This window comes from Coffea arabica, chromosome 7e (assembly GCF_036785885.1).
Source record: "Coffea arabica cultivar ET-39 chromosome 7e, Coffea Arabica ET-39 HiFi, whole genome shotgun sequence".
Taxonomy (NCBI): Eukaryota; Viridiplantae; Streptophyta; class Magnoliopsida; order Gentianales; family Rubiaceae; genus Coffea; species Coffea arabica.
The window spans coordinates 19811788-19930019 of record NC_092323.1 but is presented as its reverse complement, the minus strand read 5'-3'; the positions used below and the strand labels follow the sequence as shown (position 1 = coordinate 19930019).

At 34.0% G+C, this 118232-nt stretch overlaps 4 protein-coding genes and 3 long non-coding RNA genes across 8 annotated transcripts; 3 read left to right on the top strand and 4 right to left on the bottom strand.

Moving 5' to 3' along the window:
* The first annotated feature begins 18777 nt into the window (after positions 1–18777).
* Positions 18778–21608, top strand: LOC140011214 (uncharacterized). Its single transcript, XM_072059948.1, has 2 exons — positions 18778–19364; positions 20086–21608. The coding sequence occupies exon 2, from the start codon at positions 20672–20674 to the stop codon at positions 21380–21382; it is 711 nt and encodes a 236-aa protein (XP_071916049.1). The 5' UTR covers positions 18778–19364; positions 20086–20671; the 3' UTR covers positions 21383–21608.
* A 20060-nt stretch (positions 21609–41668) lies between these two features.
* On the top strand, positions 41669–44390 carry LOC113701590 (large ribosomal subunit protein uL4z). The gene is made up of 2 exons (XM_027222321.2): positions 41669–42841; positions 43998–44390. Exons 1-2 carry the CDS (start codon positions 41738–41740, stop codon positions 44109–44111), a joined length of 1218 nt encoding a protein of 405 aa, XP_027078122.1. The 5' UTR covers positions 41669–41737; the 3' UTR covers positions 44112–44390.
* Positions 44391–52913: 8523 nt separating this feature from the next.
* LOC113700992 (uncharacterized) lies at positions 52914–55162 on the top strand. 2 transcript variants are annotated; one of them, XR_003450776.2, is made up of 4 exons: positions 52914–53055; positions 54440–54575; positions 54804–54868; positions 54954–55162. It is a non-coding gene; the product is annotated as an uncharacterized lncRNA (long non-coding RNA). The 2 variants fall into 2 exon arrangements; XR_003450778.2 differs by lacking the exon at positions 54804–54868.
* A 6706-nt stretch (positions 55163–61868) lies between these two features.
* On the bottom strand, positions 61869–62270 carry LOC113700694 (uncharacterized). The gene has a single exon (XM_027221154.1). It carries the CDS (start codon positions 62268–62270, stop codon positions 61869–61871), a length of 402 nt encoding a protein of 133 aa, XP_027076955.1.
* Positions 62271–66358: 4088 nt separating this feature from the next.
* Positions 66359–68173, bottom strand: LOC113700692 (uncharacterized). Its single transcript, XM_027221152.1, has one exon. The coding sequence runs from the start codon at positions 68171–68173 to the stop codon at positions 66359–66361; it is 1815 nt and encodes a 604-aa protein (XP_027076953.1).
* Positions 68174–70845: 2672 nt separating this feature from the next.
* On the bottom strand, positions 70846–75348 carry LOC140011461 (uncharacterized). The gene is made up of 2 exons (XR_011818644.1): positions 75103–75348; positions 70846–70976 (listed from the first exon to the last, which is right to left on the bottom strand). It is a non-coding gene; the product is annotated as an uncharacterized lncRNA (long non-coding RNA).
* A 14817-nt stretch (positions 75349–90165) lies between these two features.
* Positions 90166–92680, bottom strand: LOC113701355 (uncharacterized). The gene is made up of 2 exons (XR_003450896.2): positions 92093–92680; positions 90166–90610 (listed from the first exon to the last, which is right to left on the bottom strand). It is a non-coding gene; the product is annotated as an uncharacterized lncRNA (long non-coding RNA).
* Positions 92681–118232: the final 25552 nt, after the last annotated feature.

Genomic DNA, 118232 nt, shown 5'->3' with positions numbered 1-118232 from the left:
GCAGCCACTATTCCATCGAAGCAATGTACAGAGATGGTTCGCCTGTGTATTCTAATACCATGGGATAAGTTTCAATAAAGTTTTTGTTTATATAGTATAAAGTGTTTGCACCTAGAGTTGACTTAGCTGTTGCAACATGGACGTGGTTCTTACCAAACGTATGAAGAGGATGTTCGCTCTTTATATACTTATGTACATGTACATTATAAAAAGACGTTTTGGGTTACTGTTCGCTGGTTTTCATCTGCTCTCTCTAAGGGTATTGTTGTCATTTTAGGTACAAGTTGCTCGTTTTGTTGGGGCTAGTACAAGTGGCTGCTGCTTCTGATCATTTACTCATCGCCTTAACCATTTTTGTAATTTCAGGCTTGTTTGACTTTGGACGCCACTACTGGAAACCTTTATGGTAGGAAGACTGCTACCGTAGGAAATCATGCAGAGTTGGACACGTGCATTTGGTCCAAAAGCACCAAACGGAGCCGTCATGTGGCAGTGGTAATGCGCGTGGAGAAAGATTTATACCAGATTTATCTTTTGTATTACCAAAATAGTATTAGCAAAGGAATGACAAAACATTACAAAACAATTAACAATTAATAAATTTCATATGGGCAAATGAGTATTACCTATTCAAAATACTAGTTTTTTGTGGACATTTTACTCTCAAACATTCAATTTATAATAAATATATGAATGTTTTTAAGTAAAATTCAAAAAGTGTTACAGTAATTTCTTACAAAAAAAAACTAGTAGGTTATTTATTTAACATAAATTAAATATTTTTTAAAAAAGAAATATCTCATAAAGTACCAATTCTTTATGGCTTTTCTCTATTACATGAACCAAGTACCAGGTTTTTATAGGTATTTTATTCTGACTCATTTAATTTATGTTAAATACATAAATATTTGCAAATAAAATTCAAAAGCTGTTTCACAAATATTTTTATGAAAGGAAAACTAGCATGTTTTGTATTTAATATAAATGAAGTATTTGAAAGTAAAAAAAAAATTGTCCATAACATACCAATTCTTTACGAGTTTTTTCCATTATATAAATAAACTACTAGCTATTTATGAGCATTTTACTTTGAATCAATTAATTTATATTAAATACATAAATGTTTATAAGTGAAATTCAAAAAGTGTTACACTAATATTATTACAAAAGGGATACTAGTAGATTTTGTATTTAACATAAATTAAATATGTGAAAGTAAAAAAAGAAATTACCCACTTTTTACTAGCTCTTTACGGGTTTCTTCTATTATATGAATAAAATACTAGCTATTTATAGGCATTTTACTCTGAATCATATAATTTATGTTAAACACATAAATGTTTATAAGTAAAATTTAAAAAGTAGTATACTAATATTTTTGCGAAAGGAAAACTAGTAGATTTTGTATTTACATAAAGTAAATACGTGTATACTATATTAGTATAACTGTATTACTAAATGTATTAGTACAAATGTATTATTATATTTAGTATAACTAATTCATAATTTTTATTAATAAGCATGTATACTTAATACTACAATTCATATTATCAATTAAATTACCTACACCCTTGCACATTATATATTACACATAGCTAATAATATCATTATTCGAAGTTTGTAACTAATCAAATTAAATATTATATATGACAAAAGAAAATTATAAAAATTTTGTGATATAAATATACTATACACAAATATTATATTAATATAGGCCCGCAGAGCATGACACGTTACAATTTTTTTTTTTTTGATAATGTCATAAACCAAATCGCGATCATTTTCTGTAAAGTATCAATTTTTCATAAAAGACCAGTACTTTATGACTTTCCTCCATTATAAGAACAGAGTACCCGTAAACGCATTTATTTATGGGATAAAATAGAAATAAACCCATTTTCCAATAAAACACCAATTCTTTATGGCTTTCTTCCATTATAAGAACAGAGTACCCATAAACCCGTAAACACATTTACTTATGGGATAAAATAAAAATTAACCCATTTTTCAATAAAATACCCCGCTCTTTATGGTTTTCCTCCATTATAAAAACAGAGTGCCCATAAACCCGTAAACACATTTATTTAAGGGATAAAATAAAAGAAAAACCCATTTGCCCAATAAAACACCAGCTGTTTATGGATTTCCTCTATTATAAGAACAAAGTACCCATAAACCCGTTAACACAATTACTTATGGGATAAAATAAAAATTAACCCATATTTCAATAAAATACTAGCTCTTTATAGTTTTCCTCCATTATAAGAACTATGCAACCATAAACCCGTAAACACATTTATTTATGGGATAAAGTAAACAAAACCCACTTTCCAATAAAACACTAGCTCATATTACAATTCATATTATCAATTAAATTACCTACACCCCTGCACATTATATATTACACATAGCTAATAATATCATGATTCCAAGTTTGTAACTAACCAAATTAAATATTATATATGATAAAAGAAAATTATAAAAATTTTGTAATATTAATATAACTATATATTAATATACTATACACAAATATTATTTATAAATGAAAAAACACATGTTATGGACAATTTTTTTTTCTTTCAAATACTTCATTTATATTAAATACAAAACATGCTAGTTTTCCTTTCGTAAAAATATTTGTGTAACGGCTTTTGAATTTTATTTGCAAATATTTATGTATTTAATATAAATTAAATGATTCAGAATAAAATACCTATAAAAACCTGGTACTTGTTTCATATAATAGAGAAAAGCCATAAAGAGTTGGTACTTTATAGGATATTTTTTTTAAAAAAATTAATTTATATTAAATAGATAACCTACTAGTTTTTTTCTGTAAGAAATTACTGTAATACTTTTTGAATTTTACTTAAAAATATTCATATATTTATTATAAATTGAATGTTTGAGAGTAAAATGTCCATAAAAAACTAGTAAAATACCCATTTTGAATAGGTATTGTTGTCCCCAATCCAAAGCCCACTTTCAATTTTTTTTGGATAATTTCATAAAGTTTGCTCGGGGTTACTTTCTGTAAAGTATCACTTTCCCATAAAAGACCAGCTCTTTATGGTTTTTTTTCATTATAAGAACAGAGTACCCATTTTCCCATGAACAATTTATTTATCGAATAAAATAAAAATAAACCCGTTCTCCAATAAAACACTAGCCTTTTATGATTTTCCTCCATTATAAGAACAGAATACCCATTTTTTCACGAACAAATTTATTTATCGGATAAAAAAAATAAACTCGTTGTCCAATAAAATACCAATTATTTATGGTTTTCCTCCATTATAAGAACAGAGTACCCATTTTTCCATAAACAAATTTATTTATCGGATAAAATAACAATAAATCCGTTCTCCAATAAAACACCAGTTCTTTATGACTTTTCTCCATTATAAGAACAGAGTACTCATTTTTTCATGAACAAATTTATTTATCGGATAAAAAAAAATAAATCCGTTGTCCAATAAAACACCAACTTTTTATGACTTTCCTCCATTATAAGAACGGAGTACCCATTTTGCATAAAAAATTTTATTTATATAAGAACAGAGTACCCATTTTTCCATTATAAGAACAGAGTACCCGTTCTTCAATAAAACACCAGCTCTTTATGGTTTTCATCCATTATAAGAACAGAGTACCCATTTTCCCATAAACAAATTTATGTAATCGGATAAAATAACAATAAACCGTTCTCCAATAAAACACCAGTTCTTTATAGTTTTCCTCCATAAATTATCCATTTTCCTATTTTTTTCATAAGCTAATTTATTAGTTGGATAAAATCAGAATAAAATTAAGTTGAATGGCAAATTACCCTTTAGGATACAGTGGAATAGTAGAATCTAACCTATAGCAAGTTTAAATTCTGTTGACCTTGGTTGATCAGTCCTTGGTTTTGATGATTAACAAACCAAAATGTAGATTTGGGCTAATGTTTTTATGTGAGCAATTTGTTAGAACAGATTCTTGTGGCACAAAAGAAGAAGCAAAAACAGGGCACTCATGTGGGACGTCCGAAAGGAAGCTATCGGACGTCCGAAAGGATGAAGAACATCAAGAAGGAAACTCTGTCGGACGCTCGTGAGGAAGCATCGGACGTCCGGAAGGATCGGACGCACATCGATTTCATCGGACGTCCTAAAAATTCCACGAAGATTTGATAACTCTCTGGACAACGTTCGGACGCAGGGTTCGGACGTCTGACAGGTGGTTTGGACGCAGGGTTCGGACGCCCGACAGGTGGTTCGGACGTCCGACAGGCCAACGGCTAGTTTTGACAGCATTTAATATTTGACCGTTGGAGAGCCTTTTGGAGCCATTTCTCACCTTCTATAAACACCCCAAAGCACAAGAAGTAAAAGGACTTTTGCCAACACAAAATACAAGCTTACAAGTGAGATTTTTGAGTAGAAAGATTCTTTGTTGGTTGTATAAGGGGTTGGGAAAGTTGGGTTGTGAGGTTGCTCAAGTGAAGGTTACTCTCTAGGAGAAGTAAAACCTTGGTGAAGGTGAACCTATCACTTGAAGTGGTAAAACCTTGGTGAAGGTTGCCTCATTTGTATAAAATAGTTCTTAATTGGGTGTGTGATCTTTCAAGTGTAGGTTGTTGAGGGTTAACTAGAATAGTTGTAAAACTCCTTGGCTCAACCAAAGTGTGTTTGGGGTGAGGAAGGAGTGAGCCTTCACATGTACATCTTGGTTAGCATCGCCATCTATTGAAGAGGCTATTGGATTGATATTTGGTTTGCATTTCTTATCTTTTCTCTTTAATTAAGTTTTCTTTATTGTGCTTAAATTTGATATATCTTTGTGCATCATTGTGAAATTGTTTGTACTCTTTGGGTTGCACCGGGCACTTACAAACTCCGTTTCCACTACAAACATATGCAAGAAATTGTTTTTGCAAACTCAAGCCACTTAATTTATAAAATCTCATAAAATCTCAAGGAACCTTTAGAACTGTTATAAAAAGTAACTTATTCATTCTAAATTTTTGTTTGGGATAATTTCATAATCCTCCCTAGAGGTTTCTAACAATTTTACTTGGCACTCACAAATATTGAAAAATCTCAACTTATCTCTCTTTTTTTTTTGGGGGTCTGGAACTCACTTGCCCCCCTTACTTTAAACTTTCAAAACAAAACAACACAAATGTAACTTTGTTGGATGCATAACCACTAGTCTCCTTTTCATAATTGTAGGGCACCGATGGATTACTAATTTATTTATTGGATAAAATCAGAGTAAATGGCAAATAAGTGGGTTTAATATGTTATACCCGTTTATTCATAAATTACTATCCATTTATGGGTATGCTGCATAAAGTGCCCATTTTCCCATTTTTCCAAAAAGTATAAAAAATTGTATTTGATACTAACATCACCGTCCATAAAGTAGGAAGCACATTTTATGGAGTGATGCTCTCGAAACCGCGTATGAATTTAGTTACTGTTGTACTAATATGTCGAAAAGTGAGCATGACAATCTAATGTGGCGTTTTTGAACAGAGTTTGGGAATGAATAATTGGAATAATTATGATAGTGATGTATATATTAATTAAAATATTTAAGGACTAATTATATTTTTATTACGATATTACTATAGTTATATAATATATTTATAATCGTTATAATATTTTTTTAATAACAAATATAGTTATATTTGTATTTATAATTATTATATACACATGCATAATATATTGTATAAATATAAAGTATAATCATTTAATTAATAGAGGACCGTATAATAATGAAACGCATGTGTTATAAATTGATTAAATTTATATAGTACCATATTTATATTATTTATAAATGCATATTAGATGTTCATGTTATTATAATATATATGTTTATGTACTAATACTTCAGTTGTACTTCGTTTGTACTTCAGTTGTATATAAATGTGTTTCCATTCTTCAGTTGTACTTCGTTTGCTCCTCCTCCACGCGCGTTAGCATTGCAATATAACGGGTCCGTTTGGTCCTCATTCTTCAAAGACACGTGTCGACCTCTACATGGCTTCCTACGGTAGGAACGGTCAAAGGGCTTCCTACCATAAAGGTATCCCGCCACTACTTCTTGCATCTTACTGATAATAATGACGCGACAGTGTGTATTTGACATATGAAAGAAGTTTCATGCAAGTTCCTCTATATATTGCTCTTCACTTCAAGTTCCTCTCTACTTCAAGTGCACACCTCTGCTTCAGATCATTATACTTTCAAGTGCATCATTGTGCCTCTACAGCTTGTACTCCGTCCTTGTGCTTCAAGGCATTGTACTTTCGAGCGCATGGACCTGCTTCTGTAGCTTGTACTTCTTTTTTTTTTCGATTGTCATCTCTACTCCTACTCCTATTCCTACTCTATCTACGGGGGAGGCTCAACTAAGCCTATGAGAACCGATGGGGACAGAATCACCACCGGACCAGACGGGTACACTATGCACCCGTCAGGATTTGAAGCAGAGCCACAAGTTCATTGTTGCTTTTCTTTATGATTCACTGCTATCAGCTGTTGAGCCCATTTTATTATGGTCATCACGTGCTATTTCCATTCTCCACATTAATTATTGTCAGATCCTTTTTATCATAATGTCCTTCCAGATGCTTTTCTTATGGTATATGCTTGATTTAGGAAAGGATAATTTTGACTTTCAGATATTTCCTAACAGCTATCGATACATGCATGGTTATTCCATCTTTTCAATTTTGTCTTCCCAAAGCCAAGAAATTAGATCTGGCTTTGTTTGGATATCAAATTATTTCAAATAATATTTCGATTGTATCATAAACACATTTTTAATCCATTTTTTTATATTTTTAATCATTTTTTTATCTCAAATACATTACATCACAAAAAGTGCTACGGTAATTATTTCAAATAATACTTTATCCAAACAAACCGATTAATTTTTTGTTACTTATCCTAGCCCCTTTTCCCTCTGCTTTCTTCCCAAGATTAGCAGATCCATTTTTCCCATCTTCTCACCGTAGAGGTAAGCTTTCATTTCTTTCTCTCTTGGTCGAGTATAACAAATATCTTGTTTACCGCTATCTTTAATGCTTATCAGGTCGTTTTTCCTTCTGGTTTTTGGAGGTTTTGGTAAAATTGATATGTCAATTATTTCCTTCACTAAGAGGTAAGCTTTATTTCCTTTGTTGATGTTTATGATATCTTTTTCTTTTGAATTTTACGTGTATTCTTACTTTTTTCCTCTCAATATTCTTAGTTTCAATTCATTTTTTAATAAAAAAGAAAAAAAAAACTCCAATTAGTTTTGGCTTCTTTTGTGATTTTAAAATTTTCAGCTGTGGATGTAATTAACTTGGTTATGTTCAACTATGAGAGGTATGTGCTTTTTACCTGATTTTCTTTGCTTTGTTCCATCTCTGTAGTTTAAATTATGGTTTTCCTTGCAATTCCTTTTACAATCTTTCATGTCTTCAATGCTAATTATAGTTAGTTGTTAGTTTTCATGGTTTTTTTGCTGTATGTTTTATACCTTTTGTAATTTTTTTTGTGTTTTACTTTGGTTTTTCATGCATATTATTTGTTGTACCTGCAGGTGTTCAATAAATTTTAAAGGTAACCTTTTTAGTAGTTTATTTAAATGCCTTTTGATTGTTTAGAGAATCTGGATATTATACTTCAGTTTTTCCTAATCATTTGGAGCTTCTACAGGAAATTTATAGTTGATCGTTGATAAGAAGATAAGATGGTGTCACTAAATCGAAACAAATCTAAATTTCTGCAATATTCAAGTATCTTTAAATTTCGTTTGGGCTATTGGTTGTAGTTTGCAATCATACTGCCAGAAAAAATATTGCAATTTATTAATCTTTCTTATTTGTAGAGACATTGATTAAACAACCTGAAACTTACTTACATCCACTAAATGTCTTTCGATATTTGTTTTTCAGGAATTCCACGTACTATAAATCTTTATTGCCACAGTGATTTCTTTCATGTCTAAACCTATCAAAGGTATTAGTCATGATTTCTACACATTGTCTTGTAACTTTTGCAACTCTTTCCTCATTGAAGAGATGGCAATTTGACAAGCTATGTGTTGCACTGAAAGTTTCAAATTAGCTTATATACCATTTATTTGATTAGTCATTTCGTGTGACTTATAATTTGATTTGGTAGTGGCAATTGAAATGCTTTAGTTTCTCCACTAACTTCGAGTCGTTGTCTCTTGGTTGGTTAACATTTAATTTGTTTCTTCTATATTGTGCTTCGATGGAGAAACTCATTCATATGAAAACGTATTTGACGTTTATGCAAGTGAATGAGATCACAAGAGCTCTCCGTGGGACAGCAATTACAAGCACATTGTTCATTTAGCCTAGTTTTATGATTTTTTACATTCAAATTCATGCATGTAATCAGGTAAAATGTACGTTAACAATCATTCTTCCCTTTCTTTATTTTTTTATTTATTGGATAAAAGTTGGCTTGCATCGTTTGTTGTCTTATTTCTTCTTTTGGCTTATTAATGCCAAGACTCTGGTGATTTAGATTCAAATTAAGTTTCAATTTTCAAATCTAAGTTTATTGCCCCCTTTTTTCTTCTTATGAACTGCATTTTTTAAGCAACAAAATTTCTTTTTTATCGATACTCAATGACGCTTCACGATGAAGGAATCCCTCCTATTTTTAACAATGACACTATAAGAGTAGAGCTGTTGAACGAGCCGAGTCGAACTCGAGCATAGGACAATCGAGCTCGACCCGAACCTCTAATCGAGCTAGCTCGAACTCGCTCGATTAGTAATTCGAGCTCTACAAAGCGCTCGAACTCGACTCGATGTGCTGGTAGAAAACTCGAGTTCGAGCTCAAGATCGAGTTTTGAAATCGAGCCGCCGAGCTCAAGCTCAAACTCGAGCTCGCGAAAAACTCGAACCGAGCTTTTCGAGCTCGAAGCTCGAGCTCGTTTACGGGAGAGCCCATATCACAAGAAGATACACTTTCTCTGATTTATCTGAAGCCAGAATGACAATACAAGCCATGCCAAATGACAATACAAGGCAGAGTCTAAAGTTAAAACTACAGCAAAAACCATCTAATGGAGAAACAAAATGTCCAAAGCGGGATTACAATGTCCAAACCACATCAAATGCAATTAGGGATTACAATGAGACAGAGAGCGGATGGGATTATTTTGTACACCAGTTTGTTACATAAACAAGCATTAAATGGAAAAGAAAGGGGGAGACAATTAATAATTGGCTTGAAAGAGCAGTAAAAGACGTGAATAAGCAAGCATATGGATTATGGAAAGAAACGCTGATATTGGAATTAGATAAAGGGATGAGGATTGGCTAGTGTGCGTCTTAGTGTCCGTTGGCTCTTCCTGCTGGTGCACCGCACGGCAATTGAATTACTACATATTCAAAGGGGATTTTCATTTCGGTTGCTTCTTCCGCAGGGACAGTGCTCCGTGTTTAACTTACTGTGTAGATGAGAGGTAAGAGTGGTCAGTTAGCACTTAGCAGGAAGGTTTTCAACGGAGCAAAAAAAAATATGCAGCGCCTGTGGATCACGGGAACGGGAAAGAGATGACAGAAAGGGGAAATAAAAAATTAGGGATGGCGCTTGGCGGTGAGAATGAAGTCTGCGGGGTGCGGCGTGAGAATGAAGGTTGCGGGGTGCGGCGGCGTGAGAATGGCGGCTGCGGCTGTGGAACGGGAAAATAGATGACAGAAAGGGGAAATCAAAAATTAGGGATGGCGCCTGGCGGTGAGAATGGAGGCTGAGAGATGCGGCGTGAGAATGGAGGCTGCGGGGTGACCAAAGGCGGAAAGCATGAATTAGGGCTACAGACGGACGGGAGATGCCTTTGACTAGAGTACCACATACACATTGAAATAACAAAAATGCCCTTATTTTTCAAGCCTATCGAGCTTACACGAGCCGAGCCCTGCTCGGCTTGTATATTAAACGAGTACCTATTAGAGCTCGAGCTCGGCTCGTTTCTCTCTGTTAACGAGCCGAGCCGAGTTCTTATCGAGCCGGGTCGATCTCGGCTCGCGAGCTGTCCGGTTCGATTAACAGCTCTATATAAGAGTGAAAACAGTCAAATCAAACTACACAAATATCTATGTTTGTTATTGTTTAATTTGCACTTCTATTGGTGAGCCACTTTCAAGTGCAAACATCCGTTTTAGACTACTATACTTTCAAGTGCATCACTACGCTTCTATAGGTTGTACGTTGCACTTGTGCTTGGAGACGTTGTACTTGGGAGTTGCTGGTTTTGCTTGTACAGCTTTACTTTCCAATCATGTATTTTGTGGCTCTGCACGTGTATTTTCCTTCTGAAGTGCATTTGGCATTACTTGTGCAATTGTACTGCATGTTTTTGTATAATTTTCTTGAGATAACATTTTGTTTTGACATTGTTAACCTTTCAAATACTGTTTTTGTGTAGATTTTGTGTTCACTTGGGGATTATTTTGTCCATTCATTGGATTAGATTGGAGGGTTCAGTCAGATGTCAACCAATTGTTCTTTTTACTTCTTTTCCCTTATAGATAGATGCTAATTATATGGATTGCTTTCCTTTTAATGCCATTCATTTTTGTAATTTTAAAATTTTCCTCCATGTTGGAGACTGTTTCTCTCTCAGTTTTGCCGGCCATTAAGTTTTACTTGTACTCAAAACTTTCACCCCATAACATTCTATTGTAAAGACTTGATTAAGACTATACTATATAGGCTTCTTCTCTTCTGCCTCCAGTGTTTTTTCTGCCATCTTTTTCCATCGAATTCTTATGCTTTCTTGGATTGTTGCCTGTTTTATCATTATCCATCTGGTGGCTTTGATGCTTTTAATGTCCTAATATATATTGTTCTTTTTCTTTTTTGTGTTGTTTTAGGCTTACAATATATTTTCTTTTTCCACAGAAACTCTTTGATCTGTTTGATTCTCTCTTTTTGACTCAAAGGTAATTTCTCCCTGTTTGCATTTTGTTTCTTTATGCATGTAGATGTTGGCATTTAGACTTTTTGGAAGTTCGAGTTTTCTGATGGAGATTGTAATTTTAGTAATTCTACTGATATGTAAGGGTAGATTTATTTTTTTTCAATAATAATTGTCAATAAATATATGTTCATTTTTTATTTTATTTTGTTAAGGTTTTAGGGTATGATTTTTAGTAGTTTGTTCATTTTTTAGAAGTAAAATTAATCATTTTTGCAGGTGTGGCCCGGTGAACTAAAAGGAAGCAAGCATGTCGTCTTTGGTGTTTTTTTGATGTTTCAGCTTTTTTTTTTTTTTTGTCAGTTAGGGGTATCCGGGCCTACACCCGACTAGTCCCCTACCCCTGAGGAGAGCGGGCCCCACCGAACCTCAGAAAGATACCCCAGGCTGCCCAGCTTCGAAATCGAAACCAGGACCGGCGCCTTAACTAAGAACACGAAGCCCAGCCGAGCAACCCGTGGGGGCTTGATGTTTCAGCTTTTGGATAAAGAGAAGTTCAAGGATACTGTGCACGTGTAGGTTTTGAGGTTTTTTTTTTTTAAATTTTGCTCCTTGATTAACACTCAATCTTTTACTTCAATTTCATTCTTTTGGTTATTCTTTTTGCTATTTTTTGTACTTGTAAGTAGTGAAAAGTGAATATGAAAAAGTAGTCTTGCATTGTATCAAATTTGAGTGTGCTCAATTTTTTGCTTGATTGGTGATGACTAGTTAGCTAGATGGATTGCAGAAACTTTGTCAATTTGGCTTGATTAATCATATCCACCAGCCCAAGTAGTATGTCCCTCTTGTGCCTTACAATTGGACAATACAATTTAACCATCAGTTAGGTATAGACCATGCCTGCCGTTGCATTAGATAGTTAACTATGAAAAGGAGTTAGTAATGTGTTAGATGATGGGTTAAGGACACCGCATCCGGACATTACTGATCCTTAAATGATACGCAGTGCTTGTTGGTCAGCAATGTTTTTTGTGACTGACCTATATCAGAGAGTTATGGCTATTTAGGGGATTGCATCACTGAGTTACACATGAACATGAGAATTGTTTGTCTTTCTTCGAAAAAAAAAAAAGAATTGTTTGCCTTTTCTGTTTTCTTTTGTTTTCTAAGAAATGATTTTTTAATGGCATTCATCAATGTGGAATCACATTGACTAGTGGAAAAATTATTTATTGTCAAAAAATTAGGGATGCATATAAATTGGTTCTGAACTAAGTACTTAAAATAATTATGGCTAACTTGACGGGACATTTTGTCCCTAAGTAAAAAAATATATAAATATATAAAAAAAAATTATGGCTAACTTGGTTATTGTTGAATGATTCTTCTTTGTTTTTAAAGTTTTTTAAAAGTGAAAATTCAAGAAAAAAAAAAAAAGGATACGACCATAACAAGTTGCTATTGGGATGTCCAACTTTGAAAATTGGGTTCTATAGTGGTGCAAGTCACCCCCAATTTTCTTCAAACATGTTTATCAACCATTGATTTTCAAGAATCCTATTTGAGTTAGGCTGTGCTAAACTAGAGTCACTGGATTGCCAATCTGATTTCATAAGTGATGATTGGCTGAAATTTGGCGCATTAACTGAGTAGAGGAAGTCGTTAACGAAGCATAGAAGAGGCTAAACAAACCATTGCACCAATTTCTAAATTGTACTTGATTTTCCAGTCTTTCAACTACAATAGCAATTTGGAAGTCAGAATCAAGACAATAGCTAGAACAACGCGTGTAATTCCTGCATACAGTTTGAGGATAAGAAAATATAACCATATAAAAAATCTAGAATATAAAAAATATCACAATAACAAATAAAATCTTATTAACAGGTCTAAAGTTCCCACGCCTTACATGGGCAACCACAACCTTGTACTTATATGTTAACTAGGAGGCATGAACTGCGCTATGCATGGTGGTAATATTACCCCAACATTGCTAGTTAGGTGCCCGAAAAGATGGAATTATAACCTAAAGCGCACCAATCTTTCGAATCATAAAATGGAACACAATGAACGTCTATTATTTTATCGAAGACAATTCAACAACATAAAGTTCAAGAGAGAAAGACAGGCCCATATTTTTTTATTTATTTATCAAGTAACAATCAAACCATAAATGTGAAATGCCATGGAAGCATCTTCTCTATTCCTTTTTGGTTGAATACGAGTACAACAAAGGTAAAGATATGTAATTTTGATTAAGAAAACATTGCAAAAAAATTAAAGTGCCTAAAGAAAGACAGTGAGAATTGATAATAATCCAAATTAATAACAAATTCGCAGTGTCGGCATCACAAGGAAATTCGTCAGCATCAAAGGTGAACTCAGATTGCCAATGATTAAAACCCAATCTCTTCTCACCAAAGACTGCTCCAGTCTTGTTACCGAGGCTAAAAAGTAATGATACATTTTGGAGTTCTTTTCTGGGGTTTTGGGTTTTGCAAACTATAGGTTTATGCCCGAGAGAGAAAAAGGTCGTTAAGAAATGTAGAGTTATGTGTTAGCTTCAAAATGGGTAAAGAATCACCTCAATCTGATAATTATAACTCAAGATATAGCCAAAATACCATTTGTTTTCGATCATGTGGAAGAGTTTTTCTTTTGGCATTTGTTCTTGACCCACTTAAAGCTCATTGAAGTGGATAGCGATGGCAATTGGAGCAGGTATTCACGAGGGGATAATGGGGCGGGGCTAGGGGGAATTTTTCCCCCCGGGGGACGGGCGAGTATACCCTCGCCCCACCACCCATTAAAAATTAATAAAAATATATATACAATTATATATATAATAGTTAATTTAATTAGTTACAAACTTATAATAATGATATTATTAGTTATATGTATTATATAATGGATATTAGTATATATAATATAATTGATATTATCAATTATACTAATAATTATACATGTCAACTAATAGAATTTATTAATTAGTTATACTAAATTTACCAATACATTTATACTAAATTTCTAATTACACTTAATACAATAACACTTTTTTCTAAAAAAAAATAATAATGATTTAGTAATTATATTTGTGTCAAAAGTGAAAACTTGACTACTTTTGTTGTATTTGTTTCATTATGTTGGATGGTATTCAAATAACTTTTGTTTGATTATTTTTATATGTTTCAATTGTGAAATTACAATGGATAATAACTTGGTGATGTGTTGATATTTTAGTATATGATTATTTAATAATATTTGACTTTAATAAAATTATATGATAAATTTTTATTAACCTTGCGGGGGAAGGGAGCGGGGCGGGGCAAGTTAGTGGGCAACAGGGGAGGGGGGCAGGGAAAAGGTCACTCGCTCCAATCCCATCCCGTTGCCTTCCCTAACTGCGGAATGAAGAGGAGTATTCGCCATTTTGAAGATTACGATTTTCACAAAATGATTCCAATTTTAATCAAAACTTCTTCTAGTCATACCAATGTAATACTGATTGTGACCACTTGTAAGAGTTACAATTGGGGTATTATGTTCATGTAATCCAAGGTTTGCAAATTCTGGAAGAATCTGCAAATGAGTTAATCAAAGATTATAATTAGTTGCAGGGTAAAAAAACGAAAAAGACAAAATGAGAGAAAATATACCAGCTGGTACTTGTATTTCCAAAGATGAAACTGATAAAAGGATTGGAATGCTGTCCGCTTCAGGAAATGATTTATGGAAGAAGTAATGCACTCCGATATAGTTTGTTGTAGCAGAGAATCTGTTGGTAGAGGCATATAAAATGCATAAGCAAAACTCAATCTGCTTTTATTCCTAATAGACAGATTTTGGATAATGTGGTCATTGCTCATGAGTATATGCATTACCTAAAAAACAAAAGCCATGGGAAAGAAGGCTACATGGCAATCAAATTGGACATGGCAAAGGCCTATGATAGGGTGGAGTGGCACTTTCTGCTTGCTATGATGGAACAAATGGGATTCTGCTCTACGTGGATTAACTGGATCCATAGCTGCCTGAAGACAGTGAGTTACTCATTCAATTGCAACGGGGAAGTCAAAGGTTTCGTGTCCCCAGAAAGGGGAATCTGGCAGGGAGACCCTTTGTCCCCTTACCTGTTTTTAATATGTTCAGAAGGCTTTTCTAACTTGTTGAGAAGAGCTGAGGAAAGCAAAAGGATTGAAGGTCTAAAGATCAGCAGGCAAGGTCCAGCTCTTACTCACCTTTTCTTTGCTGATGATTCTATCATCTTTTGTAAAGCAAATAAGGAAGTGGCAGGGGAGATTATGGAAGTCTTGAAAGTATATGAAAACTCCTCAGGGTAGTTGGTCAATTTGGACAAATCTGCTGTGTTCTTTAGCAAAAACACGGTTAGCGAGAAGAAGGGAGAAATCTGTCAAGCTCTTGGAGGAATGATAGAGGCAACATGATAAGTGACTAATTTACGTAATAATTGTATGATATTTTATATTATTTTTAGTCACTTTGGTTATATTATTGGAAGAAAATGAATCATTTTGGTTATAATTGGTGAAAAATACTTTTAAGTGAATAAATGAGGCTTTTATCACTTTTTAGTGAAATTTTGCGCATTTTGACAGTTTTGACACATCTTCGTATTTTGGCTATAGCTTGAGGTACAATGATTGAATTGAGATGATTCTTGAACCAATTTGAAGATAAGAGATAGATCCACAACTTTGGTGAAGACATCTGAATCCAGTTTGAAGGTTTTCTAAGTCAAAAAGCCGAAGTACAGTAGCCAATTTCATTTGGTCGAAGCTGAAACAGGGCAATGAGCAGTCAAGGGTATTTCGGTCATTTCTCAGCCTACACAGATCCAAATGAGGTGATTCTTGATGCATTGCAAAGCTAACTCAAAGGGCTACAAGTTTCATGTTTTGGTCAAGAGCTAAATCACCTTTTATCATCAAGAAAAGTTCAGTGGAAGTTGATGCAAAATCGGAGCAGAGCTGAAAATTGAACCAGAAGTGACCAAATGGTCACTGTAGCAATCCGGCCGGAATTTGGCCGGATTCCTGGCCGGATTGTGGTCAGAAAGGGCTGCTATGTACGCGTAAAACTCAATTTCACTCCCACCAACTCACATGCGTTGCTAGACATGTGAGAAACATCTCCAGCTGTAAAAGGAAGGTGGAGGCCTCATTTCTTGACATCTTTCATCATAAAATAGCCAAGATTGCAAGATTGAAGGGGGATCCAACGACAGAATAGAGAGAGACCATAGAAGGAGAATAGAGAGAGACATACGGGAGAAGCTTGAAGTTGCAGAAATGTAGCTCTTTCATCTCCCTAGTGTTAGTTTAGCTTAGTATAGAGTAGTATAGTTTGTCCATTCTTGTTTATTATCTAGATTAGGATGAAGATGGAGGATGAAGAAGGCAAGGAAGAAAGCTCATGTGACAAGGGTTGTATTCCTTCCAAACTCTTTATCTTTTGTACTTGATTCCAAGTTTAGTTAATATACAAGTTCTGGATTTTGTGTTCATTATGTATTTTTAAAGTTTATACCTTGGGTTTGGTTGAACTTTCTATGATTGTTAGTGTTTATTATTTGGTTATTTGATTGCTATGATTTGAGCAAGTTATTTAACACTTTGGCTCTTTAAATCATGATTAATCTGGTACCATTAATTGTGATTATCTAAGGTGTTGTTTCTGCAATGAAAATTGAGATTTAACACTGGTTCAAGAAGTGCTAAACATAGGGAGTACACTCACGAAAGTAGATGTGCACCTATGTGGTTTTTAGTGATTCATTTCATGTAATTTCACTGAAGAAATGAATTTGTAGCTAATTTCATAACCATGAGAATAGGTATGGATTAGTTACGAGTATAGTTGATTCACTACGAAAGTAGGTTTCACATGTTTAAGGAAATTACACTATAACTAGCCTAGATAGTAGTATTCAATGATCCAATTATAGCACTTGCATGAGTAGTTAGGGATACCACAACCTAAGGAGCTTTCATTTGTTATTTTGTATAATTTCAGTAGGTTTAATTTGTTATAATTCATTGATAGTCTAAATAATAGAGAAGCTTTAGTAGTACCGGTAATTGCAATCTTCCTTGTGGGATCGACCCTTAATACCCTATACTCGCTTACGATTCGTATACTTGCGATAAATCGCGTGTGGGGTATTTAGGAGTTTATAAATGTAAAACTTGATTAGGATGAGCTTAATTGTATATGTATACTCCGGGCACGTCAAGTTTTTGACGCCGTTGCCAGGGAAGATTTGGCAATATCGGTGTGAAGAGCAACTTTATTAGTTTAGACATAATATTAGTTATAATGTGAATGTTATTTTTTGTTATTTTTGTGTTTTATGTGTGTATGTGTTTCATTACCTATTTTTCTTACTAATTTTGCTTTTGAAATTGTTTAAAAGCAATTTTAAGTGATGAGAAGGGTAGGTCAATTTGGAGGACAATGCTTGAGAAGTGGAAGAATGGCAATGGATGGTTATCAAGTGCAAAACTCCTTCAACAGAGGTAACCAAGAATTTGCTGAACGTATGTCTTTTGAAGATGGTATAAGGTGCTTAAAGACTAAATTTGATGTTATGATGTTACAAGTTCAACTGGATACAATTATGCATGAAATTGAGCAAGAGAGGAATGCTAATGCTTTTAATTCTTATCATGTGATTTGTGACTTGTGTGAAAGTTATCATGCTACTAATACATGTATGCAAGCACAAAATGTGGATTATTATGATGAATTAGAGCATTACAACCCCTGTTGTGATCAATATAGTGCTAATTGGAGCAATTCTCCTGAGTATGGTTGGGAAAGTCAATGTACTTATAGTGATTATTCATATTTTTATGATTACCAACCTGAAAGTGTCCAATATGAATCAAAACCATCTTGGGAGTTGGCAATAGAAAAGTTAGCTAATGCACCTCTGCCTTGGGAATTAGAGAATGAACCATTAGCTAATGATTCTAATGCATCTTGGAAGCTAGCTGTAGAAAATTATTGTAATCAATTTGATTTAGCAATAGAAAAGCTAGCAAATGCAACTTCCGACCGTTTTGATAAGATTGAGGAAAGAATAGATGAATTAGCTTCTCACTTTGGTAGAATACATGAGCAATTGAATGTATTGTGTGAAGTTATTTCTTCTAATAATTTGCAAAATGATCCTAGCATGAATGGTGGAAATGTTGTATGTGAAAATGGATTGCATTTGGATGAAAATGATGAATCTCAATTATATTTCAATGAGCAAATATCCATTTCACATGATAATACCTTTGAAACTAACTTTGAGCCTCAAGAGGTGAGTTTTAATGACTCATTTTTCACCCCTCTTGAGGAGTGCAGTGAAAGTATAGGTTCTAAAGGTATTCCTGCCCAAGATACTCTCATGACATTTCCTTTGGTAAGTTCTCAAGTGGTGCATATTCAAGGTAATATCTATGAAACACTTGGGATAGGTAAGTCACTTTTATTTCTCACATCACTAGATCATGTGATTTTTGCTATAAAGTCACCATTTAATGATCCACCACGGCCTAAAATGGTGGATTATTCGTTAACTAAGCCTCCTTGAAAAATGAGGTGATATAGTCAAGCTAATAACTATAAAGAAGCGCTAGTTGGGAGGCAACCCAACAATTTCTTGTTTTTAGTAAGTTTAAGTTGTTTAAGTAGTGTTTTTTGTGTGTTTTATAGGTGGCAATGGTAATGGTTTATGCAAATGGCTTCAAGTGCAAAATAGCTTATAAGGAAGCAAAAAGGGAGTTTTCTTGATCCAATTCATGCATTTTAAGTGCTTAATTCTAAAGTTATATTGATGCATGAGTTCATGTTTCGAAGTGGAGTGATTGAGAAAGCACATTTTTCATGTTTAAGGCGAGTTTTTCTTGGAAAAAATGAAGAAAGTTGAAAATTGGGTGAGTTGAAAGCTTGATTAAATGAAAAACGGAAGGAAAAACTGCAGAAATAAAAAATTTTCTACAGTAAATCCGGCCAGAATCAGGCCGGATATGTATAGGATTTAAAAAAAAAAATATTGCTTGGTCAGAATCTGGCCGGATTCTGGCCAGAGGCGCACGGATTCCCCCAAATCTTTCTTTCCTTTCTTCTTCAATTCACACACACACTCACACCTTAAACACACACTACTCCTAAAATTCAACTTTTCACCATCCAATCTCCAAACTAAATACACCAAAACACTTTCCTTTCCCTTGTGAGTTGATTTCATAGCTTAAAATCCTTCAAAAACAAGTTGTAATTTGGATTTGAGCTTTAGAAGAACAAGGGTTTCAAATTTTTGAACTCTTCAATTGGGGCCAAATTGGAGTGAAATTTTTGGGGGTTTCTTCACCATTTGCATCATTAATCATCTATCAACAAGTTTGAGGTAACAAATCTTCACCAAATGCTGTCATTTGAATTTTGCCAATTTTCACTTTTTTCTATTTTTGGGCATCTCGAATTTTTTACATTTTGTGAAGTTTGATGCTCTTTATGATGTTATTGAGCTTATTGATGATTATTGGTGATGTTTAACTCATGGGTTTGTGATTATTTGGTGAATTTAGCAATTTTTAGCTAATTTTGAGGATTAATTTGATTTGATAGCTATTAGCTAAATTATTGAGACAATTGGATTGAAGAAAATTGTATGAGAGTAATGGATTGCTCTAGGATATTTACATGCTAAATTTAGGCTTAATTAGCTTATCCTTTGATTTTTGGCATGTTTATTCTAGAAAATTTGATTAAAGTTGAATTAATGACCTTTTTAAGTCTAAACTCATGGTTAATGTGCTTTTTAGCATTTCATTATGCTTATTTAGGTCATTAAGTTGGGAGTAAGTTGTGTGATTGTTTAGTTGCTTTCTCTACTTATTTGGACGTTTTATGCTTAAGTGTTTTATTTGGAAAAAAAATGAAAGAAGCATTTGTTGTTGATAATCAATTGTAAAGTCTTGCTTATGAAGTTAATTGCTAATTATTATGTGAGTAAGTTGATAAGATTGGCTAATTAAAGATAAAGAGGTAAAAGTGAATGAGTTTTCATTATCTTTACTTAGCAATGTACCAATTCAATGAAGTTAACATTTAATAATTTTAATTAGGTACAATGGCTCGCACTAAGAAAGGTGCGGTGAAATCACCTCCCAATAAGAGAGGAGAACCTTCTACGTCTAGACCACCGCGCTTGAAAAGAAAAGCGAGTAGACGCCTTGCGCTTCAAGACGAGCCGTCATCCGAGGAGGAGAATCAACAACAAGAACAACAAGAGGAACAAGAGGCACAAGGAGAACAAGAGGAGGAAGTCCCATATGATAAGTCGCGCTTTACCTCCGCCGAAAATGAAGCTTGGTACAATGGTAGGAGGGGAGCTAAGGTATTGGTGGAGAAAGATATCACTCCGGATGTTGAGGAGGTCTACCATCTCAAGGCTTCCTTTGCCAAATTGGGATGGGAAAACTTCTTTAACATCCCAAATTTCTATTATGAGGAGCTTGTCCGAGAATTCTACGCCAATGTGGAGGACAAAAAGGTTTTTCACTACGACACGGAAGTGATTACCAGTACAGTGCAAGGGAGAACAGTTCGAGTCCATAGAGCTGATTTGGAGCGCTATCTCATGTTTCGGATGTGGGGCGTAAGGTAGATTTGAAGAAAGCATTTAAATCCAATGATTTGGACTCTTGGAACATGCTAGAGGCACTTGTACGCTTGGGGGTTGAGTACAAGGCCACTCGGAAGACTGGGCGATATTCGGTATTGACTTCATCATTTCCGGAGTCGCAACGTGGAACCAATGAGGTGCGCACAAGTGATATCTACTTCTTGGATAAAATGGAGCATGGCTTAGGAAATATCCAAGGCATTCCATTGGGAAGCATTATCACCAACCACATGTGGGCTGTGGTTCGCAATAACGACATCAAACATGCCTTCTCATATCCTCGGTTCTTGACCTTTGAGTTTCAAAGGGTTGGAGTGGATTTTTCTAATGCTATCCCTACAGGTCTCAAGAAGAATGATGTCTTTACACTAGATTTTTGCAGGTTCATTCTGAAAAGTAAAGACGTCGGTGGTCCTTCGACTCAAGAAGGTGCTCAAGGAGACATTCGGCACGAGGAGGCAGCTGAGATTGAACGTATTGAAGGAGCTCAAGGGGTTGAAACAACCACCTCACCGATCTCAACTGAGCCGTCTTCCTCCCGTCGTCCATCCTCACCCCAGGACACTCGGTCGTTTTTGAAGAAGATAATGGATAAGCTACTTTGCGTCGAGGCTGAAGTGAAGAAGAGCCGCCAAGAGAACAAACGGAACTCCGAGCGTCTTCGTCGCATCGAGACCAAGTTGGGTATTGAAGCTCCTCCGACTCCACCATCGTCACCTGACCAAGCAACTACTTGAGGGAGTGCTCGTCACCTCGTGACATTGCCACTAGTTTTCCTTTTATTTTCTGTAGTATTTGTGAAGTTTAATTTTTAGTGATTTTTTTATTTCGTTTGTGTGAACTAATCCAAGTGATCTTCATCTCTGTTGTGGTGTTAGTGATTCGGACTACTTAAGGTTGGAAATTCATTACTTGGACATGGAGTCGGATTGCGCATGTTCAATTGAGCAGTATTTTCTTTTACTCTTTATTTATTTTTCTTTTCTCACATTGAGGACAATGTGAAATTTAAGTGTGGGGGAGCAAAATATTGAACTTGCATATACTTGCTAGGTGATGATATTTTGTGGATTTAAATGCTTAGAAATGTTGGAATTATGTTTGAATTATTTGCCATGTGGATAATTTGCTTGAAATTGGGTTTGTTGGCAGGGAGTTTTCATCCATTTATAAGGAGAAACTCTGTAAAAAATTTTCTAAAATTTTTTCCAATATTTCACTATAGCCCAAAAGTTCTTCAATTTTTTCATTTTTATTTCAAAAAGGGCCAAAGTATTCCAACCTTAAGTGTTTAATTCTTCCAATTGTTGAAACTTTATATGTATTTTGGAAAGTTTAGTCCTCATTTAACTCGGAAATAGTTATTATGCAATTAGAATTTTTACATTTTAGAAAATATATTCGGTAAAGTGAGGAAAATTGCGCCTATAATTTTACATGTTTAATGAGATTTCTTCTCTTTACTTAATTTTATAAGTAAGTGATTGATATAGTTGATAAAAGGTTATACTTCTCCTTTGATTATTCTTATATATTTTCTAAGAGGGAATATCTATTTATTGTTCTTTGTTTTTTAAAAAAAAAAAAAGAAAAAAAAAGAGAAGAAAAAAAAAGAGAAGAAAAGAAAGTAAAAATTATTCTACTCCAATGATTTTTGTACCGAGTAACCGGGGGTTGGCATCTACAAATGTCGATTTTCGCGTAAAAAGGTACTTGAATTAAGAGTATGCATAGCAACTTGAATAGGTGAAATGTTGAGTAACCGGAAATTTTCACCTAAAAGTGTCGATTTTCGCGTAAAAAGGCGTTCTCACTATTTAAGTAAAAGTAGTATGAATAAATCCCTCTTAGTTGTAAAATAATAATAATAAAAAAAGATGATTATAGGAGGAGGAATGCTATAAATTGACTATGTGATTTACTTATTTGTGAAATTAGATTAGGGTAAGAGATTACGTTTAACTTGTTAAATTAGGGTATAATTATCTTTCCTTTACTTGATATTATGAGTATTTAGTGTAATTTGAACAATTGTATAATGATTATTTTCCAAGTTTTGAGGAATTAAATTGGACAAAATGCATATATTGTTTCACCTCTTGAATCATTGTAGTTGATTATGTGTGGATTGCTTGCGGACAAGCAATGATTCAAGTGTGGGGGAGTTTGATAAGTGACTAATTTACGTAATAATTGTATGATATTTTATATTATTTTTAGTCACTTTGATTATATTATTGGAAGAAAATGAATCATTTTGGTTATAATTGGTGAAAAATGCTTTTAAGTGATTAAATGAGACTTTTATCACTTTTTAGTGAAATTTTGCGCATTTTGACAGTTTTGACACATTTTCGTATTTTGGCTATAACTTGAGCTACAATGATCGGATTGAGATGATTCTTAAACTAATTTGAAGATAAGAGATAGATCTACAACTTTGGTGAAAACATCTGAATCCAGTTTGAAGGTTTTCCAAGTCAAAAAGCCGAAGTACAGTAGCCAATTTCGTTTGGTCGAAGCTGAAACAGGGCAATGAGCAGTCAAGGGTATTTTGGTCATTTCTCAGCCTACACAGATCCAAATGAGGTGATTCTTGATGCATTGCAAAGCTAACTCAAAGAGCTACAAGTTTCATATTTTGGTCAAGAGCTAAATCAGCTTTTATCATCAAGAAAAGTTCAGTGGAAATTGATGCAAAATCGGAGCAGAGCTGAAAATTGAACCAGAAGTGACCAAATGGTCACTGTAGCAATCCGGCCGGAATTTGGCCGGATTCCTGGCCGGATTGTGGTCAGAAAGGGCTGCTATGTACGCGTAAAACTCAATTTCACTCCCACCAACTCACATGCGTTGCTAGACATGTGAGAAACATCTCCAGCTGTAAAAGGAAGGTGGAGGCCTCATTTCTTGACATCTTTCATCATAAAATAGCCAAGATTGCAAGATTGAAGGGGGATCCAACGACAGAATAGAGAGAGACCATAGAAGGAGAATAGAGAGAGACATACGGGAGAAGCTTGAAGTTGCAGAAATGTAGCTCTTTCATCTCCCTAGTGTTAGTTTAGCTTAGTATAGAGTAGTATAGTTTGTCCATTCTTGTTTATTATCTAGATTAGGATGAAGATGGAGGATGAAGACGGCAAGGAAGAAAGCTCATGTGACAAGGGTTGTATTCCTTCCAAACTCTTTATCTTTTGTACTTGATTCCAAGTTTAGTTAATATACAAGTTCTGGATTTTGTGTTCATTATGTATTTTTAAAGTTTATACCTTGGGTTTGGTTGAACTTTCTATGATTGTTAGTGTTTATTATTTGGTTATTTGATTGCTATGATTTGAGCAAGTTATTTAACACTTTGGCTCTTTAAATCATGATTAATCTGGTACCATTAATTGTGATTATCTAAGGTGTTGTTTCTGCAATGAAAATTGAGATTTAACACTGGTTCAAGAAGTGCTAAACATAGGGAGTACACTCACGAAAGTAGAGGTGCACTTATGTGGTTTTTAGTGATTCATTTCATGTAATTTCACTGAAAAAATGAACTTGTAGCTAATTTCATAACCATGAGAATAGGTATGGATTAGTTACGAGTATAGTTGATTCACTACGAAAGTAGGTTTCACATGTTTAAGGAAATTACACTATAACTAGCCTAGATAGTAGTATTCAATGATCCAATTATAGCACTTGCATGAGTAGTTAGGGATACCACAATCTAAGGAGCTTTCATTTGTTATTTTGTATAATTTCAGTAGGTTTAATTTGTTATAATTCATTGATAGTCTAAATAATAGAGAAGCTTTAGTAGTACCGGTAATTGCAATCTTCCTTGTGGGATTGACCCTTAATACCCTATACTCGCTCACGATTCGTATACTTGCGATAAATCGCGTGTGGGGTATTTAGGAGTTTATAAATGTAAAACTTGATTAGAATGAGCTTAATTGTATATGTATACTCCGCGCACGTCACAACACAAGGCAAATATTTGGGGCTCCCAATGGTTGTCTCAAGAACTAAAGAACAGATTTTTGGCTTCGTGAGGGACAATATAAGGAAAAGATTCCAGAACCGGAAAAATAAATTTTTGAGCCCAGCAGGTAAAGAAGTATTGCTGAAGGCAGTCGCAATGGCTATGCCTACGTACGTGATGTCGTGCTTCAAGCTGCCAAGAAGATTGTGTAAAGATGTCTGTGCACTGATGGCCAATTTTTGGTGGGGAGAATCTAATGGCAAGAACAAAATACACTGGATTTCTTGGGAAAGAATGGCTTTGGAAAAAAAGGCAGGAGATCTAGGCTTCAAGGATCTTGAAGCTTTCAATCAAGCTCTGCTAGGAAAGCAAGTATGGAGGTTAATTACTAAACCAAATCTGTTGGTGAGCAAGGTGTTAAAAGCTAAATATTTTCCAAAGGAGTTCATCTTACATTGCAGTCCCACCAAAAATGCATCCTGGATTTGGCAAGGTTTAATGGGAGCAAGAAGCCTACTCAATGAATGACTGATTGGGAGGATAGGGAATGGGCGTAGTGCAAGCATCTGGGAACACAAGTGGATTCCAGATACAACTACAGGTAGGCCGACTACAAGACAAAGGAGCATGTGTAAGCTGGAAAAGGTGGGAAAGCTCATAAGTCATCAAAGATGGAATAGGAATATCATCTTCAGAAATTTTAACAGACATGATGCGCACAAAATTCTAGCTATACCCTTGAGTCTTTCAGAGAGGGAGGATAGCTTTTATTGGCAACCAAAGGCAGGAGGGCAATACACTGTCAACTCGGGCTACAAACTCCTGATGAAGCAAAGCATAAAAAGAAAAACGGGTAATCCTGATGGAGCAAGCTCTAGTTATGCAGAAGGTAGCCCTCAAGTTATTCAAATGTGGAACACTCTATGGAGTTTAAACATTAAGCACAAGATCAAATTCTTCATTTGGAAATGCATTCAAGGAGCTCTGCCAGTGAATGAAGCTGTGAGGAGGAGAACGGTCCAGGGTGATCCTACTTGCACAACTTGTGGAACGGCACAGGAAACTGTAGAACATCTCCTGTTGACCTGTCCTCATTCGATGAACATTTGGAAGGCAGCTCCTATTCAGTGGGATGGGGCAAAGGATCAACAAGGGAACTTCAAACGATGGTGGCTAAGGATTTCAGAAGCAAGGCATAGACCAGAGGGGTTGGAACATATTGGTTTAACTGCTAATATCCTGTGGCAAGTGTGGAAAGAAAGAAATAAGAGGGAATTCGAGAAATCAGATATAGTTACACCTTTCAAAACAATAGCAAGAGCACACAAGGATTGGATGGAACAGCTGCAGGAAGAGGTCACGAAAGTTGAAAAGAGCACAGAAGAAACAGTCCCTAGACAAGACTTGCAAGATCAGAATTATACAAATGAGGGACCTGTGATAATGGAAATAGAAACAACAAAGGAAAAAGGACAGCATAATGTTGGGATAGGAATCACAGTTAAGGAATATGCATGGAATAGAATGACAGGGTGGATAATGAATGAGATCAGTCTGGGAAACAAAGTCCTAGATGATGCACTAGCTCTGAAGCTGGCCTTGTGCAAAGCTATGCATCGAAACTGGAGCAAGGTTAAGCTGAAGTTTTGTAACAAGGAGCTGTGGAGACAAATCAAACAGCAGAGCCCTGCGAACATTAAGATGGCAATAGTACTGGAAGACATCTCTAAGTTACAGAGTTTGTTTTGCATGTGCTCTTTTGACTTGTGTAGACAAGAACATATGTTAGTTAGCAAAAAATTAAGTGATGATGCTTTAGGCGTTATTGTTGATGAGGAAAGACTGTTTCCTCAGTGTTCTTAGAACACTTCTTGTATAGCTTCTCTCGAGCCGTTGCTCGTACATGTACTCTTTCTCATTAAAGCAATGAAAATCTCCTATCGTTTCGGGAAAAAAAAAAGAGTTCCGAGTTGCAGCCTGAATAAAATAAGAGCTAAAAGAGTAGGTGATTTCCTGTATGCGAGAGCATTAGTAATAGAAGAGCCTAAGGCATCAAACTATGATGTTGTGTTTCAGAGAAAGCTAGAATATCATATGAAAGATGGGCTTTTTCCATAAAATAACCATATTAGTTCCATGGATTAGACTGTCTCTGCAAAATGAGGTCTATCCTTGGTCTAAGCACTTGTCTTTGATGGTTACATCCCAGCATTGGATGCCATGGTATAACGTGATAGTTTGACCATTTTGAAGACCAATGGGATAAAAAATTGTAGTAGAAAGTTGCTATAGAATAAAGGAAAATATGTTATCAATTAGTTTTGACGAAAAATAAACTTAGACAGTATTAAGCATGTACCTGGGTTCTCTGTTAGAACCAAAAAAAATAACACCAAGGTTTTCCTAGCGAGACTTCACTAATCTTGGCATTACTCAACTTTTTAAACATTGTAAAAAAAATCAAAGACAAGAATCAAATAGGTAAGCCATACGAAACAATAAAGGACAAAAATATTTGAGAAAATGTACCATTCTTTACAAAAGCTTTTGCAGGAATAACACTAATGTTTTGCAGCCACTGTTCCACCAAAGCAATTCAATACAGAAATGGTTCACCTATGTACTCTAATACCAAGGGATAAGCTTCAATAAACTTTTTGTTTATATAATATAAAGTGTTTGCTCCTGGAGTTGACTTAGCTATTGCAACATGGACATGGTTCTTACCAAATGTATGAAGAAAAAACTTAACCTTGTTGTTTCCTTCAACTGAACTCCATTTTCTAAAAGGGTTTTTAAGTGTGTCCATGGGAGAAGGATTTTTTCATAACAGATAAGATAGAAGAGCAAGGTAAACAATAGGTCAAAAAAGTGAATGAATGTTGAGCCTTGTTTATGCCTACAAACTAAAGCTTATAGTGGTTGTATTAAATCACCAATTAATGTATTAACAAGAAAAAAGCACCATTACTATGGTGCAGAAAATAGTTGGCTATAGTGATGGAACAATAAATTGTTAGAGGAGTGCAGCCAAAGTGGTAGGGTGATAAATGGTGCAGCTGGAATTGGACCACTAGAAAACAATAATGAAACATTCTAAAAATAGCACCATAGTAATTGATTAAATAGCTTAGACAGTGATGGTTCATATGAAAGAGGAAATACAGTTATAAAGTTTTGGAAGTAAGAAACATAGTTCAATGAGCTGGTTTACTCTGACCAGTTTGAACAAAAAGTAATGTCTTGGAAGGAATACCAAGAAAGAGCTCATAAAGTTATACTAAAGTCAAAAATAACAATAAAAAATGGAATGTTATACCACGGCATTATGTTGTGTCACAGTGAAATTATATATTTCATGGCTTCTTGCTTCACTCGGAAACATCAATCTCTATTAATTGCTTGGGCATCTCTTCACAGTCTTCAAATCGAGTTTCAGGGCATACTTAAGCCTTGGATAAAGAAGGCTGCTTCTTTGTTCAATTATAAAAGTAATTATGCTGATTATTAGAGGAATACATAGAAGGAGATATAGTCTATATAAAATTTCGGTATTACTACCTGTTGTTTACAGGGTCGCATCCCTTTCATCAACATCATCTGGCCTATCCTAAGCAGCATTTCATGAGGGGACTTAACACATTGCAAGTCTGAGTTACTTCAAAATAGTATTCTATAGTGTAGCGTGGATTACTACTTCTTTCCCTAGTAGCGCTTGGCTTGATCTGGACTATGAATGATTTTAGCTTCAGTTCTTCATGCACCCTGTCCAAAGGAAGCTCCAGATTCTACAAATCAAAGGCAATTACCAGTGAAAAAATAGTTAGCAGAATCATCTGGAATAATATGTAACTTTTCAAAGCACAGTAATGTTTAAAAAAAAGTAAGTAATTAGAATCTATACTATATGCTAACTAAATACCTTGTTAAAATGTTCCATTGTCTCAATGGCAAAGAATTTAAGCAATCCTTCCGCCCAATCACTAAAAACTGATGCAATGATTGTATCAGTATCATCAACAAGCTCAACGTCGAAGCGACACCTGCATTACAATACAACAAAGAATGACAACATGAACACGAGATTCCATGTTTTGTCGAGCACAAAAATTCAATATATGTGCATAACTTTCCTGGCCGTAACTCGCTGTTTTTCGTTACAGTGGTTGCAAGTATAAAGATCATCATAGTTAGCGGATGTCATGCAATGGCACTTCACACAAGACATGTACCAATATTTCTGAAATATATGCTCGAAAGAGATTCGAGCTTTCACCCAAGAAACCTACACAATAGTGAAAAGAAATTTGGTTGAATTTTTTCACATGAAAAGACAAATATGCAATCAGTAGGATAAAACTCTGAATCATGGAATGCAACCTTTTGAGTAGGGATAAAATCTATAATTGGAGTAAGCTTATGTAGTGATTGGTAGAACATTTTTGGGTTGTGACAATCGTAGGCCTTGTTTTGAAGAAGAGCAGCAAACCGTTTTTTATTTCTACTCGCCCTATTTATTGGATGATAGAACAACAATTTAGTTAAAAAGAAGACAAGCTATACGGTATAGTATCTAATTTAAATAGACAAGCAATGCAACAGTGGAAGCCAAATTTTGAATTGCCTATCCCTTGGATTTTTGATCCCTATAAGAATCTTAAGTAAATATATCGGTACACTCTTATTTTCGGCACGGATCAAATCTAGGGGGAAAAACAAGTTTTATCCAGCTAACCTTTGAATCAGCAAAAATTAATCTTTGGTACTTCATTGGACTATTACTAGCTACACCAATATTCTGCTTTTCCTGAACCGTTATGACAGCAATCCCACACGTCATTCCAGGTTTTATGTCATCAATAAGCAATATATCAGCCATTCTGAAACCAGTTAATAGAAAAAAAGGGAAAAAATTAGTACACTATAATTTAACAAGATAATATAGGAGGGAGAGTAACATGTAAGCACTCAACGTTACCTGATTGCAGAAAAAATTTAACCATAAACTAATCGCAAAATTTCCTGAAAAATAACATTTCTCGGAAAACAACGCTGTTCTTTGGCCAGTTGGATAGGAAACCTCCCTTCAAAAAAAAAAAAACAGCCAATTCATAACATAGAAAGAAAATATAGTGATAATCGACTTGCTCAAGAGCAGCAGAAGCCCGTAGAGAGTGAAATACAGAAAAGGCATCAAAAACCCTAAAGCAACGAAGGCTGCTAAAGATGCAATGGCAAAGCCAACAATAAAACAACCCCTAATAATGCCAAAGCAATAGGGAAAGAACCAATGGCCTCTAAACAGCAACATCGAAAGAGGACGAGAGCTAGACAAATGGTTCCCTTTTTTGGGAAATTTTTAATTGTGCACCAGAAGAAGAGAAACAATCACCGAGCATGAAAGTGGAAACGTACCCATGCATGGCATGAGCCCAAAAGCAAAGTTGATAAAACGCGCCCGTGCATGGAGCGAGAACGTGAAGCGTACGAAAAAAAAAACACATGCAAGTCATGTGTTTGACGAAGAAAAGGCATGACACTCTTCACTCTTTTACTATTTATATAGATAAAAATTATTGTGAACATCTTCACTCTTAATGTTTTATATTTGGATTCTTAAGACTATAGAATTTGTAATCCGTTTGTCATTTTTTGAGACAAAATAATTAAATTTAACCTTACACATTACTTCCCTAGCTACTAGATTGGACTGTATTCCATCAATTGGGGATTGCATCAAATGATGAAACCTTTTATTTTATACAACACATAATACTGGGAAATCAATTCCTAATCTAAACAAAATAGTTATATTGATTTGTATTATTCCAATATAGATAAACCTCACTTTTGAATTTTGTTAAGTCTTTTAATCTTATTTTTATCAAAGGTTTGCATTCGATGTAACTTTTACGTCTGTTATTCATTTACACATTTCATAATATTCGGATTGCCATGGTTTAAATTTAGATTTTTATATATATCTTCTATTTTTAGACTCTTATACTTACCTAGTTTATTTATTTCAAGTGTAAAACCTTCTTTGACCATATCTCCTAACCCAGTCCTATTGAGTTCATTTTCTATGAAAGTTTCAAAAGTCATATATTCAACATACTTACCTAGTTTTTACTTGATTAGAGGTTTCAACATACATATAAATTCAATGTCATCTTCAGAAGAAATATATTCAGCCTTATATACAATATCATCATATTCTTTTAAATTCTTATGTACAACATAAATTCTTGTTCTAAAAATTTTTTTAATACCCTAGAATTTTTATTGGGACATTCAAGTGCTATATGACCCTTTTCATTGCAAAAATAAAAAGTTCATTTTTTGCCATGATTGTTCGTAAAGAACTTGTTTCCTAACGGATTTCCTTTTTGGTATGAGATTGCTTCTTTTCTTTTTTTCTCCAAGTTTGAAGTACTTTTCCTTTTTTCCTTTTCAAGAGTTTCATAAATCCCATCCTATTTTTCAAGAATCATTAAGGACTTTGTGCCACTTGTATGTGCTTTTCTTAGCACATATTTTTCTTCTATTGTTTTATACCCAAAAGTCACTTCTTACCTCAAATTATCTCTATCACTATTCTTTTTCAAGTAGTTTGGGCGTCTTTAATAAATTTCTCCTCTATCTATAAGAAATTCTTCTATCCAACGAGCCATATCTTGTTACCTTAATTGCTAGAAATACTTCTATTCAACCATAGCCCTTCTAACCCTTCACCCCTAACTCTTAAATTTCTACCCCATACAACACCCCCTCTACCCTAATCCCATGTAACTTTTGGGTTGATAATAGTGAGCAAAATCAAGTTTGATAATACACAATTAGATGTTTTGCATGTAAAATAAACATGCAATTCAAAAGTTGATATTGCTGGACACATTATCAAGAACAATACACAAAATAGAATTGTAATATAACATATCTCCCCAGTTATTATAGTATGAGTATGCAAATGACTAATGTATCCAATTAAGAGTCAAATAATAGTAATAGATAACACATGAGATAACTCTATCAATATCAAACAAACTTGAATCTAATTTACCAAAATTTCATATTGAATTAGTTAACAAAATTTCAATATCATACATGTTGCTAAAATTACATATTTTTATTTGATTTTGGTAAAACCGGACTTTGGCACTCTCGCATTCTGAAACAGATACTATTCAAACTTGAAGGACTAAAACTGCAAATTTCATAAACTTCATCAAAGCTCTAAAATTTTCCACAAAGAGTCCTTTAGCTAGACATATCCCTCTGAAGTTGCCGCACTTAGAAATGCCTTCCTATCCTTGTGTTCTTTCCATCCATTAATAGCTGTATAAAAAAACTTATAGTAAAACCTCTATAAATTAATTCTTGTTAAATTAATAACATCCACTAAATAATAAGTTTTTGGGGTCCCAACTTGGCTAACAAGCTAAATTAATAATTTTGATAAAGTAATGAGATAATAATTTTTTTGAAAACCTTACCTAACCCTTTAGTTTCATTCATATCATAAATTAATAATTCATTAAAATTACATATACTATATTCACATAATGCTTTATGCATTTCATTAGTTATTTATGAACACCTTTTAAATGGGAAGCCATAGTTTAACAATGAAATATGCAGGAAGACTTTGTATTTGTTTATTCTAAGAAGACTTCCTTGTCACACACACACACATATAATTTTGTTAATCTGATTCATTGTATTATTAATAAAATGGAAGTGAAATTATTTAGTATTCCTAAGACTTTTGACCTCTTGATAATAGAAAAATGATATTAGTTACATACATTAATAGAATTAAATTATACTTGCGAATCAAGTAGGTATGAATTGGTTTTTTTTTATATAGATTTTTAGTCTCCTTTTATTAATAAATAATTCATATTTTTATAAAATAAAATAAAACTTTAGTTGATTAAATGAATGTATCTTTGAATTGAAAATACACTCAATAAATTAATAAGTCATTCATTTATCGATTAATTAATATCTCTTCAAATAAATAGAATTTGTGTGGTCCCAAGATTTTTACTTTATAAAGGTTTTACAATATTTAATTAGCTCAACCATCAACAAATGAGTCTATATATGTAATTTAATTGGACTCAAACGGGTAACTCAACTAAACTCATTAATTAGTGGGTAAACACTCAACTAAACTCAACAGATTTGGATCATTTATTTTGACCTAATTAAATAAAATCTATATTCAAACTCAATCATTAGTAGGTAAATCTAAATGACTACCAATCCAGTATTATATTTAATTTTTGCAAAAGTATCTTTAGCATTTTTTCCTCTTCTTCTATTTCCATTCTTTTATTTTTTTTAAAAAAGTTTATCCTACTTCCTCCATTCCTTTCATAAAAGTCTACTTTCTCCCTTCCTTTCATAAAAGTCTAATTAGTTTCTTGAGTGTTATTTGATTGTTTGCATTAATATCTTTTAGATTTTTGTAAAGTGATAAAATTTGAAACTCACCACGTTCACCATTTTAGGTTCCTCTGTGTAATTTTTTTAATGTTTTTTCTCTTTATTTGGTTAAAAATTTATTTATTAATTTGATATGTTGTTATTTTTTATTACAAATTTACAATGATATACTATTTTGTTACAAAACAAAATGTGGGAGAAAAAGTAAAAAAAATTTAATAATAGGTCATGAATGGGTATGAATAACCCAAAACCATCTAAAATTATATTCATTTATGATTTTTCCATTTTGAATTATTAACTAAGTAGTTTTATATAGGTTAACCCAATTATAACTTGCTTAGACCCACATGAATCATCCGATTTGACAGCTCTTCCCTAAGCTCTACCATCCTCAACCCTACAATCATATTTTTTTCATTCCTTTCATTAATTAGGATGCGTTACCTCACATTTTAAAGTGTTTTTAGTCATATAAAAAGTTTGAATTATCTTTTCACTCCTTTCACTATATAGGATTCGTTGCATCATTTTTCAAGTATTTTTAGTCAACTAAAAAGCTAGAATGGTATTCAAGAAAAGGTTTAAACTTTTGGGTGTATGTTTGGTGAAATACTACATTTTCATCAAAATTTTGCTAAAATACCGCCAAAAACAATCATCTAAATATACCTTTATTGATTTAGAATTCATATATAAATTTTCTTTTATATGCACTTTTGATGTACATGTGCAATATGAAAAATCATCTAGATGCCTGCACAATATTAATATTAAGTTTATTCTAAGTACAAATAAAATGTCATAATTATTATATTAATATTAAGTTTATTCTAAGTGCAAATAAAATATCATAATTATTATTTACATACTCCAAATTTAATGCTAAAGTATAAGTTTCAACATTAAAAATTTAAAACTTTTGAAAAACAAACTTACAGAATAAAGTCCAACATAAAAATATAAACTTAGAAAAAGCAAACCTACGAAAGTGCCCTAAGCTCACTAAATATAAAAAAAATGATAATAAGATAAGTTTAAATCGACAAGAAAATTGATTTAGTGATTATAGGATGAATCATTAAAAAATAGGAGTAATCGAATATATCATTGAAAGACTTAACAAATGATTATTGCATTCAGAAGGAAAGTGATGAAAATATAATTGGGTGAATAACTTAAAAATAGGACCGATCACACTATTCCTAAGAATTTGACTTGAAAAATCAATAATGAAGGAGTAACAAGGGCTAAAGTGATAAAGGTATAATAGGGTGAATGATTTTAAAATGAGACTAATTAATTATCCCTCAGAATTTGGCTTGACAAATGTATTTTCTTTAATTGAGGAGTAAAAAGGGCTTAAAGTCTGAATAGTAAACTATAAATGATTTATGAAACACTCAATTAATTCATCTAACATGGAGAGATAATGGGAAAGTTTTAAATTTCAAATTTGATTGGAGACAGGATTAGTTATAGCCTTCTATTTCAAAGTTTTTAATTGGATTTTATATATTAAAATAATTGAAATTGAATTTTATATGTTAAAATAATTGAAAAATCTAGAAAAAAGAATAAATTTATAATTTCATCAAGATCTGGCCCAGTTGGTTGCATATTATGCCAGTTGCTTGTTTTATTAATTAAATTGGATTTTTAATTGACATATTGGGCACATATATACGTATATATGTCTATATATATATATAGGGATAATTTCAGAAACTTCCCTTGAGGCTTCTCATAATATCACTTAACTCCCCCGAGATTTTTAAAATCTGACTTACCTCCCCTATCAACTCGACAAGACTAAATATTCCTATCAAAAGTCACAAATTGACAATATTAGCCTTGCTCTTAATAACTATTTAATCTAAAATAAAATTTTAAACCAAAATATGTAGATTAAAAAAATAAATTGATCTCTAATAATGGTCCTTATTTTTCTATATCAAGATCGTGATGGGACAACAAGGAACGTTGATTGGGTGGTACGGGGGGAGGGAGTGTAAGCAAGAGGTTTCGGGTTCAAGTCCTCCCGCTTACACTAAAAAAAAAAAAAAGTTAACCACTTAGAAGGATTTTGGTGAATAACTGACACCTTGAAGAATTTCATGGATAATTATAAGAAAGTCAAGAATTTTTTTAGGAAATATATTTTAATACATGTTGTAGTTTAAGTTGTACTGAAAACTAAAATAATCTTTTCATACGTGTGAATCTTTCAAGGTGTAAATTTTGTTTTTGTTCCAATACAACAAAAATAAATAGTTCAAGTTAAGAAATTTACATCTTGTGAAAATTTAACCTTATTTTACTTTTTATTGTTGTTGTAAACTTCACAAGTAAGATAATATAAGGGTAGTATTGGAAAAAAAGCATTATCTTTCTTGTATTTCCTCCAAAGGGGCTAAATGTTACAAGAAATGTCAATTCAAAGGAGGTAAGTGAGATTTTAAAAACCTTAGGGGATCCAAGTAATATTATGAAAAAAATTAATTCTAAAAGAAATTAAACCAATTTTCTAATATTTCTCTCTCTGCGATTTACCACTTGATAACTCTTATGGGATACTGCTTCAATTGCTTTTGTAGGTCAGTACTATCATTTACTTATATGTTGTACTTAAAAATGCATTTTTGACTGTTACTGATGAATTTGTCTCTAAATTGGTGATTGCTAGAATTTATGTAGATACAATGGGATTTTATCTATTAAAAAATTTGTTCCCCCTCCCCAAAAAAAAGAAAGAAAAAAGAACAATTTGAGCCCTTTCCATAGGTTTTAGTTTTTTGCTCTTGTACGCATTCTTGAATTGATTTAAATGGGTTCTTTCTTTCTCCTTGACGGTATTTGATTTTCATATGTGCACGTATGAGCTTTGTTTTTTACATAGGTTAGTTTTTTTTTTTGGGTAATCATTTGTCAATGGGGTTTGCCCTCAGGAGTCACGTAGGTGTGAATAGTTGGCTACATTTTTGTTTGACGTGATGATCAACTAAAAACTCGAATGTTAAGTTCATGCTAATAGCACAATGTTGAATGATTAGGGAAATGAATGGCTATGGCGGGTTTTTACATTATTCTCTATTCTATTAGGGATTGAAATGAAAATTAAAAAGTTATCCTTTTTGCACTATTTGCTCTCTTTCTTCTTTTTTCTTTTTGGGTTATGTTCTTAAAGTTGTATTTGATCTGAGCATTGTTATAGTCACTTCATATCTACTTGGTGATTGGAAAAGAAAGATTCTATAATTTGGTTAATGTGGCTGAATAACAAAGATATGGAAATTAAATGTGTAAAAGAGCACATGCATGGCATATTAATGAAAAATAAGTTTAGAGACATCATATCTTTTGGCGCTCATTGAAGATTTATACTATTTCACCTGATAAGAACTTTTCTGAATTGAATTAGTTTGCTTGAGTGAAGATATGGATTGAGTAAAGTAAAGAAAATTTAGTAATATGGATTTGGACATGGATTATATTCAGTAATATTCATTCTTATACTTGGTAGCAAGTCTTAAGAGCTTCAGTTTTATTACTAAAGGATACTCAGGTTGTTCTTCAATTATCAAGTTAAAATGTTTATTGTGCTTTGAATTTGACTGATCTGCCAGGTTGAGTTAATTAGAAAAATTATAGATCCTACTCGACTATGTGCCCTATTGTTAAGCAAGAAAAATGATCTCTACATTTGTTGATACTTGCCTATTAATATATGTAAGCTTTCAGTTGTGCTTTTCTAGTTTCAAGGTTATGTCTTGGATGTATGGTAATAGTGTCCAATGATGTACAACAATTCAAGTCAGACTCATGGCTGATTAATGTAAATATTCAATAAAGGGTCAATTTAAGCAAAAGCCTGGCAATTAATTCTTAGTCGTTTAAGTAAAATTACTTGCTCTCTTCCTCTTCATATCAACACAAATACTTGGTTTAAGAGCTTGAGATTCACTTTCCACTTCTGTCATTGTGTTTGACTGATTTTCCTTATTTGTCTTCTAATTTGGTTAATGTCTATCTTGAACATATCTTTAACAAAGTGGTTGTATCTAGGTCATTGCATTAGAGCTTTGATGTCAATGTTTCTGTAGATGACAAGTTTCTCTTATTCAGGTCATTGCATTGGAGTTTAGAAATCAATGTTTCTGTAGATGACAAGTTTCTCTATTCTCTACTTTTCATTTTTGTTTTAGCTTAAAGTCAGATATTACCTAAAGTTTATAGCAAAAACATGTAGATTGATGTTCGGAATCCTGAGGTGAATCTATAACTCAATAGTGAACAATCCTTTGTGCACATTTATGAATCTGCAAGTCATTGCTTTATATCCATCCAGAAGACCACATGTTTTCTCATTGTTTTGTTGTAATTGCTCTTTCACTTGTTTTATATTTGTAGGATATCTATCCATGATAAGATCATCTCAATTAAAGTAAAATTTGAAATGCTAAGGAATTGTATTCCTATATCAGCGTCTTGTTGCAGCTCTATAGTTGAAACCAAATGGGATGAATTGGTCTCCATAAATATTAGAAACTAAATTCATGTATTGGAATTGAATTGGTTATCTCATGATGATTGCTTTGCTATAGAAAAGCCTTCCATTGTGAAATCTTCTGAAAAAAGGAATTTTTAGTAATGACTTAGATCGTAGTTTAGTTTCTTTGGCATGATTTGGTATGGTTTTAAATAGGAAGAAAATAATTGCTTGTCATCTCTCTTTAGGTTCTTTGGCATGATTTTGTTTTATCCTTTGAGCTGTTATGATTTATTACATATCACAGTATGCTTGAATGTTAAAATTCCAGTGCCAATGAATTTTCTCAACTAGGCTGATGGAATGGTTCCCCTTGATGTCTTGAAGATAACAAGACTAACAACCACCTTGAAGCAAAAATGACTTGAGTAAGTTTTGAAGGACCACTTAAAAGAAATGATTGTAGTAGGAGTTTGGATAATTCTGTGAATATATTTTTCTTGCATTGATAAACATATGTATGCTATTTTGCACTTGAAATGTAATTCTTAAATATTTGTTCTAGATTATGTGGTTTTGTGTTAGATCTTGATCATTAGGAATAAATAATTTATTGATTGGGCAAGCATTTAGTTTTTTTTTGTCATTTTCCTTCATCTTCTATTTGAAATTTATAAGAAGCATATGAAAGTGATGCTATATAGGAAACATTCTTATTAGAATTGTTTAGGAATGAATTTCTTTTAAGTTATGAGCATATTAATTCTTCTTTCTATATATATACATATTAATTTATATTATTGTGGGTACATGTTCAAGTAAAAGTTCAATTTTGTAGAAGAGAAGACACTATAATTTAATTTTGTACACTCTGGTAGAAAGACTTTCCATCATATAATTAATTTGTGCAAATTTAATCAAGTTTTATCTTTCAAGTTTCTTCCAAAAAATATAAGTAATTTTGAAAGGAACCACCAATTCCAAATATAAGTGTTAAAAAAATTTGAATTCCAAATTTAAACAATTCTAATTCTGAACGAGTTCTTGTTTCATTCAAACAAAAGATTTGGAATTCCAAAATTTTGGAATTACTATTCATAGAATTTCAATTCCAGGGAATTGTGATTCCATTTCATTTTCAATTCTATGGAACCAAACACAGCCTCCATAAAACCTTGGGGATGCTTCTGAAAAACCTTATAAAACCCTAAACACACTTCAGTCTCTCCCCAATTTTCAATATTGTTGGTAACTTTACATATTTTTATTTGAATTTAGTAAAATAGGACTTAGGCACTTTTGCATTTTGAAGCTGATATTATTCAAACTTGAAAGACTAAAACTGCAAATTTCATAAACCTCCAAACCCTTGTAGATTGTTACTTCAGCAAAGCCCTAAATCTTTTTAGAGAGAGTCCTTTAGTTACACCCATCCCTCTGAAGTTGCTGTACTCAGAAATGGCTTCCTATCCTAATAGTCTTTCCATCCATTGATAGTTGTATAAAGAAACCTATAATAAAACCTATATGAATTAATATTTCTTAAATTAATAACCATTACTAAATAATAATTTTTTGGGTCTCAACTTGGGCTAACAAGCTAAATTAATAATTTTGATTAAATAACGAGATAATAATTTTTTTGAAAACCTTACATACATACCATTCATAAATTAATAATTCATTAAAATTACATATATTATATTCATATAATGCTTTATGCAATTCATCAGTTATTTATGAATACCTTTTAAATGAGAAGCCATAATTTAACAATGAAATATGTAAGAAGACTTTGTGTTTATTTATTATAAGAAGACTTCCTTGCCATATATATATATATAGTATTATTAATCTGATTCATTGTATGCATTTAATAAAATAGAAGTGAAATTATTTAGTATTCCTAAATCCTTTTGACCCCTTAATAATAGGAATATGATATCAATTACGTACATTAGTAGGAATTAAATTACACTTGCAAATCATGTAGATATGAATTGGTTTATATTCTATGGACTTTTAGTCTCCTTTGATTAATAGAATAATTCATATTTTTATAAAATAAAATATAAAACTTTAGTTGATCAAATGAAAGTTTTTTTGAATTGCTAATACGCTTGATAAATTAATAAATCATTATTTTATCAATTAATTAATAACTCTTCAAATTAATAGAATTTTTATGGTTCGAAGATTATTAATTTATAGAGATTTTCCTGTTTTTATTTAGCTCGAGCATTAACAAATGGGTTTACATATATAATTAAATTAGATTCAAACGGTTAACCCAATTAAACTCATTAATTTGGATCACTTATTTTGACCTAATTAAATTAAATGTAGATTCGAACTCAACCATTAGTGGGTGAATCTAAATTACTACCAATCTAATAATTATATTCTAATTTTTGCAGAGACATATTTTGCGCTTTTCTTCTTCTTTAATTTCCATTCTTTTATTTTGTTTTAAAATTTATCATACTTCCTCCCTTCCTTTCATAAAAGTCTCCTAAATTTCTTGAGTGTTAATTGATTGTTTGTGTTAATACCTAAATTAATTTTAGATTCTTGTAGAGTGACAAAATTTGAAACTTACCATGATCACCAATTTAGGTTCCTCTGTGTAATATTTTATGTTTTTTCGCTTTATTTGGGCAAAATTTACTTATTAACTTGATATGTTGTCATTTTTTATTACAAATTTAGAATGATATAGTGTTTTATTACTAAACAAAATGTGGGAGAAAAAGTAAATAAAATTTAATAATGGGCCATGAATAAGCATGAATAACCCAAACCCATCTAAAACTATGTTCATTTATGACTCATCCATTTTGAATTATTAACTAAGTAGTTATATATAGGTTAATCCAATTATAACTTGCTTAAACCCACATGAATCATCTCAATTTGATAGCTCTTCCTCAAGTTCTATCGTCCTCAATCCTACGATCCTATATTTTCGATTCCTTTTATTATTTAGGATTCATTGCCTCATTTTTCAAATGTTTTTATCAAATAAAAGCTAGAGTGGTTATCAAGAAAAGGTTTAAAAATTTGGGTATAAGTTTGGGGAAATACTAAATTTTCATCGAAATATTGCTAAGATGCCGCCAAAAACAACCATCTAATTTTACCTTTATTGATTTAGAATTCATACATAAATTTTCTTTTATATGCACTTTTTGATGTACATGTGCTATATGAAAAATCATCTATATGCTTGCACAATAGTAATATTAAGTTTATTCCAAGTGCAAATAAAATGTCATAATTATTATTTACATACTCATATTTAATTTTAAAGTATAAGTTTCAATGTTAAAAACTTAAAATTTTTTAAAAAACAAACTTACTAAACAAAGTCCACCATAAAAAAAAACTTACTAAAGTGCCGTAAGCTGACTAAATACAAAAAAAAAATGATAACAAAATAAGTTTAAACCCATAAGAAAACTGATTTAGTTATTATGGGGTGAATCATTAAAGCACAAGAGTAATCAAATATATCATTAGAAGACTTAACAAATGATTATTGCATTCAGAAGGAAAGTGACGAAGGTATAATTGGGTGAATGACTTAAAAATTGGACTAATCACACTATTCCTGAGAATTTGACTTGACAAATAAAAATTGAAGGAGTAAAAAGGGCTAAAGTGATAAAAAGATAATAGGGTGAATGATTTTAAAATGGAAATAATTAATTATCCCACAGTATTTGGCTTGACAAATGTATTTTCTTTAATTAAGGAGTAAAAGGGTTTAAAATCTGAATAGTAAACTATAAATGATTTATGAAACAGTAAATTATAAATGATTTATGAAACACTCAATTAATTTGCCTAACATGGAGAGCTAATGGGAAAGTTTGAGATTTTAAATTTGATTGGTGACAAAATTAGTTATAACCTCCTATTTCAAAGTTTTTAATTGGATTTTATATATTAAAATAATTAAAAAATCTAAAAAAAAGAATGAATTTATAGTTTGATCAAGATCTGGCCCAATTAATGGCATATTAGGTTTGGCCCAATTGATGGCATATTAGGCCTGACATTGGATCGTTAATTGGACCGCAGATATATATATACGTACTTATATATCGCTATGTTAAAACCCTAAACGCACTCTCCCAATTCCCAAACCCTCAGTTACCCGCACCAGAAATGGCTTCCGCCGCCGCTCTCCCGGTAGTTACCGTTATCCCTCTTGAGAATGAAATGGAGGCCGACGCCAACTCCCTCCCTCTGCCTGACGTCATGAAAGCCCCAATCCGCCCCGACATCCTCCAAGACGTTCATCGCGACATTTCCAAGAACTCCCGCCAACCGTACGCCGTCTCTAGGTCCGCCGGTCACCAGACCTCCGCCGAGTCCTGGGGTACTGGTCGCGCTGTTTCCCGTATCCCTCGTGTTCCTGGCGGCGGCACTCACCGTGCCGGCCAGGGTGCCTATGGCAACATGTGCCGCGGCGGCCGCATGTTCGCTCCGACCAAGATCTGGCGCCGTTGGCACCGCAAGGTCCCAGTCAACAAGAAACGGTATGCCGTGGTTTCTGCCATCGCCGCCTCTGCTGTGCCTTCCCTTGTCATGGCCCGCGGTCACCGCATCGAATCTGTCCCGCAAATCCCCTGTGTGATCTCCGATTCTGCTGAGGCCGTGGAGAAAACCTCCAATGCTATCAGTCTTCTCAAGAAAATTGGGGCTTACCCTGATGCTGAGAAGGCTAAGGACAGCCAGGGCATCCGCCCAGGAAAGGGCAAGATGCGTAACCGCCGCTACATCTCCAGGAAAGGTCCTCTGGTTGTGTACGGTACTGAGGGGGCCAAGCTCGTGAAGGCCTTCCGCAACATTCCTGGAGTCGAGGTGGCCCACGTGGACCGTTTGAATTTGTTGAAACTTGCTCCGGGAGGTCACGTTGGGAGGTTTATTGTTTGGACGAAATCAGCATTTGAGAAATTGGATGAGATTTACGGGTCATTTGATAAGCCTTCCTTGAAGAAGAAGGGGTATGTTTTGCCCAGGGCTAAGATGGTGAATGGTGATTTGGCCAGAATTATCAACTCTGACGAGGTGCAATCTGTGGTGAGGCCAATCAAGAAGGTGGTGAAGAGGGCACCAATGAAGAAGAACCCTCTTAAGAATTTGAATTGTTTGCTCAAGCTCAATCCTTATGCCAAGACTGCTAGGAGGATGGCTCTCTTGGCTGAGAAACAGCGTGTTGAGGCTAAGAGGGAGAAGCTGGCCAAGAAGAGGAGTCCAATGACGAAGGTATATGGTTTATATTATTATTTTTCCCTCTCCTTTCTATGCTTGATTCTGTTGGAATATTGATGCAACTGTAGATGATGTATCTATCTGCCCGTGTTGGTATGCTTTAGGCTACAGAATGCGTGTTCCATTTTCTACTGAAAACCTTGATGTCTATATGATTCAGATTGAGTCTTTAATAAACAAGCTCAACCCTTTTGGTAAATAAAAAATTCAGATTTTCTTGCATCAAGCATTAGTGGCTTTATAAACTGTTGTGTTCTCTAATAATATACAAGAATTGAGGAATTTAGATGACTTCCTGCCATGCAACTGATGTTAATTTAGATAATTGATAATAGCTTTGAATATGGACAAGTTGTGATGGAAGGAATACAGCTAATAATTATCGGAACCCACTGTGATTTAGTTTGATGATTTAAAATGTTATCATGATGCAAAGTTAACTTAATTAACATCACAACTTGTGCTTCTGTTTGTTTCTATTGGTTGTCTGGTTCATCCTTTTAGTTGGCTTTCAAGTCCTTTTTTTTTCAATGTAGTGGTGCGTTGGATGTTTTTCTTTCTTTGTTGTAGTTTTGGTTATTGCTACTGACTTTTGTTTCTATACATATGAACTCGGGCGCAGAGTTGTGTATTACATGATATGGTGTGTGTGCTGATATTTTCTTATCTTGTCCTGGACGTTCTTAATAGATGCTTGTCCTAAATTAGCATGCTTGGTTACATTCTAAATGATAATCTGGTTTCATTACATGTCTGGCACTGTAGCTTTGTTTGACTGGCTTTTTCTAGATGTCTTAACTGGCTTTATGGGTTCTGAGTAATGATTGATCATTTCTAACAACTTTACAGGTTCTAGGCTTTGTGCTTTTTTAATTGATGATGAAATACCTGATCTAATAGAGTTTTGGATTTATCTGACTGGTTTGCAGTAACCGATGGGTCTTACTTTTTTGTTTTAGTGTCATCATTGGTTGATAGTTTCTTGCTATCCTGTTCTCTTTGCTTTTGCTTGATAATAGTTGAAGGGGCCTAAGACTTGTTTTGGGCATGAGTGGCCCCAACTTTCTTGACTTGGTCAATTTGGTATTATTTAGTTCTAATGTTGCCTCAATGAGCCCTCGTTCATTATACTATTTTTTGCTTCTGACAGGAGGAGACGTCTGCTGTAAAAGCTGCTGGAAAGTCATGGTACAAAACAATGATCTCAGATAGTGATTACACCGAGTTTGAGAACTTCTCAAAGTGGTTGGGCGTTTCACAGTAATTGGTTTCACTTTGAAGTTTAGTAAATCTCGTGTGTTTATTCAGTTTTGTTTTATTTCAAGTAGGCTATTTGGTAATTTAAGACGTGCAAGAGCTTAGACTGCAGTGACTTAATTCCTCAGTGTACTAAGAAATATTTTTGCCTAAAGGTGATCATCTTGACTAGGAGTCAATAGCTTCTTGTTCTGGAATACTCAGCCATCAACTCTGTTTTCTGGTCCTTGATTATGAATGTTACATTGATTTTAAACATTCAGAGCAGGTGCAGCTTGCATTGGAATTTGTTGTACTCGTCTTTTTGTCCTGCCTGTCACTGTTTGTTAGATGCCAGCCTTACTTCCATAATTCTGCTTCTGATTGTATACCATTGTACTACTTTTTTGTGCTATAATTTGATAACCAGGCCTCTGATTTGTCTAATCTGATTTTTGGGTTTCAATGAGTTCTGAAATCCTTTTGGTCTGTTTTTCCCCTCTGAATTGCATGTTTCCTTTACCGCATGACCTGTTTGTATTGGTAAAGTGAAACCAAAGTATGTCGAAAGTCTTCGAACGTTTGGTGAAATATATAACTATGGAATTGTAGTCTCAGTGATTGTTTTGGTTTGACATACTGTTTGTACGTGGAAAATACCAAATACATATTCTATCCCATCCATGGTTGAATGGTGAACCTAGATGGGGCTTGTAGTTCCTGGACTTATTGGTTGACGAGCTGCTGCTGAGTTCAACTTGTTTTGAGTTGAGTTGGTTCGTCTTCCAGCTTGTCTTTCCTCCTAAATGTTCTTTGTATCTGCTTTTACAAGAAACAAATTTGCAAAATGAATTGTCAGCGAAGTTAACCTGGCTTTTCATGATGGTAAAAAAAATCAATTAGGCTACTTGTTATGACGGATTCTTTGAAGATGAATACCTTGTTAATTCACGCTTTTACAGTACCCGAAGCTCAATGTCATATTTCTGCAACTTCCAGAAAGTTTCAAATACTTAGAATCTTAATAATGCATCAGGGATAGATATAAGAATCGACATACTTTATATAGCTGCAACTTCCAGAAAGTTTCAAATACTTGAATCCTGATAATAATCAGGGAAGGGAATAAAGACTATAAAGAAGAATCGACATAAAAGCAGGACAAACTAAAAATTCAAAAATGTGTCCGTTTAAGATTTGTCTATTTAAGATTGGTCATTAACTATGCTTAGCTACAATAACAAATTGTACTTTTTGAACTTGCAATAATGAAATGGGATGATATCAGAAATCTCCCTTGAAGTTTATCCTAATATCACTTGGTACCTCACAGGTTTTGAAAATGTCACTTTCCTCCTCTAGTAATTGTAAAAAGATTATATTAACCTTCACTTAATACGTAATTTACCAATCAAATAAATAGAGCTCAAAAAATTCCAAAAAAAAAAAAGAAACCAAAAGTCACTTTCTTCTAATTCATCTTTCTCCAACATTTTCTCTTATTTATTTTTTTGGATGATTATATGATTTTTAATTTATAATTTATAGTAAATTGAATTTTATTTATTTTTTACTTTTTGTGATTGTGATAGAATGGGATATGATTTCTTTGTTTATTTTGAGTTGATTTTTTTAATGATCAGTACAATTTAAAGGCTTGGGGATCGATTGAGAAGAAGTTAGAAAAAAAATATAAGGCTCATAAGAAATTAGTTTTGAGCACAGAGTTAAATTTTGCTAATGTATTTCTTTACAAATATCTTTTTTGTTTTTCAAAATTATATTTTTGTGGACTATAGCATTGTGATGCGGTAGTACTACTAGAGATTGTATTTTAGGTGATGGTTTTCTTGAAATAAGCAAAGTGGTTTAAGAGTATTTTTATTAGCAAGCAAAGGGTAGTTTAGGGTTTTCAAAAACTTTTTAACACAAATAACAAAAGTAAGAGAGGTAAGTGATATTTTTAAAATCTTAGAAATGCTAGATGATATTGAGAGAAACCTTAGGACAGGTTTATGATGTTATCCCTAACGAAATAAGTGCAACTAGTTACTTATTCTAATTATATGAGGTTTTAATAATATTTTTCTTCCATAAATATCTCTAATCAACATTTACAACCTATACAAAGATTCAAATTATCACGATTGGAGTCCAAACGTTTGATCTTCTTTTATAGAGTGCAAACATTTATGTGGGGAAAACGTTAATAAAGTCTAAAATTACTATAAACAAATGGTTAGTTGCGTTTTTGGATAGTATATGGTTAAATTTTCACTAGTAGTGTCCATTTTATCTTATTTTTCACTAAAGTATAAGGGGTGGAAGTGGATACTTTTAAATTATAAGGGGTGCATTTTTTAAACTGCTTAATCATAGGGGGTGTATGTGCCCATTATAATATTGACTTTGAAATTCGTGTATCTTAAGAAGTGCTGATGCAATTACAAAGGTTTAAATTTATGAGTTTGAACTTTGAACCAATCTAAGCGCCATTTTTTCTTATTTCGTATTTTTCTTATTCTATATTTCTTAATAATATTTCACCGTTGAGAAAATTGATATGAATATATTTCATATTTAAGTGACTATTTACTTCATTCTGTGTTTCTTTGGTTACAAGAATATAGATTCAAGAAAAAAATTCATTTTCCTTAATCAGTTCACCAATTTCATTCTTTCCTTGAAATTGATTTTTTAATTTAAAGTCTAGACTCAAATCCTTTTTTCTCTCCCAACCCCTTAAATCATAGCAATAATATCAGAAACCTCCTCTAAGGTTTTTCTTAACATCACCTAGCACTCCTAAGGTTTTAAAAAATTACTTACCTCCCTTAGTAATTACAAAAAGACTATCCATTTGGATTAGCTGTTTTTGGGGGTGCTTTTGAAAAATTTTACTATAGCAGTGTATATGAAAAACTTTTACTATAAATATTTTTTGAAATGTTTGATATATTGTATGGATGAAATATCTTTTGAATTGATTTGTGTATTACTGTAGCATTGCATTTGAAAAACTTGTTTTTGAAAAAATTTACCTCACTTGATACATAATTCACATATCAAATACATGGAAGTCAAAAAAATTATAAAAATAAAAAGAAACAAAAGACAATTTCTTTTCTTTCCCCCTTTTCCAATATTCTCTCTTACTCTTTTCTTGGACGACTATGCAATTTTTTATTTTTAAATTATAGATAATTGAATTTTATTTATCTTTTACTTTATGAGATTGTAATAGAGTGGGATGTGATTACTTTGTTTATTTTGAGTTGATTTTATAATGATTGGTGCAACTTAAAAACTTGGGCTAGGGTTTGAGAAGAAATTGGGAAAAAATATAAGGTTCATAAGAAGTCATTTTAAGTATATAGAGTTAAATTAGTCCCAGTATATTTCTTTACAAATATCTTTTTTGTTTTCCAAATTTATATTTTTATGAACTATAGTTTTGTGACATGGTGATACTACTAGAGATTGGTTTTTAGATGGTGATTTTTTTTGAGTGAATAAAGTGTCTTAGAAGTATTTTATTTAGCAAAATGAACAAAAGGGTAGTTTAGAAATTTTTAAATTTTTGTTACACAAATAACAAAAGTAAGGGAGGTAAGTGATATTTTGAAAACCTTAAGAGTGTTAGGTGATATTAAGAGAAATCTCAGGGGAGGTTTTTGATATTATCCCTAAATCATACCCTTCCCTTGTTAAAAACTTTTCCTTAAAACAAAGGTGCATGTTTTGTCTCTTTTCATTTCTTCATAAAACCATGTAATGTTAAATTTTCCGCTTTGAAGCTTTTGTAACTTTGTGAATATTCTGATTCTGGCATATAGTTTTATTGAGATGTGAACTTTATCTCATCTAACTATAACATGTCATCCAATATGTTGCATCCAAAATATTTTCGGAACTTCTAACTTTTACCTTTCTTGTTTCTTTAGGTGCTAACCTACTCTTTGTTTTCGCTATAAAACAAAAAAAAAAAAAAAAGGTGCAACTTTTTGATAATATCTTTAATCATTAACATGGTTAATCATGCTTACCTAGTCTAAAATTTGTGACAATTCATTACTAATTTCAAGTGAGTTTTCGACAGACAAAAAAGAATTCTCTCAGATAAGCATATATTTCTGAAACCTGATAAATTTTGCAAGTTCTTGTCGAGCAAGTTTCTAGCGAATGATTTATGTAAGAACATCAATAACTTTTGCTTTTAGTTTTCCCCAAAAAAAAAAGATATTTTCTCATGCTTAAATCATAAAAGATAAGAATTTATAAGATGCAAGTACAAAAAATTGTGTAAATTTGGCCCTAGACAATATAATCAAGTGTGGCAATCATATCAAGTTCATAGAGTATAAGTTACATGATGTTAAGTTCATTGAGTGTATGTTCATAGAATGTATTAATGTATGCAAATATGGCCCTAAACACGGTACATGTTACATATTTTGTCATCACCACAAATTATAGCTTTAGCCTTCGTTGCAATAATATCTGTGTGCAATATACTCTAAGAGTAGTTGTTGATAGGAGTTAAAAAAATACATTCCATAACAAAGACAAGATGCTTTAGAGTTGTGCGTTTCTCGAAGCTCCATTGCAGCCTCCCAGTAAATTTATAACTATTGAAAACTCCTTTTCCTGTAAATTAAACTAAAAGAAAATTAGTAATAAAATAAAGACAAGTAATGTACTTAAGACTCTTCCTTAAAGTAGGATATATGTCAGCATAGCCGGCTTTTGACAAAAGAATCTGGTAATATTACACACGTTGTGATTTTAAGAGTTGTAAATCTACAAAAATTACAATATTATTTTTAAACATATAAAATTCTAGATATCTATCCGGACTTTAGAAAATTGGGTGTGACAGTAATGCCTTAATTATAAGATAAGGGAAGAAAACAATTTTAAGTTTGAGAGAATTAGATAGTATATTTTTACGATCTAAATTTTAAATGAAAAATATGTAACATTTAAAAAAAAAAATTGACAAGAATGTCTCAGTCATGTTACTCCATATATACTGGAATACATTGGAATACAAATCGACAACCTGATTTTTAAGGAAACAACTGCAGAAATGTGTTTTGAAGAATATAAAAGCCGCTTCTAGATTGAAGGTTCTTTGAATTTTTTCCCTCTTATATTATTGGATTAATCTTTCCTACACTGATAGTGTATACATTATTAGCATTGGATGAATGACAACTATGTAAAATTTGAATTTGAAATTCAACTTTTGCGCACATGTCATAAATCCAACGATGATAGTGTATACACCGTCAGTGTAGGAAAGATTTACTCTATATTATTTACTGTAACACGTTGAATTGGACACTTTTCCCAACTTTCAAGTCATTACTTAAAAAAATGGATATTGTATATATAAAATAAGAGTAAATTTTTACATACATTGACAGTGTATACACTATCACCGTTTGATTCATGACATGTATGCAAAAGTTGAATTTCAAATTCAAATTTTGCATAGTTGTCATTTATTCAATGTTGACAATGTGTGTAGGAAAGATTAATCCATAAAATAAAAGGTTTCAACACTGAACCATGAACAAACAATATTTGAATGCCTTATTCAAAAACTCATTTTAGCTCAACTATATAAGCCGTAATATGACACATTAAAGTCAATTCAAATCCAACTCAATCCCAAATATTTATATAGTTGCACAAATGTTGACCATATCATACACTATGTTGTAAAATAAAAATTTTTAAGATCACATGTAAGTTTTTCCCACAATCATAAAGTGCTTTTCCTGTCCAATTAGTCAAAATCACATGTAACTTCACTATTGCACAGGAAACAATTTCCACAAAAATTGTACACATTATTGTACAAATCAAGTCCTAAACATGAGACATAAAAGTCATCTAAAATTTACTGTAACAACTTTCCTTAATGACACGTGGCACTATAGGTAAATTTTGAGCTTTTATTTATTTTTTCTTTCTCTTTGGATTTGCTGAATGTCTAAAGTTATTGTAGCAATTTTCATTGCTCAATGACCTAAATTGGACTGGATTTGGCATTCCTTTATAAGGTTGAATTATTTCAATCTTTACACTTTGGATAGATATAATTCAATTAGAATTTACATTTATTACTATTTACATTATCATTTGAAATTATATTTGACAAAATAACTTATGTCTTGGTCAAATGTAATCGAACTACAATATTATTATCATTATCATTATTATTTGAATTTATATTTATTTCAATGTGAATTGTCATTTAAAATTATATTTGACAAAATATTTTTTATTTTTTGCTATTTTGTTAATTTAATGCAAAAGATTATTTAAAACTAATTCCATCTTATTATAAAGAAAAAGATTATTATCGCTACTTAATGCAACGTGCATTTTTCTGTTTCAATTTTATTTTAATTTTTTCATATTGAAATATTTGGTAACTTTTGACTTATGTTTATTCATATTTCTATTAGCATTTAAGGTTATACAAATGAACTGACATTGCCACTTAAGATATTATATATTTTTGTTATCAAATTTATTTTATTTCATTTATATGTTAATATTTGCTTTTTATTACTATAAATTTTTTCCTTTATTAATCAAAGGAATGCATTAACGTCTACATGAGAAATATATATATTTATTATATTTCATTAAAATGCTCTTCTATTTTTTTTGTTTTAATGGTAGCCGTTAGATTTGCATTTATTTTTGTCATTATTTTTTTGCCATCAGATTATTAGATTATTCAATAAAGCTATTGATTATAAGTTCTATCTAATTTGGAGAGAAAAACGTTTTTCTTAGCCGTTGAATTATTAGATTATTCAACAAGGAAGCTTACAGATTGTTTGGTTCTCCTGTTTTTCCTCTCCTTTGCTTGTAATAAGTCAAATAATGCAAGCATTCTTCACCTACTCCACTTTTTGACAATTATCTAATTAGATTAGACAATTACTTTTTTCCTTAGAGTTAGGTTGTCCTTCACAAGAATGTCAACCTTTTATGAATTGTCAGTTGTACTTCATCTTTTCATAACCATTAGATTGAAATACAAAGTACTACATTAGTTTAGTTTCATAGACTACTTTTTTAGATGAAATTATTATCAACAAACAAACCTTGAATAGTATAGTACACACTGCTACATACACTACCAACTGTTATTCTGTTTTATTTCTCGTCCCCACATAGTAGAAAGAAAGCTTCCTTCACTTTCTTGCTTTCTCATCATTTGGTAATACAATTTTTCTTAGCTTTTTCTTCACCATCTCTATGCATTTATATCTTATTGTAGTAAGATATAGATGCTTTTACATGTTTTGTGTTTTGATTTTGCAGCATTGCCTTCAGCATTCAAGATTTTACTTTGTCCAGCACTTTACTTTAGGTTAGTCACATTACTCATAACTAGCCTACATAATGTTTGATAAAATGCTGGTTAAGTTTACTTGATATTTACAAGTTTCGTAAGTAAACTACTGGTAGCTACTTACTATTGAATCGTATATACTGTGTGACTTATCATTGTAAACTCTGGCAACGAACTTTGAAATTGATTAGTCTATTTAGATTTGTTTTTCTATTTTTGTGATCATTTTTAAATTTTCATGTTGAAGATGCTTGCTAATTTCTTTGATGGATAGCTAAGCTAATTGAATGTCTGTTTCATTATCAGCTAAATTTTGATAGTCAAAACAAAGAAAAAAATCAATTAGACAAGTTAATAAAATTCTTCACTCAGCTGATAAAGGATGTAATAACAGATTTTTATGTCAATCAATACTAGCAAACTGTAATGTGCAAGTCCAAGACCAAAATTTCAAAAGTTCAGTGTATAGATCATGCACTGTTGTTCCTGTTTCATTGCCTTCATAGATGAATTAAAATAAAATTGATAGGAAAAGTTCATATTATATTTGGCGGTAATTTTAGTTGGTTTATACAAGTTTAAATGATGCTAAATATTTTAAAATATTTTAAAATGCTGCTAAATATTAATATTAATGAATTCAACTAAAATTCACAAGAAAATCATATAATATATTAAGTGGTAAAGTAAGTTCATTTTAAATGCTAATAATCCAATTTCTCTCTATTTTAGTAATATACATACTTCACATATACATTTACGCATGACACTCAATTCAGAAACATTCCTTCAAATTTTGCTACCCTTAAACACTTCAAGGTGGGACCTGGCTGTGCGTAGCTAGGCTTGCTCACGACTCGAGCTGCTCGCGAGCAGCTCGAGTCAAAGCTCGGCTCGAGCTCGTGTTGACCGAGCTCGAGCCGTTCGTCAAGACACACGAGGCGAGCTCGAGCCTTCATTTCTTAGGCTCGATAGCTCGACGAGCCGCTCGTTTGGCTCGAGTAAATGTGAAATTATAAAAATACCCCTGAATCAATTAAAAATTACAACTTTCTGCACACTTGACTGGAGTCTAAGCTACAATCGATTTCGGCCACAGTAGTCTAAAGTCTAAACTTTCCTCCTTCCTTCGATTAGGTTAACTCCTCTCCGCCGACCGACTGTCCCAAACTCCCACTGCCATCGCTGCTGCTGCTAGCTCCCTTTCCACTTCCTCCCACTTCGGCCACTGCCGTTGCTGCTACTGCTACTGCCATTTCCTCCCACTTCCGCCACTTCCGCCACTGCCATCGCTGCGCAGTAGCTCCATCTCCACCACTTCCTCCCACTTCCGCCACCGCCATCGCTGTGCAGTAGCTCCATCTCCACCACTTCCGCCAGCTCCACTTCAGCAACCTCCAAGTCGCGCAAGAATCTGAGTGCGCAACCCACTGACGAAGGCCGACTGACGGACGAGGATCTGGAAGGCCATCTCCGGGCTTTGTCTAAGCTTTTCCAGCGTCGCCAGTGTACCACCCGCTGAGCCCATCTCCACCACTCCTTACCATCATCCTCATATCAGTCCACTGGATTTTGTCCCTAGATTTTGCAGGTATGTACTGAGGTTTTTTTCTTTTCCTTTTCCTTTTTCTTTGGATTCTGGAAGGTGATCCACTTTGCTCTGCTTTGAAGTAGTAATAACAAGGGGTAAATGAAATTCGAGACTGAATTGCTTAAGATTGAGTGTCGGTGCAGTTATCATTCCATAAGATTGGGTCCACTTATTGTGTTTGTTTCGCTATAGAATGTTAATTCTATTTCAGACATCTATTTTGGAAGAGATTACGACAAAAACAAGAGCTAATTGGTTAAGTTATGTTTGTTCAATAACTAATTGGATTACAATACTGAATTGAAATTCATGTCAAAAGGGGAGCAACATCCTTGCTAATTAATTGGATTGTAATACTGAATTATTTTATATGCTCTGCGGCTAACCGATTGGATTATAATAATGAATTATTTTACATGCTTTGGGGCATTTGACTTAGCTTCCCCTGGTTGGCCTGCAAATCCATTTTACCTTGGATGGAAGATGTTCCAGAAAAATGCTCGTCTTTCGTGCTGGATGATTTGGAAAACTCAAATCCCTTTATTCGACTTCTTTTTTTTTTTGGTCTTTCTTTCTCAAGGAAAAGACAATAAGATATATTGTATTTGAATTTTCCAGTTTTCCAATCTTCTAGTATGTTAATTCTATTTCAGACATTTATACTTGAAAATTTTCTCCTCCATCTTTTCTTTCTTTCACAATTGCTGCAGATTTATCTTCAATTTAATAAAAATTTTCAGATGTTACTGTATTGATATAATCCCTGTAATTTATGTATCAGGATGTTGGACATTGTTAGGAACTAAAATTGCGCATTTTGATTTTGGAGAACTAAAATTTCATAGTAAGGTTCAATCTGGTTGAGTTTTTGTCCAGAAGCAGTATATGCTCAGAACTAATCTAGCTAAATCACCTTAAAACCAGTATCTCCTGGATTAAAGTAAAACTTTTTTTGGTAATCAAAGGTTAGACAAGATAGGCTTTCTAAATTTCAGAATCCAGAGCCACTATAGTTCAGAGAGGAATTGCAGATGCTGATTGACATCAAGCACATTTCGGACAAAAAACGTAGAATCCCCAAACATATAGTATTCTGAATGCCTAAAAAAATAGTTTAACATCTATCCTTGGCCTTGTTGTGATATTAAGGCCATGCGTTATACATACATTCTCTGTGGCCATATATCATGTTTCATAAGACAGTCACATGCAAAAATGCTTGCTTTTCAAGGTCCCAAAATTCCAGCTTTACTGTTTAACTAATAAACTCAAAGCATAAAGGTTGCAATTGTCTAAAAGAAGTATAATCTAGTATCCTACTTATCTTGTACAATATCTTTCCTGAGTTTTAAAGCTACTGGTAATAGCAGCTTTTTGGTGCCAGCTCCAGCTCCAACTTGCTCATTGTTGATTGGATAACTAGTGGCCGTTATGGAAGAGGTGAAAAGTGGGACTTTGAACTTTATAGGAGCACTAACAACATTTTTCTAGAAGCTGATGAGCCTTTGTTTCTTGACACGGTATTGTCATCCTCAAGCCATGTTTTTTAACTATGCTAGCATCATTGTATACTAAGCATGTGATATTGAAGAGAGTGGTGAAACTGAAGTATTTTAATCTTATAAGAAATTTTTATTTTTTGAACTATTGCTTGCAATAGATTCATGTCAGTCTTGAATATCTTTAGATTTTGATGGAATGTTGTATTTCTTTTTTGTTTTAATTGCTTTCGAGCTTTTGTGGGGCAGTCGGCAAAATGGACAATAGGAAAAACAATGGAATCCAGTTACCATGTGCTTCTTTGCTGCTTTAGGTGAAAAAAAAAGAACTATTTTCGTTTGTCTTCACATCCTGCTATTCAAATAATTTATTCACTATCTCGTATTCTTGTTATGCAGGTATAAGTTCTTTTCCTGGCAGAATGCAATTCCAATTCTTCTACAACTTCTTGCATTAGTGAAATGCTTGTTTAGCTGAATTTTATATTGCTTGATAGAGGTTTCAAAGTGTGGTTCTTTTGTTCTTATGATGGCAGAAACTGTTAATTTGTATTAGTGGATAATTTTGGAGAATTTGTGTTAGTGGACATTTGGAAATTATGATTGTATTAGTGCTGTTTCGTGCTTAAATTTCCAGAAATTTTCGAGCTATTTTCGAGCTCGAACTCGAGCTCCTAACGAGCTAGAAATCGAGCTGCCTTCGAGCTTCATGCGAGCTAGAAAATCGAGCGCAACTCGAGCTATTCACGAGCCAGAATTCGAGCTAAGCTCGCGAGCCATAAACAAGTCGATCTCGAGTTTGCCTTTTCTTACATCGAGCTGAGCTCGAGCTTGATTTTTCGAGCTCGACGAGCTCGAGCTTGAACTCGAGCTCGCATATAAACAACCTTAACTCGATTCGATAAGTTCAAAACTCGACTCGACTCGGCTCGTTTGCACCCCTATGCGTAGCATAGCCAAGCCTTACTAGTCTACCTTGTATCCTTGTATAAAAGAAGAAAGCCAAGTTACTATAGTAGCATATCTTTTTGATACATGTATTGCCTACATTTTTTACAACAGAAATTTTGCTCATTTTAGCTAAATTTTCCTTCCCTTTTTTGATTCAATTTGGCCAAAAGGATTGAAATATTTTTCTCCTTTAAAAAATCAACTCCATCTCTTCTTCTTCTTCTGGCGACAACTACTGTCATCCCTTGCCTTTTTTATTTTTTAAAACCAATTTAACTAAGATTGTTGCCATGTTCATTTTCTTTGGGATAATTTCAGAAACCTCCCTTGAGATTTCTGACAATTTCACTCAGCTCCCCCCAATTTTTGAAAATTACACTGACCTCCCTTAGTTCCTCTACTTAATGCCGCGTCCCGTTTTTCGCAATGGAAAAATAAGAATAAAAGGTATTTATAAAAGATATGATTTTCATTTAAAAAAAAGTGAAAAGGACCTAAAATGGGACTTTAAAAAAATGCGACAATTTGGGTCCAAAATTTAGTCTAAAAGAGTTTTGAAGAAAAAATAGGAGTCGCCACTTGGTATTGAGTTTGGGTGTACCAAATCACCACAAAGAAAATATTTTTTGACAAAAATAAAAATAAAATAAGATAAAACCCTTTTTGACAACTCCAGGTCTTTAAAAAACAAGAGAAAATGGATTCGGGAGTCACGATTGAAGAAAGGGAAGGCAAAAGTTTGATCAACTCAAACCTAAGGCACCCTTTCAACCTAGTCTAAGCTAGTTGCGAGGTTTAGTCAAAATTTTCCTAATCTAACCCTTAATTTTATCATGTTTGGATGTTTCCTACATGGATGCAAATATAAAAAAAATCGAAAAGGGCAAAATGTTCATTCCAGGGTTTAATTGAACCAATCGCATTAATTGCGAAGGCCAAAATGATTCCTTGAAAGTGTCACATGTATGCGAATGATGAAATTAAAAGAAAAGAAAAGAAATTAAATTATATACATAGATATAAGTGATCAAAGAAAAAGGGAATGCAATGTAAGGGGTGTGGGAGACAAAAACTCGTGACATAATTTTCTTATATAGGGATTAATAGGGTATTTAAACTAAAAAGTTATAATCACCCATTTCCCATGTTCAAAGAATAATTTTCCTAACATAGACAAGCAAATGATCTAGTTTAAATGAAATGCAATTCTAAATGATATGATTAACACATATAGAGGGTAAAGGATTGAGGATAATATAATAGACAATATTATGCAAACGAGAAAAGATCCTAAAAATATAAAATATGCTTGAAAATGTAATGAATATCACACAAGGATGAATCTAACGCACGAATGATATAAGGGTATAGCATTGGACTAACCCATTTCCAAAAAAAACCTTACTAGCGTTGGACTAACAAGTAAGCGGAGGGAGAAGCCACAACTAGCGTTGAACTAGTGTGGTGACGCCATGCATTAATAATACATAGTAAAACAGATGAGGCATAAATTAAAACAAATAAACACATAAAAGCACATAGCACGTAACACGTAAACATAATATCTAAATGCAAAAATCTTAAGAAAAACGGATAAAGCATATAACACATAAACCATATAAACACACAATCTATCTACTATATCGGGGAGACTAACTACAACCTAAAATGGGAAAATAAATAAAATCCTATCTACCCTATCTATTACAACAGGGAACCTAATTACAATCTAAAAAGGGGAAAATATAATAAAACAAATATAATTATCCTATCTATTACATTTTTGAGGTATTTAAATGCTTCTCAAATAATTATAAAAAAAATTAACTAAAACAAATATAAGAAAATTTGAATGAACATTTAAATCAAATAAATAAAGCATATAAAAAAAAGTAAACACATAGGAACACATAAGAGCACATAATTGATATTGAAATAATAATAGGGGTACCTCCCTTTTGAAGTGGTGACTAAATGGAGTCGAATTACCCTATTTATACTCAAAATGAACAAAAGGATCATGGCACCAATTTAATTGAAAAAAAACAATAATAATAATAACAATAAAAGTACTAAATTCACCTTAACATGTCAAAGGTACAGAAATTTAAGAACATCTAAAAATTACAAGTTAAATATACTCAAAAGTAATATAATTAACTATTAAAGAAAAGAAACAATCATAATAAAAGAGAGTCAAAATTCACCAGGGACTGAATTGCAAAAATTGAAGAAACTTTTGGGGACAAAATTATATTTTTCCAAAGTTTAGGGGTCAAAATTAAATGAAAGATAAAATTTAGGGACAAAAATGTAATTAATTAAGGACCAAAGTGAAAGAAATTTAAAATGTTCTAGGCCACAGTGAAACTACTCCAACGATCAGGGGCCAAAGTGCAAATCGTAATCAGATCTTCTTAAGAAAACAGGCCATGGGCAATTATTTATTTCTTTGGGCCGAAAACTACCTAAGCCCAGCCAAAAATCCAGAGAAACGAGCAGGCCAGCCCGTCATTTTATTACTCAAACCCGACCCAGAAATGCATGGGTTCTAAACCTCCGGCCCAACCGAAACCCAAAAGAAATAAAACAAAACACAGCCACAAGCCCACCGAAAAAAAAACATTAGCCCAAAACCCCTTTGTTTTTCTTCTTTTCTTTTCTTTCTTTTTTCTTCTCTATTTCTCCTTTACTTCCGTTTCTTCTCTTCTTCTTCGGCCAGCTAAAGAAGCTTCAGCTGGTGGCCATGGTGGTCGCCGGTGGCGCCGCCGCCACCGGATCGCCGTCGTCGGTGGTCGCCGGCGACCTCTCTGGTCACCGAATTTCATCAAAATACACTCCCTCACTCGATTTTTCGCGTAGAATCCATTTCCGGTGTTAGTTTTTACAAAAAAAAAAAATCCGAAAGTGACCAAAATAGCAAAAGACAGCCCAGTTTTTATTTTTTTCAAATCACCATATCTTTCACCAAAAATCATAAAAATTGTAGTACAACACTCCTTATGATTCCTACAATACAACTATGATTTTGATTTGACAAGAAAACAACATAAAAAGGCTAAATTAAAGCAAAACAGCCCCTAAAATTCATTTTTCTTTTGTTGCCTTTTAGACTACAAAAATGACACAAAACTTAATTAAACAAACCCCCCAAACCAGTAACTAGTCATGATTATTCATTTTAACAACAATGCATGTACAAAATTAACATTTTAATCCGATTTTCCATCTTGGCATTTCTTCAAACGGTTAAAATGCATACATAAGAAACATTTCCTTTTCCTAAATCTGGTTCATGCCATTTCCCAAATTTTAACAATACAACAACAACAATGCAAGGCAACAAAAACAGGGGGAAATAAGCAACGAAATATGAATTAAATGTGAAAAACGAAACTAAAAAAATAAAGAAAAAAAAAACCTCAAGAAGATTGCAATCACTGGTAGTTGAGGTTTGTGATCAGATTCCTAAGCCTCAATGGTCTGACAATTTGTTTCCCCTTTTGTTTGCCAAAATGCCGAGAGAGTATTTTTTTTTTGTTTGTGTGTGGGTGTTCAATAAAAATTGTGAGTTGAAAGCCAAAACCCAAAATGCCGAGCGAGTTTTTTTTTTTTTTGAGTGGAGTCTTTCGTTGTCTGATGGTCTTGTCTGTTCTCCTCCAGAGAGCCGAATGAAGAGTAAATTGAGGGAAAAAGATGGGGAGTTGGTATCTTTCTTGTCCAAGGGATGGTCTCCCTGTGTCAGAGCCGATAGAGTACATTTTTTTTTGAGCCCCAAATTGCCGTTTTTTCTTCAGTCAGTCCCCGAGAATAAGGAGGGAACCAAGGGATTTTTGTCAAATGGGTTTAGCTGGTTTTTTTTTTCTTATTTTTCTTATTTTTTTAAAACAAACCTGCAAAAATAAGAAAAATGCACATAAAAATGTAAGAAAATAAATAAATTATTAAATAGAAAAAATTCAAAAAAATATTAATATTTAATAAAAATTTGGTGTCTACAACTCGCCCCTCTTTGTCTAGAGTTTCAAAGAAATTCAAGACAAAGATGTAGACACCAAATTATTTACCTGTTTCTTCTAACTGCACTTGGACTAAAACAACAAGCCAACATTTGGCTAAAATTATTGAACAAAAGATGTAATGAAATTGCAAAACACGTGACCGAACTCATGTAGAGTTGCATACGTATCCCGCCATGGGAATCAGGTTACACGTAGTTCAAAAATAAGTGATCCACAATGAAACATGTGCACTGACTATCTGTGATCTTTGCAAAGTTGAAAAAGTCTGAACTCTCAGAACTTCTAATACGAAACACAAGATAATTAAATGTGATTGTCTAGAAGGGGTTGAAAGGTGTGTGGCGGACGCTGAGACTCACCAACCGGAAATTAAATTTGATTTTCTGGAAAAAGAGATGCGCGGAGGGACGCGATTACGCTCCAACAGGAAATTACGCGATTACGCTCAAATAGAAGGGTGCGCGGTGGACGCTGAGACTCACCAACAGGAAATTAAATTTGATTTTCCGGAAAAAAAGATGCGCGGAGGGATGCGATTACGCTCCAACAGGAAATTAAATTTGATTCTTTCCTTTTTTTTTTTTTTTTTGCTCAATAGGACTGAATCCAAACCCAGATGCCCGTCAAGAGAATGAAAATATGCTCGAAACCCAGATAATGGGTAGGATTAAATTCGAGCTCAAATAACTAGCGGAAGAATTGGAAGCACAAGTTCTATGCTATCGAACTGAAAGATCAGAATGCATGTTGTTCAAAAGGTAAGAAACCAAGACAAACTTACCTGGTGGACTTACAACTTTTCTTGATTTTTCGAACTTTAAAAGAAAGGGAATAATGATTTTTCTTTCTTCAAAAATGTACAGCAAAACTTGAAACTCAATCCTTCTACCATTTGCTCTAGTGTGAATCATGCTCAACTGAATCAGTATTGTGTCACGTAAGTTTTCCTGCAAAAAGGAACAAAGGAAAAGAAACAACTGTGATGAAAACACTGCCACCACCATGTGATCCCTTTGTCTTGAGAACCATGTAAACATGAGTTTCAATATTGATAAATCGCTCCTTCGGGTTCGGTCAACAACCCCTTCAGAATCTCTGCAACTGCCAAATATCAATTGACCATACTTTATTATATTATCATAGGACTTTCAATTCCATGACTTCTTTGGGATGAATTATAGGGGATTGTCATTTGAATGAGACCAAAAAAAATGAGGAATATAAATAATTGAAAAATGTGTTATTTATCACGCAATAAGGCTGATATGAAATAAACAACTGATACATAATAAATAAATAAAATAGTAAATAGAGTATTAAAACAAAATTGTTGAACTTATGAACAAGGATCCAAGGATCAAAAGTTGGATAGATATTTAGAGGACGGCTCTTGATGAAGAAAAATGCCCCATCTGACCCCTTCGACGTCATCCATTTTGGAATTCATTGTCGGCAAAAGAATAACAGTATGAAAGAGATCCAAATCAACATAGTCACCAGCTTTCAGACCTCAGCATCTCGTTCTGCATTCACGATCTTCTTGTATTCCAAAACCCTACCTTAGCGCCCTTTCGGGTTTTCACTAAGGTTACCCCCACCCTTTCATTTTCTTTTTTTTAATATTTTTATTATTATTATTTTTTTCTTTTTATTTTTTTTCTTTCTTCTTCTCTTTTTTTTTTTAGAAGGTGCCCTTTCAGGTTTTCACCTAAAGACATAGACAAGACAATTTTAACCCCAATTATATCAATCCAGTCATATTTTGATAATGAGTAGCATTAGTGAGACAATCTTCTCTGACATGTTTCAGAAAAGTTGTATTTATATCATTTGCCAGTTGACTAAGAAAAAATTTTCTCCAAAATACTGCAAAAGATGAAAATTGGCAATTTTGGCTCTTGTGAGTAGGATCGGATAAAGTAATAAAGAAAAGGTTAAGGGTTGGAAGGTTTGACAACGGATCATATGATGGGTTTGTAATCAATTGAGATAGCATTCTTTCAAAAACTTGCTCCGATCTAGGGTTGGAAAAGGTAAAATCTGCCCCAGTTTAATTCTGAAAAAATTTCTCTATTTTCTTTTTCTCTCTTTCTTTTTCTTTTTTTTTCTTTTCTTCTTTTTTTCCATCTTTTTCTTTTCTTTTTTTTTCTTTTTTTTTAAGAAACAAAATTGCCCCAGTATGGGGTTAGTGATCTTAAGGGACCGCCAAGCGAAAAGAGAAGGTGGTTATGAAAAGCCAAAAGGGAAAATAAATTGGGGATAGAGTATCGAAATGGAAAAATGAGAGGAAGTATGCCTTAAATCCGTCTCTTGCAGTATTTTTAAAGAAAATTTTTTATAATCAAATGAAAAACTTTTTGCACATGTCTGCATTGATTGGTTGGGAAAAAACTTGGCCGTCCATTTCCATAAGAATAAGCGCTCCTCCGGATAGCACTTTCTTAACAATGAATGGTCCTTGCCAATTGGGAGCAAACTTCCCTTTAGTCTTATCTTGCATTGGAAGAATCCGTTTCAAAACCTTATCTCCAACTTCAAACAGACGGGGCTTAACTTTTTTGTTGTAAACCCGAGCCATTCGCTGCTGATAACATTGTTCATGACAGATGGCATTCAACCTCTTTTCATCAATCAGAGACAATTGCTCATGACGTTCTCTGACCCATTCAGCTTCTTCTATCTGAGCTTCCATCAGAATACGTAAGGAAGGAATTTTAACTTCTGCAGGCAAAACTGCTTCCATTCCATACATAAGAGAGTAAGGAGTCGCTCAGGTAGAAGTCCTGATAGTAGTTCTGTATGCCGTCAGCGCATAAGGTAGCTTCTCATGCCAATCCCTGTGTGCTTCAGTCATCTTACGAATGATTTTCTTCAAATTCTTATTTGCGGTTTCGACGGCTCCATTCATCTGAGGCCTGTAAATGGCAAAATTTCGATGTCTGATGTTGAACTGTTCACATAATCCATCCACCATATCATTATTGAGGTTCTTGGCATTATCGGTAATTAATGTTTCTAGTACCCCAAAACGACAGATGATATTATTTCTCAAGAAATTCGACACCACTTTCTTAGTAACATGCTTATAGGACGCGACCTCAACCCATTTGATGAAATATTCAATCGCCACTAAGATGAATCGATGCCCATTTGAAGCAGGAGGATCAATAGTTTCGATCACATCTATTCCCCAGATTGAACATGGCCATGGAACAGTCATACTATGCAATTCTGTAGGAATAACATTACCAAGCACTTGACACTTAACATACTTTCTAACAAAATCTACACAGTCATGCTCCATGGTAAGCCAAAAATATCCTGTTCTCATGATCTTCTTAGCCAATAGATGCCCATTCATGTGTGACCCACAAATCCCACTATGCACTTCCTTCATTATATAATCAGCTTCCTCTTCATCAATGCATCTCAGAAGACCCAAATCAGATATTTTCTTGTATAGCACTTATCCATTTAAGAAGAATCTTGATGACATTCTGCGTAAGAAACCCTTTGTAACCGAATCAGCGTCAGGAGGGTAGGATCGCGTTTTAATGAATTCCTTAATATCACTGTACCAGGGACGACCCTCAGCAACCCTTTCCATAACCAGACAATGCACTGGTCTATCCTGAAGTTGAATTTGTATAGGTTCAATCACCAACTCATCTGGATGTTGGATCATCGAAGACAGAGTAGCTAAAGCATCAGCAAAGGTGTTACGAGTGCGGGGAATATGTATGAGTTTCAAATTTCTGAATTTGTTGGCCAAGCTAAGCAGACTACAATGATACAGCATAATTTTTGAATCACGAGTTATCCACTGCTTAAGCGTTTGGTGCACAAGTAAATCAGAATCACTGAATGCTATCAGTTCCTTGATTTCCATGTCCAATGCCATTTTCAATCCAAAAATACAAGCTTCATACTCAGCCATATTGTTGGTGCAGGGAAACAGTAATTTGGCAGTAGCAAGATAGTGTTTCCCTTCAGGCGACACTAAAACTGCTCCGATTCCAGCTTCAAAAGAATTCGATGCATCATCGAAAAATAACCTCCATCAAGGATACTGTTCACTCATGTCCTCAACCGCTCCAACGAACAGAATTTCTTCATCAGGAAAGTAGGTATGTAATGGCTGGTAATCATCATCTCCTAGATTTTCTGCTAAATAATCTGCTATAGCTTGACCTTTGACTGCATTTTGTGTTGTGAAGACAATGTCGAATTCGGAGAGGATCATTTGCCACTTAGCCATACATCTCGTGGACATCGACTTTTTCAACAGGAATTTTAGAGGATCAGAACGAGAAATCAAGTAAGTGGTAAAATCAAGCAAATAATGTCTCAACTTCTGAGCTGTCCATGCTAAAGCACAACAACTCCTTTCAAGAAAAGAATAATTGGGCTCATATGCTGTAAATTTCTTACTCAGATAGTAGATGGTTTACTCCTTTCTGCCAGACTCGTCATGCTGTCCCAGAACGCATCCGACAGCCTCATCAAGAACAGACAAATACATAATCAGAGGTCTTCCTGGCTGAGGTGGCACTAAGACCGGAGGATTTAACAAGTAAGTCTTAATCTTATCAAAAGCCTGCTGATAGTCTTCACTCCAATCCATCGGCGCATTTTTCTTCAACAATTTGAACAAAGGTTCACAGGTAGAGGTTAACTGTGCAATGAACCGGCTAATGAAATTGATCTTTCCAAGAAAACTCTCCACATCTTTTTGAGTTTTTGGAATGGGCATATCTCGAATTGCCTTTATTTTCGCAGGATCTATTTCTATACCCTTTTTGCTGACAATAAAGCCTAATAATTTACCAGCTGGAGCTCCAAAAGCACATTTCGTCGGGTTCAACTTCAAATTATATCTTCTCAACCTTTCAAACAGTTTCTTCAAATCAACCAAATGGTCCTCGACTCTCTTTGATTTAATTATGATATCATCTACATAAACCTCCATCTCTTTGTGGATCATATCATGGAACAAGGTAGTCATGGTCTTTTGATAAGTAGCTCCAGCATTTTTCAACCCGAAAGGCATCACTCGATAACAAAATGTTCCCCATGGGGTGATAAAAGAAGTTTTCTCTCTGCCTTCTTCTGCCATTAAGATTTGATGATACCCAACAAAACAGTCACCAAAAGATTCAATCTCGTGTCCAGCAGTGTTGTCCAAAAGAATATGAATATTTGGCAAAGAAAAATCATCTTTCGGACTGGCTTTATTCAGATCTCTGTAATCAACACATACTCGCACCTCCCCAAATTTCTTAGGCACTAGCACAGGATTTGATAGCCAGACGGGATAATGAGACACCATGATTATCTTGGCGTTGAGCTGCTTCACAATTTGTTTCTTTATCTTGAGGCTCATTTCTGATTTGAATTTACGAGGCTTCTGCTTTACAGATAAAAATTTTGGATTAGTTGGCAACCTGTGAACCACTATATCCGTAGAGATCCCTGGCATATAATCGTATGACCGTGCAAATACATCTTGAAATAGCATTAAGAATTCAATCATTTCCTCCTTCTGTTTCTTATTCAAATGAATGCTGACTTTAACTTCTTTAAGCTCTGTCTTAGTGCCAATATTGATGATTTCTGTTTCTTCTAAGTTGGGTTTGGATTTTTCTTCGTACTATTTTAAATCCCTTGAAATAGACTCAAATTCTTCCTCAGTATCGCTCTCGTTTTGAATTTCAGATTGCATGATTTCAAGTTCATGAGAGATATCGAGATTGCAGCCATCGAATTTCAAAATGGTGACATCCAAAGGGTCAGAGGGTTTTATTTGTGGTCATCTGAAAATAGAATAGAACATAAGTAATAAATAAATAGCAAATACTGGAGAAGTCTTTCATTTCATTAAATTCAAAAATGCATCGAGACTTCACAAAAAGATAAATATACAGACATGATTGCTATTCAAAGACACATCTAGCCCAAACCTTTATTTCCGTTTCAGCAATTTTCTTGGACGAAGCAAGCTATATTAACTGAAACGAGATTAAAGGTTTTTTTTTTTTAAATGAAAGCAATTTCGTTTAACAAAAGATCCAGACTACCGTCCTATCTGGATATAATCTAGATAAAAGACAATCCCCTTAAATTTACCGAAATTCCCTTCGAGAGGGAAGATAATCAGCAGTCCAGTTCTGAATAGCTCTTTCAGCAACTGACAAAAATTCTGTATTCTCTGATGGTTCCTCCTCACAAGTGGCCCCGACAAATAATTGAGATAGGTACGCTTCAATTTCCTCCACAGGATTCTTCGTTTCTGACATAATCACCTCTGATGGACGAGAAAAAAATATGATATAGCGGTGGGACAGTTAAGGCAGTTTGCTTACCCTTCTTTTCAGCTTGCTTTCGAGCTTGCATTTCCCTTCTATCCTTAACAGTTGGATGAAATTCCAGTCCAAATGTATTCTTCTGCGTCGGGATCTCAATTGGCTCCAAAATTCCTTGCAATTCCCGCCCAAGGCCTTTTCCTATTTCATATCCGTCTCGGATCATCTCTCTAGCCATCATAATACTGGCCTCTGGAAAATCTGATTGAGTCAGCGACTTGACCCTAGATGCCCATCCCATGGAGACGATGTCAGCAACATGATGAGATGAAATTGGAGTTCTTTTTCTGTCTTCGCTTTTGAATTTTGCATCGACGATCATGGTACAGTCATCCTCAGCAAACACAGTAATGAGCTGATCATTCACAATAAATCTCAATATTTGATACAGAGAAGATGGCACTGAATTGGAAGCATGTATCAAAGGTCTTCCAAGCAAAATATTGTAAACGCTGGAGAAGTCCATGACTTAGCAAGTAACTTGAAATTGAGCAGGGCCTATCTCCAATACCAGATCTGTCTCTCCCATAGATTCCCTCCTTGAACCATCGAATCCTCGAACCACAGTTGCAGATGGGCGGAGTTTAATGTCAAGAAATCCAAGTTTGGTGAGGGTGTTCCATGGACAAATATTCAGTGCTGACCCATTATCCACTAAGACTCTTGGCAACAGCTTTCCATTGCAGCGGACTGATATATACAAGGCTCTATTATGTCCGATCTCTTCTGCAGTCAGATCGTCATCGGAGAAGGCGATATGATTAGCAGCAAACACATTCCCCACAAGGTTAGAAAATTTATCCTCCGGAATATCTTTAGGGACTTGAGTTTCGTTCAGAATTTTGAGCAATGTTTCTCTGTATAGCTCGGAAGTCAAAAGAAGATTCAGAAAAGAAGTCTGAGTAGGCATCCTATCCAACTGTTCTACTATTTTGCACTCACTTCTTTTCAACATCTTTAAAAAATTCACAGCTTCACTTTCAGACACAAGAGGCTTAGGCGTCGGGGATTTAACCTTAGCCCGAGACTGAACATCAACTTTGGAGTTTCCTACAATTCTCCTAGACGGGGTAATAGTAGATTCCTCCTCCTTTAAGCATTTTTTATCTCCAATCAACAGAATAGACTCCTCGTAGTTCCATGGCACCTCTTGCAAGTTATTGATAGGCATTTGTTCTGAAAATTTGAGAATGGCAGGCTCTGATATATCCCATTCAAAAGATGGTAGATCCAAAATAAAAGGAGCTTTAGAATTGTCAATCTCGGAAGGCCCTCCTTCTACTATAAATGGCTCATCTTTTTCAAACACCAAAGATTTCAACCTTTCCTCGACATTATCCTTGGTCATGGGCTTTTCAACAGACGACTGTTTTCTCATTCTCGCATGGTCAGCCTCCATCATGCCAAACACCTCAGTTTCATCTACAATGTACTGAGAGGGATCGGCAAAATCTTCATCAGCGATGATAATTCCCACAGTGCTCCCATGCTCAGGCAAAGGATTCTTACTAACATTCGGTCCCTGCTCTCCCTTTCTTCTGAGAAGGATGTCTCCAGAATCGATCATGTCTTGTTTTAAAACCCAACAATTACTAGTGGTATGACCTGGACTTCCAGAATGATAAGCACAGATTGCATGCGGATCATAACCGGCAGGAGGACCTCTGGGATGGAGTTTGGGAGGGATAGTGCCAATTTTTTCAGCTGCTTTTAACTGCTCATACAATTGATCAATAGGCCGGCCCAAATTGGTGAAAGTTTGAAATTGCTTCTGAGTTTGAATTCCACTTATTTGAAAAGGATTTTGAAAAGGGTTATTATTTTCCAGGGTTGGTCTAGAATGGTAAATGGGGCGAGAGTAATTTTGAAAACAAGTTGTGGGATTGGAGGAAAGGGTGAGGTATTCAAGTGACTTGGTCGGGAATGATGAAATTGGGTAGTAGTGTGGTAGACTGGTTGAGGGTTGGTGTAATACGGGTAAGGAAAAGAATAGGTGGGATGATCTGGGTCTGAAAGACGGGCCTTGATCCCATATAAAAGCAATATCATCTTCTTTCTTCTTGAATGAGGGCTTTTTCCCACTGTTGTTTTGATTTTGTAGAGCATCCAATTGCAATTTTAATGCCGAAACATTAACAATCTTTTCTACTTTGACAAACTCATCGTATTCCTCCAACTTGTTAATAATGGCAGCAAATGAACTTCCAGTCATGCGAAAGATCTCTTCAAAGTAGGATGGATCGTGAGCCTTGATGAAAGTACAAACAATCTCCTCCTCAGTCATAGGAGGCTCCACTTTGGCAGCTAACTTTCTCCACCGCTTTGCATAGGTCTTGTGATCTTCCGATGACTTTCTTTTTGTACCCTCCAGTGTTGTTCGTGTTGGTGCCAATTCACAATTAAACTCATATTACTTCACAAAGGCTGTTGACAAATCCAACCAGGTTTTGACCTCTTCAGACTTCAGATTCGAATACCAATCTAGAGCATCTCCCTCTAAACTTTCCGGAAACAGACGCATAGGCAGATTTTCATCATCCATGGGCTTACCTAATTTGTTGGCAAACATCTTGAGATGCGTCTTAGAATTTTCAGTTCCATCATACTTGCTGAATTTGAGAGTTTTGAATCCCAATGGTAGCTAAATACCTGGAAAAAGACACAATTCATCGTAGTCCAAACCACCATGCCTGCTCAACCCTTGATTCTTTTTCATAAAATCATCGAATCGATCCAACCTTCTTAAGAGATCTTTATCAATGGGTGTAGATTGTTCTTCTACCGTCGCCTTCCCTTGAGATGCAGTATCTAATACAAAAGGCTCTGTAATGTGGTGGTGGGTTCCCTGAGGGTTGGGGGGAACGTTCAAATTGGTTTGTGGATGGGTTTGAGGGATTTGACTGCTGGTTGGGTTCACCAATATATAATTTGGAGGCATATAGGAAAAGTTTGAGTTTAATCGAGTAAAGGTATTTTCAAGAGGATTGGCGAAAGGAGGAATGAAAGTTGTTTGGGTATTGGATGTGTGGGGTGGTTGATAGTCTTAGGCAGGTGGGTGATTATCGATAGGTTCTTGGTCGTTGGGGACACCACCACCACTATTGCTTGTGACCAACTGATCAATTACACGCCTCTGTGCGGTCATTTCAACACTTAACTCATTGAACTTGCCAAGTACCTCACTTAACTGAGCTCCCAATGCTGTGAAGTCCGGCGACATGACCATAGCAGATCTTTTCAAAATTTCTGGTACTGAACTCATGTTTACAGGCTATCTCAAGGCTCTATTTCGAGATCTGGTGATGATAGGACTTCTTCGGGTAGCTATTGTGAGAAATATAATTACTACCTGAGAATGTAGGAAAACCCTTATTAGATACCCTTCTTGACTGACTGTTGCCAAAAAGAAGAAAAAGGTAAAAGAAAAAAGACAGGAGTTAGTAACGACTAGAATAATTCGGATGCATGTCCTATTGGGGAGTCCTTTCTGCCAAGGGTAGGCCTAATATGATGCAACACCTTCGGGGTAAAATCCCAATTCCAAACCTGTAAGTGAATGTAGGAATCAAAGTAGAACTCCTCACTAAATACTGACAAGTTTAATCACTTTTTACAGCTTTATTGATGGTTCAGCTGACCGTTTTTACAAAATCCTTGTGCCTCGCTAAACTAGTACATTGAAACTCCCTAAAATTTCCTATACTAAGTTTTCGAATTCCTTCTTGAATTTTGTCAAAGGCATCCAGTGCTCTTTCCAACTTTTCAATTTTTCTTGTCTCCCTCTTTAATTGTGATCGGGCATCCTCCAAAGTATGATCGGCCACTATGAGTTGAAATTGGTAATCCTCGAACTCTTTCTTCAACTTGTTTATCTGCTCTTCAGGGCTAGTGGGAGTAGATTGTGACTTCTCTCTTGCTTGTTCGACTATCAGTTTGATCCACTCATTATATTCTGGAATGATCTTTGGTTCCAATTTGTTGACTTGATCCAAGTGCAGATCCTCTAAACCACGAAGATTTTCCCAAGCTTCCAATACCATGCTCCGACTCTCAGCAACTGTGTTGAATCTGATATTTCCAATCTCTCGTATCATCGGAACTCTTTGTGGATACCCAAATTGCCTCATGACTCATTGCGGAACATATGCGACCAATCCATTGGTGTTTGCTAGGGGGATGAAATTGTGTTGGGTAGTTGTGAAAATCGGATCCTTAACTTTTGTCCAATCCAAAACCCATTGTATTTTATCGGGTGTCAAATTATCGAACTCATGAATAAACTGACTCGGAGATGCAATTCGATAATACTTTTTGACCCTTTCTCGATGTGATTCGATCCAATTCTCTATAGGAAGACAAGATCCCAGAGGATTGAGCGTTCTTTCCGCTAGATACTCCATTGCCCACATTTGGAGTATCAAATTTGACCCATAAAAGAAACCTCTCTTCTTTTGGCATTCAGTAGCGGCAGTGAAGATGTCGGCAATAATTACAGGCACCAAGGTAGGGATGGTTCCATTAATTCCTAAAAACAGACTCTGAACCATGTTGATTGTGAAAAATGTGATCTTTCCATGCTTCTACGGGAACAATAATAGATTGACCAAAGCTAACCCAAACGCTTGCACTCGCTTCTCTTCCCATTGCTCTTTACTTATGAAAAAATCGGTTCGGTACTGTTCATAGGACCCTCTTTCTCCTAATCGTTCATACAGAAACTCTAACGGCCACGATCTCGCATCCGGATGTTGGTTCATGCTAGCTTGCCTTAATCCCAAAAACCTATAAAACTGTTCCCTTATTCCACTAGTTGGATATATCATAGGATAACCTTTCTTAGGTATCTGCAATAATCCTTCTATTTCTTCTAAAGTTGGTGTTAGTTCGCATTCACCGAATCGAAAAATAGAACCTTCTGGATCCCAGTACCCAAGTAGAACTTGAATAATTGCAACATTTGGAGTTATGCTTAGAAGACTCGGTAAATGTCCCACATACTTGAACAGCCTCTTCACTTCATGTGTTATATTATATTTCCAGTCTGTTAGTTCCCGAGGTATCTGGTTCAGCATTCTGCACGGAGCCATCTGAGGAGGAATTTCACTTTTAGTACCTTACATCGGGATTTTACCCCGTAGGCAATACAAAATCGTAAACATGCAAGTCTCATTAGATTACATATCCGAGACAAAAGGTGGCTTATTCCTACCGTGGGATTCCCTATGTTGCATTCCCTCTATGGTTAATGCATGATGACAATTTATTAAAACATATTAAATATACAATGAAATAATTGAAATGTGACCTAAAAGTGCCCCATTTAAATGCCGGGATAAGCTTAAAATGATGTGTAGTACATATGCATATGCAATTAACTAAAATTTAAACATTCTTGATATAAGAGGCGGTCTTATCCTAAACGAGTACCATGTCAGGACTCTTATTTCTAAAGTTTGTGTATACAGAAAAAGGAAAAATAAGAAGAGATTAGTTCAACAAATAACACATAACACGTTGAGACAATAAATGATACAAGAATGAAAAGTAAATAAAGCGAAGAAAGAAGGGTGAAATCCCTCCCATCGTGTCTAATGTTACTACTAGGGTAAGACAGACTCTACCCTAGGCAATTTCTAATATAGATGCATGAGATTTGGCTTACTAATGCATCTAGACTCGATAAGGTTTTAAACTCCCGAGCCTTCAGACCAAAAGGTTAAGGGTCATCAATTTCAAGACCTTCGGTCGGTGACTTGAGTAATCCCTTAGGCACGCTATGGGCGCAGAGCACACCATCCGCCTACCTAAGGAAATCGATCTTAATCCTACAAGGAGATGTGGGATGGCGCCCACGAGAAAGAATAAAAATAGGATAACAATAATGCATGCACGTATGATGTGCTTTTTTTTGAGGGGAGAGATTAAAACATGCGTGAAGGCTCTAAAGTGGTATTTCCTTCCACCCAAGATGCAAGCGCGATACAAGTATATATAAACATAAAATAATGAAAGTAAATAAACAAATCATCGCATACACGGATATCAAGAGACAGTCGCGTGTGTGAAATGCAAAATATATCCTAAAAAAGAAAAATACAACCTAAAACATCCAAATATGATAAATAAAAGGGTTAGAAAGAGAAAAGATAATTAAACCAAGTGTTTCGACTCTCTAGCATCCCCAGTGGAGTCGCCAAGTTGTCGCGCTCCTTTTTTGCAATGAAAAAATAAGAATAAAAGGTATTTATAAAAGATATGATTTTTATTTAAAAATAAGTGAAAAGGACCTAAAATGGGACTTTAAAAAAATGCGATAATTTGGGTCCAAAATTTAGTCTAAAAGGGTTTTTAAGAAAAAATAGGAGTCGACACTTGGTATTGAGTTTGGGTGTACCAAGTCACCCCAAAGAAAATATTTTTTGACAAAAATAAAAATAAAATAAGATAAAACCCTTTTTAACAACTCCAGATCTTAAAAAAACAAGAGAAAATGGATTTAGGAGTCACGATTGAAGAAAGGGAAGGCAAAAGTTCGATCAACTCAAATCTAAGGCACCCTTTCAATCTAGTCTAAGTTAGTTACGAGGTTTAGTCAAAATTTTCCTAATCTAACCCTTAATTTTATCATGTTTGGATATTTCCTACATGGATGCAAATCTAAAAAAATATCGAAAATGGCAAAATGTTTATTCAAGGGTTTAATTGATTCAATCGCATTAATTGCGAAGGCCAAAATGATACCTTGAAAGTGTCACATGTATGCAAATGATGAAATTAAAAGAAAAGAAAAGAAATTAAATTATATACATAGATATAAGTAATGAAAGAAAAAGGGAATGCAATGTAAGGGGTGCGGGCGGCAAAAACTCGTGACATAATTTTCTTATATAGGGATTAATGGGGTATTTAAACTAAAAAGTTATAATCACTCATTTTCCATGTTCAAAGAATAATTTTCCTAACATAGACAAGCAAATGATCTAATTTAAATGAAATGCAATTCTAAATGATATGATTAACAAATATAGAGGGTAAAGGATTGAGGATAATATAATAGACAATATCATGCAAACGAGAAAAGATCCTAAAAATATAAAATATGCATGAAAATGTAATGAATATCAAACAAGGATGAATCTAACGCACGAATGATATAAGGGTTTAGCATTGGACTAACTCATTTCTAAAAAAAACCTTACTAGCGTTGGACTAGCAAGTAAGCGGAGGGAGAAGTCACAACTAGCGTTGGACTAGTGTGGTGACGCCATGCATTAATAATACATAGTAAAACAGATGAGGCATAAATTAAAACAAATAAACACATAAAAGCACATAGCACGTAACACGTAAACATAATATCTAGATGCAAAAATTCTAAGAAAAGCGGATAAAGCATATAACACATAAACCACATAAACACACAACCTATCTACTACATCGGGGAGACTAACTACAACCTAAAATGAGAAAATAAATAAAATCCTATCTATCCTATCTATTACAACAGGGGACCTAATTACAATATAAAAAGGGAAAAATATAATAAAACAAATATAATAATCCTATCTATTACATATTTTAGGTATTTAAATGCTTCTCAAATAATTATAAAAAAAATTAACTAAAACAAATATAAGGAAATTTGAATGAACATTTAAATCAAATAAATAAAGCATATAAAAAAAAGTAAACACATAGGAACACATAAGAGCACATAATTGATATTGAAATAATAATAGGGGTACCTCCCTTTTGAAGTGGTGACTAAATGGAGTCGAATTACCCTATTTATATTCAAAATGAACAAAAGAATCATGGCACCAATTTAATTGAAAAAAAACAATAATAATAATAACAATAAAAGTACTAAATTCACCTTAACATGTTAATGTTACAGAAATTTAAGAACATCTAAAAATTACAAGTTAAATATACTCAAAAGTAATATAATTAACTATTAAAGAAAAGAAACAATCATAATAAAAGAGAGTCAAAATTCACCAGGGACTGAATTGTAAATATTGAAGAAACTTTTGGGGATAAAATTATATTTTTCCAAAGTTTAGGGGTCAAGAATTAAATAAAAGATAAAATTAGGGACAAAAATGCAATTAATTAAGGACCTAAGTGAAAGAAATTTAAAATGTTCTGGGCCACAATGAAACTACTCCAAAGATCAGGGGCCAAAATGTAAATCGTAATCAGATCTTCTTAAGAAAACAGGTCACTGGGCCATTATTTATTTCTTTGGGCCAAAAACTATCTAAGCCCAGCCAAAAATCCAGAGAAACGAGCAGGCCAGCCTGTCATTTTATCACTCAAACCCGACCCAGAAATGCATGGGTTCTAAACCTCCAGCCCAACCGAAACCCAAAAGAAATAAAACAAAACATAACCACAAGCCCACCGAAAAAAAAACTTAGCCCAAACCCCTTTGTTTTTCTTCTTTTCTTTTCTTTCTTCTCTTTTTCTCCTTTACTTCCGTTTCTTCTCTTCTTCTTCGGCCAGCTGAAGTTGCTTCTTCAGCTGGTGGCCATGGTGGTCGCCAGTGGCGCCGCCGCCACCGGACTGCCGTCGCCGGTGGTCGCCGGCGACCTCTCCGGTCACCGAATTTCACCAAAATACATCCCCTCACTCGATTTTTCGCGTAGAATCCGTTTCCGATATTAGTTTTTACAAAAAAAAAAAAAATTCGAAAGTGACCAAAATAGCAAAAGACAGCCCAGTTTTTATTTTTTTCAAATCACCATATCTTTCACCAAAAATCATAAAAATTATAGTACAACACTCCTTATGATTCCTACAATACAACTATGATTTTGATTTGACAAGAAAACAACATAAAAAGGCTAAATTAAAGCAAAACAGCCCCTAAAATTCATTTTTCTTTTGTTGCCTTTTAGACTACAAAAATGACACAAAACTTAATTAAACAAACCCGCCAAACCAGTAACTAGTCATGATTATTCATTTTAACAACAATGCATGTACAAAATTAACATTTTAATCCGATTTTCCATCTTGGCATTTCTTCAAACGGTTAAAATGCATACATAAGAAACATTTCCTTTTCCTAAATCTGGTTCATGCCATTTCCCAAATTTTAACAATACAACAACAACAATGCAAGGCAACAAAAACAGGGGAAAATAAGCAACGAAATATGAATTAAATGTGAAAAACGAAACTAAAAAAAATAAAGAAAAAAAATACCTCAAGAAGATTGCAATCACTGGTAGTTGAGGTTTGTGATCAGATTCCTAAGCCTCAATGGTTTGACAATTTGTTTCCCCTTTTGTTTGCCAAAATGCCGAGAGAGTATTTTTTTTTTTTTTGAGTGGAGTCCTTCGTTGTCTGATGGTCTTGTCTGTTCTCCTCCAGAGAGCCGAATGAAGAGTAAATTGAGGGGAAAAGGTGGGGAGTTGGTATCTTTCTTGTCCAAGGGATGGTCTCCCTGTGTCAGAGCCGATAGAGTACATTTTTTTTTGATCCCCAAATTGCCGTTTTTTCATCAATCAGTCCCCGAGAATAAGGAGGGAACCAAGGGATTTTTGTCAAATGGGTTTAGTTGGTTTTTTTTCTTTTTTTTTGTTTTCTTTTTTTTCTTTTAAAACAAACCTGCAAAAATAAGAAAAATGCACATAAAAATGTAAGAAAATAAATAAATTATTAAATAGAAAAAATTCAAAAAAATATTAATATTTAATAAAAATTTGGTGTCTACACTTAATATATAATTTATCACATATGTAGGACACAAAAACCAAATCAAAAGTACAAGAAAAAAATAAAAACCTGCAACAACTCGTCATCATCCCAACCCTACTTTAATTAATAGTCGCTTCTTTTCTTTTTTCCTTTTCTGATTCTCTCTTTCCTGCCTATAACCCCATAGTCTCTTTCACCCACCAACTACACCATCATGCTAACCTATTCGAAGTGTTTATTTCTTGTCTACCTTTCTCTTTCCGTGGTACTTAACTATCAGCCACTCTTGTTTATTTCTTCTTATATTATAATTTGTATACATTGAAGAATCAAAACTTCCAAATTTGCAAATTGAGGGAGCAAAGAAAAATTTCATGGTCAAATTAGATGGAGATGATGAAGATGGTTGTGATAGAAGGGAAAAAATGAAATTAATGGGCTATGGTTGGAAGAGAAAAAGGAACGAATCTGGGTTATGCTATTATGTCTATTACACACTAGAATCTAATATCTTCATTTGGTTTTGGTTTTGTTTGATTTACAACTACTGGTGGTGGTTTGTCACTGATGATCTTGATCCCTGTCTTTTGATGCTTACAAAATAATTGGATATTACTAATCTCTTTTCAATAAGAAATCCTTTTAGTTCTAAAGAAATTTGGTTCTAAGAACAAGAGCAATTGAAAGAGATAAAGGAAGTTGAAAGCTGTCGGACGCTCGTGAAGACAACACCAGACGTTCGATAATCAATGCAGAACTTCGGACACATGAAGAACTCCATTACTGAACGTCTGAAAGAATTAAGAAATTCCTTCTAACTCATTGTCTCTTTTGGACGCAAGCATTAGAGGTACCGGACGTCCGAAAGAATTGAAAAAGATTTTTCAAACTCTCTACCTACTTTCGGACGCATGCAATACTCCCAACAACTAGTTGACTCTTTAGCTACCTTCTATCCATTGGAAGCATTAATGAAGCACTTTCTTGGTCTCATATAAATAGAGTATGGTCAGAAATTTTAAATAATTTTTGCACACTGAAAATACAAAAGATATAGAGTAGTTTTAGTGAGAAAACACTTTCCAAGGAAGATTTGTAGTTTTGGTGGTGTGAAGTTCATTGTAAATTTTTCATTTGTGAGTGAATACTTCAATAGTGTAGATCTGTGGGGGTTATCCTGAGGGATAGTAAAACTTCCTAATTTGATCGAATGGAGCTTGGGGCAAGGAGGAAGTGAGTCTTCCTTTGTACACAAGATTTGTTGTATTTCATCAACTTGAAAAAGCTTGTTTGAATTGATCTCTAAGTTCAAGAGGAGCTTGGCAGTCAATTGGTTTGCAATTCCTTTCTTCTGATTTACTTATTGTTATGTTGTGATCCTTAAATTGCTTATCGCTTCTACTTCTCTTAAGTGATATTGTTCATTCATTGATTGATTTATTGTGTGATCACTTAGAAAAAAAGGTAAATTTCATATTGAGTAAAACGTGCTCATAACTTGATTAACTTTTTAATAAACCTAATTCACCCCCTCTTAGGTTGTTTTCTAGCCTAGCAATTGGTATCAGAATTTGGTCTCCTAGAGATTAAACTCAATCGGTTTAGGAGTAAATATGACAACCAACAATGCAATATTTTTTAAAGGACAATCTGTCACTAGACCTCCAATATTTAATGGGTCGAATTATGTGAGTTGGAAAGAAAGAATGATTATTTTCTTACAATCGATTGATATTGAATTGTGGTTTATTGTTAATGAAGGTCCATATGATGCCTCTATAATAGATGAAGATACTCATCGACCAAGACCAAAGACCAGAAATGAATTGACTGGTGATGATAGAATCTACCTCACCTTTAATGCAAAAGTTATGAATGTGTTATATAGTGCTTTAAACTCAAATGAATCTATTAGGGTCAAAGGCTGCAAGTCAACTAAGGAAATTTGGGATAAACTGAGAGAAATTCATGAAGGCAGTGAATGTGAGGACCCAAAAATTTACTTATTTTAAACTCATATTATTGGTTTATTTAAATAATTATCCATCCGTTTTCTCTGAATAATTTATTTCAACCCTTTTAGAACCATTTACATGGAACTATGACTTGCGTATATTTTTAAAATATTCCGTTAATAAATTTAATTTTTTGGAAGCTCGTTTAGTGAGATTTAGCGAATACGCGTTTGGAGGCAATATTCGATTTGATAGTACAGTGACCTTGGAAATTGGAGGACTCATGCGTTAGTCTTAAAATAGGTATTTTTATGCTTAATTACCCTAGTATTAGTTAGTTATATCATCGTTACAAGAAATTCTTAGAAATTGCGCTTTATCGCACGCGAGTCGGAAGTTCGCGTTTTCATGCACGTGACTCATTGAAGGACTTTAGAAAATTATTGTTATACTACTAAGAGTGAATGATAATAGTTTTAAAGGAAGTGCATTAGAGATTTAGTGCACAAGTGAAATGAATCCGAGAGAAAACGGGCATGAAACGCGTGTGTCCGCGCACTATTCAAAGTTGACTTTTGTGCCAAATTAAAGCCACCAACTACCAAGTTTCCAAGAGAAGTTTCACCATCAGCCATACTCTCTCTCTCCTTCCTCTCAAGCTGGCCGAAATTCTCAAGGCAAAGAAGGAGCAAAGTTCATCTTATTTTACTTCAAATCTTCCAACCATTTCACTCCAAATTCACCACACAACTTCCACTTCACTTGGAGATTCACTTGGACTAGGAAGGAGGCATCTTTCTCACAGTTTCTTGGAGCTTTTGGTGACCCAAAATTTCTGATTTTTCATCATCTAAGAGGTAGTAATCATCCAACCCTTGAAACTTGATTTTAGTGAGTTAAATTTGGCCTTGGAGCTTGTAGCTTCATGTGGGTGTTGTTATTTGGTTAAAAATGATTGGAGTGGGCTCTATAAAATCTCACAATGGACATGTTTGACTGATATGATATTTATGGGTGTTATTTATGTTGATTAAGTGCTAAACAAGTGGATATAAGTTGAAAAAGTGAAAGGAAAACCAAAGGGAAGTTGCATAGAGAGAGGGCCGAATTCTGCCCTGTTTTGCCGAGCCCTTGGTTCAATTTTTTTTTGTAATCAAATGACCTTGAATCTGATGTAAATATGTTATATAGGATGTGTGGAAAGTTTCCACCAAAAATCACTTGATTTGGTTGAGGAAAAACCGAGTTTTGGTAGGAACAAAACAGGAAAATAGTATAATAGGGGCTCTCTGGCAGTAAATTCTGAACGATCATAACTCTTTGCTCAGAGGTCGAAATCAAGTGCCGTTAGTGGCATTTGAAACTAGACATCCGTGTTTTCTAAATATATAAAATGCATTCCCTGATTCCAAGTGAGTGAGCCGTACTAGTTCACCAAAGTTACCTGTTCTGTTTTATTGCTTTGCTAGAGGGTCAGTGATGAGCTGAGGCTTGTTGCCTGAATTTGAACTAATTATGGACTGAATTTTAAAATGATTGCTTCTGATGAATTGTAGCCAATTGAATGTAGTTTCCAACGCCACCAACCATGCTAAATTCGAAGTTGAATTGAGTAAGTTGTGGCCAAATTGCCAAACTGCACCAGTGATAGGAAACCCTAATTTTGGCTAGCCGAATGGCCTAGCTCGAATTGGGACTTGTTAGTTTGAAACTTTTGGTGTCAATCACCTACCAAATGTATATTGGATGTTTCTTAGACCTTTGTTTCATAAATGAGTCAGATTTGAATCGTTTTCATTGGGCAAGATGTTTGAAAGAAATGAAGAAAGCAAAAGACAGATTGGTCTTGGGATTTTCTTGAACTTTGGTAGTTTAGTTAACTACCTTCCCTTGTGAATTTTCAAATGAAATTTGGTAGAGGAGTAGTTCTCACATGGAAGTTGAGTTATACCAATTTTGGTGTTAATCCAAGACCAATTATGGACCAAAGTCGTTTTTCAAATCTGAAAAATGTTCAATCTGTAATTATTTTTAGCTAACTTTGGACTGCTATATCTTAATGTTCGAAACTTCGATTTTAGTTCCGCTTATTGTGTTTTAAACCTTGATTGGAATTCTAATTGAGGTACAAATTTCAAAGGTTCGTTCACATTCTGTGAATTTTTTCAAATTTTTAAATTTGCCAAAAACCAAACCCGAATCTGTCTTGGAAATGTAAGTTAGCCACTTTAAGCAGAAATTTGAGTGTCTTCCATTTAAAATCTTAGAAAAGTGTCTTCTAGAAACTTTTAGTACTTTGAACTAGTTTCCAACGGTACCAAATTTTCCAATTTTGGACCTACAAAGTGTAAGATACGATTTTTCAAAAATCACCCTTCAAATCTGAAATTTTCGAACTTGATGAGAATTGAGTTTTTGGAAACTCTTCCCTATCCTTCAATATTAATTGACCATTTTGGACTTGCTTTCATGAAGGAAATCAGTTTTCCTTGTATTGTTAAACACCACTTTTGAACCTTGGATTTTGAGCAAATAAAGCTCTATTTCATGACATTTTCTTAGATTGTACAAGTGTACGATCTCTCTTATTAACAAGAGATTTATAAGTGATAGTGAGTGATAGTTAATCATTGTTTGCTCAGGCACTCAAGAAGACCTTTAAGAGGATCTCACTGCAGACACCTAAACACTTGAATTGTGCACTACTTCCTTATATTACTTGGTGAGTGTCAAGTATGTGAAAAAGTGTTACATGCTTAATTGTTATTAGTGATTGAGTATTATGAAAATGCCGAGTCGAGTGTGTACTTTATTGCACTCGTTCTCATTTAAGTGAAGTGTATTTGAATTACTTGAAATGAATTATTTGAAGTGAATATTTAAGTGAAGTGTTTCAATGATTAATTATGCTATGGTTGCATAAGTCGTTTGGAGTGAATCTTCTCGACTCTTAGCGGTAATAATGGGGGACGCCCAAATCTCACTGGCCGACCTTGGACTCGATTCGGCATGGATTTGGTCAGGAACCTTGGCGAGCCATGAGAAAAACATAAGATTGATCTATTAAGAGGTCTTACTTGGCATACTCGAGTAGTATCGCCTTATATAAAAGAAGAATGGGCCCAGTACTAGGGTATGCAATGGTGAACGGGGAACGAGTAAGTGAAGTTTTTACGGACTAAATACCGACCCAGTTGACGGAGTGTCATTGCGGGGAGGTGATTGATCGAGTATTGACAAAGCAAGTGGAACGTAACTCCTGAGAGCTCTTTTATTATTGAATTGTTCCTGTTTATTTTCTCGCCCGAATTATTATTTACTTGAGTATTACTATTTTACTTGTTAAATGGGATTGTTACTTGGACAACGTGCTTGCATGTGTGTTTCTTGGTCTCACGAGCAATCGCTCACTCTTTAGATTTGTTTTTCTTAACAGGAACGGATATGGAGTACAGTTTGGAGAAACCATTGGGATGAACTTTTGTATTAGAGTTTCGACTGTAATTGATTAGACATCTTTTGGCAGTTACATATTTTTGAAAAATTGATGTATTTTAAACTTGTGGTGTAAGATCGGATATTTATATATGAAAGCGACTTCACTTTCTTACCTTGTCTCGTCGTATTAGCTATTATTGTATTAAGTTTGAACGGGAATTGTCTTGAGTCCTGGCGAGAGTTGGGCAGGCGTCCCGTGGATACCCTTGGGATCGCCCTTGGGAGAAGTGGGGGCGTCACAGTGAAAATGTTAGAGAACAAAAGAAGTCTATCTTGATTACTAAGTATGAGTCATTTAAAATGGAATCTCATGAAAATATTGATAAAAATATATTGGAAATTCAATGATCTTATTAAGAATTTAGAGGTTCTTGAAAAGGAATACTCCGTAGGAGGGAAAAATAGAAAAATCTTGAATGCCTTGTCCAAAGATTGGGAGAGTAAGGTGACTGCTATTGAAGAGGCTAAAGATTTAAATTTTATGTCTATTGAATCTCTTATTAATTTTCTAACCTCTTATGAGCTGAAACTTAAGATAAAGGTACAAGAAGAAGAAGATGCAAAGGTAAGAAGGAGCATTGTTCTAAAAACATCTTAGGATGAAAATGACTCGATTTCTTTGGATGGAGAAAATATGGATGTTGACGACAATGATTTTGCTCTCATCACAAAAAGTTTCAAAAGAATCCTCAACAAAAGGAGATTTAGAAAAGGAGGACCTAGCAATTCATTTCCAAATCAATTCAACAATGCAAGAAACAAAGGAAAGCAAGAGGTCAACAAAAAATAATCTGACAAATGCTATGAATGCGGTCAACTTGGACACTACATGAGTGAATGTCCAATGAAGAAAAAGAAAGAAGGAAAAGCTGAAAGAAAACGAAGATTCAATAACTTTCAATTCACATGGAATGAGTGCAACTCCGATTGTGAAATTAAAGAGGAAGAAGAATCTGCTCAATTGGCTTTTATGGCCATTGGAGAATGAGGTAACAACTTTTAACCCTCAATTTGAAAGTGATGATGAAACTAATGATGATCTTGAATTCTTCATCAAAAAACTGCATGATAGTTTGGAAGAATGTTATGTTAGAAACAAGAAATTAAAACATACAATTGACTTTCTTCTTCAGGATAATACACGCATTTTTCAAGAAAACAAGAAACTGAAAACTGAAAATGATTTCTTGAAAAAAAATGAGATTGATTTACAAAATAAGGTTGATAGAAAAACAAGATTTTGTGAAATGTTTAAAAAGTAACAAGGTGATTTGAAAAGAAGAATGGATAATCTAAATGAATTTCTCCAATATAAGAAACAAAACTGCTTTCAAGAAAATGGAACAAAGTTTCATCTTGGCACTTATGAGAAGAAGATAAATTCTGGTGTAAATGATTTTGCCGTTTATAAGAGAAGACAGGTAAGATTTATTTAACCTGTTTATGCAAATAACTCGTTGGTTATGTGTAATTTTTGTTATCAAAAAAGTCACATGAAAAGCAATTATTATATAAGGAAGAACATGAGAAGAGGCATGAAATGCATGTGGATAGTTAGACATGATACTAACTCTCAAGAACCCAAAAATTTAAGGGTACCAAATATTAGTTCTTGAACTCTTGAGTAGGTGAACCTGGTGAACATCATTAAGGAATCAAAGTGGTTCATAGACAGTGAATGTTCAAGATATATGACCGGTGATCCATCACAATTCATTAAATTCAAGCCAAAATCAAGTGAAAAAGTGACATTTGGAATCGATATGAAAGCTAAAACAATTGAAGTATGAGATGTTGGTAAGAATGGTCAGATTTTTGTTCATAATATTCTTTTATTTGATATTAATGGATTTTGGTGTTCTCTTTCTGTTCTTGGCTGATCAGTGGATTTTAGTTGATATTACTGGATTTTCTGCTATTTCTGTTTTTTGAATATTACTGAATTTTTATGATGACAAAAAGGGGGAGAATAATAATGATCTAATGTTGATCTGATATGCTTTGAATGTTGATATGATATGCTTTGATTGAGTAAGGGATGCAATATGTAAGGGGGAGTTATTGGAGAGTTATTTTGTTGTTTTGAATTTTGTTGAGGGATGCAATATGTAAGGGGGAATTATTCTGATATGTGTAAGGGGAAGATGCTATGAGATTAGTACTTAATGGTTTTGGATGCGATTGGTACTTATTTTTCTATCATCATCCATTGTTTTGTCATCATCAAAAAGGGGGAGAATGATGATCTTGATTCCTGTCTTTTGATGTTTACAAAATAATTGGATATTACTAATATCTTTTCAATAAGAAATCTTTTCAATTCTAAAGAAATTTGGTTCTACGAACAAGAGCAATTGAAAGAGACAAAAGAAGTTGAAAGCTGTCGGACGCTTGTAAAGACAACACTGGACGTCTGATAATCAATGCAAAACTTCAGACGCATGAAGAATTTCATCACCGGATATCCGAAAGAATTAAGAAATTCCTTCTAACTCACTGTCTGCTTTCGGACGCAAGCATTAGAGGTACCGGACGTCCGAAAGAATTGAAAAAGATTTTTAAAACTCTCTACCTACTTTCGGACACAAGCAACGGTAGTACCGGACGTCCGATACTCCCAACGGCTAGTTGATTTTTCAGCTATTTTCTATCCGTTAGAAGTATTAATGAAGTACTTTCTTGGTTTCATATAAATAGAATATGGTCAGAAACTTCAAATAACTTTTGCACATTGAAGATACAAAAGATATAGAGTGGTTTAGTAAGAAAACACTCTCAAAGGAAGATTTGTAGTCTTGGTGTGTGAAGTTTATTGTAAGCTTTTCATTTGTGAGTGAATACTTCAATAGTGTAGTTCTGTGAGAGTTGTCCTAAGAGATAGTAAAACTTCCTAACTTGATCGAGTGGAGTTTGGGGTAAGGAGGAAGTGAGCCTTCCTTTGTACACAACATTGGTTGTATTTCATCAACTTGAAAAAGTTTGTTTGAATTAATCTTCAAGTTCAAGAGGAGCTAGGTATTCAATTAGTTTGCAATTCCTTTCTTCTCATTTACTTGTTATTATGTTGTGATCTTTAAATTGCTTATTTCTTCTACTTCTCTCAAGTGATATTGTTCATTCATTGATTGATTTATTGTGTGATCACTTAGAAAAGAGGAAAAATTTCATATTGAACAAAAAGTGCCCATAACTTGATTAGTTTTTTAATAAACCTAATTCACCCCCTCTTAGGTTGTCTTCGGGTCTAACAGTCACAAAAATTAGTTTCTTTGTTCCTAATGCCATTAGAGTATGAGGTTGCTCTTGGCATAGGTATCAATAATGGTTGACTAGGTATTTTTTTGTTCAAGGAAGATGATAGGCGATAGGTTTTAGGTTCATAATTTGAGATGTGAAATTAGTCAATAGACAAAATAAAGTGTTAATTTGGGGTGCGAAACTTTTGAGGGTATTTTAGTTGGTGGTGGTGGTTATGGTCAATTTGTAGAGGAAGTGATTCAGGTAGGTTTGGAATTTTGATGATGTCGAAGTTGATAGAATTTTGGGATTAAGTTGGAGTGCGATTCTGGTAAAATTTGGGATTGTAGTGATGCCAAAATTGATAGAATTTGGGGATTAAGTTGGAGTTTGCTTGAACATGTTGATGAGCTTTTGGGTTTACAATTATCGCAGAAGTATAGTAAGTTTGGATGAAAGTGTTTGTTACTTTTTTTTTTGGTTAAATTGATCACTAAACCTTTTTTTCATTTTCATTTGATCTATGACATTGCATAAGGGTATTTTAGGATACTTAAGTATAATTCTAGCCTGATGGGTCTATACTATTACTTAAACAGCAAAAGCAAGGGAGGTCAGTGTAATTTTCTAAAATTGGAAGGAGCTGAGTGAAATTATCAGAAACCTCAAAGGAGGTTTCTGAAATTATCCATTTTTCATTTTCCCCGAGATGATTAGCTACTTAGTAAAGAGAAGTCTTTATTATTTTTTTGATCCCGTTTTACATTTTCTTTTCTTCCTTTTTTTTCATCTCTAATCTCTCATGTTTGCTTTATTCTTTGATCATAATGTTATAGTCACCTGATATTGTTATTTGGTATTTCTTCATGGATAAAAGGTGAAATATTAAAATATGTTAAAAAAAGTATTAGAATTCATTTTATACCAGTGATCATCTTCTATGAAGAATCAAACAAAAATTCATTCTTTTCTTTTCTCTTCCCAGGATTTGATTTCTTACTTCACATTCTTTTTCCTTTTCTTTGTTTTTTGGTTCCATTTTGTGATTATCTACAATTTTTGTGTAATTTTTTAGGAGAAAAGATATATCATGTGATGTTTCCACCAAAATAATTCTAACTAGGCATTTTTCTACCTCTGTTTTTCTCTGTTTCTTTTTTTTTCCCTTTTTGGAATTACTTTAAAGTAAATTTTATATACACTGTTAGTGTATACACTATCACAATTGAATAGATGACACATAAGCAAATTTTGAATTTCAAATTTAAATTTTGTATATGTGTCATATATCTATTGGTGATAGTATATTCACTGACAGTATATATAAGATTAATCCATTACTTTATGATCTATTCAATTCAATTGAAGGATCCAATAAGATTTTGTAATCTTTAAACTCATGTTAATTTCTGTTTGTTTTTTAATTACTCAAGTGCTATAGTATCAATCGGGTTGGCATACAAGGATTGGAGTTGGTGGTGGAAGTCAGAATTGAGGCTTTCAACCTGGAGTGTGACTTGACAAAAAATTGTTAGAAAATTCAATTTTGATTAGAAAGATATTTTTGCAATTGTTCGGTTCTAATTTGTATATGTAGTTCTGAAAATATAGCAATTCATATGTTTATCTAATCTGGCTATTTAGATTCTAGAGTTGCGGGATAATGCTGTCACTGGGATTTAAATAGATGAAGTACCTCTACTATAGCTACTATACACACGAAAATGTCATCTATTTACGGCTCCTATCCATTTACTCTTTCACATGCTAATGGTGGATAGGCTCTTTTACAAGAGGCTGGTGATATTACTAGAGCTCTAGTTTTCTATGAGATCAACTTGTTTTCAAATTTCAATTTTATCATTGTGAAAGTACTAAAACTTTTCACTATATATCGTGGAACTTTGTTTGTGGACCCACAAATAAAACGTGACCAACCACCAAAAGGGCTCTAACTAATTTGGTGATGGGTTCAAAAATTTATGCCCTTTAACCTAATCTATAATCAACAATTTGTAGGCTGAAATAAAATTACCATAGCAATAATCCAACTATCACCGACTCCAGTTCAACAAGTCATTCTGCTGTAATGATCTATTCAATTTAGTACATATGGTCTAAATCAAAGGGAAATAAAATTTCTGATCAGCCATACAATTTCACAAAACAAAAGCCACCATTGTAGCAGGGACTTGAACCAATATGGCATTACAAATGTGAGAGACTTGTGAGATTTGCTGAGCAGAGGAGGGCAGAAAACAAAAATTATTGTAGTAAAGAACTGGGATTAGGATGAAGGAATGTGGGGGCTAGAAAGAAAAGGAAGAAATGGAGATTCTGGAGATGGGGATGTACCATGAGTGATGAGAAGGGATTTGGGGCAGGGATGGTCATCAGAAAGACTGTCCCTGAACGGTCCCCTCACAAAATTGAAGAAGTGGTTATTATGCATCCACATCGACAGGTAGAAAAAAGGCATCAAAACGACACCATTTAATTACCAAGTTTCAAAAAAAAATATTAATTTCAAAAACACCAACATAAACGGTGTTATATGGGAACAGAATTGTTAAAATATGAAATTTGAACTAAAAATTTGAATTCAAAACTGATTTTGAAAACAAACTCGGGAAAACCTTGACAAAAAAGAAGGTTTTCATTTTAGTTCTTTGAAGGTATAGTGGAAAGAGAAGAATGGTGAGAAATACCAATCTATCTCCAGAGAAGAGAGGGTAAAAATAGCAAATGCAGATTTGTGTACCAAATTAGGGTTAGAAAGTCTTGCTGTGGTGGGTTTTAAATGTTGATAATTTGGACCTCCACCCATATCTAGAACGGCAAGGGTACGAGCAAATATAAACACCAAAGCAATCATAGTATTTGCATCGACATCGCTTCCAAGAAGTGATCTAAACTGGAAAAGACTATTGCAGTTGTAGCATACAATAATGGCCAAGACAGTTGACATTATAACAGGGTGAACAAATAGTTACAACAATGCGGCGGACATTGATGAAGGTAATGATGCTGATTATCATATGAATTGGATAGAAATTGTAGGGGTAGCAATGTTAGTATAAACTAATATTTAAATGAAAAAGAAGTTATGCTCTATTTGTCCAGCGTGTCTGTTTGATTGTACACATTGTTACCCAAGAAGAACAGTGCGTTCATTTGCTTGTACAAGTGAAAAATCATTGCTATCATAATGTTAATATTTAAGTGTTGTTAATGGGATTAAATCTTGGATATGTAGATGTAAGATCAAAAATAGCAAATATATACACGTGGTGTTTATACACAACGTTAGAAAATATTCACAATGTGTTTCATGAGTATTACATTGAGTTTTGGTATATGTACAAGTATGTCTTGTTAGAGCACTGTTTAGTCATCATGTTGCTATATGATAATTTTAAGAGTAACACACGTGGTTAGAATTATTATAATAATGGTTATGTTGTACATACTAGGATATTCTGTTGCATAATCGGATTGAGAGACACCATAATTTGTACATTATAGTTGCCTCTTCTCTTACTTGTGCATTCTATGAAAAAATTTTATTATTCAACAGTTTTTTTGTGATTCTATTATCTCTTTGTTCCTATATATGCCACATGTTTGGATATTCTTTGCTAGATAGTTTCTTTTGTAATGCATAACAATCATCTTTAGTTGCCTTTATGCAAGTTTGCTTATCTTTTGGAAAGATTCTTCCAATTATATATATTTAATATTATGGGTACAAAATTAAACTCTAATTGTTAGAATTTTCCCCTGCATGATTTGGCATATTAATTAGGTACGAGAAAAGTAGATCTGAACAGAAAGCAATAGTTTTTTTTTCGCTTATTCTTCTTGATGGCTGAAAATGTAGCATACACTAGTAGCTTTAGAGTAAAGCAGTTTTTGAGGAATGAATTATAGTCCTCATTTCTTCTGCATCCTATGTTGGTTTATTTGGGCTTATCTCTTTTGATTCTGGTCGGATTTAGGTTCTTAGGATGCTCAATTTCTTAATTGATAGTTTGGATTCAGTTGTCATGAGTCCTTAACTGCAATGTACTATAACTTATGTTAGAGTTTTGATTCTACATGGTCTAAGATAGCATGTACAAGGTATGCATGCAATTATACACTCTGTTATGGAATGTTTACATAATATTGATGAATTTATACACTCTAAACAAAAGAAATTCATGTAGTGGAATGCTTGAAATGGACAGAAGATGAGCCTTCACAAATTGGAATGGAGTTTGATATAGAAGACAAAGCGTATAATTTCGACAATAAAAATGGATTTGCCACGAAATTTAGTGTTCGATAGGACTACTTAAACAAAGACAAGGATGGAGTTACCACATGTTGGAGCTAAAGTTGGAGCATAACTATCTGTTGCTAAGATGGCTCTCTATTGCCGGCACCATCTTGGGCGAAAGAGAACAAAACAAGTTGTATGGAGTTCGGGTGTTAAGTTCAAAACTTTAAAGGCAGTGCTCCAGGCATTTGTAATTCTTCGGACAAATGTACTAGTTGATTTCAAAATTGAGACCATTTCCTGCATTCTTAGAATTTAGTTGATTTTAGCATTGTTACATCTATATTCAAAAATTTCACAAATTGTTATAATATATAAAAAAAATTGGACAGTGCCAATTGGTAGAGGTCAATTACTATTCAGCATGTTTGCTGTAACCATATAAATTACAGAGTAAACTATGTGAATGTTGGGCAATATTGCTATTATTCACTTTCCTGTCCACTGTTTATTTTTCGGATTGTTGATTAAATTAGCGAATCATGTCATGGATAGTATAATGCTATTTCAATAAGTTGTTAGATACAGTGCATGACATGTACAACTAAACAATAACTATGTGATATTCTATCCAGTGTTGATATGGGTCACAGACATGGTAATTGCATCACTGTTATGAGAAATTACAAATAGTTACCTATGTATTATAACTTATTGGTAAGCCATTACACCTTTGAGGAATGATTGTAATCAATGGCATACAACCTTTGCCAGTAATGATTTTCATAAGATATGTAAGAATCAGAAAGTGCCACATGACTATGAGTCAATAATAATTGAGACGTACAAGTAATAGTTGTATATAACATCTATGTCACTCAAACATACAAGCAATTGAAATTGAGTTACTACCTGTTACAAAATTAGAACACCCTCTAAAGAGATTTGGGGCAGGGATAGTTGTCAAATCAATTGTCCGTGAACGGCATAACTCTCTCTGCACAAATTGTAAGTCCTCCTTAACTACTTGTACATCTTTATAACAGAGATGTGATATTTTGTTACTATTCATATGAGTCTCATATATAATATTTGTGTCTCTGTTGTTAAATTTTACAAATAGTTTATATAAAGCTATACCTTGTTCAAAAAATATTATATCATTCAGAATAGTTGTTACTAACAACTGTTGGTGCCCAAGATCCCCATCAAAGATGGCTGTCAGTCCTCATCTTCCAATAGAATTTAAGAAATGTTGAGTCTAACCATATTTATAGTAGTAGAAAATATGCATAAGATATAACCATGAGTTAGCATGATGAACTAGAAATCGACTCATCGATAACAATCTGATGAGAATGGAGTTCGACCACTATGTATATGTTGGCCAAAGTTGTTGTTTGAGGCATCGGTAAATCAACCGTATAGAATTTAGAGAGAATTATAAAATTGTTACAAATTATTAAATATTATTCATATTCATGTTGATTGAATTTGCAAATTGTAGAAAGTGGACAAGGAATGAATGTAACATTGTCTGAACTGATTGTAAGATAATGTCAACTATTTGTATAAGTACATAATAGATACGTGATTATTATGCATGAAACCCACAGAAACAGCTGCTAAATTTATCACACTTATATTGTGAATTTGTACAAGCAATTAATAAGGAGTTACAACTTGTTTAGGTAATGTTACAATGATCAGAAACAATTTATTTCATTTTAAATTAGGAATCCTAAATTGCTTGACTCCAGATGCTCCCTCATCTATGCCTTCATCATCGTTTTCATCGGAAACATCTTCTTCGGCATCTTTGTCGTCATCCCTTTCTTTTTCACATTCATATTCAGAATTTTTGTCGTTTGATTTTAGATTTGCAACCTTTGTTTCCTGTAGTGATTTTTTCCCTTTGTTCGTTGATTTGGGCTTGCTGGATGATGCTTTGGCCTTGGTATGCAAAGTATCTTCAATCTTTAGAATCCTCTATGACATTTGGTAGCCAAATTAAACAACTCCTAAGCTAGCATTTCTCCAATCTCGATCTCCTTCATGTCATCTGTAACAATTTTGGACCAAAAAAAAAATTTGTTTAATTGCTTAAGATTTTTACCCAGCATTCATAATACACTATAAAATCATGATAAGTACATTTAACCTAATACATACATATTAGAACCTACATTTATCCAATCAATTTTAATCCCATAGATTGGTACTATAGAAATACGTACTACTTTACAAACATGGGATAACAAATTATCAATTTAATAGTGTGTGCACTTTTCTCTTTCTTTTATTTATTTCCCTTCCACTGTAAATCCCGCCGACCTTGCTTTAACATGATTATGTTAATTGATTATTAAGTTACAATTGAATGAAAGTGTTTGTCTAGTGTCACTATTTATTCACAATAATAATAATTATCCAACATGATGTACAGATCTTGCAACCATTTTCTACAACTAAGTAAGGCACAATAAACACTATGCACACTTAGTCTAACACATATAAATTAAAATCTATACTTGTACCAATTGACTTTTAAACAATCCACTTCAACTACTAGACTGCTATTGTATGAACAGGTACCAACTTTCAAACACAAGATAACAACCACTATTAATGTTCAATATGTCCAGTTTCCTCCCTGCCTTCCTTTTATTTTTTTTCCTTCAATGTGACCTTTCTTTAACATTATTATGTTAATTGATTACTAATTTACAATTACATGAATATATTTTTCACTATCACTATGTATTCACAAAAAGTAACAGGTGTCCAACATAATGTACGGACACACTACTAATAAAACATCTCGTAACTGTTTTATTACACTAAGTGGGTCACATTCAACAATATGTACATTCGACCTAACACATACAAATTGACATTTATATTCATACCAATCAAGTTTGAAATAATTTATTTCACCTACTACACTGCTATAGTATGATTGACTATTAATTTTCAAACATGAGGTATTACCCATTGATGTCTAATAGTGTATGCACTTTCCTCCCTCTTTTAGCTTTTATGCATAGTTGGTAGGCCATCTTGTAATCTATCATAATTTTTTCACTTTTTTTACCTTTACTCTTAATGTATACCTCGTACTACTTCAACGTAATCGGTCATAAACACCCAATAATACTATGCACATCATAAGGCGTTCCTGCTTATCCACCCATACAGAGCAAAAAAAAAATTTGACTTCAAAATTTCCTTGTTATTTTATCAACCTAAAATCTCCCGTACCTATTTAGTTCATATAATGATTACACTATTGCTATTAATGCAAGAGTTACGACCCCTGTTTATCCCCTCCTAACAACTCCTTCTACTAATTGGTTTGGAAGTTCTCTTTTTCTTTTTTGCAAACACTTGGTGTGCAAAATTTATCTCTACTTTACTCTCCCATATGGGCCATGAACAGATCTGATTTCTAACATACATAGGGTTTCCACAATCATGATATAAAATCATGGGATGCCATTCACCAAACAATGAAAATTATGTCATTGGCTTGCAATATTGTTACCTGTAGGGTTTACGTAGATGCGATTGGGTGTCATTGCTTCGGACTCCATCATCTTTAGCTTCATTGTTTGGTCCTAACTTTCCTCAAGTCTTTATAGATATTAGGCCTCCAAGACTTTCTCCTTCAATAGGTAGTTCTTCCTTTTCCTAAGTATATTTTGACTTCTCTTCTTCCTTCCCTTGTCTACCACTTTCCTACTCACTGATTGTATTTTGCTTCAGTTCTAAAGTTGTGGATGAATATTGACAACTTTTTGGAGGGAGACTAAAAAGAGTTTTTTGTTTGAAGAATTGAAATGAATAGTCATAACGAGTCAATTTGGGTGGGATTTTGTGGAATAGAGTTTCAATGGTTGGTAACGGAGGCGTTAGGCTCACACATGTTTTTTAGTAATTTTTTCCCTACTCACTAATCAAAACGACTCTGTTTTGAACCTTGTCAACGTGGATTGATGTTGGCCACTTATTCAGTTTTGTGAGGGGACCGTTCAGGGACGGTCTTTCTGATGACCGTCCCTGCCCCAAATCCGATGAGAAGAGAGAACTTGCTATGCTGCTACGAGACATTTAGTAAAAAAGGTTGAGTAGAAGGCCACGGTGGAGAGTGGTGGGTTCAGGATAGTAGGCCTGACAACCGTCCACGGATACGGTTGTTGATTAATAGTTGTTGGTAAAGACAAACTTTTAATTGTAGCTCACGAAAGTAGGGAAGTACTTAAAGGATGATTGTATAATCTCAAGATCCTAATGAGTCTTTATTAGGTTCAAATCACGAAAATAGACTAATTTTTGTTTTTGATATAGATAATACATTGATTAAAGCGGGTACATGACATTAAGAGGTTATGGTTTTGCACAGGAGTAAATTGATTAACCAAAATAAATTTTAGACTAGGATAATTAAGAACATCTAAACCCTAATAATAGTTTCTTTTGACAAATTTTGCATTATTTGATTTTAATCGTTATTGCTAGTATTATTTGTTTTCATAAATTTTGTGATAATTTGTAATTTGATTAATAAACAAGTTTGATAAATATTGATACTTGATTAATCTTCACTGTAAGATTTGACACCTGAATACTCCTTGTATTAGCATATAGCCTGTGCACTTACAGGCTATAGCAAGGAGAAGAAAGATTAATGAATTTTACATTACCCTTGAAGTATTTACAAAAATATAAAAGTACCCCCTTATGTATGCATCTTCACTAGTCTTGGCCCACTCTCTCCAAAATCCCAACCCGTGGTTCCACCAGTGTATTTCTCTATTGTCCCAAATAGATTTTAAGAGCTAATTGAAATCTATTTTAGGTTTTAATACCAACCTTTCCCCCCCCCCCCCCCCCGCCGCGGGGCCTCACTCCAAAAAAAAAAAAGGAAAAGAAAGAAAAGAAATGGCCCAAGAAAGGAAAAGGAAAAAAATTGATGGCCGTGGGCTCATTAATGCTTGATTATAAGGGGTATAAAATTGTAGTTTCGAGACCTTCCATACAATTGAAAAATGTCACTTGTCGATGGTCCTTCTATGTAGTTTCTTCTAAAGTACTAATGATGCTTATTGCCAACGATCTTTCCTCGTTCTAAAGTACAAGATGATTTTCTTCTAATACTGAGAGTAACATTTTAACAGACCATGAATGGAGGATCTAAAACAAATAAAAAAAAATGAATGAATGAATGAATGGAGGACACCCACTCCGTCAGCAAAAAAAAAAAAAAAGAATGGAGGATCTAAATCAAATATCACGACACATGTATAAACACAAACATATACACAAGTAAATAAATAAATAATATACATGTATATATACATATTTTGTGTTTGTATGTGTGTATGTATGTATCTATATGGGATGTATATATTTATGTATATATACACACATATTTTGTGTGTGTGTATTGTGTGTGTGATCTATCTTGACATATATGATTTATCTCGATTTACTAGTGAGTCTAATGTGTGCTATTTTATGTCTTTGCTTTCATCTTTACAATTAAAAGGGTCCTTAGTGGTAAAGCATTTAAGGTGTTAATTGATAGACAATTGTTGTTGACTAATAGTTGTTGGTAGAGACATAAACTTTTAATTGTATCTCATGAGGGAAGTACTTAAAGGATGATTTGTATAATTTCAAGATCCTAGTGAGTCTTTAATTAGGTTCAAATCACGAAAGTAGACTAATTTTTGTTTTCGATATAGATAATACATTGGCTAAAGAGGGTATATGACATTAAGAGGTTCGTCATGGTTTTGCAAAAGAGTAAATTGATTAACCAAAATAAGTTTTTGACTAGGATAATTACGAACATCTAAAACCTAATAATAGTTTCTTTTGACAATTTTTGCATTATTTGATTTTAATCGTTATTGCTAGTATTATTTGTTTTCTTAAATTTTATGACAGTTCGTAATTTGATTAATAAAGGAGTTCGATAAATATTGGTACTTGATTAATCTTCTCGTAAGATTTGACACCTGGTACACCTTGTATTAGCATACAGCCTGTGCACTTACAGGCTACAGCACGGAAAAGCAAGATTAATGAATTTTACATCACCCTTCAAGTATTTTTACAAAAATATAAAAGTAACTCCTCATGTATGCATCTTCACTAGTCTTGCCCCACTTTCTCCCAAATCCCAACCTGTGGTTCCACCAATATATTTCTCTAACGTCCCAAATAGATTTTAAGAGCTAATTGTAATCTATTTTAGGTTTTAATTGTCTTTTTTTCAGAAGAAGATGGCCACAGAACCCCCCCCCCCCCCCCCCCCTAACACCAAAAGGAAAAAAGAAAGAAAAGAAAAGGAATGGCCCAAGAAAGGAAAAGGAAAAAAAATTGATGGCCATGCTCTCATTAATGCTTGATTATAAGGGGTATAAAATTGAAGTTTCGTGACCTTTCATACAATTGAAAAATGTCACTCATCGATGGTCCTTCTATGTAGTTTTCTTCTAAAGTACTAAGGATGCATATTGCCAAGGATCTTTCCTCATTATTATTGGTACAAGATGATTTTCTTCTGATACTGAAAGTAACATTTTAACAGATCATGAATGGAGGATCTAAATCAAATATCACGACACATGTATAAACACAAACATATACATAAGTAAATGAATAAATAATTATATTTATGTATATGTATACATACATATTTTGTGTTTGTATGTATATATGTATTATGTATATTTATGTATATATAATGTGTGTGTGTGAGTGTATATATATATATTGTGTGTGTGATCTATCTTGACATATATGATTTATCTCGATTGATTGGTGAATCTAATGTGGGCTTTTTTATGTCTTTGTTTTCATCTTTACAATTAAAAGGGTCCTTAATGGTAAAGCATATAAGTTGTTAATTGATAGACAATTGTTATTGATTAATAGTTGTTGTCACAGACATAAACTTTTAATTGTATCTCACGAAAGTAGGGAAGTACTTAAAGGATGATTTGTATAATCTCAAGATCCTAATGAGTCTTTAATTAGCTTCAAATCACGAAAGTAGACTAAATTTTGTTTTTGATATAGATAATACATTGGCTAAAGAGGGTTTATGACATTAAGAGGTTCGTCATGGTTTTGCACAAGAGTAAATTGATTAACCAAAATAAGTTTTTGACCAGGATAATTACAAAAATCTAAACCCTAATAATAGTTTCTTTTGACAATTTTTTGCATTATTTGATTCTAATTGTTATTGCTAGTATCATTTGTTTTATTAAATTTTGTGACAGTTCGTAATTTGATTAATAAAGGGGTTTGATAAACATTGGTGCATAATTAATCTTCTCTGTAAGATTTGACACCTGGATACTCGTATTGGCATACAGCCTGGGCACTCACAGGCTACGACACGGAAAAGCAAGATAAATGAATTTTATATCACCCTTCAAGTATTTTTTCAAAAATATAAAAGTCCTTAAGTATGCATCTTCACTAGTCTTGCCCCACTCTCTCCCAAATCGCAACCTATGGTTCCACCAATGTATTTCTCCATTGTCCTAAATAGATTTTAAGAGCTAATTGAAATCGATTTTAGGTTTTAATTTTCCTTTTTGGAAGCCATAGACACCCCCCCCCCTCCCAAAAACACCAAAAAAAAAAAAAAGAAAAGGCAGAAAATATATGGCCCAAGAAAAGAAAAGGAGAAAAATTGATGGCCGTGGGCTCATTAATACTTGATCATAAGGGGGTATAAACGAAACCTTCCACACAATTGAAAAATGTCACATGTAGATGGTCCTTCTCTGTATTTTTCTTATAGATTACTAATGATACATTGGATGCTGCACCATGACTAAGGATCTTTCTTTATTATTATTGGTTGGAGTTGATTTTCTTCTGACGCTGAAAGTAACATTTTAACGGATCATGAATGGAGATCTGCCAACGGCCATTTGGGATTGGCAGGAATTGAAGGTTAATGGTTCAAATCTTACTTCTTATTAAAAAAAACTTATCACTACATGTGACTTGTCACTTTTAGTAGTTTCCTCTGATGTTATTTTCCATCGGTTAGGCTCTCCTTCCCCCTTATAATAGGATAGTGTAGATTATAAAAATATTATCGTTACCATAAAAAAAAAAAAGAATGAAAGATCTAAATCAAATGTCATGACAGCTTCAATTACTGCATCCAGCTACTCATTGCGCTAATTGGTACTTTCCATTTAACACGTCTTGAATGGTGGAAATGAAGTGACATCATAACTAATTCGTTAGGCTATTGATGTTAATGTTATGGGATTTTGACTTGCTCAATAATGGTACAGGCCACCTGTACATGGGTGTCCGTGGTCCAAAATTTAAAAAATGATATAGAATTCAAAAGTATGATTCGTCAATTTGTCAAATATTAATCAGCTAACTATGATAATGGAATATAAAATTTTTTTTTTTTTGTAAACTATACAAAAAAAATTAAATACGCTGTTTAGTGCAACCGTTCTTGTCAACTCTAATTTCTTAACACTTCCACAATGAATAAAAGAAGCCTCCTAATATGATGGCTGAATTAATTTTTCAACTAGGAGGTTTGTTTTGCAATTAAATACAGACGTACCGAAAACTCATAACTATCATGGACAAGGTTTCTCCACAATTGCCAGTGCTACTGCAGAGAATTGTTCGCGGTTCAAATCAAGTCGAGCTAATGTGGTCCAGATCTAAGCTTTCAATTTCGAAAATAAAGAAAATTAAGGATTCGAAATGAAGGCCAGATCAAGTTGAGGCTAGATCTGCACTACGAATTGCACTGTGCAACGAGCAAGTAATTTTACACTTAGTAATTGCAATAAATTTGATACACAGTTGCATGTAAGTAACTTGATAACAATTATTTGTAAAGAATACAAGCTATAGATATAGATATCACTTTAATGATGAGTACAAGTAAAAAAAACTCAATGCTTGAAGGAGTTTTATCCATTGATGCATCAGTTCATAAAAAAGTTCTTATTTTGATCAATTTCTGTGCATTTCTTGCAGTCTCTCATCTTCGTAATTATTTGCCGATCGACGAAACCTTTTGTTTTGGCCTAGTACTCAGGGTTAAGACACCAAGAATTAGAGATACTGCAGAGTAGTATTGATTGTACCGAAAATTAAAGAGATTGGTATCGAAAGCCAAGGGATGAGTACCCAAAATGTAAAATTAGTCTTTCATAAGGGCATAATTGATATTTCATAATAGTGAGAGCTCATGTGGCAAATGGTGAGAAAATTTCTGTATTTTCAAATTCGGCACTGTTGTAGAGCCCTTGTTTAACCCCAAAAAAAAAAAAAAAAAAAAAAAAATTCTGTTAGTGCCCCATTTGAAAATTCTCCCTGCTCCGGTACTGTAATGAGCTAAATAGTGCTTTATATGTGATATTGGACAAAAAAAAAAAAAAAAAAAAAAAAACCATGGTGTCTAAATCTCATTTTTGTTGGCTTATATTTCACTCAAGATTCTTTGAAGCATGTAGAAAGTGGAAATTATGGATTCAGTGTAAAATTCTCTCAACTAATGCTCTTTCAGTTCCATTGTAGTTTGTTTTTGCTAACAACTAGATTTTCCAATACTTAATCTTTGGCACATACAAAAGTACTGTAGATAGAAGTTGACTTTAGTTGTATTCTTTCTTGAAGGCTTCGTTAGGATAGAAACAAACTTAGGGCTTGTTTGGGGTTGTGGTGTTTTTAGTAAATATGCATTTTTAAGTGTTAAAAGTACTTGTGAGGCGTTTGGTAGACATTATTCCATAAAATTAGAAATGGAAGTTTTTGTGCTAAAAGCACTTTTAACAAAAACTAAAATTTGATACTTTTAAAATAGCTTTTATGTTTTAAAAAATAACACATTAAATTTAATTATTTCATCCTTTATTATGAACTAAATAAAGAGATAAATACATTTAAGAATATTCAAATTACACATTATTCAATATAATAAATATTTATTGAACTATATAACTAAATGCTATATTTAAAAGCACTTAAGTACTTAATAAGTGTTTTTATTAAAAACTGCATTAGGTTAAAAACTGCATTAGGTCAAATAGTTTTTAATAAGTTACCACAACCTCAATTGAGCCTTAGATTGTACCACCCCTCAATGTATAACGAAGACGAGGAAAGCTGGTAAGTTGTGAATAGAGGTGTCAAAATGGGTGATTTGGGCGGTTTTGGGTTGGGTAAAATGGGTAATGAGTATAAGTGAGTCAATCCATTTATACCCATGTAATTACACGTCTGGTATCAGAGCCAGAGGGGGAAGTGGGGAGATGGCTATCTTTCTTTACTTATTATGATGTTGGTAGTGTAGATCTACAAGTTTATATCTTCCTGATGAAATTTATTAACTTCGTGATTACCATCTTTTTTATTTATGCTACTGATAGTGTAGATCTACAAGTTTAGATCTTATTAGATGAGACTGGTTAACTTCGTGATTACCATCTAATATATTCAAGCTTGTTATAATTTTGATAGTTCTGATTTCATGACTTTGGATCTGATTGAATGACATGGATCCAGTAAGTGCCAACGTCCGGTCCAGGTAAGACCATGGGATTTGGCTCTGTAGGGGCGTTGAGGTTCTTGGGACGTACTCCAAGACGGGGAAGTGTCACAAGATCAGATCCAGGGAAAATGGGTTTTTACTATCAATCTTATGATTTTGTTTGGAAATATGGTCGTCATGTATAGTTAATCTTTCTCAAAAGATTTAGATCTTTTCTCGTAGGTTTATTTTTACTATCTTTAATATGATGGAAATATGGTCGTCATGCATAGTTAATTCTTTTCAAAAGGCTAGATCTTTTCTTGTAGGTTTCACACTATCCTTTATAATCTGATTAAGAAAAATGGTTTATCCTCCATGGATCCCGAAGGATTCTGTGCCAAAGGGAAGAGGATTATAAGTCTTCAAAATCATTTAAGTGTTTGTTTATTTATTTTCTTGTTTTAATTTTCAAATGACTTCTCCAGTTAAAGCATATTTCATAAATTCTAGTTCTTCTTCAAACAATAAATCTTTGAATAAACTTCAAACTAGAATTGCTCAAATTGAGCAGTCAATTCTTATACAAAGAAAACTAGAAAACAACCATTCTGAATTCCAGATTAATGAACAACACATTAGATCTGAATTCTTTGCAAACCACAACCATTTTAAAAGAAAACAATTTTTTGACAAATATAAGGGAGAAGCCCGAAAAAATATTCAAGAAAACTTTTATGACTTTTTAACAAAAACAAAACAAAATATTCATTTCTTTGACTGGTATGAGTCTCAAACAACTAAAGAGTTTGCACCAGAACTCAAAAATCCAGTTCAAAACATTTCAAAACCTGCATCCTCTATGTCAAAACCTCAGGGTTCTACTTTAGATCCCGTAAATCCAATTCAAACTAAGCCAAAAGTCATAGATCTATCTCAAACAGATTCTACACAAAAACCTTTAGATCTATCCATAGATCTGTTTCAAACAACCCAGACACTACAATCCTCTCATAAACTCTCAGAATCCATAGATCCATCAAAATCAAACCCAATAGATATAGATCTACCAGATTCTCCCGAAGATCTATCAAACCCAGTAGATTTACCAAACCAAGAGTCTACTGAAATTACAAAACTTTTTGTTTCTTGTCAAACTATAGTTAATTCTGTCAATACCTCTAGTTTTGATGTTAAGAAAGACATAGGAAATTCCTTAGTTCTAGGATATTCCTCAATAAATGTCTTGTCTAAAACTCAACCTAGTATCAAACCTATATCTGATAGAAATGTTCAAACAAATAGTGATTCCTCCAAAACAATAGTTATTAGAAATTTACCAACAAATATTATTTCTTTTAAACAAGAAGACCAGTTAGTTGAAATCCAGTCAACTAAGGATATAATTCAAAATTCTTTACAAATATTTATTTCAAACTTATTCCGTGATTTTAATATCCCTTCCGATAATGAACATATTTCTCAAAAAAATTTAAAAGAAATTCCTGCAAACAATAATCAGGGGAAAATTCCTAAATTTTCTATATATTCTTTCATAACTTACAAACAGTTGCAGCTTGATAAGCTAAAGGTACTTAATATCGAGTACCCAAACCTCAAGGTGGAATCATGTACAGAGGAAACATGGTTATCCAGCAAATACAAGGGACAAACTAAGGAGACATGGATCTTCAACAAATTAAAGGGACAACCTCATATACAAGGAGTATCTGGAAAATCAAATCTGACAAATCTGGCAAGATCTCGAATCAATATTCTAAGATCTATCAGATCCAGCAAATGGAGTCAGAAAATCCAGAAATTCAAGAAGAAATACATCCAGCCTTTATATTCTTGGAAGAATAGAATTGATCATCCTTCTATTCAAACAAGAAATAAATGGCAAGCTATCAGACACATCCGGTGGAAAAATAGACGCATCGGGGAAAAAACTCAGACAAGATCTTCTCCGAACAAATCAGTCACCAAACAAGAGATTCAGGCAGAATCTGCTTCAACAAAATTGGTCATTCATGAAATTGAAATCAGGATTGACCAAAAAGCATCCTATATCCATGCCAAGAAGATTCTTACAATCTATCCAGAAAAATACCTTTTCAAACTTTTTACCCAATTCATCCCAAAAACTCCTACTCCAAAAACCTATTTCTCAAACTTACTTTTCAAACCTTTAGAAGACCAAAAACTTTGGATTGAACAATACTTTCCAATTCCTTTACCCAAACAAGAGTTCGAAATTCGAAGAACTTCTTTGATCAATACCATACAAAACTTCCAAGGGTCTTCTACCCTGAATAAATCATATTCAAACCCTTTTTTAAAAAATTATACTTTCAACCGAAAAAACACCCAAAAACTATACCACCCTCAAATGATTCATTCTGATACTTTCAGAATAAAGTCTAATATCCTTCAACATTCATACAATAAGGAAGACATCTATGAATGGAGCATAGATGAAATGATCAGATGCAATCCTCCTATGACATCTCAACAGATGACAACTACAGCTATGTTTAATCAAACATTACATGGCTGCAATCAACTAATTGCTCATGTCCTATTCATAGGATTTATTGGGCAATCCAAAAGATGGTGGGAAGAACATCTCATCATTGAAGACAAAAATATTATTCACGATATTCTAGTCACAACCAACAGGGATGAATCTGATCTACAAGATGGGAACATCCTGCCAGAAACAATGTTATTCAATATCAATTCTGATGATGATTCTGGAGTTGTCCAAGGGGATTCATCAAAACTATTCCCAAGCTCCAGAAGATATCAATACATATTCTTGATGAAATCAGACAGAGACAAAGTTCACAACAAAGATTTCTTCAAAGGCCTTCTTGAAATCCAATACAAGAAGATTAAGTCCTGGAAAGAAACAACTGGTGAACAGAACCAACAAGCTGACTGGTTTCCCAATCCGACGGAAGATCAGTCCCAAGGAAGAAATCTTGGATCTTTTTACAAACAGTTTGGGCCATTGAATTACCATACAAGGCCCAATAAACAACCCCAACCTATGGGTTTCAAAACCCTTTTTCCTTCTACAAAACAGCTAGCCTTATCCATTTTCAAAACCCATCTATTCAAATACACAAGCCAACATTTCCAAAAATTCAATATTTTAAGACTAGCAGCCCAATTGTCAAATCTTCTAATCGAATCAGATAGTTTCAAATCTGAACGAAAGGAAGATTATGACAAATACATTTCAACATCTTCTTTCCCAAACAGTGATGAAGATGAAAAAGAAGGATATATGATAACCAAAAATCATAACCTTCTTTTCAGCATCATTGAAGATATTCTTGAAATAAGACAACCATACTCGAACCAAATTTCGAATCTTTTCTTTGACATTCCAGAAAAAATTCCTAGACAAAATTCTTGTAAACCAAAAACTTAGGTTTCCAGGAAATTCTTGACAGATTTCTTATTCAACCTATGTCCCTACAAAAAACAATTAAACCTTGGAACCTGAATAACAATTCTCAGTTATTTCAGGAAGACTTGATTTGTATACGATTACTAATTATTGATAATTATGTAATCGAAACAAAAGCCTTAGTCGATACAGGGTTAGACCAAAACTATATTCCTAAAAACCTTATCCCAACCCAATTTTTAGAATTCCTTAGAAAGACCAAAAATCCTATACTTGATATTGAATTCAAATTTTTAAAAATACAAAACCAATTCTCAGATACTTTCTTCTTGACTGAGTATTTGACTAACCATATCATCTTAGGCGCATCATTTCTCAATCAACTGGCTCCTTTCCAAATTATCTATAAAGAGATAATATCCCAACTTTTTAAACTAACTAATTCTTTTTGCAGAAACATGGCAGGTGAAGGAAGTTCATCATCATATAATCCAGAAGAGAAAAACTGTCTCTTCGATGGATATTCTACTTGGCAACAAACCTCTCACGGAGAAATATCCGACATTCAAACTAATGAGTGCCAAACATCATCCAATCAGAATCAAGCTGATTGGGAATGGATCCCTGAGGAATCATCCTCAAACTGGATGCCTGCGGAATCCACTTCAAATTGGATGCCCAATGAAACAATCTCAAATCAATTCCATGCAATTGACGAGCTTTCAACAATAAACTGGATTCAGGAAACGAAAAGGGATGAAAATCCATTTTTAATTCCTGAAGACACTATTACTCAATCCTTCCAAGTCAAACTCAGAGATGATGCATTCTCGCGCCTCTGGACAGAATATCACTACTTGGAAAACGAGCACAAAGTGTCCAGAATCAGAAACTTTGATAGTGTATTCTTTAACCAAGACACCGGTGAAAGGATTCCGATCTATCATATACACAAATACAATCACGTTGGGGTAAGAGAATCAAATTATTCCATACAAACTTTGAAGGAACAATGCTTCATGCAGAGAAGATACATACAAAGAATGGTTCTCAACAAGTATTTACTTGAGAAACGAGGAGTAAATGCACGACATTACAAACAATGGATCAAAGAAGCATTAGAAGAATTATCAGCAATGATTTGCTGAACAAATGCTTCTAGAAATATTCAAGCTGGCTCAATCGGGACAAAAATTCAGAAAAAATCGTTTTACTGTAGCACCGGAAGTACTGTAGCAGTCCGGCGTGTTACTGTGCATGCACGGCAGCAAAAGACAAACAAAACTCTGTAGCGGGTACTGTAGCACTACGGAAATTTTGCTATAAATACCCCTCAAACCCAACACATTCCACACACCATTCTTACACCATTCTTACACCAATTCTTCAAAGCTACTTCTCTCTCTAGTTTGAAGAATCCTCCTCCCTCTCTCTACAAACAAGTTCTTAGTTTTTATATTTTAGTTTTTAGATCAAACAAAGGAGCTTGAAGCTTCATATCCTTGTAAGTCTTCTTTACATTCTGTAATTCTTATATTCAATCAAATGGTTGGCTGAGCCATCTACATTCATATTCGTTTACTTGTTCTTATTTCTTTTGATTATACTAACCATATATGGCTGGTTATACCGCCTGAACTAACATTCTAACTTGTCTTTAAATATTCTTTATATTTTGTTTATACATGGCTGGTCTAACCGCCTATACTAACTAGTGGCAGTCCGGCTGCGACCAACTTCCTAACTTTTATGCTTTCCTCCTCTATTCTTTACTTGTTCCTGGTTTAAGGGGCTAACCCCTCGTCCCGTCTGGTATCAGAGCCAGAGGGGGAAGTATATTAGATGTGTATAAATGGATAAGTCAAAAAATGAATTGGGTAACCCAATTACCCATTTATAACCCATTTATTTTAAATTTTTGTAAACTCATTTAAATTCATTTTTACAAACTAAGTTATCAATTTATACTGCTTTTTGCACCCATTATTCGTTTTAAATATTTACTTATAATGTTCAATAAGCCTAATTACCAATTTTTTCCCATCTATACTCTATGTCGCAAAATTACATATTATTTAATAATTGAATAATAAGAATATAAAAATTTGAACTAAGTACTATAAAAGTTAATATAAAAATTTAATCCAAAAATTTTGAACCCCTAACATTTTTTTCATATATAAATTTAAAATTTCATTTTAGAAAGATAAGAAAAGAGGCTAAAACTTATCATAAATTGGTAATGCTGAAAAATGAGCAAGTTAACAAACTAAGAGAAAATAAAATGATAAGATAAAACCAACAAATAATAATAATAATAATAAAAAGTAGTTAACATCATGACAAAATAAAAAATTTAAAAGAAAAATAGGTGGGGGAAGAGAGGAGACTTGGGGAAAGAAAATTCTAAATGAGTTAATTGGGTTTGATGGGTTACCCAATAATACCCATTTAATGGATAACTCATTTATACCCATATACAAAATTTAAGATACCCATACCCATCTATTCATGGACGGCTATGGGTAAATTTAGTTAAATGAGTTGGTTTACTACCTATAGTTGTGAAAGTATTCTTTTTGACAACCAAAAAAAGAAAAAAAGAAGAAGTGAACTTACTATTCCTGGATAGTTCTTTCTTGGGCCCCATTGCAATAAGGAATTAAACTCACATTAAAAAAATGGGGAAAACATAAGATCTTGCTTATAAAATGCACTGTCTTATTGTTGCCAAGCTAAAGGATAATTGATATACTTTTGTGTATTAAAACTTATTTAATTTACTTATAGCCCTAGTGCTCTACCATGTTTTTCCATAAAATAAGTATAGATAGTTCGAAGTCCAATTTTGGATACGATCTAACATGCAGAGAAATTTTGCATTTGCAGAGTTCAGATACATTGAATATGCCAACCAAATCATAAAAACTAAAAAATGAAGATGTTGTGAGAAAATAAAAACAAAGACTTTTGGATATATAAGAATGTAAAAGGGAGGAGAGATGGATTGGGTGGTACAAGAAGAAGGAGTGTGAGCGAGCGGTTTCAAATTCGAAACCTCCCACTAAAAAGAAAGGAACGTAGAAGAAAATTGAAAAGAAATCGTATATTATATACACTTTCTTTACTTCAGATTATATTTGTCTATTGCTTAGTGTAATAGAAGGAGTAATACCCTTGAGGTTAAAACGTAGCAACAATATTTAAGAGAACTTGTACTTGTTTCTTAAGGTTTAGAACAAAAAATAAGTTCACTTTCTACAAAATAAACTAAATATGAGATAATAGTTTTCTGCAACAGAACAAGACCCATTTGGTCTTTATATAGAGTTTAGGAACTTGTTATTGAAGAGTTGCAACATATCTTGGTGGTTGCAACTTGAATTCTTGAGTCTCTTCGTTAAAATCCATTGGTTTTCTCGTTTTTAGTGATATTTCATTTTGTTCAAACTCAAGAATTCTGCAAAAATCGCAACTTTTCAATGATGCAGACGTTCACTACCTCATTCGCATGAACAAAACATTGGCCATGTGGACTCGCCAAGCAGATGTCTTCATGAAGCTTGCTTGCATGCATCCGATTAAAAAATCATTGAAAATACTAAAGCCCCCCGCAATTGTCAATAATTTTGAAAATTTTAAGCTCTTAGCTTATTTCAAAAATTATATACATAAATAATGATGTCTTTCGATTATATTACCTTCGCTAAAGCTCTTTGTGATAAGTCCATAAGAAATGGTAGACAAACTTCGACCTACTCAAATATATGACAAGCTACATGAATACATCACATATAGATTTTATGCACCATTGCATGTTTCATAAACGATACATTTTAACGCCTTGTATCGTTATCCTCTTCATGAATGTCTCAAAGGCAAACGCTTAAGTTTGTGAATTGCCTAAGTTCTACATTCGTATAGGTGAATTCTTTCGTGCTCCGGCCATTTCATGCATTTAATAAAATACTCAAGAGTTCTAAACTCAGCAATCCCTTATTCTAGTGGATCAACTTTGCACTATCTTTCCAAGGGATGATCTTTGACATAGTGTTACAATCACTTGAATGTATTTGACCAATTGAATTTAGGATTAGATGTTGTACCTAGTATTGAATTGACGTTCCATTATGAGTGATTAATATTTTTGGACTTTAATCATACTCCTCTTAATGCCTTATACACCAAGGTTTTTGATTATCTTTTTGTCAAAGGGTCACTGAAAATTTGACTAGATTTTATGAAGATTACAATGATGACTCCAATTGTAATTAAGTCCACTGATGTAAAATTTTATTCAAACTCAAACTTCTCTTTCTATAAGTGTATAGTCATAGATAAGTACAAGGAGAAATTAAGTGTTGATCTCACAAGAAAAATTAATCAACTTATCAACATTTAAAGTGTGACTAAATACAACTACACTACAAAAGACAAAGAAAATGACAAACTAAAGTTCCTAGGGTTTTAGTTATCGTCCTTACCTCTGCTAGTGAAATGACCCAAATGATTGAGTTTTATCTCTTAGGTTAAGTAATGATGCAATTTTCTAATATATAGGATATCAGCTTTCTTCAACATATCTGTCATACTTATAACTAATTCACACCTATTTTCATGGTATAAATCCAGCTACAAGTTCATTAGGATTTATGAAATTATTTAGTAAAAACCACAAAGGCGTATCTCAATTCTACTTCACCTATTTCTACAATAGGAGCGGTGGCTGAATGTTCCATGTAAATTAAGTTCCAACTTCAACTGATTTCATAGATTTGAAGAATTTCTTGTTTTTGCATGATTTTTTTTTAACCCTAGAATCAACCCACCGAGATCATTGCAATTTTTTTTTCGCTTGCACTATTGAAAGTCTCTTGCTTGTCATTCTTATGATTGTTAAGAGGTCTGTTATTCTTGGTTTTGATGATCACAAAATACTTTGAAATGTTTATCTAACTCTCTTCAAATACAAGTGTTTTTTGCCTATCAAAGAATCAGGTACGAATATGTCAAGAAATGAAAATCAATCAAAAGAAGAAGCAAAAACAGGACACTCATATCGGACGTCCGAAGGAATCTGTCGGACGTCCGAAAGGATGAAGATAATTAAGAAGAAGATTCTGTCGGACGCTCGTGAGGAAGCATCGGACGTCCGGATGGATCGGACGTACTCCTCGGACGCACATCGAACGTGTCGAACGTCCTAAAAATTCCACAAAGTGTTGATGACTCTCTGCCAAGACTCTGTCGGACGCTCGTAAGGAAGCATCGGACGTCCTGAAGGATCGGACGCATGCTTCGGTCGCACATCAATTTCATCGGACGTCCTAAAAATTCCACGAAGATTTGATAACTCTCTGGACAACGTTCGGACACAGAAGCTCGGACGATAAAATCCCATCGGACGTCCGAACAACAACTTGACTGATTTTCGGACTATGGGATCGGACGATGACTAAGCCATCGGACGTCCGACAGCCCCAACGGCTAGCTGACTCTTCATCTGCCTTCTATCCGTTGGAAGTATTAATGAAGCCCATTTTTGGTTCCCTTTAAATACAAACGATTCTGAATCAGATAAGGACTTTTGCACACTTTGTTTACAAGATCTCAAGAGATATTTTAAGCTAGAAAATAGTCTCCAAACCTAGATTTGTTCTCCAAGTGGTGTGAATTTCTTGTGAGCATTTCTCTTGTGGTTGAAAGTTTCATTAGTGTAGCTTTGTTGAGGGTTATCTGAGTGATTGTAAAACTTCTTAGCTTGACTAAGTGAGACTTAGGGCAAGGAGGAAGTGCTCCCTCCATTGTACATCTAGTTGATCATCTTTCATCAAAGAGAAGTTGCTCAACCTAGTGATTGGTCTTCAAGTTTGAGGAAAGCTTGGTAGACAATCGGTTTGATATTCTATCTTATTCCTTTTTGTTTAATAAAATTCTCATTGCTTATCTATACTTGTTTTTCGAATCAATATTGCTCTCTTCTTCTAATCTACTTGATTGATCATTACTAGAAAAGAAGGTAAATTTTTATTAAGCAAAAATTGTATAAATTTGATTAAGATTTTAATCAACCTAGTTCACCCCCCCTCTTAGGTTGTCTTTGGGCCTTACAATTGGTATCAGAGCTTGGTCTCCTAGAGATTAAGCTCAAACGGCTTGGAGTAAAGATAACAACCAGTCATGCTATGTTTGTTGAGGGGCAATCTGTTACTAGACCTCCCATGTTCAGTGGCTCCAATTATGTTAGCTGGAAAGAAAGGATGATTATCTTTTTGCAATCTATTGATATTGAGCTATGGTTTATTGTGAGTGAAGGACCGCATGAAGCTAACTTTCTTGACGCAGATACAGGGTTGCTTCGGCCAAAAAGAAGAGCTGAAATGAATGCTCAAGATAGGACTAATCTCACATTGAATGCCAAAGTCATGAATGTTCTTTATAGTGCCTTAGATTCAAATGAATCAATTAGAGTAAAAGGCTGTAAATCGGCCAAAGAAATGTGGGATAAGCTAAGAGAAATCCATGAGAGTGGTGACAACGTGAGAGAACAGAAAAAGACTATCTTGGTCACAAAGTATGAATCATTTAAAATTGAACCTCTTGAGGATATTGACAAAATGTATTGCAGGTTCAATGACTTGATCAAAGATTTCGAGATGTTGGGCAAAGAGTACACCTTGGGAGAGAAGAACAGGAAAATTCTCAATGCATTGGGCAAAGAATGAGAAAATAAAGTGACTGTAATAGAGGAGGCTAAGGATTTAAATTCTGTGCCTATTGAATCTCTCATTAACTCACTAACCTCTTATGAGTTGAAACTGAAATCTAAAGTGCAGGAGGAAGAGGATGCTAGAGCAAAGAGAAATATTGCTCTAAAGACTACTCAAAGTGAAGATGATCCAGCTCACTTGGATGATGAAGACTCGGATGGTGATGATAATGATCTTGCTCTCATCACAAGAGGCTTCAAGAGAATCGTGAATAAAAGGAAGTTTAGAAAGGGAGGACCTAGCAATCAATTTCAAAATTATTCATCAAATGCAAGGAACAAAGGAAAACAAGAATTCAACAAGAAGCTAGTGGATAAATGCTATGAATGTGGACAGCCTGGACTCTATGCAAACGAATGCCCCATGAAGAAAATGAAAGATGGGAAAGCTGATCGAAAGCCAAGATTCAACAACTTCCAAATTACTTGGAATGAATGCAACTCTGAAGGGGAAGTTGAAGAAGAGGAAGAATCAGCTCAAATGGCCTTCATGGCTATTGGAGATAATGAGGTAACTTCCATACACTCTCAATTTGAAAGTGATGATGAAGAAGATGATGATCTTGAATCCTTTGTTGAAAAACTGCATAATGCCTTGAAGGAATCTTATGATAAAAACAAGCAGCTAAAACAGAAAATTGCTTTTCTCATTCATGAAAATACAAGTCTTCTTCAACAAAATAAACAACTAAAGACTGACAATGATTGTCTTGTAAGAGCCGGATTTAATGTTCAAAATGAGCTTGATAGAAGGACAAATATTTGTAAAATGCTGAAGGAAAGACATGGTGATTTGAAGAAAAGAATGGACAACTTGGATGAGACTTTGAAAGCAAGAAAACAAGATTTTCTTAAAAAGAACATGTCATCTACCTTTCTTACTGCTCATCAAAGAACATTAGCACGCAACAAAAATGCACATGATTTCACAACATATAGAAGAAATGGATTGAGATATGTCAAACCAGTACATGTTAAGGACTCTTCCATTATGTGTGATTTTTGTTGTCAAAAAGGGCATTTGAAAGGAGATTGCTATGTGAAAAGAAATCTGAACAAAGGAATGAAATGCATATGGTTAGTGAGATACAATGCTAACTATTGTGGACCCAAAAATTAAAAAGGGTACCAAACATTTTCTCTTTTCAGGAAAAAGGCTCAAACAAGTCCAAATGGTTTATTGATAGTGGCTGCTCAAGGCATATGACCGGTGATCCCTCTTTGTTCATAAAGCTAAAATCAAAATCAAGTGAAAAGGTAACATTCGGTGATGATGTGAAAGCTAAGACAATTGGAATAGGTGATGTTGGTAAGGATAGTGAAGCTTTTGTTCATAATGTGCTCTTAGTTGATAATTTAGGTTATAACTTGCTTAGTGTTAGTCAATTGTGTGATAAAGACTTGAATGTGTTGTTTAAAAAGCATGAATGCATTGTGCTTGATTCCAAATATAATGTTGTGTTCAAAGGTAAGAGGTTTAACGACATATATATTGTGGTTCTTGATAAAATTGATTCTTCTAGTTTCAAATGTCTTAAAGCTTCAAATGAAGATCTTTGGTTGTGGCATAGGAGACTTTGTCATTTTAACATGGATTTACTAAAGAAAATTTCGAAAAAGGAGCTGGTTAGAGGCTTGCCAAAAATCTGTTTTGAAAAGGATAAAATTTGTGATGCATATCAATTTGGAAAGCAAACAAAAGTTTCTTTTAAACCAAAGAAGTGTGTTTCAACTTCTAAACCTTTAGAACTCTTGCATCTTGACTTATTTGGTCCTACTCAAATCACTAGCTTGGGAGGTAAGAAATACTGCTTTGTGATTGTGGATGATTATTCTAGATATACTTGGGTGATATTTCTTGCTCATAAGGATGATGCGTTCAAGAATTTCACTTCATTGTTTGCTAAAGTGCAAAATCTGCTTGGCTTAAAAATTGTTAGGATTAGAAGTGATAATGGAACGGAATTCAAGTATTGTGATTTTCCAGATTTCTGTGATCATAATGGCATAACACATGAGTTTTCAATTGCAAGAACTCCACAACAAAATGGTGTTGTAGAAAGGAAAAATAGGATACTACAAGAGGCTGCTAGAACTATGTTAAGTGAATGTAGTTTGCCAAAATACCTTTGGGTTGAAGCGGTAAACACTGCATGTTATGTGATGAACAGAATCCTTTTGAGACCCATTTTGAATAAGACATCTTATGAACTGATTTTTGATAAAAAAAAACCTACGGTTGGATATTTCAAAGTCTTTGGTTGTAAATGTTTTATTTTAAATTTAAAGGAACATCTTGGTAAGTTTGAGAAAAAATCTGATGAAGGAATATTTTTGGGTTATTGTGAGAACAAAAGAGGATATAGAGTCTTTAATAGAAGGACTCTTGTGATAGAAGAAGCCATTCACATAACATTTGATGAAACTAATGATAATAATTCCAAAAGGTCGTGTGAGGATGATGATGTAGGTGTTCGTGAAGGAATGGAAAAGCTGAAAATTGGTGATGAAGAAATTTCTAAACCAGCAGCAATGGAAATGATGGATGAAGCTCATAATGATCAAGAAAAGGGTGATGAAGATGAGAATGATGATTCAGTCAAAGACCTTCCCAATGCTTGGAAATTTAGCCAAAATCATCCAAGAGAGCTTATAATTGGTGATCCATCCGAAAAGGTAAAGACTCGTTCTTCATCTAGAAAATTGATAGACAATTTTGCTTTAGTTTCTCTTTTTGAACCAAAAAATATCAATGATGCTTTAAAGGATGATAACTGGATTTTGGCTATGCAAGAGGAACTTAATCAATTTGAGAGAAATAAGGTTTGGACACTTGTTGATAGACCTCAAAATCAACCTATCATTGGCACAAAGTGGATATTCAGAAATAAATTGGATGATAAAGGTGTTGTTGTAAGAAATAAAGCCAGATTAGTTGCTAAAGGATATGCACAAGAAGAAGGAATTGATTTTGATGAAACATTTGCTCCCGTAGCGAGATTAGAATCTATTAGAATGCTTCTTGTTTTTGCTTGTTTCAAAGGTTTCAAATTGTTTCAAATGGATGTTAAAAGTGCCTTTTTAAATGGTTTTATTGATCAAGAAGTATATGTGGATCAACCCCCCGGTTTTGAAAATACAAAATTTCCAAGTCATGTGTTTAAACTATCTAAAGCATTATATGGTTTAAAACAGGCTCCAAGAGCTTGGTATGAAAGGTTAAGTGGTTTCTTGATTGAAAATGGTTTCAAAAGAGGTATTGTGGACACCACACTTTTTACTAAGCAAGTGTTAAATGACCTTCTTATTGTACAAATATATGTTGATGATATTATTTTTGGTGCTACTAATGAGTATCTATGCAAGGATTTTTCCACCACTATGCAAAGTGAATTTGAAATGAGTATGATGGGAGAATTAAATTTCTTCCTTAGACTTCAAATACATCAAGCCCTTGAGGGAATTTTTATAAATCAAGCAAAATATACCAAGGAATTGCTGAAAAAGTTTGGCATGGAGGACTCAAAGCAAGTTGGAACTCCTATGTGCACTTCTACAAAATTTGACAAAGATGAAGAAGGTAATCATGTGGATGAAAAGCACTATAGAGGTATGATCGGAAGCTTACTCTATTTAACCGCAAGCAGACCTGATATTATGTTTGCTGTTTGCTTGTGTGCTAGATTTCAATCTTGTCCAAAAGAATCACATTTAAATGCTGTTAAAAGAATTTTTAGGTATTTGAAAGGTACATTAGACTATGGTCTTTGGTATGCTAGATCTTGTGAATTTGCTTTATATGGATATTCGGATGCGGATTTTGGTGGTTGTCGTGTGGACAGAAAAAGTACTAGTGAAACTTGTCACTTTTTTGGTAATTGCTTAGTTTCTTGGTTTAGCAAAAAGCAAAATGCAATATCTCTGTCTACAACCGAAGCGGAATATATTGCCGCTAGTGCATGTTGTGCTCAACTTTTATGGATGAAGCATACCTTGAATGATTTTGGATTGTTATATGACTGCATGCCTATATTCTGTGATAATACTAGTGCTATTAATTTGACCAAAAATCCAATTCAACATTCTAGGACAAAGCATATAGATATAAAGCACCACTTTATTCGAGATCTTGTTCAAAAAGGTGAAATTTGTGTAAATTATGTTTGTTCTAAAGATCAATTTGCTGATACTTTTACCAAAGCTTTGCCATTAGATCAGTTCATTCATCTAAGATCAAAATTAGGAATAATCGAAAAATCATCTTAAAATTTTTCAAAGTCTTCGGACATCCGAAAGAAGATGAACGGACGTCCGATAATGTTCTTCAGCTATTTTTTTCCAGAAAACACCTGTTCGGACGAAGCTGTCGGACACACGACTTCGTTCGGCCGTCCGACAGTGCAACGGCTCACTTTTTAAAATAACTTTCTCCCTCATTTGCTTCAAATTTTTTTTCTATTTCCTCTCGGACGAAAACTCTCTCATTTCTCACTCTCAAATTCATACCATTCTGAAGCTCTCATTCCCAAATTGACTCAAACAAAACTTTTCCTGGTTGATTGCGATTCATTTCTCCTGATCATTTCATCGAATCGCATAACAATTCGTAAATTCCCAATTTTCCCTCAAAACCCTACTTTCTCATAACCGCTCTGTCAAATCTTGTTCAAGGCCTTTTTGTCCCAAAATTTCTATGCGATTCACTTCCCTACTACTGTGTGCATCATTTGCATCCTTCATTCCACACATTTCGCACAATGGTGAATCTAAGAGGAGAAAAGGTTACTGCCGGACGCAAGCATCCACTCAGGGATGAGGATGAGGATCTTCCTACGGTCAAACGTTCATCCAAACGCTTCAAGAGAGGAGCCGTAAAGGGTCAAATGTCACGGCCTACTCCACAACCCACCTCTCAGCCTGAATCTGGACAGGGAATCTCTTCTCAACCGCCTCCAAAATCAGCCACACTCCCTACATTCTTTGATGATGCTGCAAAAGACAAACACTCCTGGATATCCCAGAAAGGTGTCATCCCTCAACGAACTGTAAACTCTTCTGAATTTCGCCACATAGGTTTAGAATCCATTCTGAGTCTATTTGCTTTCCAGAAATGGTCACATCTCATTTCTATGCCCAATGTCTATTATCCTGAAATGCTGCATCAATTTTTTGCCAATCTTAGGAAAGGCACTGACCAAACTGAGATCATGTCCAGGGTTAATGGGGTAGACTTAGTCTTTGATTCTGAAACTGTGAATTCCATTTTAAATACTACCATTGAACGTGGATGCAAGGATAAAATTACAGATTTCTTTTCCTATGAAGAGCACCCTACTGCTGATAATCATTTTGATGGGGCTAAAATGTTGACTTATTTTAAAAGAAGTTTTTTCTCCCCTGCTGATGCTAAACTGAATGATCTTGCTCCTGTGAATCTAATTGCCTTTTCAATCATTTCAAACCTGCTTGTACCCACTGATGGCCATAAAACTGATGCAAACAAAATGGAGTTGTATCTCTTTTACTGTTTTCGAGAAAAAATTCGTATTGATTTTGGTTTTGTCATGTGCAAGTTTTTACTTCGCTATGCCACTGATTCTCGCAGAAAATTATCTTATGGAAAGTTTCTTCAAAAGATTTTTGAGTTTTACAAAGTTCCAATTCTAGGTGTTTGTCCCAAAGAAGCATCTTCTTATGCCTTTACCAAAGGATATTTTGAAAGGAAAAATCTTGTTTTTAAAGATAATCTGTGGGCTTATAAGGGGGCATCCTCTAGTGAACAGAGGTCTAACACTGCACATGATCATTCATCTGTTTCACTCACTCCCATTCATCCCAGGAAGTCTGCCACTAAGGCATCTTCCTCCTCCAATGATGAAGTGATTGAGCTCCTTCGTGAACTCAAACAGCATGTTCTTCTTCTAGAACATGGTCTAATGCTCACCATGTCCTCTGAACATCAAACAGCCTTTCTAGACAAAAAGAACCTTCTTTTTCCCCCACCTGTGGTTGAGGAAGTTTCACATGGCAAAGAGCCACGCCCCACTGATCCAAGTTCATCAATTTCAGACCCGAGCTCATCAACTCCAGTGACTCCTCATGACCCTTCCACATCAGATAAAGGCAAGGCACCTGTTGAAGAAGCTGCTGCAGATGATGAAGAAACTGAAGAGGAAGACCTCTCCCAATATCAGCTTTCTCGAAGGACACCGGGATCCACCTAGTTCACCATTTAGGATCACATAGGGTCATTTGCATTTTGTTTGGCTATTTCATATGTTTCTAGTGTTTGTGGTGTTCAACAATGAATATGTAGATGTAATGTTTTTGTTAATGTTGTGTTCGTTTAGTACTTTTTAATGGATGATTATGGCTGTAATGGTTATGGATATCTGGATGGATGTTTGAGTATTTTAAATGATAAATGTGTGGATGTGATGAATGTTTTTGTTATTGGTTCTCTATGATATATGTGATTGATTGGCCTTTTGTGATGACAAAAAGGGGGAGAGAACTGGATTGGATTGATGATTTAATTGAATTGGCTTGATGGATTGTTGGATTGAATTGGTAAAATGTTGGATGGTATCATGTTGGCTGTTTAACTGTTATGTTTTTAGATAATTGATTAATTCGGTAAGGTAGCCAAGTGAGGGGGAGTTTTTCAAATTTTTGCTCTATCATCCACTAAGTAAGGGGGAGTTTTTGTCAATTGTGAAAGGGGGAGATTATATTGTAATCATCAAATCTCATTTCAAACCATTGTTTTGTCATCATCAAAAAGGGGGAGAATGTTATTCTTGGTTTTGATGATCACAAAATACTTTGAAATGTTTATCTAACTCTCTTCAAATACAAGTGTTTTTTGCCTATCAAAGAATCAGGTACGAATATGTCAAGAAATGAAAATCAACCAAAAGAAGAAGCAAAAACAGGACACTCATATCGGACGTCCGAAGGAATCTATCGGACGTCCGAAAGGATGAAGATAATTAAGAAGAAGATTCTGTCGGACGCTCGTGAGGAAGCATCGGACGTCCGGATGGATCGGACGTACTCCTCGGACGCACATCGAACGTGTCGGACGTCCTAAAAATTTCACAAAGTGTTGATGACTCTCTGCCAAGACTCTGTCGGACGCTCGTAAGGAAGCATCGGACGTCCTGAAGGATCGGACGCATGCTTCGGACGCACATCAATCTCATCGGACATCCTAAAAATTTCACGAAAATTTGATAACTCTCTGGACGACGTTCGGACACAGAAGCTCGAACGATAAAATCCCATCGGACGTCCGAACAACAACTTGACTGATTTTCGGATGATGGGATCGGACGATGACTAAGCCGTCGGACGTCCGACAGCCCCAACAACTAGCTGACTCTTCATCTGCCTTCTATCCGTTGGAAGTATTAATGAATCCCATTTTTGGTTCCCTTTAAATACAAACGATTCTGAATCAGATAAGGACTTTTGCACACTTTGTTTACAAGATCTCAAGAGATATTTTAAGTTAGAAAATAGTCTCCAAAGCTAGATTTGTTCTCCAAGTGGTGTGAATTTCTTGTGAGCATTTCTCTTGTGGTTGAAAATTTCATTAGTGTAGCTTTGTTGAGGGTTATCTGAGTGATTGTAAAACTTCTTAACTTGACTAAGTGAGGCTTAGGGTAAGGAGGAAGTGCTCCCTCCATTGTACATCTAGTTGATCATCTTTCATCAAAGAGAAGTTGCTCAACCTAGTGATTGGTCTTCAAGTTTGAGGAAAGCTTGGTAGACAATCGGTTTGATATTCTATCTTATTCCTTTTTGTTTAATAAAATTCTCATTGCTTATCTATACTTGTTTTTCGAATCAATATTGCTCTCTTCTTCTAATCTACTTGATTGATCATTACTATAAAAGAAGGTAAATTTTTATTAAGCAAAAATTGCATAAATTTGATTAAGATTTTAATCAACCTAATTCACCCCCCTCTTAGGTTGTCTTTGGGCCTTACAAGGTCTAAATTCGGACTTCTAATATCCAAGTTTGTTTCAACAGAAGCAGAAGCACTTGCATTTTTTCTTCCTTTTCTTGTTCTTTCGATGATTCTTAGACCGATTATCTTTTTGCTTTATGACTTCATTGAATGTCCCTCTTCAATCACGTGTACTTTGGTAGACAAATCTTTGTTATCTTTTTGTGTTTGAGAATCCTTCTTCTCTTACATGCTAAATTCCTTCTTAACTCTAAAGGTGTTAGGATCCAAACGCGGAACAAACAACTATTGAGATATCAAGTGCACAACAATTTAATGAGGAACAAGCCACAAGTATGAAAGATAGACGACACACAATATTTAACGTGGTTCAACTCCACCATTGAGCCTACGTCCACGGAGAGAAATCCGTTTTTTATTATGAGGGGAAAACCCTATACAAGAAAATAACTTAAACCCAAACCCAACTCTTGTATACCATCTCTCATCTCCCAAGAACCCTCTCTCACACCCCATGTATAAGGCTACATGATGCCCCTTGTGTCTCCTTGTGTTTCTCCTTGTGTGGTATACCAACCCATCTATTTATAGGGAACATTACTGCCAAAAAACCAAATAACAATTGGAAACCAATACTATTACCTAAACTAAATAGAATTTCTTGGCTACTATTTTAAGTAACTAAAACTAATTAGGAAACTAGTTACTTCCACACAAGATAAGAAATCTATCTAAAAGAATTTAAGCCAATTTCCTAACAAATCTCCACCTTGGCGAAAATTTCTTTTAGCAACCATTTGCCTTCAACTACCAAATAATATGGTACCAAACTACACACCCGAATTAATATAGTCCTGACACCAAATTGATTCAATCGGCAAATGAACATGTGTAGTTGCCCCGAGTCTAACCTCCAGTTAACTGGTGAGAAGGTGCCTCAATTCACCATCTCCCTTTGTAGGATGTCTTCTCA

Excerpts from the sequence above, each read along its gene's own strand:
- LOC113700694 (XM_027221154.1), bottom strand. The coding sequence starts at position 62,270 with ATGGAAGCAGTTTTGCCTGCAGAAGTTAAAATTCCTTCCTTACGTATT.
- LOC113700692 (XM_027221152.1), bottom strand. The coding sequence starts at position 68,173 with ATGACTGAGGAGGAGATTGTTTGTACTTTCATCAAGGCTCACGATCCA.
- LOC140011214 (XM_072059948.1), top strand. The coding sequence starts at position 20,672 with ATGCTAGAGGCACTTGTACGCTTGGGGGTTGAGTACAAGGCCACTCGG.
- LOC113701590 (XM_027222321.2), top strand. The coding sequence starts at position 41,738 with ATGGCTTCCGCCGCCGCTCTCCCGGTAGTTACCGTTATCCCTCTTGAG. Across the intron at positions 42,842-43,997 it reads AGAGGAGTCCAATGACGAAG|GAGGAGACGTCTGCTGTAAA; the intron begins GTATATGGTTTA and ends TGCTTCTGACAG.